Source organism: Homalodisca vitripennis, chromosome 2 (assembly GCF_021130785.1).
Source record: "Homalodisca vitripennis isolate AUS2020 chromosome 2, UT_GWSS_2.1, whole genome shotgun sequence".
NCBI classification, from domain to species: domain Eukaryota; kingdom Metazoa; phylum Arthropoda; class Insecta; order Hemiptera; family Cicadellidae; genus Homalodisca; species Homalodisca vitripennis.
In genome coordinates this window covers 100,343,854-100,465,749 of record NC_060208.1, presented here as the reverse complement: position 1 = coordinate 100,465,749, position 121,896 = coordinate 100,343,854, and the positions used below count along the sequence as shown (strand labels likewise).

Here is a 121,896-nt window from a genome sequence, read left to right as displayed (position 1 = left end):
GAAGTTAATTTTGCATTGATGCTCTGATAAAGAATATATACAAGTAATCGGTCTGAGAAGCCTATTTCAGTGAGAAAGGATACACCTATTGTCATTGCAGTTTATTCTGGTCTAAGTGTTTCTGGTTCCATAGTGGAGTTTGTCTAAAATGCCTACTTCTGTCAAAAAGACAACTAAGATGTGTTATAAATCTTTAGTAAAAGTTAGATAGTAACTTAAAACTGTAGTAAAAGTTAGATAGTAACTTAAAACTGTAGTAAAAGTTAGGTAGTAACTTTGTCTTTGATATCTGCATTACACTAATGACCATGCACTGCATACTTAATACTCGCTAAACTTTACAGTTAATAACATATGTTTGCTTAAAATTATTATGTTATTTGGATATAATTCTATTTGCTCATCAGATATTATAGAGAAGATTAACATAAGAAGTGTTGTTAATTTTAAGCTTACTCTTTGCTTATAATACTATAAATGTAAACATTTACAATGGTACTTAAACTAATTAAACCAAAAAGTTCCAGGAGTTTCCAAGACCAGTGGGGTGTAGCCCAGAGAGGTTTTTTATATAGGAATAAGCCTATATGTTAACCAGGGACCCTAAAAATGTCCATGTAAACTTTCAATACAATCGGTCCAGTAGTTTTACGTGATTGAGTAACAAACACAAAAACTCTGATGGTATGAAGAATGAACATTGGGAAATATATCAAACAAGAGGCAATTAGATTATGATACAAAATCGTATTATTTTATAGAGCAAAATATGTACACAACATTATAATACAAATATTGGACTAAACAACAATACAATACAATACAAAGGAAAACGTATTCCTGTATATAAATAACAAGTCTAATGGAAAACAAAATATGCTAACAGTGTGAAATAAATCTAATTACAAAGTAAATATAGATATTAGCTTTTTTATTTTTATCTGCTGTTAAGGTGCCGCATGATAATAAAAGAAAGGATTTCATTTGAAATAAAATAGAAGTGTTCTAGTAAATAGCTTTTGGCACATCCAATGGCTGACCTTGAAATGGCAGCATTTTATTCTCAAAAGTAAGAGAATACAGATTCAAGAACCACAAAAACAAACTTCCATGAACCTATCTCTAATACCTTGTGACTGTACAGGGTACTTTGGGGATAAATAGGCAATGTTTTATACTATTATGTTGCAAAGACCTCCGAAAATACCCTGTAAATTCACCAGAAATTAAGTTACTCATTTAAAATTCAGAGTATACTTAACATATTCACCTTCTTGTCTATCTACCTAATTGAGCTCTGTCATAATAAGTCTCGTTATACTAGAATTAGTCGTTAACTTGTACTTGGCTAGTCTAGCAGTTAAACTAATTATATCAGGTTTTATTTCACTACATACTCCAGAGAAAATCATGTCCCAAGATCACAACTACAGCTAAGAATATTGTGTAAATCCCGTAACACTTGGTAACACATTGATTCGTTTCAACCTCAGATTTATGTACAGAAAATCGGCTACAGAAATGGTTAAAATTCAATATTTCCAGCAAAGACATAAAAGCTGATCAATAAATAAGAACAAAATGTTACTGGAAAAATGAATGTTGTTCTGATAAAAACAACAAAATTATATCACAAAATGCAATTAGAAAACAACAAAAATAATCAAAATAATCTATAAAATAATTGGAATTACATACACCTAAAGTAATGATATTAAAGTTAATAAATAAATGCAAAATGTTGAAAAAAATGCTGGTTTTGTTTGACATCTATTTGCAATACTAGAAGTATTATTTGTACTATACTTGTATTTTTAGTAGAAATAAATTTAGTTTTTCATTTTTCTAGTTCTTCTAGATCAACGGTTCTGATTGCTCATTTTGATTTAACAACTTTAGAAAGTTTGGCACAGTAAATAACCTTTTGAATGTTTTTCAGTTCAATAATTTGAAATGGACATTTTTTCAAATTTGTGTCATGTTATAGTTATTGGCTGTAAAATTAGTTATAAAATCAGTATATTCAGTTACAAATGGATTGAATTGATTTCTGTTTGCAATCTGGATCTTATTACTAGAAATTCTGATAATTTTCTGTCAAACAAGAGGCAACATGAAAATAACTACAATTACTAATAAGCTTTCAGGAATGCAGATTGTGTTTTTAAACAGCCGCTATCAGTGATGTAACTATTATGGCGCCTTCCTTTACAACTCTTGTGGAAGTTGCACTATCGGCCAAGGAAAATGTCTGGGAGTTTAAAACTCCTGAGGTTAGGCCTCCGCCCAGGCAGTGGTGGAGGGATGAGGCGAGTCGCAAGGAAGTCTCGCGCACGACTAGTGATAGGTTTGCGTGTTGTGAGAGACACAATATCCTCCAGCGCCTCCAGTGTAGGACCAGGAGAAGAAAGCAGTAGAGAGGAGCACTGCGCAGCGCAGACCTCATCACGCAGTATGGCGTCACGACCTGCCTCACGCATCAGCTGGGAGCAGTCGTGGACTCGCAGTGAGGCGCACTGGGGCTGTAAACAAATTAATGTTGACATTGGCTTACGTCTTTACGGTTTTAAATAAAATAAATATTTATGATTTCATTTTTATTGCAAAACAGTGTTAAAAAGAGTCTAACTAAAGGTATGTATAAAGCCTTTTTTTACTATAGGACAAGTTAGTTAACAAACTATATTTCAAAAAGAAAATTTAAGTATGGAAAATTAAAAATTGTAAAAAAGGAAAAATAAAAAACCATTGTAAAATATTTAGCTGATTGAGAATAAAATTGTGAAAAGTATTAGTGTTTAGAAGTCAGCAATGTTACTATAATATTTTTATGAAAATTGTTAGATAAAGGATAGTGATGGTTTTTATTTTTAAATGCCACAAACATTTGGTTTAAGGGGGTTCGGTATGCCCTATCCTTCCCATGTTAATTTGGCCAATTTTATGTACCTTTTTCTCAGAAACCTTTAAAGCTATCATCATCAAACTTTAGGACACTACTATTTAGACCTTTGTTAACATTTAGAGCGGAAGACATTTTAAAAATCTATTTTAAAATTTTATAAAAAAAAAATTATAATTATAAATTATTTTACAAAAAATTAATAAATTTTTTATTTACAACAAATTAAATAAAAACTTCTTTTTTTAACTTTGTTCCGCTCTAAATGTTAACAAAGGTCTAAATAGTAGTGTCCTAAAGTTTGATGATGATAGCTTTAAAGGTTTCTGAGAAAAAGGTACATAAAATTGGCCAAATTAACATGGGAAGGATAGGGCATACCGAACCCCCTTAAGGAATTTAATGTATACATTAGTAACTGGTTTATAAGCATCTTAGTCCTGCTGTTAAGTTATTAAAATGAATAAAACAACAACATTTCAGTTTTTTAAATATTTATTAGTTTAAAAAGTATAAAAATAATGATTGTTAAATTTTGAGATATATTGATATTATACGAAATACAATGGTTGTGTTATGATTATTTTCATGGATTTTCAATTTAGTTTATTCAAGAGTTGCCTTTTTTTAAATATAGTCTATTTTGAGTGACATCAAACAGAGCATTAGCCTCTGCACCGTAAGATGTCTGCCGCAGCCAACGTGTTAACTGATTTTAAAAACTAAACAAGGATTGAGAAAAATAAAAAAAACATTAGGTTTGATTGTTTATATACTTATTGAATATTAATTTTTAAACAGTATACTAATTGGACAGGCATAGTTATATTTGACAGAAAACTAGCACAGACCTGTAAAACTTAGTTATATGCAATTAAAAAAGCCTATTTTAAAAAGATTGGAAAAACTTACCCCTTCTGCTGTGCAAACACAGCTGGTACAGGGAGTTGGCAAAGCTGTATCTCCAACAGGAACTGTTCGTCCGGCGATTTGGCAACCCTGAGCAGCATTCTCACGCCAGGCATTAACATCAATTGATGGTAACGATTGACATGATAATCTTGGGTTTCTGGTTAAACATTTCGATATCAATACTTCTGTTGACTAATTGAAGATTAATTCATTCTCTTATTAACATTTTGCATACTTTGTTTTGAACTGAATAATGAAACTACCATAGAAGCATAAAGCAGCGAATGTACTTGCATAATCAAAAAATAAGCTCCACCTCATTCCGATGTAATTTATTTTTAGTTCTTAGTTCAGACTTTATAACCGCTAAAAGAAATTTTTGTGTAGTATGATTTTGGTTGTAATACCAATATGTAATACCAATGTTATAGGCAATATTAGAGTTTCCGCAATTGAGAGAAATGAACTGATCATGTAATATGTAATATATATTGGAGGAAATATTTTTAAAATTTAAAATACTTTAATGTACTTTAAGGCAACAGTCTGCCACAATCCCTTTCAACTATCTCCTCTGTTACACATTCTTACAGTTTCTTTATCCAACTCACATATTACTAAATTTATTTATTTTCTTGCCTTTGTACATTAGGGATTTGTTTAATAATATCATATACCTTTTAATTTTATAATTAATTGACAGCATTACTTTTATTCATCCATCTACTTTGTCACATATAACATATTTATGTTCCAAAAAGGCTTTCCTCTATAAAGAGAAAATATTGCCTGATAAAATATTAGATCCAGTTAAATCCTTCACTTCATTTCTTTTATTGCATATAGTAAGATTATCCATGTGACTGTAAAAGATTAACGTATTTCAACATTGTTTGTACACCTTTCATTAATAATGACTAAGAACTTATTTACTTCATTGAGAATTAATTTGTTTTAACTACCATAAATTATTAAAAATGTTTAAAATAGTATTTGTTAACTTTTTGAAATGAAGCAATACTTTGTGTGCTTCGTTAAAGTAGAAAGATAATGTAATAATTAAGATGTTTCCTAGCCACAACCATTATGCAGTACGTCCCAGATTTTTTACAAGACTAGAGGTACGATTTATATTTTAAATATAAACTTGGATATACACAGAATTCAGCAATGCAAATTCATTATGAGAGGAGACTCGAAGTGAGAGCAGAGACCACTGATAATTCTCTCAGCTAGATGGCTTGACCTGAGCCTTCATACTTACAAGAATCACTCAACTGGTCAAGAGCAGAGCATTGAGCATTGTTCATTCTCTCAGCTAGATGGATTGACCTGAGCCTCTGTACTTACAAGAAGTCATTTGGCTGGTTAAGAGCAGAGGAATAATAATTCTCTCAGCTGCATAGTTTGACCTGAGTCTCCATACTTACAAGAAGTCACTCGGCTGATCAAGTGCTGATCATTGAGCTTTGATAATTCTCTCAGCAAGATGAATTGTCCTGAGCCTTCATACTTACAAGAATCACTCAACTGGTCAAGAGCAGAGCATTGAGCATTGATCATTCTCTCAGCCAGATGGATTGATGACCTGAGCCTCTGTACTTACAAGAAGCCACTTGGCTGGTTAAGAGCAGAGGAATAATAATTCTCTCAGCTGCATAGATTGACCTGAGTCTCCATACTTACAAGAAGTAACTCGACTGGTCAAGAGCAGAGCATTGAGCTTTGATCATTCTCTCAGCTAGATGGATTGGCTTGTGCCTCCATTCTTACAAGAAGTAACTCGGTTAGTCAAGAGTAGAGCATTATTATTCTCTAAGCTGGATGGATTGACTTACAAGAAGTCACTTGGCTGGTCAAGAACAGAACGTTGGATGTCTCCAGAGATATCCAGATTGTCACAGAGAACCTTGGATAGCTGCACTTTCCGGATCTCGGCAAGCTGGGGTTCTGTGAATCTAAGGATCGGATCACTGCTTTCATACCTGCAACACATATTTCACAATTTTAATACCTCATTCTGTCTCCAGGAACTAAATGGTTAAAAGAGAGTAAAATTGGTTGTTTCATAAAAAAAATCTGAAACCTTATTACTTGATGACCACAAGAATATATATTGAGCAATGTATTAATCAGCAGATTGTGAAGAGGATGTTACAAAAGAGTAAGTTTAGAACTTTTTTACCTGTAATGTAGTTAATTTAGTCGTCATGTATAGTCATGATTTTGATCTGAAAGATTGTAGATTTCTCTATGCTGGATAGACTATGTTAAAAATAAAATTATCTTACTCGTGGTTATATGGGGGTGTATAAATACTTACAAGGGTTTGTAAATTTGTCTCTCTCTACTATTTTAGTTTGTCATGTGGTGCATGGATCTCTTCTATTTGTCCCAATTTGGTTAATTTGCCCCATGCAGTATAGTCAAGACATCACTCAATCCAGTCTTCTCAAGAAACCCCTAAGTTATTTAGTACAACATGGTTGGAACATTAGATTAAGTCTCTATTTTAGCAATGTTCAATACCCCATAAAGTAGCTGAAATTGATTGGTAACCTCATTCATCAGAGAAAGTATGGACAGTATAGAGAAAAAAAATTCGGTGTAGGAATTTACACAGGAGCTAATATTCATTTGAATATTAACATCTAAACCACAACATCAAAATGGTATCTAATTAAAAATAAAATAATAACAGTCTCAGCAACTATGTTATAAGAGATCGACTGCACAATTACTGAATTTTAACAGTGTGTTTTTACAGACACTGGCCTAGATCCACTTATTACAAAGTTTTAAACTTGTTTCATGGCCAAGTGTGAAAATTATAACTACTAATGAAAAAATATTTTGAAGATACTTACATAAGGTAATCCACTGTTAATATTTGAACAATTCTAGATATTATAAACAAACTTTAGAATATTGTTGTCAATAGAATATACTTCTTGGTTATTTAAAATTTTAAGACGAGTTTTGTTAAAAATTTAAAAATAGCAAAATCTCTTATTGATAGATTGTTGGACTAGGAACAAAACAAAAGTATTGGCACAAACAATTTTCCATTATTTATAATTAATTTTTTGTGATAATTAAAGTTTAATGTTTGATAGGATACATTGAAAAATTGTTCCCAAAGTGTTTACCCCTGTTTAGTTTGTATCTGTTCAGTAGGGCTTACACTGAGTCCAAGAACATCTAATATCACGTATATCTGAATAATCCAATGGATCTCTGAGAACGACACATCACTAATCATAAAAATCAAAATATCAGGATATAGAAGTGACTTGATTGACAGATCTATTTCACAATGGTTGGAGTCGTTAGGTATCCATAGTCATACACCTTTCAGTAAGCAAAGACCTGGGGTAGGGTTGATGGATCTATTTCAACATCAAGAATAGTTGGCGTGGTTGAGTATTCCAGTCATAGACCTTCAGTAAGCAAAGACCTGGGGTAGGGGTTGATGGATCTATTTCACCATGAAGAATTGTAAGAATGGGTAAATATTCCACAGTCACAGACCTTTCAGTAAGCAAAGACATGGGGCAGGGTTGATGGATATATTTCACCATGAAGGATGGTTGGGAGTGGGTGAGTATTCCAGTCATAGAACTTTCAGTACGAAAAGACTTGGGGGAGTCATTTATTTTCTGTCTGATTAACTGGTATAGCATAGAACAGTGATATTCTTCCATTTTTGTGAGGAGATAAAATATTTTGGCTAAGATTACATCCTCATTTCTCTATGGTTCCATAACATTTCAGCAAGAGGTGGCCATTGTGTCGTCTCCTGCCAACTCTCACTCCAGATACAGGGCAAGAGTCATTTTGCATTGAAGTGCATAGAAGTATCCACCTCTTCATCTCAAAAAGCTATGAATGAACAACAATTCTTGATGAGGGTTTGATTAACAATAAAATATTGCACTCTACTCACCAGAATCGATCACACTTCTTCAATTGGCGGAACTGCAAGCCTATGATACAGGCAAAGGTTGGTCCTACCAAACCACCTTGGACAGCTCGCTCATTGAGACCTCCAGGAAACAAGTCTATATCGTCCACGCTCGCATAGATGCGTCGAAACCGTGCAATGGACTCTGCTGGGATCTCTCGACTCAGGTCCTCCCATGTGGTGGCCCGCTTGAGGTTGCAGAGTGCTCGATATTCATTGTAGGACGGAATACCATGATCTCTTGCTGAAAGCAGATTCTAATTTAAAATATTTGTTTCCCTGTTCAGCAGCACTGACATGCGGTATTAAACCACACTGACCTACAAATTTTATTGAACAACTACAGAAGCAGCTTTTTGAAATCTAATACAAATATATTTAACTAATTCTTTACCTATTTAACACTTTAATTGTTTTAAAATTAATAAAACTTAAACTGGTATGTAAAAGGTTTGTTGAACATTATTGTGTCGCTGGAGTTAACTTATGATTTTTGAGTTTTTATTTATGAAATTTATTTTGTTTGTAAAGCAAGATATTATTATTTGTTATTACTAACGTATTAAAACAGTTATCACTACGAACTGTATGAAATGGAAAGTGCTGCTGTTTTAGACACACTGGTTTATCAATGGCGTTATCACTGGCAAAGTAAAGTCCCATAATAAATGATAATTACTGTAAAGAAGAAACGCCCCAGAGGTCAATTGATAGTTTTTAATTAATTCGGGTAAATATTCACCGTGATTGAATTTCAACTGATAAAATTTTAACGAGTAAAAATCACAGGAATTTCAGTCTTGGCTATATTGGTAGGTTACTGAAATTCAGTTTCAAATTCCATCATTCTACTATACCAAATGTGATCAGCACATCTTTTGAAGACTGAATATCGTTTTAAAGTTGACATCATAACACATTGACCGATCCTCTTAATGTCTAAGCGTCTCCAAATCACAACACCCAAGTGGCTGTATATGAGAACAAGCCACCTGTCCCAGTCATAGTAATAAGTATATACAGTATACTCGTATGTGGTCACACCACATGTTTCCTAACAGGCTTTGCTGAGGTCGGATGCAAGATTTAAAGTCTATAGCTCACTTTATTCTCAAAATAAATAGATAGACAGACAGACAAGAAATAATACAGAAAATAAATATTTCCATTCCTCGGCAGACACAAGAGATATATTTTGACATGACATATTCACATTTTTGTTCATTGAGTTAGATTTTATAGCAATGTGTATATAGTAAAAGTTCCAAATGAGGTAGGGAGGTTACTTCATCGCAAGAGTGTGCTGAAATAAAATATAGTCAATGACATTTAACATTGCCTTTCCACTCTATTTAGTTGTTTGTTTACTGTATGAATAAGCTACTTGTGTTAAAATCTCATGTGATTGTACTCAGCTTGTTTAGAAATTTAATTATTTGCGTTGCCATCATGGTTACCCATACGATAAATGTTAAAGTATTTTCTAACGCTCTGTCAAATCCCATGGAGTGACATGCACCATCATCAAACTCAGAGTTTCCAATAAGGAATAAAGTTTCATGCAAAATTTGAAATCCATAGGTCAGTTTGTTTTCAAGATATTATGCAGACAGAAAAACAGATAGATAGATAGACAGAAATTAAATTTTTTTTCAGCTCCTCAAGTGATACATTTAATAACGCTCAGCCACTTCTGAAAATATAAACTCTGAAAAAATCTTAATTTAAGAAACTTTTCCTTCTGTCATTGTCAGATAATAGTGGATTTAATATATCATAAAACATTTTGAGCTTATCAGAAACCTTGTATGAAATAAACATATTGTTCAGAAAAAAGCATTTGATTAAGTAAGAAAGATTTTAAACCTATTTTTTAACACACCACATTGTAATTTTGTAAAGTTTGCTATCTTTAAAACCTGAAGACTGTACTACAATATTTTTACCAATCCGCTCTCTCAAGAATATTTGAAAAAAATCTATTACGTTTGTCTAGAAATTGGCTAAAGCTTAGATGCATTATCACTTGAACAAAAACAGTTTCATCTTTCCATGATTCAAAAAGTTTCATGAATTTGGTCAAGAATTACACTAGTTATCATGTTTATAAATATGATAGGCACATGGCTTTCAAAATGATAATGGGTTTCTGATCAGGAAATCATAATTAGTAAAGTTAAATATGGCTTTCAAAATGATAATGGGTTTCTGATCTGGAAATCGTAACTAGCAAAGTTAAATATTTTTAGGGGTTTTGTTGTCACTCATAGTAATTTAAATTAGTAAAATGTTTCCCACAAAGAAATCAATCCAACAACTTACTGTACATTTGCCTAACACTCACCCCTCTGTATGTTGAGCGCAGGCAGGTCCATGCCTGAGTGAGGGATACGCCTGTCCTCAAACAGATGGTTGGAGATCTCCCCAGTGATGAACTGGTCAAGATTCTCCATAGGGGTGGACACAAGACCTCGAATAAGTTCGTCCACCATATGTCTCTGCAAGATGAAGTTTGTTTTCAACAAAGGAACAAAAATATTGTGAAAAAATTGAGAAGAATTACTTAAGTAACAATATGTACAAAATGTACAATAATAACTTAATGTAAAAAAAATGGAAACAAAGATGGAAAAGGAGAGGAAAGTAAAACTTCTAGGAAAGGTGCTGCTGGTACCCACAATACTAACCCTGTTTAATTTATCTGTCTCTCATGCAGGATAGGTGAACAAACAACCAGTAATCCTTTCAGTTGTAGAAGATATCCTGTTACATAATTAAGTTTATACGGATGTTTTAGACAGAAACTTCCCTTGCTCATCAAAATAGCCAAGTTGTAGATGTCAATTTACATAGAAATCTGTGTTCTGAGGAGAAAAAAGATTATCTATCGCCAGATTATAAATCAGTAGATTATCCAAAACCAGGTTATTTATCATCAAATTGTACATTATTAGGTAACTATATGGTCAAAGAAATCATGCATGTGGTTGAAAAAATCACCATTAATCATGGTACCAAAACATGGCAAACATTCTCGAAATTGTAGTTCTGAGACAAAGCTAATCTCAATGAATTTTTTTACTTTTATTCAGCAACTTGCATGGAATTCAAATTAGTTAATACAACCATTCCACTCCTATCTATTTTTTTATAACACCTATGACAATTTTCACAGACTATGACAAGTTTTATCACCTCTCATCAAGGGCAAGTATTCCACCTGTGATGTAGTCCCAACAAAGTATCAGATTAACCTGCACCCAAATTGTTATCCTTAGAAAGGTTAACACTTTATAAAGGTTATCCTTGTCTCTGAGAATGTAGCCAAGAAGGAGGCCTGGATTCCGCTACACAGCTTCTACATGTACTTTAGACCAACCTGATGGATGACGTCAGGGTTGAAGAAGACGTCACGCAGCAGTATAGCAGGCTCGACGGCCTGGTACTGGGGATCTGCGCGAGGCAGATGTGGTCTCAGTAGACTGTGTCCGATACGATAAGCGGCCGCAGCAAACTCTGTCACAATGTTGGGGTTGCATGAAGTGCTGTAGGTGGCTGCAACAGAGGCAAGCATTTCATTACTAGATAGATATTGGGTCAGATGGTTAACACGTCAATTTAAAGTAGCATGCAAATGGCAAGATAGTGAAGATAGCATAAATTTCCACTCCCTTTAAGATTTTATAGTTTTATTAATAAATTTATAACACTAAACAAATGGAATGGAATGGTTAACATTAAGATATTGTAGGTTCCATTCATTTCTAGTTTGTCTCATATGAAAACAAACACATTGATCTAAGAGAGTTGGAATTTACGGTACATTGATTACTTCTAAGCAATCCTAATATGAGGGTGAAAACTAATGAGATAGTTCAGATTGATTTATAGATGAGCCTACGCATTGAATTGTGATGTCTGGAAGTTACATCACAGTAGCCATAATTTTCATTTGTACAATTAATTTAATTATTTACCCAAAAACCAACTTCTTTTAATTACAAATATTTGTTAATTAAAAGTTACAAATATTTGTAAGAATAAAAATTACTTGGTAATTCAAATCTGTTATTCAAATGTCTGCATGGTTAACACATTTTGTATGTGTTTAAGTTTAAAAATAACTTGTTACAACTGGAACTCAAATCGTAGGTATTTCGAGAGTCAACTTCCTTTTAAGGAACATATATAATTGTGCTATTTAGTTTATTTTATACATTGCAAACACAGCAGATATGAACTTACTCTCTCTGTTTTAGTACATATATGATTAAAAAAATGTGTAATGCAGGAAAACCTTTTTATTTTTAAAATTTGTTAAGTATTTATCAAATTTGTTCAACATTTTCTAAACACTCTGTGCTGTTTGACTTAACATATTACATTCATAATATTAAAAAAAGGTAAAATCTCACCAACTTAAGTTCCATAAAATATTGAATCTTGTAGTTCATTGTTATTTTTGAGTACCAAATAATGGTGTGGATGGTAACTGCCAACTTAACTCATACATACGTTACCAACTAAAAACTGAGGGGAAACAAAAATTGTGAGCTAAAAGTTGTGCCCAAGTTTTTGATGCCAAAATCTGATTACTGATTTGATTTTTGTGAGTCACCATAAAAATTAAATTTAAAAATATACTAAGCTCCTTAACAGCTCTCAATACATCTGTAATTCAATGGAAATTTGTTTAATGTCTCACAAAAATTTATGTTAATTTTTGTTCAGTAATCCCTCGAATTTTCATGTAAATGACCACAAAAGTGAAACTGCACCAAAAGGAAAACTAGAATATTTGAAGATAACATGTTAAAAAAGGACATTATATCTCAACCAACATACTCAACGCTGTTATGCCTCCCATCTCTAGTGTTAAAGTTTTACCCAGCTTTTATTACTGTTCTAACGTGTTTTTATCAATTTGATATGGAAGATACAATCAGATAGGCTTTCTCATTACCTCATCCCCACTAACTTTCCTGTCTCTATATTGGATGAACAGTAGACCTCAGAAACTGTATAGCATGATATTCTACCAAATATAATCCCTAATCCAACAACATTTTCATCGGCTTAAAGTAAAAAAAACATATATAACTGATAGGAAACTAACCATAATGAGAGAATTGTTTAACACATATAAGTACATCACTTCTGGAATTGATAGCTTGTGAGAGTGAATAAAGAAAAGGCAAGTAGTCCAGGACTTATAACATAGTGTGGTTGAAACTCTCTCTACAATGATTAGCTTCCGAAGCCTATATCTTTGAAGACACAGTTATATACACTTCAGAATATAATGGATTATATTTCTCCTCAATCTATTATTCAATAAAAGTACGAACACAGCTGACAGACCTCTAAGTCTTCCCTTCAGTAAAGTTATGACAAAAGCTAAAACCCTTTGACAGATATTTTTTATATGCACATCAATTATCTTTATCTAAAATATCTTTTATAAAAATCTTTATCTATATTTACATAAATTTAAGTGACACGTGTTTTGTTTGCCCCAAGAGCTAATGGCTTAGCCCAAGTCTAAAACTTACCCTTGGAGTAGCCCTGAGGTGTCAGTTTGAGCCCATACAGATTAATAGCGTTCCAGCCAAGAAGACGAGGTAGGAACTCGTTGTATACCACATGCTGGTAGCCTGCTACTGCGATTCGCCTGGCAGTCTGGTACAGCTTCTCATCGCCCCAGTGGGGGTTGACAGCATGCAGGCTGTGGACCAGGCGGTTGTGTTCCCTCATGTAGATAGTATGGAGAGCTGTCAATCCAGCCTGTTCGCTCGCCCTTCCGTCACCTGATAGCAAAATTTGAGTACAACACTTCATTCATTCCATTATCATTCAATTTGGCTTAAAGCTATTATTAGAACTAATTAAGAGGTGGAAGTGCTGAACTTCAGAGTGACAATCCCCAAGGGCGTTGTCACTAGATGCTCCTGATATTCAAAACTGGCTTTAAAAATCTTTTAAGGGTACTACATATACATAAAATGATAGGCTTTTGTGTATTTATGACACAGCTAGTTCAAAAACAGTTTTAAAGTAATTAATAAAATGTGTACATAAAAGGTCACATAACTGAGATGTGCAAGACAGTTATACACAATGAGGTAGCCACAGGCCACAATTACACTATCTTGGTGGCTACCAATTGTCACATCGTGAGAATGTGTGCAACTACTCCCCACACTTCTACCTTGTGTCGAAATCTATCATACGTTCAAAATCATGTTTCAGTATGTCAAGTAGTTTTGAAAAAATCAAGGACCCCACAATGGTCTATATAGGTCCTATTCTTTTAAATTATTTATGTAAACAATATTTTTCATCAGTCTCGAATGAAGAAAAATCATTTCATATGCAGATTACATGACTTTATTTCCAATGAAAATCTCCATTCATTTGAATTGTACCAACTATTCATCATTTTTTGGTGAAGAAATTAAACCAAATTATAACAAATGCCCTGAAGTGGATGGTATTCTTATGAAATCCATACAGTATGACATTATGCTGAATTATTCTGCTAAAATCCTTTACAGGAAATCAAACTAGCTTTACTTGTAGTATTGTAATATTGTTTTACTTATGTAAGTGATTCAAGTGGTTAATTTGGAAAATCAACACTAAAAGTGTACGAGCAACCTATACTTGTCCTTTCAATTTTTCATAAATTGTATACTTCTGATGTTTTAAAGATGGTGTACAGTAGAACCCCTCATATCCGGCCACCACGGGACCGAGCCCCTGGCCAGATAACGATTCGGCCGTATAAACCAACCTACAGTACACAGCACTTGACGAAAACAAAACAATTGTACTGTACTGTACTAACCGCACTGGATATAATCAACGAACTGTTTACAGGTTAAACCTATTAGCTCAACTGAGGACAACACAGGAAAATGTAAACAAAATAGATACACCAAAAATAACGCACGAGTCGTGGGAGACTAGTGCGTGCAACTGCGCGTCTGCAAGCCGTGGTAAATAAATTTCGATATTGGCTTCCGGGAAGTGGCCGGATAAACCGAGGTGCGGTAAAACCGAGGCCGGATATGAGGGGCTCTACTGTATTTATTGTGACTAACGATTACCTGTGGCTACACACACAATTTTCAAAATCAAAGGCCATAGCTTTCTTAATGAAAGCATTTATGATGTAATATGATGGAGCCCTTCATTTTTTAGACATACCAGGTACTATTATTATTTAAGTATTCATGGTTGAGAAATTCAAGACGTAAATACAATTTTTACTGGTTCTATTTTAGATTTTTTTGTATGAATAAATCTCATATAAGTCTCAAAAATTGTCTTCGGACAAAAAGTGTCAACTTTCGTCTCTTTAGATTAATTTTCGATATAAGCTATTTCAAGTCCCATAGTTGAGTTTGATTTGTGCCCCGATCAAGAAAATATATACCAACATAAACCAAATTTAATTAGTCAAGCGTCTATTTACGTCTCTATTAATTTACTTTCTGTCTATGTTTTTCAATTGCCATAGTGATAGTTTGCTTTTCAGTTTGACGACTAACTAATTACTGTGGTCCAAAAGAGTCAGATACAAGCAATTAAATTCACTTCAGGTCAAATTTATTTACAGTCCCACAGTTGAGTTTATGTTTGTTGGACTGACCAAGAAATAAACACATATGTGGGTTTTGGAATCCAATTTAGATTTAAAAGTGTTTATTTGCGGTCTGTGATGTATCTGGTGCTATAAGTAACATAAATTTTTTACCCTGATTAAGAAAATATGTTCATACATAAGCTTAAAAAATACTACTGTAGTTAAAATGCATCTATCTCTGTCGCTTGTATTTTACTACTGATATAAGGGGAAGAAAGTGGCATTTTCTTTTTCTTTAACTACGTACAATAAAATTGTTAAAGGAGACAACCAGTTTCGATAACCATATGTGCGAAACATTCTCACCTTTCTTCATCAAGGTGTTCAGCGGTGTTTGGGTCTTAGAAGACTGTTTACATATAATTTTCAATGCATTATAGATGTTTTATTCATCGCTGGTGCAATCTAAAATAAATATTAGATAGTAACTCTGTCTTTGCATTAACTTGTATAAGCATTCAGATTGCACTAAAAAGCCATTGAACTTATTAATAAACTACAGGGGGCCATTTGACTTTTACGGAGCCGAACTGGAAATTTCACTTTACTGTCAATTTAAGTATATGAAGGTACAAAGCAATAATTAACAGAGATTTGAGACAAGAGCTAGAAATCACTTATTACAAGTCAACCAGGATAGAATGAAATCGTTTAATTGTCTGCCTTCGCAGGCTGGGATAAAGCTAATAAACAGTATTGTTACACAAAAATAAGAAAATAGTCTTTCAATCTGAAAACACAACCTTGTGTTGTCGTATGTGTTGAAGGAAAGTCATACAAAGCACTCACCAGCGATAAAGCAATAACCAGAGGGAGATTTGCACTCCGGATGCACAGGAGTCAGGGGGAGCAGGTCCTTGTCCCCGTTGTGTCGAATGGTAGCATTCAGCCGGCCGCCATAACTGCGCAGGCTGCGTGCCATACATGAGTCCTGTCCATAGATGTGTGAGCCGTCCAGATAGGCTGTGTTCTGATTAATCTGCTCTCTTGAACCTGATATCATATTAATGTACTTTGGTAATTTGTTCTTTAAAATTGAAATGGTTTATTTTGACAAAAATTAATTTGTTTTTTATCTTAGCAATGAGAAAGTGAATTACAAAAATAAAATAGTAAAGATTAAATTTACTGTTGAAAAGATCTTTAACTTGTAAAACAGTAAAGAAGGTCATACAGTTTCAAAAGTAGTGGCCATATCATTCACGTAATTCACTGAGATTGTACAAAAAATTATTCAGTCACTGATGAAACTGCAGTATTCCTTGTATCTAACTGGATTGTAAAAATGCAAACTTGGAGGCACTAGATTTTTCCCTCATTCTTTTCTTTGTTTCTCTGTTTTCTTTATTTTTCAGGTATTTTTATAGTGATCCACTCATTGTTTTTTTGTGGTTAATACATAGTTGGTTCAAATAATTGATATTTTTGTTGGTATGTACATGATTTTTTTAACCAATTAATTTGCTGAAATTTGTACTATATATATATATATATATATATATATATATATATATATATATATGCTGTGTGATATTTAATTTCATAATACTTTTGCTATACCCAGTATATTGTCACAGCATTCTTATTCATATCTGTTGTGTACCTCAGTATTTAATAAATGCACCAATATCTGAAAAAAATATAGAACAAATTGACAGGGGAGTTAATCCACTCCGTACATATCAGTAACTCTGTAATATGGTTTTGTTTCATTGGACAACAGCAAAATCTGATTAAAAAACACTTTAATATAAGGAAATAATATTTATGCTATACATACTGTAGGTAAAAGAAAATGTAATAAGCACAGCAATGTGATATACCTTCCTCTACACTCACTGGATGTTTTGAACAATGAGGGTATAAAAGACTATTTGATAAAACATTACTAATATTATAGTTTTAAGTGGTGGGGGCAGTTTTTCTGCTATTCCCAATGGGGGAAGAGGTGAGGAACAACTAAATATTTTAAAAAGTATATTCAATATATGATATTTAATTTTAAATGTTTTAAGATGAAAAAGAATTAAATGAAAAATGCCTTTATTAAAGGGACGGAGATAGGGCTATTAAGCCTTTTCTACCACTCAAACTCAAAACAAGTCTTGTAAAAGAAGACCTAGAGTGATGGTGAAGATTAGAAACAGTAAATACTAAACATTGATCCTGTGAAAAATAGTTGTTCTAATCTAACTTATTAAACCTAAATAATGTTATTTTAACTATCGATTAAAATTACTTAAAAAATTGACAAGCATCTCCTTTAGATGATTTTAACAGTTATTATAACAATTAAATTGAATCAGATATGTTTATAAACAACCTTCAAAACAAGAGTTAAATCGAGGAAATTATAAAATGAATGTATTGAAATAAATACAAATTTCTACTAGTTTAATTTTTATATTGATAAAGCAGAATTAAAAATCCTTGAGGATGTATGCTTATTAATCTATAATATGTAATTAAGAGAAAAACTAAAATTACATTATTTTGATTTAAATTGACTATCATAGGTCACTATTTTGCACAGAATAATCATAGATATATCCAGTTTTTCCATTCTTCCTCTTTTATCAACAGCTTTGAAAAGAAATATCACAAGTAGTGAAGGCAGTTTACTTTTAAAATTTCAGAGTCAGTTTCAAAAAGTGTTCAAATTGGCTTTGAAATGGTGGTTATCATATAAGTAAAGTAGTGCTTTTATATCGGGTAGTGCTTGTGATGTGGTAGATTGTTGCTGAGCAGCAAGACTACAAATGAAATATGCATATTTCAATATGCATATTTCGTTTGTAGTCTTGAAATAGTCTTGCTGCTCAGCAACAATCACATGAATTGAGAGAATACAGAATCAATCCATTTTATATTCAAATTAAAATTGTAATGGAACATTTTCAATTTCTGCCACCACCAATATAAAATAAAGCAGCGAGTATAACATGACATACCTAGTCGTTGTTGGCCGGGCATGGATCTCATAAAAGGGAGGCACACCCTAGCGCCAGATGTAATGTTGATCTGAGGGTAGAACGGATCCCCACTGGGGACTGGGATGGGCATACATTCTGGGTGTACTGTGAGGGGGGAATCACATGAACGGCAGTCCGGGATGGAGGCGAAGAATCCTGTAAACACCCATAGCGTTAGTAGTCCTTGAGTTTATGGTTCCCACAAGACATATCGGAACGTCACTTAATTTGTCTAAACATACAAGTAACTTAGGTATTAGATCCCTGAGCATTTATAGTTTTCATTTTTAGAGCAAATCACAAGCTTGCATTTGTAAAACCAAATAAATAAAGTTTTTGAAACAACTTTTTCTGCTTTCTTTCTCTCAAACGCAAAAAGCGGATTCTAACCAAAAATTAAATTTACTAGATTATGCCTACTCTGATACTGATCTGTGTTAGATTTTAACACAGACCAATAAACCAATCATTTCAACAATTACAGAGAATTTTCATTGATGTCTTACTGCCAGGTTGATACAGATTAATATTATATAATATTTAAATATTTTATGTTTAAATATTTTTTGTCTTTATTTGACTTCTATAAATAAGAATCATGATATATACAGCTGGATTTTATGATAAATTATTGGGGAAAGTATACCCTTGTAAATGTTATATATTTTTTTAGATGATTTAGGGGCTCTTCCAAACATAATATTGTTCATCGTCTTCTGAAACAATTTAGAACATGGAGCCAAGAAATCTGCTATTCCATGATCCTGAAGATCAACTTAAAGCTATATTTTTGAATAGCACACATAATTACATAAAGATAGTTTTTCCACATGGAAAAATTTTACATAAATTACATTAATTCTAGCTTTCTACCAATGACAATTTTCTGATTGATAGTTTTCTCTTTCATCTACAAATATTTCATTTAATATGCTCATTTCCATTTTTCGTCACCAATATAGTGTTATGATCTAAAAATGAATAATTAACTTTACCTTTTCATATGTGGCTTACAACAAAAACAAACGCTTTTGAAATCATGGTTTTAACGCATTTACATCATTTTTGACTTGTGAGAGATGACTCATGGATGCTTGCTAAGTTTTACCTCTCTGAACGGGCGTGAAGGTGAGGTCATGATCAACGAACTGAGCAAACTGCATGACCATTAGTGTGTAGCGGTTGTGGAGGTGGCTGATGTCTGGGTGCATGGATGAAGAGATTAGACGAGCAGACGGCAGCGGAACTCCACTCACTGATGTCATACGTGGGCTGGAGATACCTGGGAGTACATTGATCTATCATACTTATTCTGCTATAAAGACAACTGCATTTTACTTTTGAATATTAATAGGATTAATGGATATTTTGCTAGATAATACTTAATAAATACACTATGCATCTGGTTTTGGGTGTTAATCCATTACCATCTAAATGTCACTCTATTTTCATTCTAAAACAAAGACAGGCAGTACACTAAACTTTTCTATTACTTAAGTACATGGAAATGACCTTACGTTTGACCTTTTCTGATAAGAAGTATTTTTATATGTAACCTATAGATGACCTTTGTCACATCCATATTTCAAGCTCTGTAAGACTAAAAACTTCTATAAAATATTTGAAGTGATATAAATAAAATCCAAATAAAGCCTCTCCAATAATTGTACTTGGACTCTCATTCAAGAAACATTTATTTTGGGGCATTAAAAATAAAACTTTAAGTAAATAGATTATTTCTAATTTTACTTTTAATTCACACGAATTTAAATGAATGAAGATATTACTTTGTGAATCAATTCAAACTATTAAGTAAGTCTGATCACATTTGAGAATGTTCAACCATCTTGAACAAATTCTATCAGACCTTTTAATCATGCTCAACTACTCAAACAACATCAGGTCTGGCCTGAATTTTTCAGGGATTCATACAATATGATCATATTTTGATGAGGCTTGAGTGAATTTAGCTAAAGTGGATTACAGGAGTAAAAATATATCAGAACTTAAGCTTAAGGTGTCCATCAAGAAAGTCAAAGTACAACTTATATGCTGCAATTCAACTATCATCACATAAAGCCACAGCCGCCATGATTCACACAGCAACATGATGCTCAATATTACCAGCATGCGTTCTGTGGCAACTTTGAGGTGTAGTCTCCAATGGTTGGCAAATGGACCTGACACAACTTTCACTTGTAATATTTATATTGGGAGACAGATTATTCGAACATGAACAAAATAAACATATTTGTTTAGTTAACGTAGAGTTCTGTGGGCATCATGGTCTCAAATTTCCCATATACCAATACTTTTACGTATAATATTCACGGTTACGTAAGTTTGAGAAGCTGGATTATAGCTCCAAACATAGGCTGCTCTAAAGATCTAATCCTAAAAGAAACATAATTAATGACTTACCATTTTCATATACGGAAGGCAGAAGCCTAGCAAAGGTAGTGAAACTGCGACCAAGGTTGACACGCTCCAAGTTATTACAATGGCCACTGAAGCTTCTATATGGTGAACGTGGATCACAGGGTCCATTCTCCTCATGGCACACCTTTCATATAACATTGGATAATTGTATATATTTAGAACAAACTTGGTTAAGTAATAAATGTAGGAAAGACCAAAAGTAATCAGACAAGATAGTCTAAGGTACTTATTTAAGCACAAGATCACATTTCACAAACCACCAAGAGAGGCAAATAATAAAAACACAATACGAAAATGCATAGCAACGTGTATTCCATTGGGTGCAAGACGCGCTTTACAAAAGCATGGTGTGTACCCGATTGGGTACACGATGGCGTTTGTGAAAGATCACGTGTACCCAATGAGGTACACATCATTGTGAACGTGTTAACTGATTTGGTACTCCTGTAGGGAACTAGCATACCAATGGGTAATAAATTCAAGAAATCCTCCATAAAGTGATATGTGTCTAGGAAAAGTGAAGTGGCAACCCTCTTTGCCACATTGACTCTGCAACCCGAAGTGTACAGGCAACTGGAATACTCTCTACTGGTTGAGAAAGATTGCAGTGCAATCGAACATTTCTAAATACGAGTATACCGATTATGTGTACCTTTATGTGTTTCTTTCAAATCAGTGTACCCTAGAGGGAAATTCCCAAGGTAAGCCTGATGATTTTCCTATCCATTAATAATAATCTTAGCTTTCAGCACTATTAATTCAAATTTGAAACAAAAGTTATTTCATAATATAGTACGGTACTAAGATTCTTTCATTTCAAACAAGTAAAGGTAAAATTAGGAGTGCTAACTATCTAGTACCTCATCATTGGGGTGTGTAAGGGAGGGCAAGAAGCTGGTTATGTCCAGGTCTGACAGAAAATCTTTCAGAGGAAGGTCTGGTCCAAATCCGATAATGTTGTCACCAGCATCTAGCTGCCTGCGGCGGCGGCTCCTAAGACAACGGAAATGCCATATGAAAATCTTACATTAAAGATAATTTTCTTTTTAAGGCAACAAATTTCATTTAATTTAATTTTTAATTTATTGATAGTTTTACAAAAGCTATATTGTCAGTGAGATCCATTTATAACACTTTGAGGTAAAATACATAAGATAATTGTCTTATACATTAAATAAAGAGTGGTTCAATATGCACGAACTTGCTCTAAGCATTATTGTCAAAAGACACAAATTTGTTATCTACACTATCCAGATAACAATATATTATCACATTTTATAAATATACTTTATGTACTTGTAGTTGTTAATGTTATTCATTATTTGTAACCAGTGCGGCACTCCAAATTCCTCTTTGTTTCATTGGAATTTTAAAAACATGTCAACTATTTGAGTTACGTATGTCAGGAAAATAGTTCAGATTCTAGAAATTTATGTGGTAATTTATAAATTCTATAATATTAAATATTGTTTAAAATAATTTTAAACACATATAAGGGTTCAAACACTCAAAATGTCTGGCAAAACACCAAAAAATTAGTTTAGTTTAGTGTTCTAAGATTTAGTCCTCTTACCTTTAATTTTTTATTTTGCTTCTCTAAATCCAAATTGGACGTTGTGAGAAAGTATTGTATTTTTAATGCATCAAAAAAATTCTAAAAATGTTTAAACTCGTATGTGCCCATAGTTCCATTATTAGGACAGTAGGGAACTCTAGAAAGTTGCTGTAACTTGTAAAGTCCTCTAGGTCTTGGGTTTATATGGGTTAATGTTCTTAATAATGTGCGTTGTCATATTATTTCAATGTAGGAGTAATTTACATCTGCAATATTCATTTATCTTATTCGTATCCAATTGTTTTACTGTAAGGGTAATGTTGTTTTTGAGATTTTATACCAACTTTGATATAAAATAAATTTTTGACTCGGCCACTAATGCTATGAATGTCTAAAAAGTACAGTAAAAACATACTTGACAATGTTTAAAAAAATGGGAGATCGTCTCATCATAAAATACATACTTTGAGTTAATGCTGTTCATGATTTCTCTTGAAGCATACTCCAACAGCAGTGAGTTGTTGGCCAATAGAAAAGCTTCCTTGTTAGGTTTGCTGAAAGCTGCTGCTGTTCCGATTGGTGACTTAGGATCCACTCCTCCCTCTTAAAAAAACCGGTAAATTACAGTTTAATAAAATCTACTTAATAAATCATTAGTTTGTTCAAAGGAATTTATTAAAAATAATCTGTGTTGAGGCTTTGAGAAACAATTATGAAAAATTATTTTATTAATGATAAATTTATAACATTTTAATAAAGACATCAAGTTTTCAACTAAGTTGTATAATATTTTAAAAATCAACACTCTTTTTAACAAAACAGATTTCTGAAAACAATATAAACATTCTTCCATTGTTATACACCTTTTAACAAAAACAATAACACAGGTTTAAACTTGTATACCTGTAGAAAAAACATCAATATTGGTTTTAAAATCAAGCTCAAGTATACTTCCTAACTCTAAACGTTTTAGAAATGTTTTCAGTTCTGTTGAGAACTGAGTAACAGTTTCAAGTTGAATATTTCATAAATCATTCAGATTGTAGATCATTACATTGACTAGTGCGGACTGAACTAAGAGCTTAACAAATAAAAGCTGAATCAGATGCAAAACTAGTGCCTTGACTGTGCATGTGTTAGCCACTTCATACTTTTGTGTATCTCTATATCAGTTTCTTTACTTTTCTCACAGTCTATAATTCACCTTAATTCTGTCAGTCGATACTTTTGACTTTAAATTATTGTACCAATTAAACATCCAAGATACTTTATGGACAATTTACAGATACATAATGAGAACTGAGATAGATTTATTATGTATGCCCTGAGAACTTGAGATCAAAACCGGTAATACATGAGTGTTTTTAAATGAGAGAAAGTCTGTCTCTTTTTTCGTTTTCACAGGCTCTATGATGAATTGAGAAGTATGTGCCTTAAGCCACTATATGAAATGTAATTACAAGTTATCAGCAGTAGTAAGTTAATACTAGAATTTCTACTGATGTACTCGTATAAGAGAGAGAAGCACATGTAAGTCCACACTATCTTCACCAAAGCTTATAAAATCATTGTAGTAAATAAATGGAACTTTCTAAAAAACCTATTTAAGAATTGGGATTCTTTCAACACTCAAAGTATTGAAGAATCACAACATATACAGAATAGTTGAACATATTTGACATCTGTTTGCCTAACATTCTATTTTATTGTATATGGTAAAAGTGAAAATATTGATTTTCTTCAACTGATTGTAATAGCCAAAAGTTACAACATAATTTTTCTATATTGTACTTAGACTATGCTATATCATATATTTTTATCTATATTAAACACTTCTATAAATGTGCACAAATATAAATATTTGTACACAGTACAGTAGGAGTTGGAACATGCTCAACGTTATCATACAGGGTAGAATACTGCACTAAAAAGACATTTTGATGGAATCAAGGTCATTGTTCTCACCCCACACCTTATCTATGCCATTTCAGATACTGTAATTGTGTATTGAAACAGTACTACCACATTTTATTGTTTGTGCACATTGTTTGTACCTAAGAGTGAGATAAATTTCATGATTTTTTAAAGTACTTTACACTTTATAATGTAAATATTATAATTTAGTATCACATATTTTTAAAAGTTTACAATTACGTATATTCTGTAAATATTTTCAAACTAATACGTTATAGGATGATATGATTTATTGCATATCTATTATTCAACACATTCACAGATCCAATATTACAGTAGCCTGTTTATATTGGATGTACAAGTCACTCTATACACAAATCACAGTTTATCTTAAAAAATGTTTTAGTGGGATATTCACCCTAAGTTACAATGGAAGATTTACCAACTACACTATGGTACACTAGAACAATACTGACTTTGACTCCAGAGTAAGTACTCGGTCTGGAAGCGCCTCTGGACATCGTCCTCTGCTCTGCGGATAGCTTGCTTCAGCAACTCCATGGAGACTGTCTGCTGGGCGGAGTCCAGTTCCCCGCTGTCTTCGCGCCAAGTCTCCACACTCAGGTGAGAGAAGTGATCACATCCTATCTGGGCGTTCCTGGATTAACAAAACAATCAGAGTTGAGTTAGCTACATTTCAGCACATATCGTCATCTATCATAGATAAATCAGTACCTTAAAAATTCGTATCAAAGACTGGCTCATAACCAATGATATTAATCAATTAGAACAATTGTTTATTGTGTTAAATAAGATAATAATTTTTTCTTAAAAAAGTAATAATAACCTTGTTTGGGTCCTAGACAAGATAATTTGTTCCTATAAAAGAATAACTATAACATTATATTATATTATCAAAAATAAATTTTAAAATATAGTCTATAAGCAAATTTACTTTGGCGTAAACTTTTTGTCTCAAAAGTAGTTTAGAGAGAGACAGGACTGAACAGTCTCGTTACAGTGTTGTAACATGGCTATGTACGTAGGTGTGTGCAGGTGTGTGTATAAGTATTTCCTTGACTAGAACAGGAGTCAACATTAAAATCAAAATTGAAAAATTAAGATATTGATAGCACCCACGGAGAAACAGAAAACATTTTCTTGCATGTGTAAATTCATTCTCTCAGCAACTCTGCAACAGCTTGATATTTCTGTTTAATTTTATTACAATATTAGTTTTCAAGAACAGAAAAATATAATATCCTAATTTGCTTAATGTATTATTTTATTGGAAACTAAGTATGTATATATGAATGATTTTTTATGACCATTATTGATATTTGGGGCAGATCTTCTTTATTATTGCTTTATTTTAGATACACTTCTAAAAACAATATTGAGATTGCATATTGATATGTTTGAAGTCTGCTTGTTCTTTAATTTTCTTTCTTAGTTATTTCTTCAGTAATGGTAACTAAAGCAGCCAAATTTCAACTGTTGGCTGACTAATACTTCTAGAGGTAATGTTTCCCAGAGGGGAGAGTAGGCTTACTCACAAATAAGGATCCTCCTGCAGGAAGGGCCTGGGTTGGATGCTGAGAAGATGAGGCACATTGGTACACAGCAACCCTGCCAACGTTACTTTCCTTATCTCACTCAGCTGATCTGAGAACAGACAGGTACCCTTCAGTACAGCTAATATAATCCAACATAATTTGTCATTTAGCTTGTACAGGAAATTCAGAATATTAAGTTTGTCAAAACTATAAAATTCTGTTTCTACAAGTTTAAGTGAAGGTAACACGTTTTTAAGTTGTTTAGTTTATGAGTGACTGCCACTTCATACTTAAGGTTCAATTTATTATACTTTTTAAAATACTGCTAATTCCAATATGAATAGAGATATAACATTGCAGAGTAGTTGTTGATAACTGAAAGAACTATCAAAATGTATAAATATAATTTTAAGTTTTCACTTAAAAAAACTTTATATTTTAGTGAAATATAATGATTTGATGAAATGTACATGAATGCTTCTAATCCCACCTTTAAAGGTATTTTTGGTGCCTTCTTAACAAGATTGTATAGCTCCTCTGGCTTTAAATATACTAAAAGTGAAGAATTTCATTATTTTTATCAATAAGACATTAACTCAAAATGAACAAAGCTTGAATTAGCAAGAATAGAAAAAGGAACAAAAAAATAGCTTTTGGAAATACAACGAAGTAGTATAAAATCTTATGTCACAACACCATTTTATATTTATTTTTACATGTTGTCACATAACACCATGTACAATAATTAATTACTATTAATAACATTAATAGTAATTAATTTTAATTTAATTTTTTTTTTAATTGAAACATATTAATAGCTTATATTAATTTTATTCTCTAAAACTGGCCTTGCAAATTGCATCATACTTAATACGGTTTATTTTACGGATTATCTTTTTTTAAATTATGAAAAGTTTGTTTACTTCAAATGAATCACTCCAGAATGCGATGCCATATGTTAGGTAGGAATATACACATGCATAGTAAACTGTTAGCAGTGTTTTTGTATCTACTTTTGAAGACAGAAAATAAATCAGATAATATGCCTTACTAAGCTTATTCAATAACAAAAGAACATGCTGTCTCCAAGTAAGACTTCTATCAATGTGAATGTTGCATCAAGAAGGAGATGTCAGATCTAGAACTATTGCTATAATTAGGGTAAAAATTACTGTCTGAGTTTTTCCAGTGTTTTGAGTAAATACCATTCATTTGCTTTGAGCCAATTATTCATTTGTAAGAAATCCTGAGAAATAAGCCTGTTCAGTGTGATTTTTCATGATTAGAAATAAGAGCAGTAGATAAGAAAAAGGTGTCGTCTGCTTGTGTTGATACAGGGCTAAATTGTGTGATGTGATAATTGGCTTTGTGAATTTGTGTAATTAAGTGTTGTGAGTATATAAAAACCTATGGATATACGTTTTGAAAACTAAACATTAATATAAAACAATAACTTTACTTTTTAATATATGTGATCCAGTTTATTTTAAACTAAGTGAACATTTCTTGACTAATTTTTCTAACCTAATTCTACATCAATTTGTTTTCAAATGTTGAAGTTTACAATAACATTTTTATAACTGTGTCAGTCCTTGTCTTTATTTCCATCAAGATTAGATCATAAACTATTTAATTGATATCGATAGACAGTTTTTTGCATTTCTATAGTGTTTTTGCACTACTTTTCATGACATCTTAGGGGACTGGTTAGATTAACAGTACCAGTAGTTAATCCATCAAACTGCTCTTGATCACATTGTTGGTTATATTTTTTAATTCAGTATCTGAAATTTATATAGAAGTAACATTATTATAATATAACATTTTAGAAAAGTAATAATTAAGATTGTCTGAAATATACAGTATCTGCCAGGAAGTTCTTGTTTTTTCTTGTTTTTATGAAGTTTATGTTACAATAGACAGATAACTACTGATATCATGTTGTTATCAGACTAGAATAGCTCAGTTGCTAAGGTATTGGATTATCAAGACAGAGGTTCCTGGATCAAATTCATGTAACTGGACTTTACTTTTTGCTAGTACAAAAAAAAAAACAAAAAATTGTCATACAGCTATTTTATAGAAAAAATATTCATATTATCTATTTATTATTTTATATAACTTTAATACTAAATTCTGAAGATATTTTTCTTCTACTTAAACAAATAAAAATGAAAAATAAAACACCAAAATATCCTTGTGGACAGTGTAATTAAAAAATGTTGGTAAAACCAGCCATGGTATTTTATGTAAGGGAATATGCTCGCTGTGGTATCATTGTAAGTGCACTTCTCTCTCTTTGGAAGAATTTAAAAAATTTAGAAAAATCTAACAAAAAGTGGATTTGCCATAAGTGCATGTCTATTGATGTTACTTTGGGCCTGGAAGATGAAATAATTGAAATAAATAATGATGTAACTCAGGAGCTCGACTCACAACAAGCAATAATTAAAGCACTAAATGAAGACTTAAACGAAGCAAATACAGTAATAAAAAAGCAACTAAGGAACCATAACATTCAACTTGAAAAATATAATATTAAAGAAGGAAGAAACAATTATTTTACTGGAAAGGCAACTCAACTTGAATAATCAAACTAAAAATCCTAAAAGAGTCAGTGATGCATTGAGACCTAATGCAGTTAATTTGCAAACATAGTTTTCCCAACTTACAATCCACACCAGTCAGCACTAGCAGAACCGATAACATGGTGTTGAACTCTAATACAAATAAGGATGCATCTTTTACTTTGGCTGTTAAAGGTAGAAAAACTTGCTGTATTCAATCATCTGCTGTTAAGATAAATAAAAACTTGAATTCAATTTTTTCAAACAACCGTTATGAGTTTTAAATGTTGACGAGGAAGAAAAATCTGAAGATTTTAAGAATAGTGACTTCTGCAGAAGACTGCACAAAACCTATAACTAGAAAAAATGCTTATCTGTGCAGACAGCCATGGGAGAGATTTAGCTTGGCATTTAAATAAATCTCAAAAAACATATGACGCAGTCGGTTTTGTCAGGCCAGGTGGGCGAACAAAACAAATTCTAGTCAACAGAAATATTGAAGAAGCAAACCTCAGTGAGCAAAGACAGCCTGGTGATACTCTGTGGAACGATATGATGTGGCTAGAAATGAGGCCGATGAAGTTATTGATGGTATTTTCTGCAAACACTGGACAATGTCAAGCAAACAAATATTTTTCTAGTTGATGTGCCAAACAGATACGACCTAGCGAACTGGTCATGTGTCAACCATGAAGTTAAAAAAAACAAACCAGCGCCTACTAGAACTTAGTGAAAAGTATAACAATGTCACATTGTTGGAGGCAAGCAAAGCCGAGAGACATTTGCACACACACCAAGGCCTACATTTCAACTACAGAGGAAAGAAGTGGCTAGCAGAAATGATCGTTTCAGCAGTCGCTTCTAAGAAAAAAACCAGACCATCAGGATAGACCAAATGTTGAGCAACCTCCCCCACCAGGTACCCGAGTCTCTGACGGGAAACGACTCTCCAGTGGTGCAAAACATACATCCTTAGAACTCTCAACAACATCATTTAGTACTTATCATTGTAATGTACAGTCTATTAGGAATAAATTAGATCTAACTGACATTTTTTTAACTAGTCTTAATATTAGAACAGATAATTGCCTTAACACGAAGAATAAAAATATGACTGTTTTTTATAGTAATATACAATGCTTGACTAATAAAGTTGATGAACTTGACACATATCTTCGTGGTCCTAAACGACCTTCAATAGTGTGTATCACAGAACATTGGCTGAATGAAGGTAATTGTTCATTATATATACCGGAGGGTTACATTATAGGCAGTATTTACTGTCGTAGTTTCCATAAGCATGGTGGTGCTGCAATCTACTTAAATAAGAACCTTGATTTTGAACCAATAAATGTTTCAAATTATTGTGTTGAACTGCAATTTGAAGTCTGTGCTATTAAGATTTTAAGCTCAAAAAACAATTTTATTGTGCTGCTATAGGCCTCCATCTGGAGATGTTAAAATATTTTTCAATGGACCTTTGAAAGTGTTCTTAACCTTTTATTAAATTTTAACTCAAGATTGTTATCCTTGGTGACCTGAATATTAATCTGAGGGTCAATAACAATGTTGCTCAACAATTAAGCTTTTTAGTGACGTCATTTGGTTGCCACTGTGCTAACTTTAAGGCAACTCGGGGTGAAGCATGTCTAGACACTATGGTGACTAACATCCCTCATGAAAAATACAAATTAAGTTGTTATAGACCTCCCCTATCCGATCACCATGTGATTTTAGTTGAGTTAGTTTCCTGCGAACAGTCTGATGGTGTTGTACCTGCTTTGATGACATTTAGAGTTTTTTCACCCAATAGAATCAGCCTACTTAAAGATCATATGAGTACTATTGACTGGTCGCTCCTTCTGAGCGGTCAGGAACGCAACATCCTCGTGGAACTTGTTCTTTGGAGCAATCTTAAACTTAATGGAGATCTATTTTTCCATGCAAACTACAGAGGTGCGGGAAGAAGTGGCCTAAAAAAGGTAATACTGGTAGTTGGTACTCGCCAGAACTTCATGTACTCAAGAATCATGTAATGACGCTGCACACTATAGCTAACTGCACTAAATCACCCCGTGGACAAGCAGGCCTACATCACTGCAAGAAATCAATATAAATCTGCTATTCGTGATGCCAAGAAATCCACCAATGAACATTTTATTGATTACTTCGGGCAACAAAACTAAAGCTGCATGGCAGGTGGTGAAATCTTTGACTAGATCTTCTTCTTCTCAATCTGGCATCTCACCTTCTCCTCGAGGAGTTCACCACTTTCTACGGGGGCATGGTGGAGGAGCTGCGACAGAAGATTCCCTCTGCACCAACATCAGCGGATGTGCTCTTGAAGAAAATACCCAAACCTAATGTTTGTTTCAGGTGTGGAAGAGTGTTACTACCGATGAGGTCCTTAGAATTTTGAGTAGACTTAAAACCATCTAAAAGTAAAGATATCTATTTCATGTCCCAATGACTTCATAAAATCCGTTGCTGATGTAATTGTCTTTCCCTTGACCGAGTGTTATATATAGTGTTTGCTTGAAGGCACTTTTCCTGAACAGTTGAAAATTTCTAAAGTTATACCTATTTTTAAGAAAGGAAACAGGGAGGATACAGCTAGTTATAGGCCCATATCTTTAGTTTCCGGTCATAGCTAAGGTTGTAGAAGCAGTCATCAAGAACCAAATCAGCAGTTACTTTGAGTTTCACCAGTTACTTGCTCCTACCCAGTTTGGTTTTAGGCCTGGTATGTCTACGGTTTGACGCTGTCGGTGACCTTGTGGATTCATTATTGAAGGTTATGAGAAAGGCGAGTTGTCACAAGCTCTAATGTGCGACTTAAGCAAGGCCTTCGACTGTGTCGACCGTGGCGTCCTTTTGCAAAAGTTAGAGCATTATGGGGTTACTGGTACTGAATTGAAACTTTTTGAATCTTATTTAAATAACCGCTATCAACAAATTTCTGTCAATGGTTCTCTATCCGATGCTGCCCAAGTTCTGTATGGTGTTCCACAGGGTTCAGTTTTTGGGCCCTTTTCTTTTTTTGATAATGGTTAATGACCTTCCTGATAATGTATCGGCTAGTACACTTATGTTTGCTGATGATGTTACTTTTTTAAGTCCAATAGCTGTTATCTCAATTTGTGTGATTACATGACAAATACAGTTCTAAGTGAAGCAGTTGAGTGGTATGCAGCAAATAAATTTTTTACTGAATGTGGAAAAAACTCAAATAATAAACTTTTCTGGTAAACAATAGTTTTCTCAATAGTAATAATGTAGACTTTGTACAACCTGTTAAATTGTTAGGTTTTTTTATTTTGACCCAAAATTATCTTGGCATTCCCATATAGAACATGTTTGTAGTAAACTTTGTAAAGTAGTGTACCTGATTAGAAGATTAAGAGAAAATTGTACCCACCAACTTTTTAAAACAATGTGTTTTATGCTTTTTTTCACTCTGTGTTATTGTACGGTATTATGTATTGGGGTAATGGTATAGGTGTATTAAATGTTTTATTGTTACAAAAGAAGATATTAAGGATATTAACTTTCTCAGGTTTCAACTGACCATTGTAGACCACTCTTTGTTAGAGAGAGAATTTTGACTTGTGATCAACTTGTATATCTTTGTATGTTTATGTCATGTGAAAAATAATTTATTTCAACACTCCCTTGCTACTGATGTACATAACCATTTACCAGGTCTAGTCGCACTATTCGTTTTCCTCACTATAGGCTAAGCAAAACTATGTCTTCCTACAATGTTATGAGCATAAAGCTTTTTAACAGGCTCCCACCAATTGTTCATCACATCAGCAGTACTAGATTTAAGAATGTTATGTATAACTGGTTAATAGATAATCCATTTTATGATGTAAAAGAGTTTTTAAAATTTCACTTTTAACGAGACAACTTTTAAATTTTAAGCTAGGCTAAGTTACCATTTTAATTTAGTTTTAAGGATCTTTTAACTGTTGACGCTTTGTAATGTGCCTTAAACTCATATTTTTATATTTTTTGCAATGTAAAACTTACTTTGTCTAACTTGTAACCAGCAATTGAAGATTCTATTGTAATTTGGTTATAAATCATGTTGTAATTTGACTATGCCTATTGCCATATCATGTTTAATGGCAATAAAGAATGTCTATGTCTATGTCTATGTCTATCAACGGCATATATATTTGCTGGCAAATCGTTGAGGTAAATAAAACACAACAGTGGTCCCAATATAGAGCTCTGGGTTACCCTTAAACTAATTGTTTTGTATTTCTTAGAAGAAATCTCGTTCTCAAGAGTCAAATTGTGTCTGCGGTCAGTGAGATATGATTCTAACCATCCTAATGCACTATCTTGGATACCGTAAAAATGCAATTTTTGTAATATTTTATGTTGGATACACTCGTATGCCTTTAGAAGATTACAGACCACAGCAGCAGTAACAGTGAACAATCAAAAGCCCTCGCCACTCTAGAGACCATTTCATTAATTAGCTTTAAGGGTTCCTCTTCCCTTTCAAAACCCAAATTGCAAAGGATGAAAACATTAATTCTCCTGAAGATGACTAGAGAGTTTGTTGAGAACCACAAGTACCAACAATTTAGATATTGTAGGAAGACCAGCACTTGAAAATAAGTAAATTTCAAAATAGCTGATCATTATATCACATTATATTTGTCAAAATAAAACCTACTGCCCAACAACCGCTCAGTATTAGTTCAGTATCAATTTGAACAATTTCGGAAAATGAAGGAGATAACATTTAACATTTACTCTGTACACAGGATAAAAGTTGGCACTCCTTATACTTTTAATATTAGCAAATAAATAAAGAAAGGTTGAAGGATATTTATAAGCAGTAGTTACTTTTTTCCAATTCTACATTACGGAGGGATGCATTCTAAAACTGAATTAACACCAAATAAACATTTTCAAAACTTCCCCCTTTGTTGTAAGCTAAGAAGATAATTCAGAATTTTGGCACAATAAGGGATTCATTAAAAATTTATAAATAACATATTTGGAAAGTGGTCAATGAATTGAAATGAGGAGTGAATAATAGTTTTTCAACTACTACACAACTTCTGTCCATTCTCTAGGTGCACTTCAACAAAAAATAGATCCCAAGAGAAATACCTTTAGTGAATGACGCTGGTGGGATATCGTTCTCATACCAGAAGCGATCACTATTCCTCAATGTGCTGAACTGATGGGCCAGAAGACAGGTCAGGATGGGGCCCAAGACAGACCCAGGCTGAGGTTGTTCCAAGATACCAGCTGCCAGGAGGTCCACCTGCCTCGGGTTCCTGGCACAAAGTCAGTCAAGATTGTTTACAGATTCCATGCTAGTAAAAACCCGGTTGCATCATATTTCAGGTAAAGGACCTTAAATAAGTTTTTGTGTAGTTTGATATTTTTAATGCATGTTTCAATATAATGCAAGCATATTTTACGATCTTGAAAATACCATTTGTTCTACTTTACAAACTCACCCATGCAAATATATTCTATGAAATGAAAACAGATATTTTGGCTTTTGATGGCTTTGGACATTGACCTTTCACATTTTAAAACAAGCATAAATTAACTGGTATTTTAGTTTACCAATTAACTTTTCCTCCATTAATTTTCAATATAGTAAGTATCAATCTTCAGTTTAAACAATACTGTTAAATATTTTATGGATATCCAAACCTGTACAACGAAGTCAGAGTCTGCTGTCGCTCAGGTGATATTGATGTCCAGGAGGTGAAGTTAGTGGCTTCATGCCCTTGGGCACACAACTTGAGCCAGTCCACATAACCAGCCAGCTTCTGTATCCTCATATCTTCCAGCCGTGCAGTCCACTCCTCTGGAATAGTTTCTACATTACTTAAAGCTCAATAATTTAAAATCTATCTCAGAATTGGATGAAATTGTGGTTTTACGAAATTAACAACAATAAAGAATTAGTTATTTAGATAATTATTTAAACCTGATACTTTATTCTTAAAGGTACAAAATATCTAGTAATAAGTAACATTGGTAGAGTAAATGTCTACTCATGTTTCTTGTACTTTAAAGGTAAGGTGTTTATAGTATTTAACCCTCATCAATTAATTGTCTCCAAAAATGTAACCCAAATTGAGAACAAGGGCTGACCACTCTTGAGGTCCTTCCTCACAAATTGTTTTAGAAAGTAAAAATATAATGAATTATTACATAATATATATAATTATTTTGGATGATTATTTTCAATTATAATTTTAGTCATCAATAAAAATTGTATTGGTAAATAATTAAGGATTCATTTTTGTTCTATTCATACATTTTGTTTTTCCATTATTCACCATGTTCACTTTTACCCTAACAAAAGCCAATGTGATTTATCATAAATATGAGGTTTATCTGGAAATTATCTAAGTATGTGCTGCAGTTTAAAGATAAATAGGTTATTTTGCGGTATTAGTGTTTTATTATTATTTAGTCTCATTCTGTTTGATCCCATGACCCTGTGTGAGGTCTTTCAAACAGAGTAAGGGAGATAATACAAGTGGGACAGTGCTGATAATAAGTGGTTTGAAGAAAAGAAAATATTAAAAAATACACTATATACGGTACCCTAATCTTTTTATTTTTTGAGACACTAGATCTTTAAAACGTAGGTTGTTACCAAACCACTCTGACTAACATACAATATACTTCTACTTTTGGCATCATTTACAAGAGTCTGTATTTACAGTTTAGAACTTCAAAAGTTGCTTAAATAACACAAAACTTAATACCTTCTCAAAATCTTTATTACAAAAAGAATATTTTCTTTAGCTGGAAATTCTCTGCATTTCTTCACTGACCTTGATCATGAAGGGCAGGCAGAAGAGCAGGAGTATTCAGAACCATGGAGTACATCCCGGAGAGGCTCGCTTCAATAGTGGCGTTGTCCGACATATGAGACGATGTTTTTATAACCTGGTGACAATAGTAACATGGCTTAATATTTCAAATTGTAATTTAACTGAGGATTGAAGAAAGAATAAGAGTCTGGTGAAAGAATAACATTGTTGCAATGATTATTCATGTTAACGTGAGTCAGTATTCCTACTTGCAGAGAAGAACTATTTATTAAGTACCACAAGAGAGTTGGTCATGCTGAGATCTGCACAGTCCCACGAATGGTTTTGAACTTAAGGACAATCCAAATATTACCACTTTGACAGAAGCCAGAATCATGTCCAGATATTCCAAACAAACGCCTTCCAACATGAATGCATACTACACAGAGAAAATGGCATTGTTTCCAGTGGTGTGGTAGTCGCTACAAATCAGAGACTGCTGCATATGTACAAGCTGTGTTCAAAAAATATTTTGACCTTATCTTCTATTATGCAAGCAAATGACTGGAGTGATGTGCCTGCTGATATATAGAAGCTGCCAACTATAGTGCACATGCATAGGCTAGTATGTGAACTAGACATTGTGTCAGTTGGGTGTAGTTGGTTAAACGTCAAACTCTGTACTAAGTGCTCATTGTCTTTTTGTTTCGTACAATATCACAGAATGTATAGAATCAGAGGTATTGCAACAACATATTTTCAATTCCCAAGTTGAAACCATTCTTAATATTCAACAGGCCTTTAGAAAAGATACTTTCAGGAACAACTGGTATGGCTGGTATAGCACTGGCAGTGGACAATGAACCTCGTTCTGGAAAACCAACAAGTTGAAATGATAAATTTATCAATCAAGTTTGTGTTTGAGTGATGTTGAGATCAACTTATATTATCTGTGAACTAACTACAGAGCTAATTGTAGTGGTTCAGTTTATTTTATTTTTTCAAAAGATTTGGCCATGGGCGTCATTTCAGCTTTTTAACTGGGGTGGCAAGATCTACTGGGGGGTATGGAATACCCCCCAGGTGGAGGGGGGGTCCGGGGCCCTCCCCCGGAAAATTGTAAGAAACTGGCTTTAAATTTGTTAGTATTTTAAGCTTTTTCAAGCTATTTTTACAAAAATTTTACTGCTAACAACTTAGCCTAAAACAATAATTTTTAATGAATTGAGTTATTAACTAAACCACAAGGTCCACAAGTGAGGTAATTATTGTTCACACACAACTCAAAAGTGTGCCCAATTTTAATTTATGTGTGCCCAGCCCGTTTGTTTTTTATAAAAGGAAAAATCAAGTAAACATGATCAAACAAATTTCACTTTATTCTATGTAACCAGACTGCATCCACAAGTTAGTTTTAAACAAAATGAAGCCTTCTCTTCTGGCTTGAATTGAAGTCATCAATTACTTTTGAAATGTCTATTTCTACACTCCTTTCAATAGCCAAAAGGGCTAACGAAGACAACCTCTCCTGGCCAATAGAGTTTCTAGTATATGTCTTTAACCGCCGTAAGCATGAAAAGGATCTCTCACACGATGCCGAGTTCATTGGAATTGTATAGTACAAACGAAAAAGTTCAAAAAGCATAGGGAACACACTTTTCAAAGATGTTTGTACAAAAACGTCAGCTCTTTCTTGGATACTTTTGCTTCTTGATTCCTCCGTTCTGTTAAAACAGTTTAGTTCAGACAGAAGAATGTCATAGTCTAAACTATAGTATTTATGTGAGGTTATATGACATCGGTAAAAGCATTTAGGTGGCCAAACAAACAAAAATAAACCTAGTATTCCATACCGTACTATAAAACAAGCTACTTCCCTTATATATGCAAAAACTTCTCCTATACCAACCAATTACACCTATAAAATGTTTAAACAACTAAAACCATAACCGTAACAATGCAGAACTAACTGGCAGAACTAATAAAGTTAGAAGTTGAGGTTATGTTTTTTGGGGGCCATTTATTGAAATCTAGTCAGTAAAAAGATTTTCTATTTTTCAGCATTAGGCCTAGTTGGATGTAAACAAAGATGGGGAAACTCCAGAAACTGACCAACACCTAAGTTTAACCTACGAAATAAGAAATAACTGAACTAAACTTACCATCTCTTAGTCCATGCAATCATACGACGGTTCACTTGAAATGTAATTCACATCGTACTGCAACTGCACTAATCGAATACATCTACTGAGGAGTAAGGTTAAAGTAGGCAGGCGACACGACAGACGTTGTCTGCTTCTAGCTGTAAAGACAATATACTACAACAGGTGCCCTGTTGCCAAATCTCCCTCGCCAACTGTGTATTACAGAGTTGCCGTTTCCAGACGGCAGACGAGAAGCAGCCTACATTGCTCATTCTCGCTCTTCACGCATTTAATGTTCCTTATTTCATTTCGTAAATTCTACTACACCAATATTTCATTTTAAGTTTATGATTTACAAGTTTTTAAAAGACGTGCTATCTTTCTGTGCTAAACTAAGCAAAATTAATGGAGAATTGATAAAGTTAAAAGGTTCCCTATTGGTAGACTTGTATTTTCCAGTTTTAAGTAAGTTATATGTAAATTATTTAGACATTTACTTCAAAATTCTGGGGGTGGCAAAATACCGGGCTCCACAATTCTGGGGTGGCAACTGCCACCCCTTGCCACCCCCAAATTACGCCTATGGATTTGGCTATACGCAGAGTTGCTACAAAATTTATTCCAGAAGAACTTGTAAACAGAAAAAGAGAAGTTGCAGCTTGAAATTGCTCAGGACATATTACAATGCATGTATAATTACTCTAATTTTCTCAAAATAGTTAAACGTAATGAACCTTGGATGTATGGGTATGTCCCAGAAACCATAGTCTCTCTAGTAGAAACACGCAACATTGTCTCTCCTGAAAAAAAGCACATCAAGTTTAAAGCAAACTAAAGGTCTAGGTGACTGTGTTTTTTCTCTGCAATTGAACAATTCTTCATTAGTATGTATGCAAAAATCGGACAATAACTAGAGTGCCATGTAGAAGTTCTATGTCGCTTATGTGATGCAGTGTGGTGTAAACATCATTAGGGACTAAAAATTTGGGAGCTTCATAAAGATTGCTGTAAAACATCCATTCCACATTGTTTAAAACCTCTTGACAGCATCCCTATTTTAAGCTAGATCCCTAACCTCTGATATGGCTCCAAGTGATATTTGTTGTTCCCTTCTGAAGGTCCTAATTTGAAACCAGGAATAACATAATTCAAAACGCATTCCAAAAGAAGTCCTGAGGACTTGCTTCTGAAAGTGGCAGAAGTGCTAGAATAAGTTTTTGGAATCTCTATGGGGTTATTTTGATTACTGTTCAGCGGTTTGCACACCCTATTATCAGGACAACATATCATACACTTTGTTTTGAATGTACAATATTGATGCTAATAATACAGTCTCTCCATTGTATAAAATCACTTGGCATGAAATTTAGTCACCTAAGGATGGTATGGTTTAACCCCGCAGGGATCACTACTGGCTGGTTTATATCTTCCAGTTGAACCCACCACTGGGTACAGAAAAAACCGATGTGTCACTTAAATCTGGGCAACCTTATGGATATCCGGGATCACTAACCACAAATGTCGAGATTCTGGGGTTCATGGGCAATTCGATAGGTCTAGTCTATTGTTGGAGTTGGTGGGATTGGTTCCCTAACCTCAGAGGTTCTTGCTGGCCTCAACAAGGGTGTGCCACCCCCTACCTAATTTGACTGGAGAGGGTGTTTCAGAGCTGGCCTCCTCTTCTTCCGGGGAGACATGACTTTGAGATGTAGTGCCCTAATTCTTCCTCATGGATCTCGATAGGAGGCGGCATCTACTCCCTAATCTTACCCATCCCGAATATCCTGTCACTCCAGAAGCAGCACAAAGGTTCTTACAGGACTAAGTGCAACTTATAAGCTTTTTGTCCTAAAAAAAAAAAATGGTATAACTAATTAGTGCCATATTAAGATCACCAATAGACCAGAAACGTACCAGTGTGGAAGGCACCATGGAAGGAACAAGTCGCAGTGCTGTGTTGGCGACACTGTAGAAAGTACCAGCCCTGTTGGAGCTGGAGTAGCCATGGTAACGACCTCGGCGTGCCGGCCTCAGCCCCCACTCTGTAGTCACAGCCTAAACAATATACCATCCAACATCAAATAACTCCATACATACTTTGAATAATTCTCCTAATTTTATTTTTGTGTTTTTCCATTCAAGTATCTAAAATTGGACGGGTTAGAGATGAATTTTGAAAACAGTAATGACTTTTTATCTAAAACTTGCCACCATGTATGTTTATATGCCAAACCCTTCAAAATAGACTAAAAGGAAAACCTCAAAATATCCTATCAACTCAAGAATGATGTTGGGGACTACCGACCTCTCCGAGAAGCGTTGGAAGAAACTCAGCGTAGGTGATGTGCTGTAGCTGAGCTGCCAGCAGTCTGCGAGCCTCCAGGTATAGGGTATCAGCTGACCAGTGGGGGTTGAGGCTGACAAACTGTGTCACCAGTCGATTGTGCTCCAGCAACAAGGTGGTGTAGAGCACTCCCAGACCTGATCCCACATTACGGCACCTGAGTAACCAATAAAGTCAAATACAACAAAACATAGATATAAACTAATGAACAAAGCCTCTTTTTAGTATGGCATACAAATAATAGTACCTAATAACAAATTTCATTATTTTAGCAGCTTGTTTTATTAGTACCTATTTTTGTATTCTATATGTTATTATTTTTACTTGTATGAGTATGTTCACTTTTTAAAGCACAGTATTTCTCTGAATCACCAAAATTCTAAATCAATCGATTTACTGAAATTAAATTTGCATAATTTGCCTATTTTGCAGTGGATTTTTTTAGACACTTAATATATAGCAACAATGTGAATACTGTTCACTTCAAAATATAGAAATTATGCAATTTTAATATCAGTAAATCAATTGATTTAGATTTTGGGTAGTTCTAAAAATATTGTGCTTTTATTAGTGAACACATATAATGAAGCTGTTATGATTTTTTCCTTCTGAGGGATGGGTCTAAGACGATTCACATAATTCTAAAAGGTTTTCTGCAGCTCCCTTACTTCTATTTTGCCCATCGAATTTGAGGTTTCTACAAAAATCTTTAAGATCTGTGGACTCCTGTTCTCTTATTTCCTTTAGATTTAGTAATTAACCCCTACTTTACATATACCTTTTGATATTAGTTCTATAGTAACTGCCCTGGGTATATTTTGGAAAAGGTTACTTACGATATTTGAGAACGCTTTTAAAATTCAATTTGGATGGATGTTCGGCTTTAACAAATTTTAGACTTACTCTGAACATGCGGAGAGATTGAGTCGTCCTCCCTCTCCTCGTAGCTTCTGTTGCTCCTCGAGGGTTGTCCCATAGAAACCGGATCCATCCAGGAACCCAGACTGAGCATTCAGAATAACACCTTTATCTGAAATCATGGTCAAAATCACTATACTCCTTGCTAAAATAAAATGATTGCATTGCTTATTTTTCATGTGACTTAAATCTTTAATTGACAACGTAGTTTCCTTTACTTTCTGAAGGCTTTTAAAACAGTTTATTGACCAGAAAATGTAAAGGGTTTTTGAAATAGTTTGAATTCTAATCTAATCCAGGAATAAAATACTACTTCAACCCAAATTATCCTACTGGTATCTTTATAAAACACCTCTTTATTTTTAGATATCATGATAGTAATACCTTACAGGCAAATGTGAGTTAATCTACACAAATCCGTGTTAAAATAGTATTGTGGCAAAATTTGTTTGTACCACAAACTCTTGTAAATTGTGGTACCTTCCCTTACTTACTGGAATTTGGAGGATGTAGTTTCCAGCATGAACCAGATAGTAACAGTTTCAAATACATCAATTTATAATAATGATTTTGTAAAAACTCATGCTTACCATGCATGTGTTAACTAACCTCTATCTATAGATTTTTTACTTTTTGCATCAGTCATATTTAAATTTATCTAATTTATATATTTACATAAGGTAAGGGATTGAGTCAAAACCGTTGTACTAGACATGCAATTTTAAATATTTAAAAAATCAGTTAGTTAGGGTTGGATGTAAAATTTCAACTCTATATAGCACATGCGTTATTAACTTACGTCACATGTTAAGCCTTGAACTGGCAATCGACATTATAATGTCAATCTAAATTGTTTTACAAGTGGCTATCAACATTATAATGTCGATCTGACATGAAAGTGTTTTGACAGTTCATACGAGAGTAAATAAATCAACACTACCACAACTATTTATATATCGTTTCAAACAAAAACCATTTTTGATTTCAATTGTGAAATTTTTTTAGCTGTTTTGGCAATAGTGATGTCACGGTGAAGTCAAGTATATCTTGCCAGAAAGATTGTCTTCATCTAGCCATTTTGATAATTAGTGATATATGGGTATGGTTTATAATGTTAGTTTATAGCTTGTTATAACTTTGTTTAGGCTATACTATGCTAAATTTTGGTATATTTTGGAAATATTTAGTGTAAAAATTATATATTTTACTAACGTATCCATTGTAACAAATTTAGGTCAGTCGCACCTTGTTGCAAATTAGAAATTTGTTTTTAATTTATTAATTGAGTTGTAATGCATCTAATTCTCTAAAGTTTGGTACCTATATTTTGGAAATATTTAGTATAAGAATTATATTGTTTGTAAATTTTGGAAAATAATCGTACCTATAGTTATAAATTTAGCCTTTCACGTACTATTTGTGGTATTTATTGCCATTTATACAAAATTTAATTAATGTAAATAAAAGTCGTTTGACAGATATATGGTCTTCCATCATACGTTAGTTTGGTAATTTATACACATATATGACAGAAACGGCCAAATACAAGAATAATAGAATCGTAAAAATTAAGTGCTCTGTGGTGTAGTGCTAGCACTCTCACCTGGCAAGTGAGAGATTCAGGTTCGAGTCCCGGCGAAGCAAGTACTTTTTGTGATTCAATATTTATTGAAATTAAATTTGGCTATTGCCATTTATACAACTTGTCGGTTGTATAAACCATAACCCAACTATCGGTCCAGTTCTGCTAGAAGTATATCGTTTAACAACGTGCTATTACTAACCGTAGTATTGAAAGGATTGGATGTACCAAAATAAAAAAAATCCATGGTCAGGTTTACTTTCTCCTTGCAGAAGTACAAAGAGGCAAGTGCACTATAGTAAAAACCTTGTGTTTTAGTGTTGATACTATAATGATGTACCTATTTAGGTTGTGAATGGAAGTAGACCTACAGACTTTGCTAAGCTGTTTTTGCCCAAAATTTGCTCCCATAATACGAGATAAAGTGAAATTGTGTACACATGTAAAGTATAAAATGCAGTATTTATTTTAACTATACTATTTTATTTACTAAAAAAATAAAAGGAAATATACTCGCTGATAAATATTATCTGAAAATTAATTATAGAAACCAACTACAGTTCTGCATAGTTTGTACTGTGAAACTCCTGCAACACTAAAACCGCACTTGCATAAGATATAAGTAGCAAACCTGCGTTCCAGCAAACTCAGGCGCTTTCTAAGATTATAACATTTCCTTTTATTTTTTAAATAGCATTTTAAAGTATTTTGTCATTCCTTTATATTAGAGTTTTACGCCAATGGAATATTAATTCATTACAAAAGTTTTGAAAGGTAAATCGCCCCAACTTGTAAATTTGTATTGACCTCCTCGGAAATCGAATCTGTTAGATTCTCAGCCTTATTCCTACGCTACTGTGATTTAAATATATTTTATATAAATGAATAATATATTAATATAAAATGTAAATTCAAATACTGTATATTTGACATTTTCATTTTCTGTCCTCTAATAAATACACTTTATATAGAAAACTCGTCAAATTACATAGTTTTCTGATTATGAAATTCTATATTAAACTTAACATTCTTTCAACAAAAGCCCCCAAAATGCATAGATTATCGTCGATTTGAACTTGATATAAAAAAGAAATAATCCCAAAGGTCTATGATCTAACACTGATATTTTAAATGAGTATTAATCTGGATTATAAAACCTTCAGATGGTTATATACCACAGGGTAATTAATGGTAATTGATCTTATTGGTAAATTGAAATTAAAAGGCAATCATTAATTATATGTAAATTTAAAGTTACAGAGGTTGGTACAGAAATAAAAACTAATTTGTAATCGTTTAAATACATGTTCAAGAAATCACCCCTTCTCCCATTATTTATCTACGTTCCATGCTGCTGATGTGTAGTGGCTGAATATTCGTGTGATTACTGTCACTAGGATAACCACCTGATACCAAAACTAAAGTACGTGCCAAACTCAAGTTCTTTGAATAGTAATGTCTTTCGTTATGGGAAAGGGATAAAACAAAGAGCTTTAGCACCGACCCTTATCATTATTTAGTTCCTACATACATATTTATGATCGAAATCTAAATTTAACAAGTTAAAAGAATCCATAAGTCCTATCCTGAACATCTTGGCTAATCCTGAAGAACAAAGGAAACTAAATGAAAAGTGCTTAGTGTTGCAAGCATGATGTTTATTTGCCGTTAGTTCACAAAGCAGACGACTAAGTTTGATTCTAATGTTTTTGGAAATTGATGAATTCATTCATACAGAAGAAGGTTGCAGTATATTTTTCCAAAAATTATTTGGATCACTAAACATTTTAATTTATGATCTTAGGTTGCCCTTTTCGAAGCGTGATTATGGTTCGTGTAATCTGCCTAATTCAATTTTTTTTTTTTCTTTAACTTCCATAAAACAAATAATAATCAAGGCTAGGATGGATGTATGCCAAAATGATTGAAATTTGTTCCCTTCTAAATGGTGACTCAAAAGGGAGGTTGCAAAAATGTGAGTACATGTGCTACTTCCCTTTCGAGGAAAATTCCCTCAAACCTTTGTATAGGCTACTCCAATTGACATAGAAACTCCTGTTTATTCGATAGATATAATCTGTTTAGTAGATTGCGTCAGAACGCTAACAGAGTTGGAAACCCTACGTGATAATTAAAATGTTCGGAAGCATTAGGTTGTATTATTGGGAAGAAAACTATGATTAATGTGAGTCTTTGTTACTGTTGTCATGTATGAGAAACACTATCTATACTATTATGATTTGATGTTAGTTTCTAATTTTTACGGTACAAAACTAAAAATTAACCCAGACCCAGACGGGGATTAAAAACTGCTATCAGAATACCGGGAAATGCATATTTTTTTTTGAATTTGTATGAATTACTCGATTGTCACTCTCCATTATAGAGAAATCAAAAAAGTGTTTTGTTTCTGAAACGGACATGCTTCCAACGAGAGGTTAATATTAGAGATGAGAAGAAATCTGATTGTCAGGGCCTCCAAGTATTTAGATACAGCCCTGGATACTTGTAAACACGCACATCTCATTACTCACCAGACTTGTATGGCAGGGAGAGATCTCTACTGAGAAGATCGCCCCAGAGAGGCAGGAGACTGGTGACATGGGGGTGGTGTCCCCCTCCTGCCTCCACTACCGCCTCTACCACTGCCTCCGCTTGCGGGGGCGGCCCGTTCTCCCAGTCTGCAACAAATGCATTTATAATTAAATACATTTCTTTCTTTCAGCATCGTCTTAAAACACAAAATATGCTTTGTGTACATATTCAATAAGTTTGAAATTATTAATACATTTATGAAGGAACTAACAATATTCAACGCCAATCAATTTTAATAATATCTCGGCTTTACCTCGTGCAGCCTATCTTTTCATGTGTTGTGAGAAAATCACACTTTACATATCTGATACACAAATACTGGCCCTACCGGAAGTTATTACATAGGTATACTCTTAGAATGTATTGTAAAATTAGAATACCTATTTCTTTATTAGAGTATTAGAGGGTGTATGCCACATCTCATATCGCATGAGGCTTCACCGAGGTGTAACGCAAAATTTCAAGTCTATAGCATATTTCAGTATTGACAGATACAACGACAGATAATTACGAGAAGCACAAATTTTTACTTTCCCCGCAAACAAACGAGAAATTTCGTCAGCCTACTGAGCAATAGGCTACAGCCGATGCTTAGTCAGATTCCATGATTTGATATAAACCATGATAGAATTCATTATTGTCGAAGTAGAAATAAATTTTAATGAACATTAAAAAGTGTACAGATGACATATTTTTCGAAATATAATGCCACATGAAACATTCACATTTGTGTCCTTTACATTGGGTTTCATATTTGTAAATGTTTAAATAATAAAATTCCACACAGCAAGTCACGTCAAAATGATTTTAGATGAGTCAGTTTGTTAGGCTACATATATTATGTTACATATATTATGTTAATATGTTACAAGTTAAATACTCATTAGTTTACTAAATTTTGTATTCTGACATTTTCTCGTTGCCATTATAATTACCATTAGACCAATGTAAATATATTCGCAAATATTCAGCCAAATCCCATTAAGTGACATACACCATTATCGAACTGAATGTTCTTCATGTAGACATTAAGCTTCATGCATAATTTCAAGTCTATGAAGTCAGTTAGTTTTTGAGATATCGCACGCAGAAACAGACAGACTAGTCCCACGAGTGGTGATCGCTAATGATCAGCCAGTAATGTTGTTTGTGTTTGGATAGTTCAGTTACATGTATTTATTTGTTTCATGTTAAAATCTCTTATACGTGTACTGGGTTTGTTTACCAATTTATTTATTCTGCGATTCTCTTGTTAAAAATCATGGTTACCCATAAGACCAATGAAAAATATTCGCTTATGCTTAACCAAACCCCATGGAGTAACATGCTCAGTTATCAAACTCAGTGTTGTCTGTTTAGAAATGAAGCTTAATGCAAAATTTCAAGTCTACAGAACAGTTCGAGATATCGTGTGGACAGACAAAGAAAAATTAAATTTTCCATTCCCTCGAGTGGACCTACTCGAGTTACTTTAAGAACCATTCTATTAATTAATATCCTTTCCCTTTAAAGATCTGCATTCAAGTTCTTATAATAATATAGTAGTTACATTAGGTCAGCTTATATTTGTACCGGATATTGAGATCGTAAACCACTAAAGATGTGACGAATGCAAAGCCATTAAGATGACCACTTTAGTCTAGCGTTTAGAAATATTAGAGTTCAGACAAAGACGTCAAAACAATAAATAAGAGAAAAACATGTTGACGTTAATATATACCACGTTGTTTGTGTCTCGAGAGCTACCGGTAACGACCAGTGAGGAACGCGACTCACTGAGAATGCAATTCGCGGAAGAATGGGGGACAGAAGGATGGTTTTGTATCATGCACAGGAAGTGTATTGTGTTGCTCCAGTTTTTTAATCGACTGTGTTTTTATTCTGACTGTCCAAAGGTAGTATTATAATAAACAGTGTTTACATGGAGGCTGGTATGAATGAATATAAACACCAATATTAGGTGTAATTTGATGGATTCATTTTATTATATTTAGTATGAAAAATTGATTTTTAAGTAAGCAAGCGTAGTTTTTGGGATGATAAGACCCTAGAACTGTCGCTCCGTGTGCGTTCCGGAATTGAGAATGGAGAACATGGTACCGGATTTTGAACGGACGATAAATGTAGCATAACTTATGCAATTTGTCGTCCTATGTCAATGTTATACTTTTATTTTTTGTGCAAGCTTTTAGAAAAACTAGTCATTCATGCCACTGGCTTGGTAATATTTTGCAACAATTACACATTAGTTTTATTGGTAAATACAATTGATCCTCATTGCAGCTTAGTGGTAACCTCTAGAGGAGAGGTCATGGGCTCGATTTCCAGGAAAATCAATTGAAAATTATTTTTCCATTAAATATGTTTAAGATTATCAAGAACAATATCAGTTACCTAGAAGGAATCTCCTAGAATAAAATAAAAGTGCCTAGATTTGAATTAGGCCTATTCAATTGTATTCTTTTAAGTTTAGAAACGGTTTATTGCTTAAATGGTCATTTGATACCACGATCTGGTAGGACGGTTGTGCCACGCCTTTGTATGTTAGTTTAAATTTGAGTATTAGCATAACTCTATCACGAGTAAATACATCAACATTTTACGGGTAGAAAAGCTATTAGCAATAGTAGAATGTTTCAACTGGAGTTCCTTAAGTTAAAGATTTTTGGATTGTGAAAGTAAGAGGGAGTAATGGTTAAACTCTGGCTGTAAACACCACATTTTAACCCTGTTCATGATAAACTAATTTGTATAAATTTTCTGTGTCAAGTATATGAACAAACATTCTGAATATTTTAATAACAAGCATCAAATAATGACTGAAATATTTTTGAAGTTTTTGAAATTATAATTTGTTATACAGTTAACTGTTGAGAAGTCAATGGCAAAAAAATTACAATATTAAATTTAGTCTGCTTTTATTTCAGAGCTTCATTTCCTCTAACTTGTCCCATGAGGAGAGTTATTGATGGCACCAAATAGCAATTATTTCCTATGTCAAAGTGTAAGGTGTCATTTTCATAAGACGTGTTAAACATATTCAGATGTATTATGCACCTCAACAAGTCTTGATTCTCCCGTGTTATAATTATAGGTGAAACCCCATCAGTGTTTATAGTATAAATAGCGCAAACAGGAAATATTTATTGCAATTTGAGAGCAAATCTCTAATCGGTCTCGAAGATTAAAACCCGCGGCTACTTCAAGTTCTGCAGATAACCTCAATTATTTCTGCAGCATTTTAAAAAACTGGTAGGTTATCACGGAGTGTGTATTTTATCTCTGAATACCAGCTTAGAAAAGTTTAAATCATGTAGAATTATCGGATACCACAGTTATAACAAATTTTTTACCGGAACCTCAGGATCGCGTATAAGGAAAATTATATAAAACAGAAGGTTTCACTCCTGTAACTTATAATTTAAAGTTTACGCTCCTCCCGGATTGGATTATATCAATATTTGAATATTACACATTTTATTGCCATGCAAATCTGGTAATGTGCATGCTGTGAGTTGAGTAAAGAAACTAACGTGTAGGTGTGCAAGGAGTGTGTATTTTATCTCTGAATACCAGCTTAGAAAAGTTTAAATCATGTAGAATTATCGGATACCACAGTTATAACAACAAATTTGTACCGGTACCTCAGGATCGCGTATAAGGAAATTATATGAAACAGAAGGTTTCACTCCTGTAACTTATAATTTAAAGTTTACGCTCCTCCCGGATTGGATTATATCAATATTTGAATATTACACATTTTATTGCCATGCAAATCTGGTAATGTGCATGCTGTGAGTTGAGTAAAGAAACTAACGTGTAGGTTTGCAAAAGAATGAGCCAATGCGCTTGCGACTGCTACATGTATCACTCACTATTCGACGATGGGGTCCGCCCACTCCACCCGCAGATGAAATTAACATAACTCTCGAAAGGTTTTCGTCCTGGTTTTAGAATTAGCTTGTAATAACCAATATAAATACGTTAATCATAAGTCAATATGTTTTGTCCCTGAATTGTTTAGACTGAAATGATAAAACATCCACCCTTACTCAATACTTAGTTCATTAGTCAAAGTAAATCCTAATAAAAGGGTTTAATTACTTTGCCCGGGACTTCCCCTTGAACACGCCACAAGCAAACCCTTGTAGCAGTATTATGATAATGTGTGATATAAGGATAACAGCGCACAATGGCTTGCTACCGGGAATCGAACTCGAGACCCCCGGACAGCCCAAGGGTCTTTGTTACTCAACATGGGGCCACTAGCAGGCTGGTCGGTGCAGTTTCTCCAGTGAAAGTTGAATGTGTGTGCGAGTAGATTATGTTAGGTGGCATTCTACCGGTCATCAGTGCAGCAGGTATTATTATCGACCGATTTCCATTACGACGTTGCTTTGAAAAAAGTTTAAACCTACTTCCGTGTATAAATTTGAATTGCTTCATTTTCACATACTTTACATTATAATATAAAGCAGAGCTATCGTAACAGGCGAATTATTATTAGTTACTTAGCCTAGGTTAACTTAAAGTAATACTCGTATATATTATTTAAAATCTTATAATATAATAAAGACTTTAAAAATCTTACTAGCTATAATATTGAATTATTTAATTGCTTTTATTATTAATAATTTAACATTATTGTAATTATATTATGTATTATATTATATTGTAAAAATATACAACAATAATTACATTGTGTCAAGTAAAAGACGGAATATCCGATCGTAGGCTATATTATCATATGATAATAGTTACAACTATAATGCAGTATTGTGCGTTGAAATACAATTACAAACAAATGTTAAATAAAACTGTACTAATTAAAATGTTAACATTTTAAATTGAACTATAAATAAATATGAGCCCAAATATATACTATGTACAAAGAGAAGTACATGGAGTAATAATATGTACATTAACCTATGAGATGTTCAGAACGCCTTCTTAATCGTTGTTGGATTCTCATATTATTTGTGAAGATTAAACGGCAACTTTACATCTCAAAAAATAGGGTCTAAAATTACTTGGCAACATATTTTTTACCCCTTTTCCTTGCAACTAGGAGAGGAGCGGCGATTATTTCCTAACTAATTACGAGTATAAATATAGACAAGAGACGAGAACAATGATATGAAAAAAAACATTAATGGAGCTTCAGCAAATGAGGATGCTGCAAAGATTTAAAATACTGAACATTAAGTGAGGTAAGTAATTTAACGTACAATCAGACCCACACAAAGTTCTCCCGGGATTATTCGAGGTAAAATAGTTTGTCACGAGTGGGGTTTCGTAAAAAATTAAAACGTGTTTTTAGGAAGGGGGTTAAATTCTTAACCAAGATCACTGTGATGATAGTTTTTGTTTTAAAGTGGGTTACGTAGCCTATCTAGAGCGTCGTGTTCAACCCATCGGTCAAGGTCAGTTACCTCGGTTAACAACAAACCATGGACGACACGCTATAACAGTCTATTGTCCTAGTGCTGCCGTAACCGCCGTGACTACCGCAAGGTTTGTTACCCACCAGGCGTAAGCATCGTCGTTAGACTTAGCATCGTGTACGCATCATATACGCTAAATATGTATAAATTTTTACTTATGAATTGTCCAAATTGTCTTCAATAATATTATGTTCAATCCATGTTCAAACCTCATCGATCGACATGTCGTACTAGTAAATTTTGATGAATGAATAGAAAAATAATGTTTGCTATTTCACCTTGTGCACAATATTGTAATTAATTGTGTTAAAGCAACAAATTTTTAGCATTCTTATTTTAATGTCCTTGAACTTTAAATATACAGTAGAACTCCGATTATCCGAATTAATTGGGGATCAGGCCGATTCGGATATGCAAAAATTCGGATAGTTGGATTTAGCATGGAAATTATGCAAAAAAGGAGTATTTTAGATTAAATAAACAAAAGTGCATTGAAAACGTTGTTATTTTAATACTATAGAGTACAGAAATAAACATGAGCAATAAAAATGCAGTACAGCAATACAAATTAACGAAAAGTACTAGTACATAAACTAAATGACAAATGAAAAATTAAGTGATGAAATGTGCAATAGGCTACATACAGTACATATTTGTCCTTCCTGGCGCGCCGGGCTCCTGCCCCTTTCTACGTCATGGCACGTTTCGTCGGGCGGGCGCCGTCACTGTTATTTGACGACTTTCAAATTTTTCATAATTTCACCGAATCGTGATTCGGATAATTGGGGATTCGGATAATAGGGGTTCGGATAATCGGAGTTCTACTGTATGTACAAAACTTTACGTTGGCAGATAGTGTGGGCCTTGGGCACGAAAATGGATTGTAGACCTACAACTATAGCCAAGAAATAGATCTCCAACTACTTCAAGCAACAATTTATCTTTCATAAAATTACCATTCGTTACCGGTCTAATATTAGCCTTTACTTTTATCGCCATTTTCATTCATGTTCTGTACAGGAACGTAGTTAGTAAATGGCGTTTACAAGGTTGTTAATGCCAATTCTGTAATACAGATTACTGACAATATTGGGTTAAGAAGAAAATAGTTTAAACTATACATAAAGTGTACAGGATATGGTATTTATGTTTCACGATAGAAAACTATTTACAAAGTACGAGTACCTTGTATGTGAGAAGCTTTAACCTATAAAGATTTCAATTGCAACTGTCTCATCACTATAGGGCAGGAAAGACATTGGAATATAAGATCAAGATTGAGTTTTATGCTCAAACTATCTGCCCCCACTAACAAAAACATACATGAAGAAAAGCTTCAATTTGTCAGTGAATTACAGTGACGGGCCAGTTGCCGATTATCGGATATTGTGCTATGTTTCTACCACAGTTATCAGCCATGGTGGTCATATTGTGTCACGGCACTGATGCAAAACGATGCTGGCGGCTTTATCCAATGCTGCAGGGCTGTGACACAACGCACTTCAACACTGATGAGGAACATTGTAAACTGCCAGCGATGCGAGAAGGGGTTGCAACGACATTTGTCAAATAGAGGGATGACTCTGCCTATAAAATACAACAGGTAGTATCTTGTCATGCACAATCATTTACCGATCTTGTCGTGTGGCATTCTTAATGAGTATTTGTGATTTGAGTGTGTGTGTTTTTTTTTATTATGTGGGTTTCTTAGTGAGTGCTTAAGAGTTTTTAAGAATGTAAGTGTATAGGGAGCGTGTAAGGACCTTAGTGAGCACGAGAAGTGTATTATAAGTATGTGGGTTGTTAGTGACTGTGTGTGTGTGTGTGTGTGTGTGTGTGTGTGTGTGTGTGTGTGTGTGTGTGTGTGTGTGTGTGTGTGTGTGTGTGTGTGTGTGTGTGTGTGTGTGTGTGTGTGTGTGTGTGTGTGTGTGTGTGTGTGTGTGTGTGTGTGTGTGTGTGTGTGTGTGTGTTCTTAGAGAGTATATGGGGTTCTTGGTAAGTTTGTGAGTTCCTTAGTGAGAGCATGATGATTCTTAAAAATGTATGTGGTTTTAGTGAGCATGAGTGGGTTCAGAGTGAGTGTCTGAGATTATTAGTAAGTTTGTGAGTTTCTTAGTAGATAACGTGGGTTTCTTTATACGTATGCGAGATTTTAGTGGGTGTGTGATAATTATTGGTGAGTATCTGTTTTTTTTTGTAAGTTTGTGAGTTTCTTAGTAAACACGCAAGGTACTTGGTAAGTATGCGAGTTTTGAATTTGTGTGGGAAGATTCATAGAGAGAGTGTGGGGATTCTTAGAGTAATGAAGAGTTATTAGGAAATATATGGAATTATTAGTAAGTATGTGAAGTTATTAGTGAGTTTGTAGAATCATTGCTTAGTATGTGGAATGATTAGAGAGTATGTGAATTTATTGGTGAGTTTGTAGAATCATTACTTAGTATGTGGAATTATTAGAGAGTATGTGAAGTTATTGGTGATTTTGTAGAATCATTCCTTAGTATGTGGAATTATTAGAGAGTATGTGAAGTTATTGGTGATTTTGTAGAATCATTGCTTAGTATGTGGAATTATTAGAGAGTATGTGAAGTTATTGGTGAGTTTGTAGAATCATTGCTTAGTATGTGGAATTATTATAGAGTATGTGAAGTTATTGGTGAGTTTGTAGAATCATTGCTTAGTATGTGAAGTTATTGGTGATTTTTTAAATCATTCCTTAGTATGTGGAATTATTAGAGAGTATGTGAAGTTATTGGTGAATTTGTAGAATCATTGCTTAGTATGTGAAGTTATTGGTGAGTTTTTTAGAATCATTGCTTAGTATGTGGAATTATTAGAGAGTATGTGAAGTTATTGGTGAATTTGTAGAATCATTACTTAGTATGTGAAGTTATTGGTGATTTTTTAGAATCATTCCTTAGTATGTGGAATTATTAGAGAGTATGTGAAGTTATTAGTGAGTTTGTAGAATCATTACTTAGTAAGTGGAATTATTAGTGATTATGTGAAGTTATTAGTGATTTTGTAGAATCATTGCTTAGTATCAATGTAGTATGCGAATTGTCGGATGTGATTAGTAGTGTGGTGCCAGTTTTTGTATTATTCCTCTTTACACTTATTTGTTTCCTTTCCATATGTTTTCCCACATAATATTACATGTAAAAATAATAATACAGCTATAATATACATATAACATATTATAGCTTCTAATTATACATAGTAAAAGAAATAGAACGTGAATGCTTTCAGAATTTATTCATAACTGTTACTGAATCAGCCTTTTTAAGTGTTGTTTGCGGTATTAATCCTATGTTTACGTTTAATATTTTTGTTGAAAATCCTTTTGATCCGTCCTCCATTGGAGTGTAGAGTGAACTACTCCAAATATTATTTCTTAGGTCCAGTATCCATTTACAAAGTTTAACTTTCCAACTTGAACCAATAGAAGAAATTAAGCTGTCTAGGACAGGCCCTTCATTGTAGTTTTTTGAAACTGTATACAGACGTTATTTTTAAAGGTGCAACCTGTTGAGGTAGGAATTGCGGCATTGCGTTCCTCTACTAAAGTCCTTTAATTTGGTGTATTACTGTGTGTGTGTGTGTGTGTGTGTGTGTGTGTGTGTGTGTGTGTGTGTGTGTGTGTGTGTGTGTGTGTGTGTGTGCGCGCGCGCGCGCTCCTATTTAAGATGTTCTTATGACTCCTTGCTGTCTATCCCCGTGATGTGACAGATAACTACTGATAGTTACTTAAAAAGTATATTTTTAAGTGTAGTAATGATGTACCTATTATTGCTTCATGTGTAATTGTTAAGAAAATATTAAATGTGTGCGAGAGACTTTATGGACATCTTGCGTACAAGGTTATTTAAAAGATACTGGAGATACTCAGATAACTGTTTAGTGCGTTGGAATTTGAAAATAAAACACATAATGTATTTATAAATCATACATATTTCATAAATAATGGTGATTCAAACTTAAGTTGTTCTTTTTATGATGGGAAATCATTCAAAATTTCAAGTAATTTATTAGGTGTCATTTAGGGCTAAACATTCCATTAGTTTGTGCTTTTAAGTTTATTTTACCAAGACCTTCAAAAAGAAGATCGCACGAAAATGGTAAGGGTTTAAATATAAACATTTTTAATTGCCCTCAAAATTTACAATTTTGGGCTTGTGGGCACATTATAAAAAGCACATTTTTTACTTATTTATACTTACATATTGCTTGTCATAAATATATTATGAGTTTCGATTTTCCACACAAAAACACTAAAAGGTTGTCTGGATGTCTCCAGGAATAAACCCTGTACAGGGCATTAGCTCTGCATATGCAGCGAGGAATGTTTTAAAGTTATATGCAAAAATTTAACAAAAACGTTGTAATGAAAGTGATTGCAAGAGACAGATTTTCCAATAAATATTCCTGTAAAAGGCCTTATTAGATTCCAATAGATTAGTTAAAACAATATTTTCTAAATCTCTGTTTCTAGAATTATTGTCCACGAACTGTGTTGCAGCCTCTATCCAAACGTTTTTTACACACTTTCGACTGACTCAGGTGGTGTTTTATTACTCTAAAAATCCACAACGGTCCCTGATGTGATTTAAACCAAAAATAAGATCTTGACAGGTCTATACATGTCTGGGCGAATAAATACAGAATAACGGTTGTCCGTTACATTAGGGCAAACCAGTGGATGTTTAGGCACGCTATTACCAGAAAATGTTAAGATACTGTGATGGAGATGAGTGAGGGTGGCTAATCGACGGGTCTACTTCACTGCTGAGTATGATTTAAGTGAGCTTATTCAGTGTAAAGAGCAGTTTAGTAAGCTTACAGTAAATCGGAGGACGTCGAAATCCAATTGTCCGCTTTAATGGTATTTTATAAAAGGGCTAGTCTTCCTTCGTCGAAGGTGGCAATGACACCATCCACCCCATTCCTCCATTTTAGTTTCGCCCGACCCCACGGTAACTCAAGAAGAGACGTTACTAATCCCCTTTACCCATCCTGAATATCTTTTCACTCCAGAGAAATAAAAACGCAAAAAACCTTTTAGACATGACGAGTGAAGTTTTCAGTTTGTTATCCTAATAAACAATAACAAGCATGATGCGGTCTTAAAAATTCTGTTCTGTGTTTGAGTAAACTAAAAACTGGAAATGATGCCCCAAGTTTTAATCGATAGCCAAAAACACCTATTAGACATGTATATTACTTTATAGTTTAATACGAATTTGGACAAAATGCTCGTGACTAACTTAGTATAAGTATATCCACTACCGGTATCTAAAAAAGTAGAAAAAGAAAAGTTATTGAAATTGAGGAAAGAGATCGTAGCGAACAAGAGTGCATTTTATGACATCTTGTAAGAAGGAAAAGTCATGTCATCACAAGGTTTGATAGTGATATAATGCTCGTTTGGTTTCCAGACGTATTTTATATTAGAAATAAAACTAACTGTTGTCAGCCTTTCTTAGAAAAGAAGTAATTTCATGATAACAAACCATGACGAATTCTCCTTTCTTTCAAAAACTATTACGCTTAATATAAAAGCAATTGTTAGAGAATAACAATAATTGCTTTTAAAGCTGTGCACTTGTGCAGGAACCCCTTTTCATTATGTAACAAACAGTGTAGGCTATAGTATTGTATATAGCTGAAGTACAATGGCAGGCTGACTGGCAGCAGCACAGAAGCTAGTATTGTCTCTTGTATTAGTAACAGAAGTGCCTGTCACTGCTCATGAGCTTGTAACAGGTATTTCCTCTTCAGGAACATAACAAGTAACGGGTCGGACAATACTCACAACTCTCCCGATAGAAAGTCAAATTATCATTGTAACACCTGCAACTGTCAATGCTGCTACTTTCCGGATTGCCTTCTGTTCTGTAAATGGAATATTTCAATGTTTTTAACCCCATTTCGAGGGAAAATTCACATGTTACGAAGGAACAGGACGCATAAAACTATGTGTATAAAAATTTGTTATGAACCAAAGTCGAATGAAATTTAAAATATTGCACACAGAATTAAAAGAAAAATAAATCATACGTTTTGTGATGTGATTTTGTAAGAGGTGAACATGGATATAAAACTTAATAAATGTGTTCAACTATATTATTAATAGCAGTGCAGCTATTTTATGAATTGCTTTGATTATTTTTAACGTACAACTGATCAGTCCTTTCAATTGAAGCAATTGAAGTTTATTAAATCCTCGAATTAATTCGAGAAACAAAATCGTTGAAATTAGATTGACAGTGTTTTTACTTTAGCATATAGTGAAGATAGTATAATATATTTCATTGGTTAAGAAATAGTTATTTTAATTTTTCGAAATAATTATAAGAATTATCCGTAACTGTAAGTTACCACAATACGTCAGCAGATCCTAGATACGGAATTAAATTTTATTAGAAACTTCGTCATTCACGAAGATGTTCTGAAAACAACGCTACACATAGAACTTTAATACTCTATTCCCTACGGTTTGGTTCATGCCTTTACTTTATTTTGACATAATGCTCATTATTGGGGTAATGTTTGATATGCCATATTCCAGCACACTGAATACACCAGGACACAGGAATATACTGAAGGAAAGAGAATGATTATCACCAAAGGACACTTAAGCAAATTGATGGCTCCGAATTCCACAGAAAGACACTTGAAGGCACCTGAGGAAACAGCAGGTACGGACTTGACAGCCAATCAACTTCATAATCAGATGGAATGGTCCCTCTGCTTTCACCAGTTGAGTAATAATCCACAACCGACGGACGATGTTCAAGGTTCGCCGGTGTCCTTGTCTGATGACTTTCCCTCTCCGCTGGCCGTGACACTCCCGTCTCGGACATCCACCCCACACCCTCTGCCCTTCCACATAGAGGTGGGATTCCTTCAGGAATCATCTTCTTTTGGATTCTAGCTGAGTTTAAACTTCTTTTATATTTTCAACTAACACTAAGCAGATCTCTGTTCTTCTTGGGATAGACTGATGGTACATCATTTGGGAATGTCCAACTACTTATCTCAGAAGAGGGTTGATAATACTGATGCTTTGAACAATTTCCGAAACATTCTGCATACGGGAATATAATATTAATGACATTTTACTGAAGACATCCTAAAAATAAATAAAGATCAGTTGAATTTACAGCAAACAATATCCTAATAGACCAGTAAAATGTGATCATACTTGGTTGCTAGTTATCACGCTTCTCATTCTTTAGGTTGTAATGAATCTACTATTCAACTAACTATTCAAAAACCGTTCAAAAATGAGCTCTACACAGTATGAGTGTACTATATTAGTAGTATATCAGGTAGAGATACTATATTATAGTATCTATAAACAATCAGTACCACTTCAACAATCATAAATGCTAACTCAACGGTTGCCTACCTGATATATTTAAAATAGTTGTTAGTGTTGGAAATAAACGATGAAAGCCTGTGTGATGAAACCAAACAGACATTCCTTCCCTCGATAAGAGATAAGTTAATACAGTATAGCATGTAGTATAAAAAACCATTATGCTTTTTGAAATGTGGTAGCTTTGGGATGGTTTAAAAAATAAACAACAAGTGTTTTATTTTATAATTCTCTTGGTGAGGGTACAGAGATATTCGTGAGAAAAAGTTGAAACTGAACACTTAGAAACCACGTAAAAGGTTTAATCCCTCATACTATGCATTCTACCTTCTTTACAGTTGGCCATTTCCTTATAGACTGCACTTATAATTCGTTGCTTTCTCTCTAAGGTTTTGTATTATTTTCGTTATGAGAAATCGTACTCACCGTATTGTGCAGGCAGCAACCTCAGGTAGGGTGTGTGGGCGGAGCCCCAGTCGGCATGTCTCGCGTTGTTGCATCCTCCGTCGGCAGCGCGGTACTTGGAAACTGAGCAGGGCTCGTGGCACAAGCAACCGCTCAAGATTCTGAAATAGAAGATGATAAATGTGAGAGAAATCGAGTTTTATGTACATTGAATCTCAATCTCAATGCTAACATCCCGGTGCATGGCTGACTACTCTGGTAAGTATACGCTGACACTTCACCTGTCGCCACTGCCGTAACATTTGGAATTTAATTCGAAACTATTTTGCTAACTTTTAAAGCTATTTAAAAGTCGATTATCAAGATTTAATTTATAAAAATCTGTGGTATTAAAGTAATTATTTCCTAAAATTATTTTGTTTTATTTTAGTTTGTCTGATATAAAAATATACATGTATTAATTTTAATTGGTCCCGATTTTAGATTGATTTTATTTGTAAAGGTGCCGTACAGAAAAAATTAATTTCGAAGATACACGAATTTTAATTTTTAAAGTTTAATTTATTTAAAAAATCATTTTTGGAAAATTTGACCTTGGAATCCTTGAATTTTAAATCGTAAATATCTTTTTAGTGACTGTTTTACTTTGAAACTACACTATGTAGTTACAACAATTTCTATTTTTGCTTTCCTAATTACCCTATAAAATAACTTATGATAAATAGTTGAAAATTTCAAAAACAGTGTACCCAGTGGAACACAAAACAACAAGAATTTATGGACGCTTAACCTGTACATCATGCTCTGCCTGCAGTTTAAATACCGATATGTAAAGTTTCTCGCAGTATCAAACACCTCAACGACATCGCACGATGCGACGTCAAGTGACGCAATTCCGATCGCTCTTCCGCCAAGATAACACAGACTGTGATGTCTCTACATAGCCATCATTAAAGCAAGGCTTGCACAAGTCGATTGCTTCCGCTTTCAGAAAGTGTTGAGCCAAGACCAAATGGCGACCAACCTGACGACATTACGCATCTAGTCCAAGTCGACTGCGTAAACAGAGACTGAAGAAAATCGCCCTACTCACCGAAAGATTGTCCAGTAATTTTCCAAAGACAAGTTCAATTTTTCAATAACAGGTACAATAGATTCTGTAACCGCTGTAGGGAATATCATTAGGTTCAGATTGGCAAAGATTATTCCTAACGTATCACTGCCATAGTTATAGGAAACATTTCCATATTCTCTTTGATCATAACAGCTTGTAATTCTCTAGCAGCTAATATATTTCCTGTAACGTTCAGGCTCGTGCCATTATCCATCGCTACCGAGAAGAGCGTGTCTTCGCCAGTTGGAAAACGCGCTACGCGCAAGTATTCCAAGCCCCTCTACCAAATGATTATACAAGAAACCTGTGTGCCAACCACGCGTAACTGCTGACTACACACAACAGATAGTACATCAAGGATCCCTGTACACCGCACATCTTTAGTAATGGACTCTTCCGGTTTTCACTCTTGGGATGGATCTTGTATACTAACCGTAATTGGCTAAACCACTAAACCGAGAAACGTTTCCCTTTTCATTTTCAGTCTTAGTATTAAAGCTTTGAGTGTTCTTCTTTTAAAACTCTTGGACTAATTGAGGCTAAATTTGGTATTGATATTTCTTGTACCAATTTACTGGAGAGTATTTTCTGGTCGGTATACCTTAAATACAGTCAATCGGCTAAGTTAAAAATCAATTCAGTACTGATGTATATTGAATCGTCTCGAAATTCATATAGCTAGCAAATTGAGTTTATTTAAAGGCTTTAGTAAATATCTAAAAAATAATTTGTTGTCCGCTAAATTCAAAATATTGTCACCAGGTGGAGGAATACGGCATTTACATTTATAATGTGAATGAAATAAGTGAAATTACTTTTATCAATCCATATTCTAAATGGTATCATAAACTGATGTTTTTATTTTGTTGCATAAAATCTATTGTTTCATTTCAAAACAGCAGTATTAGTGATATCGGTCGACACTTGTCAGTATCTGTGTCACCTGTCACATTGGAGACTTCCGAAATACAACCCTCAATTTCATCACCGTCAGACCAATGGTTCGGACCCCTGTTACAGAAACGTTCACGTAACCTGCGATCGCTCAGCTTTCTACCGTGTTTTGATTGCCAATAGATTACATACTTTCAACCGGTTCTCTTCCCGTCCCTCGTCCTTGCCCCTAGCATATATCCCTAGTTTCCTCCTGGTGACGTTTTACCGGGAGCTAAACCCAGTGTTTCTGTCTCAGTTTCTGTTCACTGATAATGAGAGCCATGTTGAGTTCCAGAGGTAAGTGTTTACTTTGTATACATTCGAGATAACAAATCATTGAGGCTAATCCTCTCCCAAAAATAGTAGAGAACAGAGACATCGTCTTTTTGTCGAGGACTAATACCTCAAACCACGAGATCTTTATAAATAATTGTCTCACTGCTCGACTGTTTAGGGCGATCACACAAGGATTCTCGGGAGTAACAATTTCAAATTTAATAGATCGATGAAGACGATCCCCAGATCCGCTGTATATGAAGGTAAAGAGGTGAGTTTATATTATTTCCATAGGGATTCTTTCTTTACCAATGGCGCTTTAATTAAAGATGCCAAACATTTTAAGAGATTGCGGTCTAATCCTATGTGCAAATTTTTATTGACCTCACACACGCTCAAAGAACGGGTGTGATAAACTACTGAGAGGAGACACAATTTTAAAGGGTTTAGATGCTTATTGAGTTGTCTAAAAATTAATATCAGAGGGTATGAATCTATATGAAAAGCTAGGTATTTACACTCAATTTACGTTTTAAAACTGAAAATAAAGTTTTCGACCTCTAAATCTTCTGGGTCACAAGAGTGTTAAAAACGGGCAGATGTAAAAGGGGATACGGGTCTTTTTAGTTATTGGAAACTATTCCTTTTTCTATTAATGCTGGATTAAATTTTACAATGATCAATTGCTAATTTATGTGGAAACCAACCCGAATAACTATTGCCCAATTATTTTTTTATTCACAATGAGGATTTAATAAAAATCGTGATTATATATTTTATATAGGATAAAAACAAATCAGAGTTCATATGTAAAATATACGAATTTGAAATGCAGTTGGAGTAGAACGACAACGATTAACTCAAAATGACAGGTTAGTGTTCAAAAAAATGTAAAGCCTCATTTCTGAGAACACATAACAGAAAGCTCGTGCCGTCTGGTGTAAAGTTTTGCTAGAAAACCATGACTAGGTTGATGAGCTTCCGAAATTCCCTGGCTGACCATTTGTTATAGTATGTGCATAACCTTGATCTGTAGACGCCCTGGACAGGTCACGGCTGTCTGGATCTCGTGCTCTTGTTACAGAACAGCGCCAGTCAAGGCCTTCTAGATCAGTTCCTGTTCGCGACATTAACCTTCGCTGAGCTGCAGTGCAGTAGCTGTTGCTCTGGGGATACAGCAGTTTCCTACACGTGATGCCTTATTTGTTCGTCCTGTAATTTCGATAAATCAAACTAAATAATGCAAATCGAAACACATAAATGAAAGGATAAATTTTTTTAGGCCTGAAGAAATCTCTAATTGAACCTAATTTTACCAACTTAACCCAACCAAATTTTTCTTTGTTGTTTTTAATTTGATAATTATTTAATCATACCAACTGCTCGAAACAGAAATTAAATCCCAAAATTTAAGAACCTAGAAATTGATAACAAAGAGTTGACTGAGTTCTTGTTTCTATCCAAAAACGTTTCAACGTAGCGTGGCATATATTTTAGAATCCCTCCCTGTTAATAAAGTATTTTTTAATTTTGTTATGTCTATATATGTAAGTAGTAGACTAAACCTTGAAGGGTTCATATTCTTGCACAAATTGTATATGTCCACTATTATCTCAATAAAAGTTCACTTTACTTTTGAAGTTTATAACACAAAAGCCGGTAACATAAATTAACACCAAATCATGACCTAGACAAAGTCAATTTTCTGACTGTGATCTCGAGTCTAAATTCTATCTTCACATTAGATGTTTAAACAAACTGATGCAGTCTTCTGAGAAATTATACTTTTAAAGCGATACAATAAATAATTATAATGTTGATAATGGACATTTTAATTCCAACTGAATGTCATAACCTTCTTACTTATAAGATTGGATGTTTGTTAATAAAAGTCATATTTTTGTAATTCACTAGCAGATAGGCTAAATACTTTTAAGTTCATATTTCAGGTCTTAGTAAAGTTTATAATGAATGATCAGATTTTATAGAAGTGAAAAATTTCGAACTTAGTACCAGACAAAAGAGATAATGAATGACATCAAAACGCCGCTACGCTTGAAGTTAGAGACCAACAATGTAGGCCTTACAAGTCGAAGATGAGGCGGGTCTCGGCTCATATATAGAGAGAAAGTAAATAAGCGTTGGGTGATTACGCCACAATTGTAAATGATGGGTTTGTGCATTACATTGACGTCAATGTAGTGATTTATGAACATACAGTGATTCACAATGTTCGGGTGTTTACTTTATTTGGTTAGAGTTGAGGAATTCACGAGTAGAAATCAATGTATTTCTTTGTCACTGTATAAAACAACATTATTTACTATCTGGCCGGAGCATCAGTTTCGCTTCACGGTAATCGCATTATTATGCGTTGTATGTTAATTAACTTAATGTTAATCATACATATTATATATTATGACTCTGTACCATATGGATGGAAATGCTTGAATATACAAAAAATCTGAAATGAATGCATAGATTAACTTTTATGAAGTGAGAATAGTGAAGGAAGATAATTGATAAGCAGAGAGTAAAATAGAGCTAAACTCAACATTTGCATTGAATGAACCATTCACACCATAGTTGTGTTGCGGGTTTACTACACACAACAATGAGTAGGAAACTCGGTTTCTCTGCCGTGCTTTGGGATCGTGTCAAAAAATCATAGTGCTCTCAATTCTGCACCTAACGAGGCAACGAGAAGCCTTATTCTGTCTATCTTCATGGGTCACTGGCATGTGCGAGGATCTTATCAAACAGATACATATATATATTATATATATATATATATATATATATATATATATATATATATGTATGTATGTATAGGAATAGGACAAGGTCGATGGTACTGATAAAAAATATCACAGACAGTATTTAATCTTGCGCTAAATCTAAACTCAGTTCCAAGTCCGACATCTTAGACAGCTTGACCACGTGTACGTGCGCGTGCTTTAGCACGTGTTGCCGAGAATACGTTTTGAATACTGCAATCATGGCAAGTAGAAGTAGACAAGTAGTAGTATTGTCGGGGTACTCTACTGTTTCGGTCTTGCTGGACACTTTCAGACGAACGTGGAGTCCACATTCTGGGAGTCAAGTTTGTGACAGTCAGATTTCAGACGCTGCACTAAGCGAAAATGAAATGAAACTAAACTAAGTATTCACAGAAAATTGAAATTGTTACGACCGAAATTCAAAGACCACATTTATGTCTTACGCAGTTTAGACATTAACAAAGGGTGGAACTTATAACTATCCTGATTAGTTTTGTTATCTAAGCATGTAATATATACAATACATTTATAATCTTCATATTGATATTGAGATAGATATAGTTCTAGATATCCATAGAATAGTAATTATAGTTTAGAGCTACTTTGCTTCTTTAATAACGCAACGTAGTTTTGTTAGGAATCGAAATGTAAATGTAGCAAAAGGATTAAACGTACCAAATGATTAACTTATTTTACAGATAGTATTTTGAACTTTAAAACATTTTTTTATGTTATTTTAAAGTGTTATCAGCGAAGAGAATTAATTCACAAGAATTCAGTAGGTATATAAACAGTCAGTTTCTTAACATTAATTTATTTTAAAATATTAATTTCGTTCACTTCTCCTTCTATTATGTCAATTGAAAAGAGATTAAGGAGTTTAAGGACTGATTATATAAACAGGTTCTTGATGAAAATTACTCGAAAGAAAATCTTTTTTTGTATGTAAAGTTTATGTTTTTCGTAACTATACGCTGGCTTTAAAATATTCCTTTGAATAATTTATCTAATTAATAGACAAACATTCTTAAAACTACATGTGTTTTCTCGTATTTTTTCTACCTCTCTTTCCTACATTGCATTATATGTTTAGATATATTTTATATGCCTATATCTCGCTATGTAATTGCCGAATTTACTCAACCAGGCAGACCTGCCGTGAATGAACATTAGCTTGTCTCAGCCTATCATATCTATTGTAACACAAAGATCAGTAAAGAACCTTGCAAGAACGATTTGCAATCTCGTATTAGGTAGTCTACAATGTACGAGTACGTCACACAGTGTCTCGTAACAGACTTCGCCCAGGTTGCATGAAAACTTTCAAGTCTATTCTTTGTTTGAAGGTTATTTTTGACGATGGAAGGATTGTGAAGGTAATAGGATTTTTCCGGACATTTGCCATCGTTCAGTGAAACAAGAAATCAGTAACACTACGTTTCGAGATCTGCAATCTGATCTCTTCTTCAGGTAATAACTAACCTAATACATAATTACAAACTAGGTTAAAATAAAAAAAATCATGTCAAATATTTGTTTAAATATTGTTGAAATACCATTTCAAGTCTATATAGCTCATTTCATTCTGATTAGTTAAGTTAAATTCGTTAATATATGAGATGTTAAAACATCATATGATCGTAATCAATTTGTTTGCACATTTATTAATTCTGCGATTCTCTCATTTCCATCATAGTTACATATAAGACCAATGTAAAAATTGAAGACTCTTGAACTTTCGATGCACAACGTTAAAGTGTTTGTTATCGCTCAGCCAAGTCCCATTAATTGACATTAATTATCTTCTAGCCTGATGTTCCTTATTTATATAAACGAAGCTTTATGCAAATCGTAAGTCTACATGTCAATTTCTTCTCGAGATATCGTGCGGACAAATCTCATACTCCCCACTAAGCGAAAAATGAAATGGACCTAAACTCAACATTCGCAGAAAATTGAAATTTTGATGACAGAAATCCAAAACACTAAGTGTACAACAGTTTAGACGTTAAGTTTGTTTGCCAGACAGACAGACAAACAGAAATGAAATTTTTTCCCTCCCCCAAGTTATAGGCTTTGCTAACGCTCAGCTAACAAGTGAAAGAAAGTGTAAATGATTATTACTAATTATTAATTACAGACATAATAACTGAGAAATGGTCGGTGAAGACGCATATCTAGTGGGCAATTAATTACTCACAGCAATGGAATTATAAAACGTCATATTAATCAGCTGACTGTTGAGAAAATTAATACCTATCGTTATGTTGGCAACAGTGATGAGCTGGTCAGATTGATGTCTTCACCACACACAACGTTGGTGCTAACGAGTGTACTATACAAAGACATCATTACGCGGTTATGTCGTACTTTGTTATAGTCTGTGATTTATTTGAGTAACTGGTCTTTCAATTGTGTACCGCCTCTTTCATTGTATTTACAACTGCAATCTATAACAAGGGAATTTTGTTTTTTAATCCAAAATTTTCTTAAATATGTAAGATATATGCTTATATTAAAGAAAATTAAATATACGTGTAAAACAATAATAATTATTAAAGTAGTTTTTGGTCATTTCTGTCATACTATAACTGGCAAAACATTGGTTTTCTAAAGTTTAATAATATAATTCAAAACACTATTTATTCTAAATTCTGACTGTCTCCGTGTGGTAGTTTTAATGCTAGGATTGAAGTCTAGTCATCCTGAAAGGATAATATTATACCCAAAGAAAAATGAGAAATAATATAGGTTAACATTAAGCAGGACACTAATATTATAGCAAATATTTCAAAATGCTTGTCGGAAATTAAACCTCAAAAATATAATGTATGTACTCCTTAGAAACTGGTATCAAAAACATTATTAATATTATCTAAAATATTATTTAAATTACGGTAATTACGTTTCTTTCTTTATATGAAAAATATAGCACAATATTAATATATAGGGTGTCAATTAAGTCTGGAACCTCTTTTTTAATTTTTGAACCATAATAGAAAGAAATACCAAAGTTCACACGTGCTTACTGGTGATAGTAACGCACACATCTGCCCAATTACCGACCGGATAATCCCTTTGGGAGACGGTCCACAAGGAGTCAGACAAAATTCTTAAATAGCAGCATATGTCAAGTTTGGTATCAAATTAAAGGTCTTACTTAGCAGAGTACAATGCCGCAAACCGGACTTCAAAAGGTGGATTCATTCAGTAGTTATAGCTATTTGAATTTTAAAACAATTGAACAATGTAAATTATTAAGTATTACAAGTAAACACCAATTTTTAAGTACCTGTGATCAAAGTAAGTGTTCAAAATGTTCCCCTCCCATCATCTGACAATGTAGTAATCGAAGCCAGGAATCAATAATTATTACCAATAACACAACTACTGTTAGAATATGAAAGTGGCATTGAGTCATATACAGCATCTACAGAAACTTAACGTTTGGGCAGGTATTATAGGAAATCAAATTATGGGCCCATTATTTATCAATGGTAATTTAAATGGTGACTCGTATCTAGCAATGCTCCAAAATGAGATAATTCGTGCACTACAAGCTGCTCTTGGTCGACAATTTCAAAGAATTTATTTCCAACAAGATGGCGCACCACCACACTTTGCTCTCCTTGTTAGAGAATACTTGGATACAATATTCCTTCACAGATGGATTGGAAGACGTGGTGCAGTAGAGTGGCCTGCTCGTTCCCCTGATTTATCTCCGCTGGATTTTTTTCTTTGGGGATACCTCAAAGATAAAGCTTATCGTACTAAGCCTCGAGATTTGGCGCACCTAAGAAATCTCATAGTCCAAGAAGCTCAAGATATTCCTCGTGACTACCTTCAAAATGCAGTGGATGGCTTTTACAACCGCCTAGGACATTGCCAGACGATGGTAGGGGAACATTTTGAACACTTACTTTGATCACAGGTACTTAAAACTTGGTGTTTACTTGTAATACTTAATAATTTACATTGTTCAATTGTTTTAAAATTAAAATAGCTATAACTACTGAATGAATCCACCTTTTTAAGTCCGGTTTGCGGCATTGTACTCTGCTAAGTAAGACCTTTAATTTGATACCAAACTTAACATATGCTGCTATTTAAGAATTTTGTCTGACTCCTTGTGGACCGTCCCCCAAAGGGATTATCTGGTCGGTAATTGGGCAGATATGTGCGTTACTATCACCAGTAAGCACGTGTGAACTTTGGTATTTTTTTATATTGTGGTTTAAAAATTAAAAAAGAGGTTCCAGACTTAATTGACACCCTGTATAAGTTTACTATTGTTATAAGTAATATTTAATACTTTTTTTTATTTTTGCAAAATATTCGTTCTAAAATGAGCCAATAATCTATGGGTATAATAATAATAATTAGTTATAAATAAGTAAATATCGTCACCAGTCCAGTTAACTTACACGTATATGTACTAAGTATTTATATAAAAATGTTTTACCAAATCGAATGTATCATATTCAAGATTTGGCTCTAATTGTATGATCAACTTCAGCTACTGTTAAACCAACTCAATACAATGGCTTGATTCTGCTAGCACACATTCATCTGGTATAAACAAAACTTCTTTTCGATTTTATTGAGGCTCTTAATTTGTTGTGTACCACATGACATTTACTGTTTTATAAGAAATATCCCTTATATATTATCAAGAAAACAATGTTTAGATGATAGTTTTACGATAGTTTTAGCACAGTAGTTATTATTGGATTGCATCTGGTCGAAAATAAATGTTCAAGTTGGCTGTAATTTCAATTCATTGTCTCTGACCTCATCTCCATACAAATGCGATCGAATATCATAGGAGCTATTGCTATAAAAGTACACTTCCATGCATATGGTTTGATGCACGCACGTGGCTAGCAGTGCTGTTGTGTAGGAAGCTGTAATTACCATTATGGTCAAATCCCGCCCTTACGCCTGTCGCTACGAGCAAGCGAACATGTAACACAACCGGTTTATGTAGGAAACAACACGGTTGCTAGAAATAGGTCAGGAAAAGGGATAACGTGTTTTCAATGCTGTAAGATATTTTGTCCTCACTATTATTTAACCTGTTTACAAATAGGTGCTGAGACGTAATTGTATTTTAAAAGAGGAGGTATTAGTTACAATTGTTCACATCGCCAGTTTCTGAACACGGTAAGCCAACTCATATACGAACATGCCTTTTTGGAAGCAAAATTAGAACTTTGAAATCACCTCTGCCACTTAACTGCGCCGGTTTTAGTAGTAAGGTGATTGTGCCTCTTTAATATCACAATGGTATTAATTCACCAATATCAATAGACACAATATTAGTTAGTAATAATATAATTATTATGTGTTGTGTTATAATACTTAAATTTCTTCTTTTTAAGCTATGAGCAAGGACGTAGCGAGGAAAACATTGGAGGGGTCAAGATGAAAGTGAGGGACCTCCCCCGGAAACGTTCAAATTTTTACAACTTTCAAATTTAAAACGCAAAATAGTGAATTCTACTCCAAGGTTTTAAGTCTTTGAATAGTTTACATTTACGATTGATATTCATAATTAATTGTGAATGCACTGCTTTAGTAGGTTGTACAGGATTAATAATTGAAATTGATTAGACTTATATAGTCATCTAATTACGAACAAAATGCTTTTATTGTCTGTAAAACACAGTACATAGTATACAAATGTACAGTGATAAATTATAATATATAAAAGTGTTTTTACAAAAGTAAAAATTTTCTAGACTTCTGAGCCACGGTATATAGTACTTGCTCTGGGGAAACTGATATTTCCCCGTGGTGGACAGAGAGTAAAGCAAGTGCAGTCAACTGCTCACTCCCCATTTTGTTCCTTAAAAAGCTCTTGACCCGTTGCAATGTTGAGAACGATCTTTCACCAGTACATGTCGACACATGAAGTGTCTCTAACACTTTAAACAAACGAAATTTATGTGGAAAAGCTGATTGTCACACCTGGAGATACTCGGTAAATAGAGTTCGGAAAGTCATTATAAATAGAAGTTCGGCTTTAAGAGACTGCGTAGTAAAATGAGTTTAAACTGATTTGGTAATGAAGATCAAGTAAGAACCATTATAGTAATAATGAATTACTTAAATAATAACAATCGTTTGCTAAAATAGTAATTTAAGACATTGCAAATTTGGGAGAGGTCCGGATCCCTTGGACCCTCCGCTGGTTACGTCCTTGGCTATGAGAAACATTTACAAATATATTTTAAAGTAATGACTACACCGAAAGAAGTTAGGTCAGCGTCAGTCAAGTTTCATTTTCTTATAGACAAAAAACTAAACTATTAATTTTAAACTATTAAATTTTGTTTGGATAAATTAGTATAATTAATTATTCATAATTACGCTTTTTATAACTTCAGGCGAGCGGAACAAGGGTAAGCACCACAATGCGGGAGTACGTGGTAGTCAACTTTCAAAACTTGAATTACTAACGTGTTTATTATTGTAAAATATTTTGTGCACTCTAAGCACGTGTTTGAATGTTAATATCACATATTTGTGACTCGTTCAAGATTCTAAGTAGCATATATAAATGCTGTAATTCGGTTGCTTCCTGGTTATAGCTCCGAAATTGTATATGAAAAGTTTATATGATAAATATAACAACAAGTATATAAATAAGACAGACATTTTTGACTGAACAATAAAATATACGTATCAATTATGAAATTAACTCCAAGTATCTCGATTCGAGACCAGTGTAAAATATGTAATTTATAAATAGTTGTATTATTTTTGGTTTCTTCGTCATTTATTACAACTTTATAAGCAAAATTGTTCTACAGCTCGTTGTTGGTGTCTGCTTGAGGTTGTGTGTTGAATTTAGAACGATTGCGTGTTATAGTTAGTTATAATATAGTTATAATTAACTATAACACGGTTATATATTATAATATATAATTATTGTTATATAATGTGATATTTGTAATTTCGTTGTGTTTGTTGGCAACTAAAATTTCTAGATGCTAAACTAAATACAATAACAAGAGCTATTGCAATTAATTAACAAAAGTAAGAATAAGAAAGTGTTGAAAGTGTGACTGCCATGAAGCTTAATAATTATACGATATTTGTATTGTCTCTCGCGCCGTTTTGGGTGCTTGGGTATATCAAAATTGTAGGCCCACAAGTGACACAAACGCGCGCGTGCGCGTACTTAAACACACACTATAGGACAGTTGTTTAACACAAGATATTTGTATTGTCTCATGCGAGACGTGCTGGACCCTCCCCTTGAATACACCGGTGTTACACCGTGACGGAACAAGAATACAGTCAAGGTTATCACAGGCACGGTCAATGATTACCTCACACTGTAGGAGAGAAACCTGATCCCTCCGATGTTTGAAGCACCCGTTATACTATACGTACAGGATGCCGACATGCCGAGGACAGCCTGCACCCAAGGGTAATGAGCCAGCTTGTGGACGGAGGCGGCCATTGCGTAATGCGGTAGCCTCCTCCGATACCAGAATACCGCCCACCAATACCTTTCTCTGGGCCACTTTCTACCTCTCACAGACAGACACAGAGAGGCGTGCGTGCGTGTGTGCGTGCGTGCACCCAGTGAAAGTCACCGATCCCATCCCATCCTCAGTCGGCCGCTAACAACTGGTAACTTGTAATTTTGCAGGCAGACAATGAGAAGTGAGCCGAGAATGCGAGTATTGTCGTCTGATGACGGTATCGGATTCCTATCCGAAACGTCGCGTTTCTACTCTTTACATCCGTTATATTTAGGAATTATAAATATACTATAAAAAGTCGACAACTTTGTGATAGGTCTGTCGTTGAGTAAAATGATTCTATTACTGTAATACATTATGTTTGGTATTAACCAACAAATATGAACACAAAATCCAGAAATTGTTGATCATCTAAATTCGGGTGCCATAAATAATTTATTATTTATAACCAGGAAAAAGACGTCAGGACTATAGTACTTCTACATTTAAAATGACATGTCATGATCAGTTAGCCAATGCGATACAGCAGTCTTGGAACAAGTCATAGGAGCAATATCACTTCCTTCTGTTGACAAGTTTGACTGCTCTCTGAGTCATCGAATACGATCCATTTCAATTCAATTAATTTATAACATATTATGTTTTCTATAATGAAGGAAATGAGTTCAAATACTACTATATAACTTATTATAAAAGATTGCAAGTTATAAGGCCGCATTATTCCTTTATAGGATCCAAAAAAATCCCTATAAAGATCCTTGGTATATGTTCGCACTACATCAACATATTACCTAATACAATAACATTTATAATCAATTTCCTAATATCTTCACGTGAATTATAAAAATACGATTCCGTTACTTAGCAATAAAAAACTAGATTATGTACATCGTGAGACAAGGTAATAACTCGCAATGGCCAGATAGTCTATAATCCTTCAGGGCTTTCCAAATGGTGCATAAAATTTCACTTAGACATTCCTCATATTAAATACACTCTTTTTAGTGGTTAGCCTGCCATAATTCGTTGCTAAACTAGACTATTAGAGTATCCATAAAGTTTCCATACTCACCGGTTAACATAGATTCTGAGAAACCTAAATGATATATGTGGTTATGTAACCCGCTTAGTCATATTACCAGGGGCACTTCTTTGACGTCTCTGGAAATACCGATGATGGGATACCCTAGAGGAGGTTCTACGTGTCCGTTCCCTGTCTTTCATTTCTCAGCTGCTCGTCATGAGTGTAGCGCTTGGCAGAGTGAGTATTGCCTCAGAACGCCCAAGGGCCGGTAATTCCTTGGTGACATTTTGGTCAAGGATGTTTGCTTTCCAATGATTTGTAAAGCAAACAGTTTCATAGTTTAAAACCGAGGGTTTGGACTGTATTTATGTTAATTAAGAAACTACAAAGTTCCTGTTCCTGATATCCGGCAATTTTATATTTACGTCAAAAAGAGCAAGCAGTAAGGAATTGAAAATTTGGACTTTGGCTTAGGTGAAAGACTAAGAGACCAATGTTTACTTGTTTTAAATAATCCCACGATGTCAGAAGAACTTCCAAATTTAATGACATGGGAAAACAAACGCTTCTAATTGAAAATGTCCAACAATAGCGACAATCATTTAAATAATCAATATTCAATCATCATTAACAATGTTCAAACGGAAAAACACAGCAATAAAAATTAGTTAACTGAATTCAAAAGCTTATAAACAATATGGATTCTCAACAAAGAAACAAAGCTGATTTTACTAGTGTTTGTATACGATGTGGAAAAATTGACGTTTTATGTCCCGCTGGTAAAAGCAGATGAAATGTAACACAATGGGCCATTGGGTATCTGTATGCATAAGAGTAAATGTAACACATTAACAAGTAAACGAGTTAATATGGACAAGGACGATTCCGGCTCAGAGGAGGACTATAGTGAGAAAGAAAGGAAGAAGAACATAGACACGAGGTAAAACAAAATTAGATGAAAAATATGGAAACACACTATTATGGTTATTATGCAGACATAAAATATAAAACGCATTGTCTGATCTCTGAAGAAACTGTTTGCTATTATCTGGAAGATTGCTGGGTCGCCCTAACTTCATTTATTTACCACCCATCAACGAAGTGGTTTTATAACGGACTTATCTTGTAATTGTTCCTCTATGGAAGGCAAGAATGCAATTACAAAGATTGTTCGCGAGGACTATTGTAGGCCTCTTATCCCCACCACAGATTGAAGGAACAAAGATTAAAAGGGATTTTTTTCATTTATTTTTTGTCATTTTAAGATCTGTTAAAAACTGTCTCTACTGTATGGGTATTTTATTTTTTAAATGTCCATTTAACCGGGCATAATCTATTATGATGATGATAACTGACTATCATCCGTCAGTACTAAAAGTCTGAAAGTTTTAATTATACTAAAAAATACTTGGAATTAAAAGTTAAAACGATGATATTCCAGATAGATTATTTTAAGCAGTATTTAACAATTACCACATGGGCGTATCACCTGAATGTAATTCAACACTATACTATAACACTTTTCGACAACGGGTTTTTACTTTTATGGTTTTTTATTTGTTTTAAAATAACACCAGCAGTTTTATAATGACATGTCTATGAGAGTAAAGCATTTGCGTTTCTCTTAATCGCCAGTATTTTGTGTCGGAACAAATAGCCTCAAAATTAGAGTTATATCTTGAAATTATTTTCTAAACTAGAAATTAGTCTTAAGTGTGTGTCATTACTTCAGACTGATAGCTGTACCTAGTAGCTAAGTGTTCAGGGTCATTCCAGGAGCTTCGAATCGTGATTTGAGCGCGGGACTTTTGGACGCGAATTATTATTTGAGTTTAGTCTAGAGGGATGGACCTCCAAATAATACAAAATGTCTTACAACGAGACTGTGTTTCCTTTGCTGAATATCAGTTTCATCACTACTTGTTGTGTATATTGGTTCGTGTTAAAATCTCAAACCCGGCGAAACATGGGGATTGTAATGTTAACAGAAGAATTGTACCAATTATGGGTACCATAATAAATAACGAACGCTATTTGTGTGTAAACGATAATTTTAATAAATTTTACCAGTAATTTTCCTGTATTTCAAGTTATAACTCAAAGTCTTAGGAATTGTCATTCTGACGAATATCTGATTGGAAGAAGATCTCAGTAACATATTCTCAGAGTCTTGGAGATATTATGAATTAATTGATTTTAACTATGACCGGATTTATTTTGAATTGGGATAATTATCTAACACACAAAGATACGTTACATTCACAGTATAATAAATCAGTTGTTTGAAAAGTGTTTAGAGCTATTAAACGTACGATCAATTATTCATCATATGTTTCAAACAGTAATATTGTTCAACGAAACAGTTACATGCCTTATAGTTATAGCAGTATTTAAGTAATGCCTTTAATTAAAGTGGCTTATTAAAGGAATATGTTTGTAGTACTAAAAGATTGTTATACATCGGCGAATACACTTGGACAAAAGTTAAACTAAGTTGATGAACTTTTGGTCATTACAGTTGCTTAACTTTGTGAGATGAGTGTCTTTAACTTACCTGCAAGTACCTGTGAAGTAATACCTGTACGTCGTATAAAGTTTTATTTGCAGATATAAACTACTGTTAGCAGTCAGTGAAGTGTTCAAATGTTTCTGAGCGCAAGAATTTGAAGTCATGACTGTTATATTTATAATTTTGGGTGGATGTATTATTTTGTGAAACGTTTTAGTAGGGATAATCATACATAATAATACAATATTATAGTATAGTATGAAACAATGGTCAAAAGTTTGTTCAACTTTCATCGGAATATTAAGGAAGGAGTAAACTTTAAGCCTTAGTTAGATTGCTATCCTCCGTCGGCTATATAAGTTTTATTTGTTCAAATATGCAGTAACTATATGATGATATATTTTTATAGCTAAAATATCCATAATGTGTTGAGTAAATTGCATAAATAAATCAAGTCCGAAACTAACTCGTACAGACAGGACGAGCAACATAATTACTCTGAAATTATATGGTTCAAAAATTAATTCCAGCAGTTTAGAGAAGGACTTAAAATCAACTTATTTATCCAAAAGGTTAAAATATGACTATTTAACTTGGCATTTATTGGCATTATTGCCAATATTGTTTGCTATATATTAAAGGCAACTCCAATTTGCTTTGACGTGGCTATTAAATACTATGTTGCAGATAAAGTAAAACATAAAAATTAAAATTCTTTAAACATCTGAACTCAAAGAGATGGAAGAAAGGCCTGATTGAAAGACGACTTAAGATTAGTGAGAGCGCCAGCGAGAATAGGTATAAACCTAATCCCAGAATTATGCTCAGGAATAAATTATCTTATTCGCACTCACGTTAATCGCACATCTGTTCAACCACAGCCTCCCAGAAATCGAGTGACTTCTATTACCAACAAGATATGTCACATATTGTAAAACGACAGAAAACGTAGTCTGCTTATATCAAATTGATACGTTTTTCAGTTATTCAGTCTACAACTCTTTATTGTTAAAACTTTTTTTACAAAAAGAGCAATGCCATAATAGTAGAGCTGAGAAAATGTATGTAGAATCGTACGATCTGTCCATGGCACTGAATGATCCACCAAGCGAGAATAATTAGTTTCGACGGCTACGGTTACTGATTATTAACACAAAAATCCACAATATAAATATTCACAAATGTGTAAACGAGGATACAAAGATTTAACCACGGAGAACGTCACAGAATGCCTCGTCATCTTTGTGTTTGACCACACAACAAATGCATTTCTCTAAAGGGCCGGATTTCCTGGATGTCTTCGCCGCCGTGACCACTAATGTCTTGACCGCCGTCTGATGTTTTCCTTGTGCGGAAATTAAATCCGGATCATGCCGGTTAGCGGTAACCTGTCCCTTACACATTACACAAAACAGTCACTGCGGGCAGATTAGTTTATTGTGGTGAACCACATCCACAAAACCGCGACAAATGAATTGGGCATTATGTTGCGTTATTAGTTGGATTTCAAATGCACACACGTAATAAGCAAACAATGGAAGCAATGTATCCTGTCTGTACACTTTTTTTTAATTACAGTTTGGTTCGGGTGCCAATCTCGTTTTTGAGTTTTTTTATGGGTGGAGAAGAAGGGTAATTATAGGGTGACCGGACTTTATTCAATATTTTTTTAACCATAGTAATAAGTAGGATGTATGGAAATTGTTAACCAAAACTTTGAATATTTATCTAAGCTTAGATTAAATTAAATTAATAACTATTTTCTCTTGCTTTATAAGACATATCCAACTACTAGTTTACTTGTACATCTGGAACATTTGTAATTAAAACCTGCCTAATAAAAGAAGTAGAGTCCAAAAAATGCGAGGATTTCTTACTATATTCTAATGAAATTTGAAAATTGTATTTAGCCAAAGAGGATAGAAAATGATTGTCTCTGTCCCTAGTTTACTTCACTTGTCTTTAAGTACTTACATGAGTGACGGTTCTGTCAAGGAAAAAACCCTACATTATGGTGACAGTAAAACTAATAACACTTTCTAAACTAAAGCATCAAGAAAAATTACCTTGATCCCTTATTCGTAAAAAGTTTAGAAAACCTAAACGTAAGAGATGGCCCAATCTTGCCCACTTTGGTACAGATCGTGTCATGGAAATTCTCCCTTCCTTTCAAAGCAGCATGACCGAGACAGTGCCCTCCTCGTCGATCTCGGCAAGAGAAGGCGCTAATATCCAACCCTTACCTAAACCTGATATCCTGTTATTCCTAAAGCCGAAACAAGTTTAAAGTGTAGTACAGGATTTCTCAGCCTCTTGAACTAACGGAATATTGTAGAATCAATAGAAAAGGCGTTATAACAGAACACTTATACTTTACGGAACTAAATATATTGCTTACGGAATCCTTGATATTGCTTTTAATTATCACTTCTCGGGTTCGTATACAGCTGAATCGAACGTAACCATCTTTTGAAGTTTCATCCATGTATGTTGAAGGGGTTTAGGAGTTCAACCTAGGATTTAGGTTGAGGTAAATATTCTGTTTTAAACATTCCTGTTACTTCTTAATTCCTCTCTAAGAAACGAATGTTCTCTAGAGCCACGATGCTCTACGACATCCTTGAACACTAGCTCAGGAACTACCTAATGTAATACCAAAACATTTTAGTCAAACATTGATGATTTTGTACAATGGCTGAATACCAGTAGTACAAGGAAGGTGAGTATGGATAGATTAGATAGATTACGCGGCCAAGAGATTATGTGTTGTTCACTTTTAACAGTTCCAGTGCATAATCTTAGATTTTAAACAAGAAACAGGGGTATAGTGTCTGTCTCTTCTTATACTGTTTTTACGATAGAATATTTGGGCTCTATGTTCTTTCAAACTATTATTTTGAAGTGAATAATAAATTATTAATGAAGTTTTTAAGAGACAAAGTTTCGGAAATATTTTATTCTTTTCTCTCTATTCATTATTAAATTTACATCTTTAAAGGGCATCGTTTTAATTTAACATTAAAGACAAGTATAAAATAAGCTGTAATTGCTCGCTGTAAGCAATGCCTTGCCTATGAACAATAAACAGTTAATCACGGGTTTGAATAACCTTCAACACAACAAACTGTTTCTACTCTAAGTAACCTCAAGCTTTATTGCTTTGCGTTTAAAGTACTTGTTGTTATACGATATTATTTGAAGATTATTTTTAATGTTTCCTTGTCCATGAACGCATTTCATTAGAGACTGTATCTTAACGTTGTGAAAAGAGAACTGGCTGAGTGATCTCTGGTCCTACCCATTACGAGAAAACATCATATATTTACATTTTTGTAAGCGAGTTGTATTCGCTTCCACTGTTAAGTAAACAAGTGTAAATCCTTCCTTAATACCATTGTGGCACGCGTAGCATGCACGGGTATCTGTTAATCGCATTATAATTTGAATTAAGCGCGGTTTTCCCGCTTTCCAAACCGGATATTATCAGTGAGCCATGAGCGAAGAAGGCGCGGGTGGCCTTGGAGGAAGGAGAAGGAGAAGAGAAGGTGCGGCGTCTGAGTGGACCGACCAGGGCAGGGTGAAGGACGAAGAAAGTGGTCTGTCGTTGTCGTGACTTACTGATCTGCCAGCTCTCCTCACGACAGCGACAACGGAACAGCTCGTAAATGTTCGGTACACTTCGGGATTATGTGTGCCTGGTAGTAAGATCAATGTCTATTGAGGTTGTAGTGGTCTATTCTGAAGTAATATTCATGTTGGATACCTCCAAACAACCTGAGACAAGACGGCTTAAAACCCCGTTCACATTTTGACCATCAAGTGGTTAGGCCTGTTTGTGAAAGAGTGAAAAATGTTTTAGTTGTTAGAACATATTCTAACGTGCGTGGAATATCTTTCGCGGATCAACTATTTCACTATATAATTCATTTACTTTCTCAATTGTGTTTCAGCAGATTATATAATGTATCTGCGTTGTATTTATTTGTAGAATATATGTTGTGTTGGTAAACACAAAAATATATATAAATGAAATCCTGTCCCTTTAAGAATTATTTATGTCTTACCGTTGTCTAGGGTATAATTAATGCAATAATATGTCAAATTGTAGCTTGGAATTTCAAGCAGCCACAAACATTTTATTCTTGTAATCTGTATTTAGGAAAATTCGGTAAGGGAGAAAAATGTGTAGTACACGCTGTGTGTGATTCCATGAAAAAGGTCATGCACAACTTGGAAGTCACAAAGCTACATATTCGGAAACGGTATTCTGGCTATGATGTAACTAAAGAAACTGAATACGAACATAAAGACAATATGGAGAGGGGTTCCTTACTCGCGGCAAATCACCATAACACTAATGGTAAACACAACACAAAATTGAAAAAGAACACTTAAAATCCATTGTTTTTCACAACTATAGATACAATTTTCAGTTCATATTTTTTGGACTTGTTTGTTACCTAAGATTGCAACAAATCCTACATGGCTTTTCTGCAACCATTGCTTGATACATTGAACGAATGTGCAACATGGTTATTAACAGACCTGGCCTGAGTAACTCACACATGACGACCGTGCGTATGTAATGGATGAATGTATGACCAATGTGTATATATATATATATATATATATATATGGAAAATGTATATAAAAATGGATGAATGTATATAACAATGTATGACCATTCATATATCATTGTTTGGTCTTCGTATTCGTCGTTGGTTAGTTAGGCTTCAGGCCGTCACAAAACAGCTCCGACACTCAATAAACCTGTATAAGTAGATAAGTATTATGGTAGGTTTCGGTTTAATCGTCGACTAAAGATGTTTATCCTCAGCGGAAGCTAAATTTTCAAAATTTAAATATTTGTGTTAACTCATCATTCTGTCCACCTAAACCAGATTTTTGATTCATCCGGCACGCATAAACCAGAATGTGCATTCATCCGGTCTACCTAAGCAGAATGCACATTCATACGGCCCACATAGACCTGAACAGAAATTCATACATTTCAGTTAAAGCAGAATGTGCATTCATCCTGTCCACCTAAACCAGAATGTGCATTCGTCCGGCCCAACTAAACAAGAATGTGCATTCATCCGGCCCAACTAAACCAGAAAGTGCATTCATCCGGCCCAAATAAACCAGAAAGTGCATTCATCCGGCACACCTAGACTACAAGGTGCAGTAGAGCGGCGCTTGCCTGCGCTATTACAGAGCAATTAACGAACGTCGCGCCGCGTCGTCGCTCGAACTCCAGCCAAGGCTGCTTATTACCGCACTTCCCCACATTCCCGCGGTTTCGTAATCGAAAACCGCACCGACGAATTACATAAGGCCGAATTTTAACTGGGCCGAATCCGATACTGTCCTAGTTTGGCCAGATTACGCAAAGTAGGTAATTCCGTGTTTCGAAGAATCAAATCATTTATTCGTTTAAAACACAATATACAAGTTATGAACACGTCATTAATACAATAGTTGTATTAAAACAATGCTTGTTAAAATAAGTAACAGAAAAAAAAACATACTGCCGTTATTAAAATTACTAATTTGCTACGAAAAGAAGTTCTTAATTATTGTATATAGCATTTTTTCCAGGAAAGATGTTTTTACTTTACTTTGAACTTGGACTCTGAATTTGCATCCTTAATATCAATGGGCAAGGCGTTATAAATTCTAACGCATAGGTGATACTATTCGTTTTCATACCCTATGTGGAATGCTTGTGAACTGCCAGCATGTTCCTGCCTCTCGTATTGTACGAGTGATAAGACCCACTGGCAGCCTTTTTGATAAGGCTAGGGTTCCTTATAACAAAAATGCAGCACTCACAACCCACCAAGCCCGCAAGGGTCAGAATTATAAGTGATTTAAATGGGACCTACATGACTATTTGCTTTTAAGCTTTAAAACAGTTCTAATGCACCATTCTAAATATGTTAATAAACTTCTTGCAATTGAGATTCCCCAAAATATTACCCCATATCGTATGATAGATTCTACGTTGGAGAAGTATACAGTAACGAGCTTCCGAAGACTACACACCCGGGAGAGGCGGCCCAGAGCAAAGCACATGGAACGAAGACGCCGACAAACGTGTTCTACGTGGAAGTCCCAAAAGCTTGGCAAAAAAGTGATTATTTTAAGGGACTATCGTTAGGGAGAATAATGGAGTCTAAGTTTATACCGGTGATCCACTCTTAAAACCAAAGTGTTTAGATAAGATGTTTTACTACAATTCAGGGATAGTCCATTACAAGTAAACGATTTGTAGCACTCCTCTGCACTCAATTTTGAGGACAAGGATGACTGAAGAGCATGATGACTGAGATACCTCAAGCGTGCAGTCATCAGCGTACATGACTATTTGGCCCTGCTTAATATGTAGAGGCAGATCGTTCATGTATATTACAAAAAGTAGTGGCCCAAGAATGGAGCCCTGGGGGATTTCATGACTGAGAACTCTAGTGTCTGACTGATACATATTTTTATTACTTGCAAGTTGCACAGCTTGCCTCTTTCCAGAAATGTACGGTTTGAACAAAATCAGGGCGGGGTTTCATGATAAAGTGTAATGAAAGTTTGTGATTTTTTAACCATATGAAAGTAATAATATGGAATAAACTTAAAAGCGTTTGATTGTGTATTGGTAACATCTTTAAAATGATATATATCTATTATTGTTATACGATATAAAATAAGGGCAATCAAGTTTTTCAGGTTTTTTTTTGTTTAATAGGCGTAAAATAAATATAACCAGTATTATAACCAGTATATATAACCAGTAACCAGTAATGTAATGCTATGACATACCTAGAGCTATGCAGACTTTATTATTATTGTATAGAAATATAAAAGAACCGAGAGAAAGGTTCGAACTATTTAAAATTTATTACCAAATCTGTAGACTCCGACATTGTATCCACCCATACCAACGGAAAGGAAGGTTAGTTATCCTGGAAGGATGTGATATTATTTCAAATATACTTAAGTTTTTGTAAGCATTTCTTCGTAATATATCACGAGTGTCATTAGTAAACTCTTTTAAATGCAAGCATCCCTAAAATAAGTTCGTGCACATAAAATTATTACAATCCCCGGAAATCTGTTCAAATCATTGAATATAATTACCCCTAAAGACCAGCGGGGCAGAGCCCTGAAAACGGGTAGTAAGAGGGTTTATTAAGACTACATGGGGTAACATGAATATCTGAGATAAACCACCACTGCAATTGGTTGATTAGTTCCGATAATTTCAGAAGACGGTATTAAAATATTTGGGGCCAACGATATAGAGCTCTCCTCTCTGCCAGCATCCTTTTGGTTGGGGCTATACAATAATAATTGTGTAATTATACTTCATGTATAATTTCCAATATAATACTTACAAAAATGTCTAACTTCTTTGATGAATTTTATTAGTGGCATTTGCATAGGAAAAATATATCATGAAAAAGGTGTAATTTTCAACGACTCAGAAAGGGCGTAAGATGGGAAATTTTACAGCAGAATGTTGACAACATTTTAAGTTTTAGAGAGAGTATTTTCATTATTAACTGAGGAAGCCAGTTCGAGTCTAGACGCAGCTCCTTCACGTGTCACTCAGTGAAATAAACTGAAAAGAGAAGTGATGTCATGAAAGTGCCATCTCCATGCGGTACATCACATTGACATCCTGACTCGTGAAATCACATGATGGCAGCATTTGTCACGGCGGCGCGGCGGTGAGAGAAATCTTCTGGAGTGCGAGAGAAGGCCCGGAGATTGACAGGAAATCAAACAAATGTTCCAAATACACCAGGAAACAAATGTTTAGAGGACCATCGACATTTGGAAAGTAAGATGTCCTGTAGCCAAGAACTATGCGCAGCAGACAAACGTTACACACAATGCAGATACGCTAAACTAGATTATATAACTATTTTAGTCTCGTATTGTTTTGTATTCAGTTTCATTCATTTGATGGACGGTATAGAAGCTGTTTTGGACTTGAAAATATTGTAAAATAAAACATATAATGAATAAGTAATTATTATTGTAATGAAAACAATGCAGTTTCAAAGTATCACGTTTGTTAAAAGAAAATACTTAAGTGTGCTACTCTACTAGCTTCGAAAATAATATCGAATTAAAAAAAACAAACAAGACTGTGGTTTTATAATGTCTAATGAATTTGAAAATATCATTTATAATTAAATTTCTTTAACTTATTCTCCGTTGTGTATAACGAAATGTCTTTTCTATTATAACGAAATGAATTGAACCGCTTTTTATATATGCTATATGCTACGAACGTGAACTGTACAGTTACACGTTGTATTCAGATTGATTGAGAATTTCGGCAAAGTCTAGGAGAATTTATTTTTTGGGTTTTCCTTTTTATTTGTTGATTTTATGATCAAAAGTTTGTTTGCCTTATACATACTGGGTACGTCTTACCACGCCCACGTATGCTACCAGCAGCGGAGTATCAAGAGATGGTAGTGGAGGGCTGACGTTTCCTAGTCCTCGTCAAGTTGGCCGAGAAACGGCAAGCATTCATTCGTTATTGAGAGTTCAGAAGGCCACGAACCGGAAAGTGTGGAAGGCGTGAAATCGCTAAACATTATCTCGCAATGGGTCAAAGAATAAGTTTGGGAACTTTCAGTTCATTCCTAATAGCCGACAGATAACATTAAATCTTAATATTACACAATTTCTAACAACTGTAATGTAATACTATGGTCGCTTCGTACATCATAATAAATCATACGCGATATATACACAATGTAATTTGTGTAAATGGTCTGGATTTTAAAGAGAATATGGAACCTTGCATTATTGTAGAAACACACATGTATAACATACTCGTATATGTGTAACTAATACATGATGATGTAAAATGGAAATAGAAATTAATTATCAGTTGTATCCGATAATAATGTAGACAAATTCAAAATCTACAATTAATACTAGCTACTTTTGTTGAACCCCGCGGTATTCGTTTTTTGAAAGAATTAATCTTTAAACCTGATAATATATGTTGTTGCTGCCTAATCCGTGTACGCTATAAGGTTCTTATTCCTTGATTCGGTCTAGGAATAAAAATCAAAATTTATATGCCTAATCTGTACAGTAGCCCTCATCAGTGACAAATGGACGCGATGTCTCTCGACGATTTTATCATACCCGGAATAATTGTAATAATATTATAAATGCAAAAGTGCCTCTGTTTGTTTGTTTTGTTTTCACGCGTAAACTACTCAATCGATAGAACTGAAATTTTATATGGACTCTCTTACGGTTCCTGGGATGAGTAAAGGCCTATTCCTTTTTTCGAAAACACCTCTGGGCTGATTTAAATTGTAAAAAATATTGTATGCCTCTTAGACGAATTTAACTGATAGTGTCAACAACTGTTTAGTTTGGACGTTGATCTAAAATAGTTAAAGTGTTACTGAAATCGTGGGAGCTATTCACACAATTACACAGAAGGTTACATAGCAATTGTGAGTGAAGCCGCGTGCATGTGCTAGTAAATATTGTAAATGCGAAAGTTTGTGTAGATATTTAGATATATTATGATACTCAATAGCACAATATCTAGTGGATATATATATATAATAGTGATATAGATTATATAGTGATATAGTATAGTGAGCGATTCACTAAATCCGAGGGTTACCATCAGCTTTAATTGAATGTTCCAGGTCAAAATAAATAAGAAATGTCATATAAAGCATAGTATATCTGGCACAGTTTACCACCGGTTGTCAGTTTGTGTTTTTAGAAAACATTATATCTTATAATTTAATAAAGAGATAAAGGTTCAAACTTATTCTAATTAATTAAGACCTGTTTTGAAGAAATATTTCAGAAGAACGTCATATCGGGTTTCAAAATAACGGCCGTATAAAATTTTCAAACTGTTATCACTCAAAAACGGGAGATTTTAGAAAACTTTATAAGTATATTGATTACTTTTAGATGAACGTGTTGATGCCGTTTAAATATATTTATATATATTTTAATTTCTTTAACTACAACACATTAAAATATAGTAGTTAAGGTTTTACTGAGTACCATTCCTTGCTTAATTGCTGATTAAAAATCACTACGAATAGTGTGTATGAATTATTTTTTATTCTAAAAATGGCATTAATATCTTATTGTTGTCATTTTGAACACTTGCTATGAAGTGTTTTTGGATGTATTGCATGTTGTTTTACAGAGTTGATATATTAAAGCTTGTTTTATTTGTTTATGCGTTGTAACAAAATATCACTTTTTAAACATACAATTAGTTAATGTGTACAGTTATTGTTATTTTTTAAATTATTTAAATGAACTAATTTTAATTTACTAAATATACTAAAGAAAATCAACACAGTTAAACTTTCATGACTTAAATATTAGCTGACTATTACAGTGAAATTACTATATCTTTATACAAGTAAATTTTAACTATATGTGGTTTATGTATTATAATTTATGGACCGTTTCTTAAAATTTATTTTCAGCAATGACACAAAATAAAAGCTAAGATCTGGAATTTATTAGTCTGATATGTATGACTAACTCTATAGCCATTTTTATAGTCATATTATTGTTTCATTGTTAATTATTCGTAAACGCTATTCCCTTTCCTTTAACGGTTTGTGCTCTACTAGAACAAATACTGAACACAACAATAATAATAAACAAATTCTTTCTGAACAGTATTTAAATATCTAATTTAAAACAACTTTGTCGGCTCTTTTCAGATGCGGGGTACTTTTCTATCGACTAATTTCCTTCCACAACTTCCTGTAAACCTCAGGTACAAATAAAAGATAAGACAACTCAGTTCTGCATATTTTTATTACATCCAAACAATATAAAACAAATGAAAGGCATGTGGAGTAAATATAAAACTATTGGACATTTTTGTGTAATATGTTTTGTGCTACAGGTGAAACGACGGTTGCCAACATTTGACTTAGTTTAAAGCCGTCTAATTACTAGCTAGACGATTTTGTACACTTTCATGCATTTGTATCTTATGTGGAATACACAACATATTTTGTTATCTACCAAACCCACATCCTGTACAAGCAGATTGTACAGGACGGGATCAATCGCTGTAGCTATTTTATCACTCAAATTTATTTGAACATTTTAAAATGTACCTATAATTAGACATTGGAATAGAAGAATAAAAACTAAGGCCAACAGAGGAACTTGGCAACGTAGAAAATAAATCACAATGAAGTTTAAGGTGTTGTTTGTTTAGGCTTGTAGTTAAGCAGGGACTCCCCTTCAGGTCTACAGGTACACTCGTGGTGAAGAACGAAATGGATCCTCCGCATGTCCGTCCGGCCGCTCTTCTTGGTCAGAACCATGACAGAGTCCTCCGTGGTGTTGATGGAGACACAGTGGTAGCCTTGGCTGCAGCAACCGGCGTTATCGCAACGCGGCAGCATCAGCATGTAGGGTTGAAACTGCGTCTCTGGGTCTCTTTGGGTGACTGAGAACAGCTCTTGTATAGGAACGGCCTTGGGTCTCGGAGAGCCGCAGGGACTGTAGTAGTCCTGGAGGTCCAGGCTGGACCACTGAGTCTTCAAATCCACTTCCTCTTCCTCACCCCAGGCCTCCTGAATGCACAGCAGGCAGGAAAGCAGAAGGATTTTGGAAATTCCACCCATGGTTCAGAGTTATGGTGGACTGTCTGCTGTTTATGTGCAGAGTTTAATTTATACAACATATGAAATCAAATAGGTTATCAAAATGACAAATGTAATTAATATTAGCTGTTGTTGATATTGACCCGTCTGATGAACCGCGTTATGTTATCAAAACTGTGAGGTACAGATGTGCAGCATTGACTAGGAAGTCCAATCAGGGCGATATGTTATCGCGTTTGCACTTGTTTACAGCAAATACGAACATTTTTTGGGTGCCGTACCTTTGTCAAATATATTCAACACTTACTGCAAAACTGTATGTAAAAATTAAACATTTAAGCCTACCTGACAGAGGTTCCGTAAGGATACTTTACAGAAACTTGTTACGTACCTCTAAAACGTGATCAAGTTAAACGAATTGAAGCGTTAATATAGCTTAATGTAAACTGTTTAATCGATAAAATATCTCACCAATCACTGATTTTATTAGCAAGATCCAACATTTTGAATCTTTTGGCAATTGGCTTTTAGATATCTAGGGACATTAACTTTCTCTCGTGGTTGGGTTACTTTTAAGTTTTCGTTTGTGGTAATTCTAAGAGATTCTGTTATATCATAGTTTTAGTAATACATTAATTAATGATACTGCTGTGTATGGTGCGTTTCTTCGTCATTCAGTTTTCATTGATCACGAGGTCGCTGCGCTCGCTTGTTTCCTCAAATTGTAGTCGCGATGGGATAGTTGAGTCATATTAGTAGTGCCCGCCTTTCTGATTTTATTCCTTCAGCTACTGTCAATTTTCTATACTACAACATCAAAAGAACTCAAAATTGGGCACCTTTAGTTCATTAAATAGGATTTTATAACAATAAAATAGTAACCAGAATACGCTAATAGTTTTAAATTCGTCACTGGTTTCTTCCATTGAATAAGTCTGGTAGTACTATTACTTTTTTAATTACTGTATATTACCACTTCAGACTATTTGAATTTCCTTGTTCGTGGGATATCTGGAATATAAATTTATTTATTTCATTTTTTTATGGATAAGTTTTTATTTATTGTTTGTGAACGAAAAAATAAACTAAAACTGTTTATAGCATTTATAGCATAACACAAGGGAATTATGACTCGAAAGAAGATTAATATGTAAAAACAATGTTTCGTTAAAGATGGTAGATCCAAGATGGCGTGTCGGATATGTATATATAAATTATAAGATATGAATTTTAGTCGAATTTTATAAGCTATGGATTTATTCTTTTGCTTGTTGTGCAAATGTGTATTGCGAGGAATAACTTAAAGACTATGTAGTTATATTGTAAATAGGTGTACGTGTCGCGTAACAGTCATCGCTGAAGTTGCTTGCAAAGTTTAAAGCATATAGATCAATCCAACTATAAGATATTCTGTGGACAGACAGACAAATGTATAGAAAAGAAATGTTTACATCTCCCCGGCAGATAAAAGAGAAATTATTCTGTAGAGCAATAGGCTACGATTACGAACAGCCAAAATCCATGATTTGACATGTACCATCACAGAACTCATTCTTATTTATGTGGAATTGAAGTTTCATATGACATTTAAAGTCTCTGATTAAGAATGTTTGTGGTATCTTGCCACATGATACATTTCACGTTGTTCCTTAAGTTGGGGTTCAAAGAAATGGATTTGTTGGGATAGGTACACTGTGTTACTATTCACATGCAAAATCCCATATGACTGTAATTTGTTTGTTTGCCAAGTTATTTGTTTTACAATTTCATCGTTGGTTCATGGTTATTTCTAAGAGTGATTCGAGAAAGGAGATGAAAGCGTAGTAGGGGAGGGATAATGAATACGTTCATACAAATAACAGTTTTTAATTTTAATATTTTTAAGTGAAAAACTACACGCTAAACGTACCCATGTTCTAACTTCACGTTAGCTGGACTGAGCTCGGCGGTGGGAACACACTCCCCCCTCGCCACCAACAAGATGGGAACATAGAACTTGTAGTAGTCCTGGAGATCCTAGTCAAACCATTTTGTCTGCGCTTCCTTCTTCCTTCGGATGCCGACCTCAGGTGGCCGCTGAGACTGCGAGAACACACATGTGCGAGCCGCGAGAAGACGACAGTGAAACACAGTGGTCAACGGTGTAGTTAGAATATCGGCGCCTTTGTAAATTATTTCTAAAAGTGATCGCAATCTAAACCTTTAGACCCGAAGTGTGATATAGAGTTATCTGAAAACTCAAGATAAGGGTTTGCCAAAATTGTTGTCCCGGATATTGATAAACAGAAAGCATCATTGCATGTTTTCTGTATGATAAGAGCACAATATCGTCGAAGTTGAACTAAATCTATAGTGACAGTGGAGGCGCCTAACGAATCTAACCACCTTAACTGGCTATTCATAAATACGTGTGGTTTTTAATTTAAATCCATATGTATTATGTTTTGAGCAAAGTTTAATTATTAACAAAGAAGTTGTAAGTATTAAAATTTTAAACATACCGTAATGCTTAAGTCAGTAACACTATTTTTAAATGCATATAAAAGCTTTACAAACAAATGTGAGCTGTGCCAAAAATACTGAAAAATAATATGTAAAATTGTTTGCATTTAAGTTTTATGTTCACATCTTGAGTTTAATCCTACTTTTTATTTTAACTTTATTTTAACAATTTTTCATTTCAATCAAATATTTAGGTTCAATTTACACGGATGTAAATGATTTTGGTAATGGATTTACCAAAAGTACTACCTGCAAAGTAAGCACACATTTCCTGTTAGGGGTTTTGACTAATAGTAAATATTAGGAGCACGGTTAGGCTTTTGCGAAGTGGAATAAAAGCGCCGAAGTTCGACGCATTTTAGCTGTAGTATGCTTCTCAGTATGTATGTACTGTGTCCCCAAGATTATATTAGCAAAACAATTACGCCTTTAAGAGTATGAATAAAATCAATCATTGGTTTTATAGTGCTCAGCAAAATTCTAAGAAACCATTATCTGCATATGCGATTCTACATAACCAAGACAATTTAAAATTATTGCTTTAAACTTAAAGGAATTTATTATTTAGAACCAAATCTTCAACCAAATTTAAATCTAATTTGTACAAGGAATGTTAGAAGAGCATATTAACAAAGAGATCGTAATGACCGGATCTTGTGGTTAAATACAAAATATTATCCTGCAAACATTTTATGATCTTGGCAATCAATCTGTCTAAATTTTAAATTAATCTCTATTTCTCCTTTTCAAATTATATTTCTTTGCTGAGACAACCATATTCTGCATGATAGATGGGAATTTGTCATTTACTACATTCATTCGTGAATACGTGATATATTTTGTTTCATTGTACTATATCACACGTTCTTTCATAAAGAACGTTGTCTTCGACTTCTGATTGTAGGTTCCGAAGTGTCACTGAAATCGTTGGAGCTATTCAGTAAAATACACGAAATGTTGGAGAGAAATTGCGGGTAAAGACGCGGATAATAATTGGTAATATTATTATAATTTTACTTTTATATTTTATAAATCCATTTTCAAAAGTCATATAGCCTACATGCGTATAATTTGAATCAACATATTTGAATGTAATGAAAAATTGTTAAAATACTGAACTTAAAACAAAAAGTAGGAATTAAACTCTAAATGCGAATCTAAAACTTAAAAGCAGATTATTTTACATGTTATTTTTTAGGACATTTTGGCATAGCTTATATACACAAAAATTAATTACATTTAAAAAAGGTGACACTGTCTGAAACAATACTATTAAACATTTTTAAAACTGTATTAATTAATACTTTGTTTAAAACATAAATACATGTAACTTAGATTTAAATTAAGACCACATGTTTTTATCACTAGCCAGCGAAAACGGTTGGATATGTCTTGACATTCGCTAAATAGTCATATTATAGATTTTGTCCAACTTCGATGATTTAGTTCCAATAATAAATTTAGTTTATTTAGTCTGAAAAAAACTTTTCCCAAATATTCAATAAACACCAATACTGTAGCTAACAATTACAGCCAACATTTCGCAACCCTAACCGCGAGTTTTCAGATAACGCTGTATCACAGTTCGGGTTGAAAGGTCCTAAGATCGCGATAACTTCTAGGTATGCTTTATAAAGTCGCCCGTGTTCTGACCGCATACTTGGTCATCATGTTTCGCTGTCAGCTTCTCGCGGCTCTCCTGTGTGTCGTTCTAAGCGTCCACCTGGGGTCGGCGTCTCAAGGAAGCGCAGACAAGAAGTTATGGTCCGACTTGGATCTCCAGGACTACTACAAGAGTTGCGAAGCTCCCATCTTGAGGGGTGTACACACCGCCGAGCTCAGCCCAGCTAAGGTGACTAGACAGTGGGCACGTTTAGGGCATTCCGACTAGGTGGGGGGGGGGGGGGAGGGTGAATGGGGGAAGATGTGTATCTCTCGGTTCTTGAATACTCCCAGAAAATTTTAAAAGTTAAAACAACCGGTATTAGAGTATTAAAGATTGATATTTTTTATTTCGTACGCCTGTACTTATTTACGAAATATTGCACATTCAGGGCGTTCAAGTATTTATTAGCTAGTTTAAACACGTCCAAAAACTATTTTTACACTATTCACACATTAAAACTAATTAAAAAAACCAAAATTTAAATCCCTGTTGCTTTCAAAAACCTTCTGCCTTATTTTTGTACTTAGTTTCAACCCCTATATATATATTTTTAGAATATTTTAAAATCTAACACAGCTAATAAAGGGAGATAGAAGTGTACTAATGCATACCTCGGGTTAACAACAATTAATAAATTAGTTAATCGTTTTTCACCTAACACGCTTGCCTATTTTCGGCTTTGGGAGTGACATTAATCTCTTCTTCCAGTTAAATAATTCTGCCTTAAAAACACTAAAATTTTGTTAAAATATCTGAGATAAAAAAAGACAAAATAAGCTTGTAAGTGTTTGGCCTCTCAACCATGCAGTATCAACTCCCAGGGAATACCCGTAGCAGCTTCGTGAATGAACCTAAGGTGTCGCAACACCAAAATGTGTATTTTTCACTCTTTGACCGCGAAAACTGAGTAATCTCTATTCCTTTACCTAGAGTGGTGTCGACATCATCGAGAATCGGTTTTTTTATAGGAAAACTTGTTATGTCAGACTTATGACTTATATTGGCAGAAATATTTAAATTATGCAACAAAAGGACTCTATTTAGATTAAGGAAACTAAAAAATTATTAATTATGTTTGATATCCCATTTAAGTATGTGCTGAATTTTTTGGAAAGAAATATCCTTTAGGATTCCTGGTTGTTAGGGAAAATACATGTTTATGCGTAAAAACGTTTATGGTGGATTTTTTTTCTGTCCATAAATTTCTCTCAGAGCTCCTCTGAGATGTTCTTGTTCTTCCAACAGGGCATAAACAACAAACAAGCGCTCTTAAGAGTCTCATGGACGGTGAAGGAATTCTCATTTCTGTAGCCTTTCTTATACGTTATGCCAGGACGGCCTTCAGGAGGAATCTTGATATGAACTGTGATATTTACTCTGGCTCATTGAAATAGTTTATAGTCATTGAGAGAAAACCTTATCCATGTAACTTACCCTGTCTCACTACTCCAGGACAGGTTCGATGTGGCCTCCAACAGGGCGTCACCCGGAACCCCGACATGAACGACCAAATTGCCCTCAGACACAACCAGTCTGTTGTGTAGTATATTCTGTACCACTGCATTCTATCATCATAAAATATTCTACGTTTTTACGTATATGCATGTCCAAAATTATGAATTGTGTTGAATGTTCCATAGATACTTTCCACAGGCGCAAACGATTTTAGTTATCACAAGTGAAAATAGTTTAGTTTACCGAATGAGTCTATAGAGTTCAGGAATGAAAGCTGAGGTATCTTGAGAGGAAGACGTCTTAGACGAAGTGTATAAATCAATAGTGAGGCGAGACCACTTCAAATTGTATTTTGCTTGTATTAGGTTCCATGATTATTCTGGTATACACCTTTTGTTCTATATTTAGTGTCATACATATGAGATAAGGAGATTGTAGTTTTAGCGTGACTAAACCACACACACAAACCGATGCAATTCCTATAGTTTATTCATAGTGAGTATTATTATTTTAAGTAGAACTGTTGTTTAAAAATATAATTTCAAACACATTATCCAAATTTAAAACTGTAAATTAGACAATCATAAGAATTAATTTATTCTATAGAATTGTGTTTTATTAAAAAGGGGTATACAATTGTAATAAACGTACTACACTAAATAATTGCTCCAATTTTTAAATGCTTATTTATTTTTTCAATAATAATTTTATCTAAAATATACAATATTGTATATTTTTAATTTCAAGGAATAATGAATAGTTAATGTTCAATTTCAATTCAAAATGTCCGTTCTTATGTTTTTGTACATTATAATAATGGTGTATTGTATGACTAGGCAGAGGGAAGGAAGTACACACCCAACATGTTCATGCTGCCCCGCTGTGACCATGCAGGCTGCTGTGCTGACGGCTACCACTGCGTAGCCACTAACAAGACCACAGAACACCGAAGTGTCCTCACCGATACCCACGGGAAGGTAGATACCGAGACCGTCTTCTTCGACGTCCACTTGGCCTGTGGCTGCAGTCCTGTCGCCTAACTCGACTGAACCTTCATCTGCTATTCCGGGAAACGTGCTTTTAGGACCTACTTACTGGAAATTGTGGTTTAAATACAAAATATTCTCCAAACATTATTATACGTAATTACGTACATGTATCTCAAAATTTGTTATCTATGTCCAAACCAATACTGAAACAGGCTATTCCGTCAATTCACAACCACTTCCGTTGTTGATATACAGCTTATTCACCACCACTAACAATATTAGGTAACATAACCTAACCTGACCTTTTCTATCCTAACCACTTAGGAACGGAATAGCATTTCCGTTCATTCACCACCAAGGCTGTTGTAGAAAATACTTAAAAAAACTCAGATTGGCTGGACTGGCCGCCGGGCGCAAGGGTTGTTATCTTTATCACTATGCGTAATGTAAGGCTTGCGTGCATCCTTCAGGAACTACAACAACTGGAACGAACATTTCATAGTGTATTGGACATTTACCCAACTGTATTTAGTATTATTGTTAGTGGTGGTGAAAAAGCAGTGTATCAACAACGGAAGTGGTAGTGAATTAACGGATAAGGACCCTGAAACATTTAGTAAAAATACCGTGTGAGCTTTTCAAATAAAAATTTAAAAAAAAATTGTTATCTGTATCTACGTCTTTATTAAACTTCCACCACCACCCTTACTTCCTATCCCTTTCACATTTTTTTCTAATTTACTACGTCATAACCCTTTCCTTGTATCATTCACAGTTCCTCACATACCCTCTCCGCAAGAGGGGCTGCAACTAATTAAAAGCTCATAAGACCTAGCTGACTAGAATAGTGGCGATGTGTATAATAAGCTATGTATTTGTAACACTACAAATCCTGCTTGCACGATATATTTTTAATTACCACACAAAGTGTTCATACATTGCTTGTAAAAGTTGTGATATAAGGTACTTAAAAATTAAAGTATCTTGAAATTTGAAAGATCCTCTCTCCCCACTACTATATATCAAAATTCTTTAATGACAACCAAACCCAGCGCTCATAATTTTTAACCAAGCACGCACACAAACAAGAATTTTGTTAAAAAAATAACATTTTACCATTCACACTTGTAACGTTAAAAAATATTTTAACATTCGAGTTTCAACAAACAAAAAAGGTACATCCCATAGCCTTAATAATAATTACAAAAATACGTGTCGTATAAAGACAATTTAATTTTAAACATAGATGAGAAAGAGTTCCATGATGGTGCATGTCCAATCATGCGATTTGGTCGTACGTAATTGTAGCCACAATTACTCAATACGTGGGTATAATTTTTCTTTACCTGCCGGACAGATGTAAAAATTACTTTTCTATGTAATTATCTGTCTGTCTGTCTGCAATACATCTAAAGATTGAAATGACGTATATAAACTTGAAATTTTGCAAGCAACTTCAGCGATGACCTATTACGCAACACGTGGTAAGGTGTAATTCTACCCTCTTACAATATAAATAAATATTTCTTAAGTTATTCCTCGCAGTGTACATTTTCACAACAAGCAAAAGAATAAATCCAGATATTGTAAATTCAACCAAAAATCATAACTTTAATACGAACTTTGAAATAAGATGTCATAAGACGTACTTTGCTATTAAGAACGTTGAAACAGGTTTATGGTAGGAAATATAAGGATTAAAATTTAAAAATTCCAATTAAGGATCAAATTCCCAATATAATTAAACATTTACTACATGTTCAAACTTTTCAAATAAACATCCTGCTGGAAATAAAGTTTTCATTTCGTTTCCCTTTTTTTCTTAATTTCTTCAGACATATACCGTTCAAACCAGTGTATTAAATAATTTATTTATGCTAGTTATTCTATATTTTTGGCCCACTAACTTGAATCTATCACATTTTAATGAAATTTTTTAAATTAATCTTGTCTCGAGTCTGAATTTCCTTTTTCTATGCTTTGCATAGTGTTATAAATGCTATAAACAGTTTTAGTTTTGCGTTCTCAAAGAATGAGGATCTCTATAAATAAAAATTGAATAAAGAAATATATATTTCGGGATTCCTACGGAAACGGAAATTCAAATAGTTTCAACTGGTAATATACATCAAACAAAAACGGCAACAGTATTACCTGACATTCAATGGAAGGTACCAGTGACAAATTTAAACCATTTACCGTGTCCTGGTTTCTATTTTAACATTGTTATAAAACCCAATTTAATGGACAAAGGTGCCCAATTTTGAGTTCTTTTGATGTTGTGGCATGGAAAATTGACAGTAAGTAGCTGAAGGAATAGAATCAGTAAGGTCGGCACTAACATGATTCAACGATCCCACCGTGACTACAATTAGAAGAAACAAGCGAGCGCAGCGAGCTCGAGCCCATTGCAAATTGAATCACGAAGCAATGCACCATGGTTCAGCAGTATCATTAGTTTATGTATTACTAAAACTATGATATGACAGAATCTCTGAGGAAACTTTGAAGTAACCCCACCACGAGAGGAAGTCGATGTCCTTAAATTTCCCAAAGATGATCGCAAAATATTAAACACCCTGGATCCTAATAATAACATTTCTGGTTGGTCTAATTTCTTCCAAAAAATTAGATAACGTAAACATCGTGTTTTCAAACAGACCCCAACAATGTTTTATAAAAAAAATTGTAGTATTTCAATTTGTTGTGTGTGATTTTTTAAATTACTTGGCGTGACTATTTGTTAGTACTAATGGTTTGTGGTTTACATTTAATACGGATTATCTCAACCTCACAATCCGTAATAAACTGCCCATCTATAAAAAATTAAAATTAAAAACTCCTATAGCTAAAATATTATTTATTAGCATTCGACTCTTGGTTAAAATTACATTTAAAAAAATAGATTTAGATTTCATAGATTTTTCAAAATGTCATTTTAACTAAGAGTCATTTTAATTACCTGGGCTGTATTCCCTAATCTGAGAAACTTCTTAGTGACAAACATTTTTCAGTGATTGGTGAGATATTTAATTGATTAGACCATTCATATCAAAATATATTAACCCTTCGTTCCGTTTAATTCAATAACGTCAAAACATTATTGATTTCACAGGCTTTTCAATTTTAAAGTTACAGTTACAAGTACTTCTAAAGTGACCTGTTAATATTTTATTTTTACATATTGTTTTTAATTATGTGATAAATGTTTAATAATAGTTTAGGTTAAAAAATAAATGTAATTTGGTAACGGTACAGCACCCAGATATGTTTTCTATTTGCTGTAAACAAATACAAACACTTTAATACCGTCCTGATTGAACTTTCTAGTCAGTTCTGCTCTTCTGCACGTCACAGTTTTGACAACATTGTGGTTGATCATGCGGGTTAATACTGATAATTCTTATAGCATATTTGATATCTTATCGTGGTATTAATCAATGCCACCACATTAAGTACTACTTATTAGTCAAGTTTTTAATTTATATTTTAATTTTTAATGATAGATAACATTTTGAAATGTTCAGATACATATAGGTGATAAAACAGCCAGAGCGAGTTTTGTTTGTAGGGGAAAACTGTTGTGCGTTTCATATAATATACAAAAACGTGAAAAGATGTATAAAGTCATCTAGCTAGTAAAATAGGTGGATTTTAATCAAGTAAAAAATTGGCAAATTCATTTCACTTGTAGTAGTAAAAAGATTACACAATTGTCTAATAAATTTAAATTTACTCGACTTTTCATTTGTTTTATACAGTTATGCTTGTGAAAATAAACATGCCAATAATCGCAATACAGTTAACAGATTGGGACTCAGCAAAAACGATATCCACAATATATTCAACAAGGGAAATGTTATGAATTATAAAATACCCTAGACAGGTGGACGTTCTGTGCGATTTTACTGTCCAAAATATAAGTGGAATAAAATAATAATTTCGACTACAAGCAGCTCTTAAGAAGCAGGAAGATCAGTTCAACATGCAATTTTCAAAGTTCATAGAAACGACTCCCGAATAATATAATTAAAATTATATACAGAGTAAATTGTAATAGATGTAAAAATATTTAAACATACGTATATTTAAGTACAATAAATGAAAAATGAATAACCAGAAAGTATGAAGGATTGTTAATTACCTGTGGGTAAGAAAATTGTATTTAATTCATTCAGTTAGCAATGGTTTCAGTTATGCACACTGTTCTTTGAAATTAGTCTAAAATTCTAGCGGTAATTGGTGTGTCCCCCTTCTATACTACATTAACGGCCATGAGTTCCAAATAAAATCTACAGACGGTAGAGTTAATATTATAAGGAGTTTTAATAATTACAAGTGACATTTTTTAATTATTAAAAAATGGTTATCTGAAAATTTAAATTCGAAAGTTTTGTATAAAATTACTGAACATGAAAAAATCTAAATAAGGATAGCGAGGTTATATGAACTTCTGCTTGTCCACATACCTAAACCACAAGAAAAGTTCAAAATTACTCGCGTAGCCTGGACGTTGGCGGATCGGCGACTTTAACACGAGAGCAAGACATTTAACATTTATTAGTATGTAAGGATCATTGATAATGTATGTAAAGTGGATGCGGTATTTCCACCTAACCTATAAGGTATAGCTCAGTTTCAACAATATTAATGAAAGAAGATCTTGGAGCATTGGAAAGATATTAAACGAATTTGCATAGAATTCTAGTTAAACATTAATATATCAATAAGAAAATAATTGTGATAATTTGAATAATATCGGTGTTAAATCTTTTGTAATAATAGATACGTTAAACTTAGAGTCGCTTATACACGTTTCCACTAGTGTGACTACGTCTGTACCGCAATAAAACGTCAGACAGGCTACTCATCAGCTGGAATTGACCATTACAGCGTTTATATCTTTACATTGTACGAGCCTATTATTGTCAAACGTCTCTATTGTTTACTTTCCCTATTTCTTTTCCAAAAATAAACTGATGTCACTCAAAATTCTTTACCGACTTACTATAATTTATTGTCTTTAATACGTTATTTTATGTTGGCACCTAAATTATTCGTTACAAATCAGCTGTTTGGTTCATTGGGGAAAATATGAGAAACTAAATTGTACCAGATATTATGAATAGAATTTACTAGTTTTATTCAATATTCAATTATTATATTTTATACAATTTTATTTTTATGTTTATTCCTACTGTTAATGAGATCTTTTGCTAAATACAATCAACAACAAAGACATAGTAATTTCATTCTTAATGTAATTATCAGATAGAATTTAATTTTATTGTCTTTCTTTAATAAATTTAATGAAATCAATTCATTTGTAAATAACAAAAAAATGTTTTAATTTTTAACGTTAGTTCAACTTGTATTTACAACACGGACTAGGCTCAGAAGAGCGACATAGTGAAAAATGCTGTCAAAGTGCTGCTAAGTATGAACAAACAACTCCTAATAAATGTTTATATGCAAATATAGGATGAAACTGGAACTTAACTTCCGTCACAGCACCAGACTGCTGGCGGACAGACAGACGGAAGTTACCAGCTGGGCGTGTCCATGCAATCACATTCTCGACCTTTCTCTCCGGTTGCTGTTTCAGTTTTCAATGCCATTTCCCGGTCCTGACCGCTAACCCTTCATCTCTAGCTTTCAATACCGTTACACGTGTTTTCTTTACGCTCAAAATTCTGATAAGGTAAAAACTTAATGTCGATGGGTTAAAAAATAGTGTTGAATTTCTCGTATTTGATGTGCGTATTGCAAATTGCTCTCAGCAATTTATTATCCAAAGATTGAATTCGGTTAAAGTTACACGTTGAACAATCGATAATATTTCGATCTTTAGCCATACCATTGGGCGAAGTTAACAATCTAGAGCAAAATTATTACAAAATTATCGTTATATTTTTAGTAAGTAGGCTATGGTGTGTGAGCACGGTAGTATTTTTAAATGTTACAATTTTTTATTTTGTAAAACCAATATTTGAATAAAAATTACAGGTTAAAAAGTAAGTGTTTTAGATATTTTACTACAATAATCTTAACATATTAAAACACTTAACAGGTTACCAATTTTAAAATAAGTTATTTTAAATAGTTACACTATTTTAAAATTAAATTATAAAACGTCTCAAATTTTCAAATATTAAATATTGTATTGCATTGCAATCTGAATAAAACAATTTAAGAGGCAAAATGTATGGCCAATGGTAACTGTAAAGGATTATTTCTGTATTGATAGTTTATTGATGACTTAGTTTTTACGTAACTCAATTATGTAAAATTAAATCGATGTCTACTTTTAAAACGAATTTAGAGAGTTACATATTTATAAGTAACACCTAGTCCGTCAATTTAAAGAACTATACATAATACAGATGGCGATAAGTAATTCCTTGTAGAATGGATGCATCCAATAAATACAAACGTAAACTAATCATAGAGGCGGAGAATGCAGACTTACCCCAAAAATGCAAAAGACAGCAGTAAGTTCATGGCGCACCACAGGTTATACTGACCAGTCACTATGTATAACACTCACAACGTGTTCGCACACGATATCGTAGAATGTTCACACTTTTCAAAACCTAGTCACCATCGTGTTCGTCTTGTAATTCCTCGATGTCCTGATATTTATTACTTTGAAATAACAGAATCTGAAAAATATAGCCTACGTTATAGTTTTACAGAAACATTAGGGACCATAACAGAATTTTTAGAAGTGTGTTATTTAAATTTTATAATAAACAAAGTTGTCAATTAAGAAACTGTTAAATAAATTTACTACTACAAAAATATGTACGAGAAAATATTATTTTAAGTTTCAGAACATTTGTCGAAAGTAAAAGGTTAACCGGTAGTAAAATGCGGAAGGAATTAAGTTATTAAAGAGGTTCTGAAGTGTCATTCAAAAATTATTTAAATAATAAAGAGAATGTAGTTAAAAAGATTTGTCAGTGTTGATCATATAAAACTATAAGTAAAAATGTAAAAAAAAAAAAAAACAATAGTAAGATGGACAACAATGACTGACCGATGGTACCACCGCAGACTTCGCGCAAGCTGCCCGACTCTTACTTCCCGACTGAGGAGGCGGTGGCGAGCCCTGGGCCTTGGGCGGGGAAAACACTTTCTCTGGTGGTCCTTGACTTGGGTCCGCGCCGGCGCCCTCCGCTCGCCCTGGCCTCTGAAAAATCTTAATTTGTCATCCATACTCCAGTGATTACTGTATTACATTTCGAACTTTTATTTCCAGATTAGCTTTCCTATGGTCGGAAAACCCTTCTTTTTAAAGTAGGTCAAAATTCTTAGCCCGGATTTCAAGATCCGTTTTCAAGATGACACGGTAGGAATGTAACTTACCACCTATGATTGTAAAATAAGATTTTATCTGACGTGAAAATGACTATGTCACTTAAGAATTTTGAAGCACAACAATTTTTATCGTAAAGCTTAGAAATTATATCATCTGCAGAATACTCAAATATCTGTCCACGCGGGGTTTCGTTCCTAGGAACTAGACATTGTTGGTTGAAGTAGCATCTACTACTAATTAGGCCTAAACCATTCAAGAATTGTCATAAACCAACTCATTCCACAAAATAACTCCACAAAGGAGGTGGAGAACATTGTGAATTGTATTGTAACAATTGTAACAATGTGAATTATCACATACGCATTTAAGCATACTTTTAAAGTGTGGGTACCCCATCGTGTTTCGTCGTTTTCTACATTGATACCTATTACTTACTTCAAATCAGAGTTTTATGTGGAAAAGTATTAAAGGGATCGATTTATGAGGTCCATAAAAGCTGTAATAAAACGCCCTTGAGTTTATCTCCATAAGAAGAAAGCTTAACCATAACCACTTTCGTTCTTAACTTTTATCGTAGAGCTTGGGGTGTGTCTCATTTCAAAAATGTGATTAATACGTATCCAAAATATTTTTAGCCTCTTATAAGGTGTATACTCGTATACCTTTTGAATGTGTAAATGATGAAGTACAACAATATTTAGGCCTTCTTTCCTGAATAACTAACAAAAAGAAACTAAACTGTTTATAAACGTTATAATTATATCTTAAAATTAGACATTTCCCAATCCTACGACCAAAGAGAATGACGTAATAGTAACTGAAGTTTAACATTGTTCTTATCAAAAAGGTTCATTCTAAAAGTTTAAAACCCGTGATTTCAAAATCCAGTTTGCAAAATTAACTCTTATTAAAATTTAAATAGTTAACCCAATAATGTCATTCAGTACTCAATAGATATACCGAGCTTATTTTAACTAAGACTCTTAATTTCGAAACACTGTAAAACTGCTCTGAAATGGGACATACAAGCTAACGAATCATTCCTTTTAGATATATAGCGGCATGCTCTATCATTAACTCAAATGAATTTGGCTTGAAAAGGTAATGGTTTAACGTTTAATATTGTTCATAAACTGGAGGCTCAAGGTCGTTTCAGTACAACGGGCACTGTGGGGGGGGGGGGGGGGTTCTACTTCACCGCTGATGTAGAAAACGGGTATATTTGTGAAATATTAGTAATCACTCACAATTGCGTTCTAAATGTTCCAGTGTTCTCATTGCCTTTAACGTTCCTACTTTAAAACAATAACACGGAAGAAGTAAATACATCCGAGGAATTAGCACAGTATTGAGACTGAAAAATAAGATGATTCAGTTCACAATAATGATAGAATTATGTCCATATATTTACACAATATATTCATGGACAAGTATTAAAAGTTGTTCTAGAACTAGATAGTATCTCCTAGATAATTATACAAATTGTATTACTTAAAACTATTTTTGACTTTTGTATTCTAAAAAGTATTTAAAGTCCAAGCCTAAAGAGAAGTATTTAATTTCTTAAATCTTAAATTAAATTGTAAGAATGTAAGATGGTATATGACATGACTTAAAATTTAGATAAGGTATTTGCATATACAAGTAGGAATAACATTTCAATTTGAGCAAAATGAGACAACAGAGTTATAAAAGCACAACATTAAATTACCAAACAAATATTGTAATTTCCAAAAGTCACGCCTGATAAACTTTGTTAGAATTTGAAATTCTTGTGGCTAAGCATAATACAATAGTAGATAATAGAAATATTACTTAAAATACTTAAAATGTTAGAATATTATAAATATAAATAGTCGCGTGAACATGACCCGTATATTTTAATACGGGTTAGCACAGCCGTGTTAAATCATCCAAAAAATCCCTTAAAAATTAAAAATGCGTACAGATTTATATGTGACGAAAGATTTACACACGTGATGTTGGAGGTTCATACGATACGTACATATTTCTGAACAATTTGTTTTAAATTGCGTTAGCATAATCCAAAACAATAACATTGTAAAACACTCACAGACTTATCCTAGGGACAAAATGTTTCAAATTTTGTTGTATCAAAACATTTGAGAGTCAATGGTCAAACAAATTTTACTTTATTATCTGTGTGGTTAGTAAAGTTTTCTTAACACTTAAAAACGTCTACTGACCCTTTTAGAGTGAAAATTAAACATGTATATATTACGGCTCTCTCTTAACATTATAGTAATTATAAGATTCTTCGCATATTGATGTTGATATCTGCAAAATCAAGTAACACAGATTATTAAAGAAAATTGTTATAAATTCAAACTAATGGCACTTCGACAAATGATTTAGGGAATCCAACACCACAGAAATTACTCACATCCCGATACTAACGACGTGATGCCTCTAGGAAACAACAGCTCTTGTAAAACTACTGATGAATCACCAAGTAGTTTATATGATGTCAATTAATCTTCTTTAGTTTACATTGAAGGCTTGTCAAGCTACACAAATGCAGGAAAGATGCAACATATGAGAAACTGTAAGAAATTATCATCTGAAGTATTATGAAGGAATAGAATTACAAGCAAAAATTGAATGCGTTGTATATTGTAATACATTTTTCTGGCTCTCAATTTTATAATTTGCTAAGTACATGAAGTAACTCCATACATTGGGAGTTCTGGGATCGCGTCAATCCAAATGTAACCGAAAATTTGTTATATTTCGTTTCAGACCATTCTAATACGAGATTCATAAAAACCTCAATGAAATCTTAGCAGTTACTTGCGTTTAAAATTGTTCTTTCTTTCTTCTTTAACTGTTCTTTTATTAAATGGGTTAAGCACTTTCAGACCATTTTCAAATTTTGTTGTCATGTAAGACTCATGTTGAGATATTTTGAACATGTTACACAATTTTTCAATCTATTTAATCCCTTTTATTTTAAGGGACATACCCTGTCATTAAAAGCGATATGCCAAAAAAATAAACATTTCTGAATTATACTGACCGCAAGCGAATAAAAAATCAATTTTGTTTACTTAAACCAGAATCGTTTACCTAATGTACTACGTTTAGTTCTCTTTACATAGGTCCTTAAAAAATTTTAGTACTTTCTGCAGTTGTCATTCTTTGACTATACATTCCATTGTACGCTTAGACAAAGAAAAATGGCAATGTCTAATATTTGTTTAACTTGACCTGCAGGATATTTCCGGTTTCGATTTAATCTTATATTTGTTACGATTTATAAATTTCTACATTCAGTCACTTGCATTCTCAAAATTATTTCTTTTTTGGTTCCGAGAGATAGCTTATTAACGCGTTATATCGGAATATAAGTAAAAATTTACTTTTATCAATACATTTACTTTATACACATCTGAGTCATTGTAATTGTGATAGTTTTTATGTAATCAATAACTTCTTGAAATGTCAATAAAAGTAAATATTACCATTGCATGACTTGTACAATACCTTTAAACGTTTGAATAACTTTTTTTTAGCTAGCGTTTTTTAACTAGTATTAGTTAGGAATAGTTTTATCGGTATCAATAAAACTAGTACATAAAACTGAAGAGAGTTGCATTCGTATAATTAATAAGCTATTTAAAAAGCTATTTTTTAAGAATACGAAATACTCACAAACCTTTAGTTATACAATATATTACTAAAGGGGATATACCTGTTACTAGGAAAAATAAAACTAACTTATACGTGACTTTTCCTTTAATTACGGTTTAGTTTATGTATGTTTTTAAAACACTGAGTATGCATTTCCTTCCAATGCTGATAGAGATGGTGTCACACGGTTAAAAATTGTCCCAGCCCTAACAAGTCAACTTCTCTCTCTCTACGTGTCTGGTGTGAGACAAAGGGGCAGATCGAGAAGTTTTTTTTTGTTCAGAAACATTCCTCACTCTGAGGCTCCTCTTTTGGAAATGATTTGGAATTAAATTTTTATGAATGCTGATTATGTTAGTTTAAGGTTGTACACTCAATTATGGTTAAGGTAATTTTTAGAAATTTTAGAGCTGTTGTAAGAAAATACACACAGCTTTTTATTATAACTTTTCGGGGGCCACAAAGAATACAAACATTTTTACAGAATTAAATGAATTATGACCAGAAAATGACATTTATATAGTCATAAATCAATAATTAGTGAATCAGTACATCCCGATTTGGGGCAATGGGCAAAGTTGTAACGGTGACTAAAAAGTTCACTTTTCTTTCCTAGAAAGTTGTACCGAGTTCCATCCCTCCATCTTTATTCATCAAAAACTAAACAGAGTGTATCATACTTTTAACTCACACTATATACGAGTTTTAGTGTTTTATTATCCCATACAACATTATTACTTGTGGTGTACTAGTAGTTCAAAAATAACAGTATAATGAAGAACAGGTATGGAGAGGTTTATTATGCACAATTGGCAACTAATTTTTAATGGCACTCGTTAAAATACAACTAAAGTACAGTCAGTGGTGTGCAAAATTACTGGGCAATAATGGAGTGTGGCCCGTACTCTACAGATATGTTATTCAACTATAACAGAGGTGTAGAATAGAACAGTTACTTTATTTGAATTGACAGCTACTCTTGCATACAAAGGGTCATACATAACCTTATTAAATACAGAATGACTAAGGTGGAGAGATTAATTCACTCCTTTTCTGACATATATGATAGCTTACTTACATTCGGCTTTGAGCATTACTGAAAACCACCTCCGCTTGAGTGAAACTTTCGTTCTCCTAATTACGGTATTAGTACCGTATGAGATTGCGGTATGAGATTTTAATTAAATGTGTGGTCCTATTTAAGGAAGCTCGCTCAAGTGGAACTTTTTGTCTGAACACACGTTTGTCATGATACGTTGAAAATCCCATAAGAGAGTTGTAGTCCAATTAATGTTTAGTTTGCAAAGTCTGTCCTAGAAATTTTTACAATTAAATGAGCAATTGGGTCTGACTGTTGTGGGATTGATCATTTTTTATATTATTTTTTTCAAAATAATAACCTACTTATCTTCAAAAATGTCATACATTAATATAGTGCAATACATTATAGCATTTAAAAAACACAGTACTAATTATACAGTAAAGCCGTCAAGGCTATCATTAAAGTATTTTTTATTGGTGTGGAAAAAAACCATCTAAGCTTGCATTAAAGTTTTTAATGGTGTTCCACATGCATAATGGTGAGGAGTATTACTTAAAATCATACCTTAACATTCTAAATGATGCAATTAGTTTGGCCATACCATATTAGAAACCTCTGCATGAAAGAAATGAGAAATGTGTGTTAAAATCAATCATGAAGTGATAGAAGTTGTGTATTGCCTTCACTTAATGCCATAAAGATAATAATAAAGTAGCTAAAACTAGCGCATATGAGTAAATTAGGTATAGGGTACATGATACTTTGTGAAATCCTCAGCAAGACTTTAAAACCAAAGTCATAAAAAGGTAATGTTTTATATGTTTCTCCCCCGGTAGAAACATATAAAACATGTTTCTACTGTTGGCTGTGTTTTACACGATTGATAACAGTTTTGTTGTTTAAGTTTAAATCATGTTCCCAATTTCAATAAAATCAACTGTTTCTCTTATCAACATAATGGAAGAGTTGTTCTCAAAGAAAGAATGCCATAAGCAATTATATAATACAATATATAATTAAAAATAGAACTCCTGGCTAACGAATAATTTAATGAATTAATGTTTATAATGCTATATACTCGTATATATCTGAAGGCAAGTGTTACCATCTGAATGTAAAATCCTCGGTGAACGTCCAGTAGCTGAGGTTGTACTGCACCAAACGTAACCCAGAGATGTACAGACTAATTTCACTTATTTAAGTCTTAACGTAGACAATTAAACTCATTATACAACAGTATGTGCTTTGGTGAGCACTACAAGATTGTGTTTTCAACACAACTTGGTTTCAGGGGAGGCTGTTATTTCATAACGTTTCACTACTTTCTCTGTAGCAATACAAATAACCTAGACGAGAAATGAAGACGTGTAGTGTTACACTTATGCTATTTTAACATTTCTACTGTACTTCGTTTGCTATAAATTTTTCCAGAAGTTTTAATAAAGTATACATTCTGTTTCATTACTGAGCAAATTTGAAACAGCGATCAAAACATAAATAGAATTATTTCTTGGTATACCACAATGGGATGTAATTAGTCCTCTCTTGTTCCCTATTTATAATACGATATTAAGACACTTGCCTAATAGCACATTTCTATACATTATTTATATGGCATGCTTACAGCATCAACAAGAAATATGAGTCTCGTACATTTACAGCGAAGTCTGATTTAAGTCTAATTTTAAACCTAAAGTTTTTTAGGAAGACATTTTTCAGTATTTTTTTACTTAACGATACAAAAACCAGTATTTATATTATTTCTTGTCGAATGGCTTCTGTGGATGGACAACAATCAAAATATTTGTATCTACGAAGCTGTCGTTGCATATCCCAAGGCTATTGTCTAAAGTTTTCAAAGTTTTTGGGGACTTTTATTCATCTTAATCAGGTGAATTATTACAGAATTGTCCTCAACAATTTCAAAAAGTCACATTGACAAAATACTACACTCAATTCAGAATAATATTTGAAAATTCGGCTGTTGGTTCTAGTGATATTTTTTATTCTTTATTTTTTTACGAAACTACGATGATATGTAACATACTAATGTTTATTGTCACACTGAGTGTATTAGCTCTTTGTAAAAAAACAAATGAAGACATGCTTTACACTCAACAAAAAATCTAAAATTAAAGATTACCCAAACACTACTTTTTAAATAGCAACACTTGAAATCTAGTATAAATATGAAATTACAATATTTAATACTAACTTTTGCCTACGGTTTTGCACGTGCACATAATTTTCAAAATCGAACTCCGTATCATACTGAGTAAAAGCACTTATGATGGAGTCCATAAATCAGGTAAATATTCTTTCAGTGTTCATCGCTAGGAGGATCAGAAGTTAAGGGAAAATGCGACTGACTTATATCAAGTTGTGCGTGTTTAAAAGCATTTCTTATTCGAATGTGTTATATGTCAACGCCACATATGTTTTCCTTTTGGCTCCATTCACTAAAACATATGCATAGGTCTCGAAAATCTACTTCGGTCAAAAAGAGTTTACTTCCATTTCTTAAAATCTACTTACGGTCTAACTTATTTCCACTACACAAGATATAGTTCGCCTTGTCCCGATGAAGAAGATACTGAGACAGGACTGATCAGCATAGTTCGGTCAACAAAGGGTTACTACCGGCCGTTTAAATTCACTTCCGGTCTAAAGTATTGACGGTGTCATTGGAGGCAACTTTGTTGATCCGATTAAAACAATATGTACATATGTAGGTCTCGGAAACAATGTGTAGCGTCACACAGCGCTTATGAATTACTTTCGGTGTAAGAGATTTCCAGTGCCATAGTTGTTTGCCTTGTCCCGATGAAGAAAATATCCTACATACGTATGCAGGACTGAGAAGCCTACTCCGATCAATGGCATCTACTCCCGGTATAAGGAGAATCCTTATTAAGTTCATGCAAAATTCCAAAATAATCGTTTATAATAGGTTTTGCGTTACCTATAGAAGCTTTGTTGTTTTTCGGAAAGTAGCATGAGGAAGAATAGCTCTTTGAGGCATGTTAGTGTTTCTTCCTCTGTTATTTCACTTAAAAAATGTCGTATCACATTTTCAAGGAAGCCAAACAATGTTTGAGTACCCATATGCAAAAAAAAAAAACATTCACAGCTTTATTCATTGCTGATGTTTTTACGTGTTTTTGTTCGTATAACAGTATGTAAATAGTATTTCCTATTCATGAGATGTTTAAATTCTTCACCGGCGCAATCTGCAGTAAAAGATAGATGTAACTAGGTATTTGCCCTCTGCATTACACAACTGATAAAGCATTGTGCACTTAAAACTTTCGGCCAACCTCTTTGATGAACTTCAGCTGAAAGTTTTAATTACTGATTAGTGTGAGTTGTATTTGGATTCGTGTGAATCCAAACACACAACCACACACATGTATATATATATATATATATATATATATATATATATGTGTATGTTTCGTTAATGAACAACGAAAGACAACTTACAGTACTGTGGGACGAAAGGTGGTTTACAGGTTATACATCTATGAAATATTTAGTGTTCAGTTTTTTTTACTACCCATTAAAATTTTAGATGAATAAGGATAAAATTAAACAATTCAATTTTGTTTTATTTTTATTCCGTGTAATGAAAAATATTAGAATTAATTACAATTATTAAAGAATTCAAAACTTTCAAGGTACAGATGAAGTCATAAAACCAAACTGTGGCCATTTCCACTAACATACTCGTCTGCTTGGTTATGAACTCGTCCACAATCAATTAACCAATTAGTCACAGTCTGTAGATCAGTGTCACCCAACGGTTAATCAACAACTGATTAGTTACATCACGTAAACATAACCTCTGTGTACAAAGCGACCGCACAATCACAGACGAATTCGCTTCGAGGGCCCCGATTGGAATTGGACCTAACCTAAAAACATTCACAGACAAACAATAACAGCTGATTTGCGCGCGGCACGTAACATATGGAGGGAAACTCGCTTTCCACTGCCTCCGTGACGCAATCGTCGCGTCGAACTTGTGTCCGGTGTCCGAGAAAACAATGAATACCCATCAGCTCGGCTACCTTTATCGGTTAATTGGGCACGCCAACTAATTAACCTTCACTTTTTAGGACTTTTTATTACTAAATAAGCATTATAAAACGTGTAACAAGCTGGGATTCCTCGTTGTTGTTGTGTTGTGCATGAATCATTATTACCAAGTACTGTAGTTACTGGGAAGGTATGATTAATTTTTGCCCAACACGGAAAGTTCTTGAGACATGTTTGCAGAATTTTAATTACACTTATTTCTGCGCTACTAAATGTTTAAGTTTGAGAAAAGGAAATTAATTTGAAAAGAATTTTTGAAAATATCTGTTACAATTAATAACTTCACTATCACGTTGGCTGTGACAGCATAAACACTAAATCGAACCAACGCCTGTGACAGACATCAAATGATTTGATTTGCGTTGTGTACTTGAACTTAGAGTCGGATGTATTAGCGACTGTCTTTATTTTAAGCCCAAAAAGAACAATATTAAACTTCAAACACTTTGACGGCAGAGTCATGGCAGATTTCTTCTGGTCGCAGAATTATGGCAGATTTCTTCTGGTAGCAAAATTGTGGCAGATGTCTTATTTTAAACATATAAATACCATGCAACCAAACGCTCATCTAACTATTGGAAATGAATAGGCTACACTTAGCAAAAACAAAAAGCTTGAACTCTATTAATAACACATTTACTAAATTAATTATTTACCTTAATCATACGAACAAAATTAAAGCGTAAAATGGTTTTTATTGTTCTATCAGAGGAAGTTCATGTTGATACAGCCTGTTTCCAACTATTAGGGCATCGCTATCGGTTTTTGTTTAGGTTATGTTTTAATTAAATGTTAATTAAATTTTTTTGTCAGAGCCTCATCCACACCACAAGGAACTGTAAGTATCAAGTAGTAATTTATGACTGCTTAAAATCAACCACAGAAAAATACAAGGATATGAATATTTTACTATGTGTATGAAATACACTGAAAGGAATACTGTTCTTATATAAATTTAGAAAACAAATCATTCCATGTAACCAAAGAAACCTTATACAATAATAAAATAATATATAATATAATATTCAAGGGGGTATGTCTAGACAAAAAAAACTGCAACAGAGGTGAGTTTAATGGCTAAAACAAAATAAGGAGCTATATAGAGGGAATTTTTCAAAATACCTGCGATGTAGAATGGGCTTGTTCTTGCATACGTCGGGGTGAGGTCAGGTTTTACACAAAGCATCCATACTATTTCATCCATCCATTCATTACCAATTCGCTGAAGTATTATACAAAAATCAAAACAAAGAAATTCTTCTTTTTATTGCGACCACTAATACAGTACTGGATATTATTCCTGTAATCATCATAATGAAGTGCGATAACAATACATAAGTACATCCAATTAAGTTATGAATTCAGAATCGATTACAATCTGAATAAATTATGTTGACAATCCGGACAAACAGCCTTGGGTGACCTTCCAGACCACTTTCTCGCCGAGATGGACTCTAAACAGACTTTCCAAGTTTCGTAACCTCTGCCGGCAACTGATAAACGGTGGGGAAAAACTACTATTTAGGAGATCTAAATACAATAGTGGCTAGCAGCATCTGTAAAATTAAAAATATTGAATTATTAAAAAGACCTATATACAACATAATATGTATGAGTTATTACAAAACGTTATACCACAGTTTAAAATATCTTACACTAAATATCACAATAGTGAGAGTACCTTGCAGTAGTTATAACATATCAATAAGTATATACTCGTATGTATACTTTACAAAACAAGTACAGTTTCTAACCTTGTGGTGAATTGAGTTCAGATTTCATTATATAAGGTTATATTATAGGCTTATAATAATATATAAGGCATTTCTTGTAGTTATAGCTGACCATTTTCTTCTATGCCGATTCGTTGCTTTAAATTATAAACATTTGTGACTAAATATTTATTACACGAATATGAAAAATATTATATGTAATTACTATAGATGGGATGAAAATAATTTGTCTCTTTCTTTGTAATTCAATTTGTAACCGAGTAGATAACAAACCAAATATTGTGATTGTACGTTAGGTTATTATAATGTTGGAATATCCTTATTATCTATGAAAGATATTTTATGTATACGTTAAGTGTTATTAGATGTTAGTTATTATAAAAATGGTTTCTTATTATGTCAATTATATTGCATTGTAGACCAATAATTGCTGCAATACGTGCTAACCAATCAGTTGTTATAGATAGATTGTACATTTTCGAACAAAATGCATACATTGAACTGCAACTTTGATGACCTTGAACTCATAATGTTTATGAATTCCAAAATAAAGACTATATACCAAGCAACAGACTCGTGAATGTCAAAAGTGATGTACGGCGGCAGTGTAGTTAGCCTGTAAGGCAGTACAGTAATACTGTTATAACTGTGTTCATCAAAGTAACTAATTAAATTACAAATTAACTACCGTACTTTCATGAAAGTAATCTTGTTAGTATAGTACAATTGTTACAATAAATTATTATCAATTACTACCAACACCGATTATGAATTTATTGTAAGTTGGTACTTGAATTTAATTCTCCTTAACTCCCCACAAATTAACCTCAATTTTGACTTTTGAGCTCCTAAATAGCGTATTTTCTCCCACTGTGATGACGCTGGGTGGTTATAGCAGTGGTCTGCTGACTGGCGCTGCCACCGCCTTCTGTATCTCAGGAAAGCCGTGACAGCAAAGGTTGTGGTTACTGTAACAAATCATGTGACCGTTGGTTCCCTGATCTGGCAGGCAGTGGTTAGCAATCGTTTGCGTCATTAAGTGCGGTTATATGGAAACCTAGAATTTCCAACGTCCTCTTTCTGATAATTTGCCGATGCATAATCTTTTTCTGGAGAAGTGCTTATATCCGAAGAATTGATTTTATTATATATTGGTAAATAAATCACAACAGATCTGAAGAAAATAGGACAGTAAATAAATTTAAAAAATACTAATTTGGTTAGAAAACAACAAACCTATTTGGTAGATTATGGATGTGATTACGTCTAAATAGTGTACTGTTTATTAGTGTACAATGTTGTATCTTCTTGTTATTGCGAAAAAGAATAGTAGTGTAACGCCCTTGTTTTGATAGACTGACACCCCCTTCCTAAATCTTCCTATAGACTTGGTACATATAAATTTGGTACATAGTTCAATAAACGCTATCGATTTCAGAGTAAAAAAGACAAAGGGCAGTGTGTTTGTCTTTCTGTCAGTCTATGCGGCAACTGTTTTGTTACGTTGTCAGATTTTTTTATACTCTGTTATATCGGTTTATTTAAAAGGGTTTAAAATATATGAATCGATTCAAGAGAGGCGCGGGGCCGCAGATTTTTTGGCAATAGCTTCCATGCCGCCCAAATCTATCAGGACAAATGATTTATATGAGTTCTTAAACATAAAATTCATTAAATGTAAATAAATATTAAATTTTCTAGTGTATACATCTAATATCTAATGTAATGTTTTGTCTAATGTAATGTCTAATATATAATTTAATGTAATAATCTAATGGTTTATCAAACTTAAAAAAACGTGTTATTTTCAAACTATTCATAAATATCTAAATGCATACTGAACAAAATTTCACGTCTTTTAACTGTTTACTTTTGCTGGTATTAAATTCATATAATTTGTTAGTTATATACAGTATACATCTAATAAATATGTCCATGACAAAAGGTTTTATTGTTCCCTCGAAGTGGTTGGAAGAGGTCAATCTCGCCCTGTATACGACGCTGTTAGTTAGAAAAAGCCTTACCTACTTAATGAAGGTTGTGTATTGTGCAATCAGTATTCGGGTTGAATTTGCCTACACATAACGTAAGTCATAGCTTCAATATGTTTGTCATGAATACATACGACATTTTTAAAATGATCATTCCACTAGGAACTGTAGAAGTTCAAGGTAGTAATGGAGGTATTTTGAAATAAGGTAAAAAAAACTCTGAAGATTAAGTTATTTTTTGCAGAATGTAGCCTAAATAAAAGATTATTGTAGAAAATTAACACATACGTTTTTATACAAACAAATATATAACTCCTAAGTAATATTTTAACATTTTTCATGTCTATATTATTGCATTCAAACATTTCTTTTCTTCTCATCAAACTTAAAAACGTGTAATTTTCAAAGTATTCATAAATACACTATATACACACTGTACAAAAATTCACGTCCTTTACTTTAACGGTTTACCTTCGGGGCTATATTAAATTCCTATAATTCTTTGTTGAGCAATAAGAATGCTATCCATGATTCAAACGCACCACCTTAATGTAACGAAGGGACACTTTGCAATAACATGTAACTGCAATAGACACACGTACGATTGCTGGTCAGTTATCCGACCACATGGTTGCCAATGTCGAGCTTGCTTGCTCTACTGTAAGAAATCGACCACACTCTCCCACAGGGACCGGACTGGTAAATATAAACATGACTGGAGTAAGGAAGGTGAGAGGTCGAAGAAAGTGCGGGTGACATCATTGCTTTCATCGCCGTCCTTCGACATCCGGTATAACTGATCCGTCCTCGCCCTCACCTACTTCCGGAGCCTGGACACAGTTGCAGCCTGATGGCGAGCTCTTTCCTGTTTGGCGAGGAACGGCTACGTCCAGTGCTCGTCCAATTATCCAATCATCTGATGGTTTGTTTACTTTAGATACAACATTCCCAGATGGTGACTTTTACAAGTGCAAACTTACTCTGGGCAGAATACGTCAGGGAAACATCAATTGCATCCGCTGTACTACATTTATGAATATAGGCGATATACGCTGGCGCACGGCTCATAATAATGACTATGGTGAGGTCTTAACCTTGGTAAATCCAGTTGTACAAGGAAAAAGTCTTCTACAATTCTATACTAATTGGTCCTACCCAGGGCCGTGCCCAGAATTTTATTTAGGGGGGGGGGTTCTATACTTATTTTATGAAATAAAAAAGAAGAAACTTAAATAAGTAATAGATTAAAAATTAATACGTATGGAAAACGCACGCTCCGTCGCTCTATCCCTCTGGTCCGCGCATGCGCGCTCCGTTTTTGGTCCCGCGCGACCAATTGTGTAGCGCGTTGGAGCTCCAATTTTTAAACGGTATATAACACAAATCAGGCGGAAAGCGCGCGCAATCAAACGATTGGAAATATTTGCGCGCGCATGCGCGTAAACTGACGGCGCAATAGAGCACAATTAAACTGATATATGGAAACAATATGATATATCCTAATCTTCAAGGGGGGGGGGTGTGTGAACCCCCAAACCCCCCCCCCCATGCGCACGGGCCTGGTCCTACCGTATAGTAAGGAAACTTCTCCGGTGTATTCATCCGTAGATCGAACCGAACATAAAATGTTTATAACTCTATAATATTCATATATCAGTGTATATTTACTGTTATGTCGAAATCCGGTTCCCTCAATTTTTGGTTTATACCAAACTTAAATGCATTTTTAGACTTCGAAAAAAATTTATTAAATTTTATAGACTATACAAGTATTAATTTAAGATTTCGGTTAACTTTTAGTATTAGGATTTTTTACTTTGTGGTTTGGTAGCCAATAGTTATGACTTTTTCAAAGACTAAACCCATTTTCTGATCAAGGTAAAATAATCTTCAATTTAACATATACCATTGAGTTTTAAAATTTAAAGGCTTTTAATTTATTTATTTAAATGTCATTGAGATATGAGTATGTATGTTTTGTAATCCCAATCAACAATTTCGGTAACCTACGTTAATTTTTTAATGTAAGACTAGATAATGTGTTAATTAGATAATCTATTTCATTATTATTCAATGGCCCATTGGGAGCTGCTCTCTGGGGGAGGCAGGATGTTGTCTGCTGTGGGGCGAATACGAAGCCTGCCACTCTGACGTGCGTTAAATATTTTTTGTTCAGTGATTTCCTCAAAAATAATTTTTTTAAATTACAAAGCTCTAGTTATTTTAACTATATTATTGGTATGTTACTAGTTAACAATTAGGTTTACTTATTTAAATGCTTCTGATTGTAGTTAGCTAGAAAAGTCTAAAAAAATTTCAAAACGTTTTTTTTATTTTGTAAGAAAAATGAGATTTATGATTGAGTGTTATGAGTATTTACAGACTTCTTTTCATATTTTTAACTGTATTAATTTTTTAAGAATTCTGAATAAGTATATAAGTGGTGTGCACTTGTATACCCATTGAATGGTTAAAACACACTTTTTGAAATACTCCTAAAACGTTTAATATTTATTCCATGTAATAATTTCATCAAACCCATAGTGGGCAAATCATGTGCCAATCTTTCAGAACTTCTTCTAGCCAGGAATATTCTTTCTCGTTGCAAAAACGAAGAATTGCATATTTAGGAACCGTTTATTTAATGAAACCACAAATACGCGCCCAATGAATCTTCCTCATAACATTTTTGAATTAAGTTGTTTCTTTAATAGCTACTGCCACTAAATACTGCTAATTATTAGTTATGCACTCTTTTGAGATCCACACATTGCACCATGAACAAACGTGAATATGTAATTACAAAAATTGCTGTAGACCACAAGAACCCTCTGTATGACTCATTGCACACCTACTCTCTTGCTCCCCGAGTTCTGACTACTTGAAATGTCGAACGTAGGTTGCTTCAGATAGTGTATTGTTTGGTACCTACCCTAGATGATTACAAAAAATCTCATATCATCTATCTTGATAAGATATATAACCTTTTCAGCAATATTAATTCTCCGGATTTTAGAACATTCTCGATCTTTAAATGTAATATTATTATGGCCTTTTCAAAAATGCCATTGTTGTATATAGGATGTAAACAAAAACGTTTCAGATATAGCTCGCTTTATCTCCTCTTAGTCTTTGACACTATCGAACACTTTTGGAACGTTTCTACTGACGGGACCATGGTTTCGTGTCCACGGCTTCGGTAGTAGAAGTAAAGATTTAATAAAAAAATGGATTCTTATAAAGGTGCGTAGTTGTAGTTTCTTGGTTCAAATATAAATGGAAATTGTAATGTCCTAAGTGTGAAAGTTTCCTTCTTTTACTAAATATACATTTCTTTCAATAAGGTGCGGTTTATAAGGTTTTCAGAAATCTGAAGAAATCAAAAGATTAAAACATTAAACACTTGTTGGAGGAATTATATAAAAACTGTTAGTGTAATTTTGTTAAGAAAAATATATATACGCTTATGACTGGAAACAATTTAATAAACATCTTCAAAGCCATTTTAGATGATCTTTGACCAAAGGTTTTAGATTTAAAACCGCTAAAAATTAAAATTCAAAATACTGTATTAACATATTCCACTTGTATGGCAAATTAAACGTTTAATGAACACTGATAAATAATAATGGTTATATGCAAACATGTCCTAATCAACAAAAACCACACCTAACCAAGAAATTTATGAATTTCTTGATGGATACCCTGACACAAACACGCGATGTATTGAGAGCTGTTATGCGTTCTTTTCTATATTTGAAAAGAATGTTGAAAAGATTTATTTTGATAAGGGGAGATATTTATTTGCTAAATACAGAATTTTTAATCAGGTTTATGAGCATTATTCTGTGTTCAACGTTATACAACACTAAAAGCTCTTTCCTTACAAAATATAACTCCTTCCGGAAGAGTTGTAAGAAATCCCCGTTTTAAAAGTTCACCGATTTAAATTAAATTTATTTTAAGACATCTGATTCTAAGTATTACTTTAAACCACATAAGTTCCTTAGGCACAAAAGTATGGTTTCAATGACTCTTAAAGAATGTTTCATCCCAATTTTAAATTAAGGACAGAAATATTTCTAAGTAGCCTCGTATATGGAGTGGAAATACAACAACTCGAGATAATTTTACTTCCCATATTGTAAAAGTGTGTTCTTATGCCTAGTGACATAAACACACTATAATAAGTTCCCGTTATTTCTATTTGGAAGAAGTCTATTGAAAACTGGTAAGTTAAGAGATATACATTTGTTCTTGAATATTTTTTAACAAATGAGTTGGCAAATTTATTTGGTTAATCGGATCATTTAACGCACTGAAAATATTGTATTTAATTTAAATACAGAGAGGATCCTGAACCTGTCTAGATGAGGATTTCTCAAGTTTTAATTGCCGTTGAAAACGGAGTTTTTATGTTACGTTGCAAAAAGTGTTGCATAATATGATTAGAACTTATATTTTACAATTAGTTTACCTCTTACGTACTACTAGAAAGAAAGATTGGCATTCTTATGTTTAGAAAGAAAGATTGGAATTATTCCTATTACTCTTATCGTGTGAAGTTGGAAGATCAATGGTGCTGGTTGATATTGATTTCAATGATCCTACAAAAAATTGGATAAATCACACGACTTTAAAAATGGGACACTTATGGATCTCCTTTCCCTCTACTGCAATTTACATAGGTGGTTTGGGGGGTTACTTAAATTGGTGCTTTACGTCCTGTGTCATAGGAAACGAGTAAAACCAAAGTGGGTCATCCTTATATTTGAGTTTCTCATCTGAGTAAGACCTCTAGTACTTTACGTTTCCAAAACTTCGCATTTAAGTTGTTCGTATAACACTATCATGGTAAAATATGCCCTTAGTAACAATGTTATTCTCGCAAAACATCGATTAACAATCGCAATTTACATAGTCTATAATAAGCTTACTTTATAATCTGAACTGTACAAAATTGGAAGCGTCGATTTCCGCACGGTATAGGAACCGGACTTTGGAAGTGAGTTAGTGAACTGATCTGTGAACATTGTGCTTTTTATTACTATTATCGATCTTGTAATGTACCGACTCCCCCCCCCTCCCGTATTATGTGATCCTCGCATTGGCCAGTGGACTTGGGGACGAGTAAAATAATGCTAAAAGAGAATTAGCCTCCCTTATTTAAAAAAAAAGACAATCAGACCACATTACTTTACTCACTTTAACCTACAGTCAGACGAACAAGGAAGGCAAATGAGGGAAACAAAGCTATAATACAAGACAGGAAAGAAGAAGAAGAAAGAAACGAGTTGTGATTGATGAGAGAAAGAAGCGCTATTTGTCAAGGTCGGTTAACAAAGAGGGCGGAGATCACTAGCTTACAAGTGAGTTGTCAACTAGACAGCTGATTACAATCAGCTGACCTACAAAATGGCGGGACTGTTTGTTGACATAGAGGTTGTTGGCACGAGACAGATAGTAGTATGCAGTATGTATCGTAGTATTGTACATGGTCTATACGAGTAATGTAGTTGGAATAACACATAAGACTACAACAGCCAACTCACACAATTTTATACTATAGAAATGCAATATTTTACATTATCAAAATCAACGTTTATTTCTAATTTTGATAGAATTTACAGATAGTGTCCGTTTTTATGACTATCTCATAATTAGTTACCAAACATTACACATCAAAACGCTCTTATTACTCAACCTTGCGGATATTTTGGAAGCTTTTCATCTGAAACTGTTTAACCAAACCGGAGAGAGTGTTTTAACATATTATTAGCTTTAGTTCTTTACCACTTACGTAAAACGAGAGTCGTATTACAGATCAGTAATGATTTTTTAATTTAAAATTGGAGTCCTAAACAAACGACATGATGTTCTTTTTAAGAATGTTATTATTCACAGTACACTTAGTGATTTTCCATTTCATATTTGACCTTGAGAACTAAAAACACGCAAACGCCTGAGTAAACGGTTTCGAAAGATTCCAGGAAGACATCTATTAACATGTCTACAATTTGCATGCAGAGCATCAGTTGGGAAACTGTGGCCCAAATCTGGGACTTGACCTGGAACGTGTCTTCTGTGTGTTTCATTAGTAGCATTGTTCTCCGAGCAGAGGCTCCACAATTGAGGACATACAAATGTTCTTAAAGATACAGTTTATTCAATTTCAAACCCTTCACTCGTTTTTAACTTTTTTAGCAATTAGTCTTTTTAAACTAATAATATTTAATAATAATTAACACTTAGGCATTGGTGTATCCAAAATTTATTTTCAGGCAGGGGGTAATAATGCCTGAGTCAAGAGAGTATGTATTAACGTAAGAGTAAAAGACAGTATAAAATAATTTGAATATATACACAATATGTGTACTCTTATTTGTGTGCTCAATAACAGTAATTGTATATTGTGTAATTAAACGTATATAAAGATAAACAAGAAAACAAGTTTCAGTAGACTTGAAAGATTAGACAAAATTGTTTATGGAATAATTCACAATTTTATTGAAAAAAACTCGATCATTCACTGTTTTCTCTTAACAAATCATTCACTAAATTATCCATTTTGGGATCTAAGTATTCAATAAATAACCAATCATTCTCTTCATGTGGGTTCACTAAAAAATTGTCGAGTATTATAAACAAACAAAATATATATTTGTATAAAAACCATTGAAACGAGGATTTTTATGCCTGGCAAATGTGTCCCAGTCATAACAATTTACTAATTTTACAACTTTTGCTCTTTAAGACAATTTAGAATCATTCTGCTTGTCTTAAACTCCCACGTAGAGGGGGGGTTATGTTCAGTTATGAACCACGCCCCTAAAATTTGATGTCTTGTTAAGAAATATACCTTATTTATTATTTTAAAACTGGTGAATATTTTTCATTTTTGGGCCTAATAAACCAAAATTTTAGCTCCTTAAAAATTCAGGCGTATTTTGCTATAGAATTTTGAATTCTTGTTCAGTTATGCTTATTACTTCCTTTATCAGTTTCCACATGTTCCACGTTGTCTATCCTCTGTCCGGAGAACCGTGGCCTCTAAAGGATTGTGTAAGTTCTACCATTACACACACACAGCGACGTAACTAGGGGGGGGGCACGCGGGGCATGTGCCCCGGGCGCAAGTTGTTGGGGGGGCGCCAACACGGCCACAGATTTTTCTAATAAAAATTGTTGAAAATATTTTTTAATGCGAGGTGTGTTGCAAAAGAAAATCATTATATTTATTATTTTTATTTGATTTAAGTCTAAGAAAATGCAAAGTGAAATGATGGAATGCTATCTGACTATTTACGAATCATGTTTACGGTCTGCATGAACTTGTACAGAACGAGTATGGGCACACTGTGTTATCTGTGGAATGACTCACTAGGACGGCGCGGCGTCAGACACTTCCTTCCCCTCCCGGCTCCCACCCGCAGCTCCCCCATCCCTCTCACCGCACCACACATGCCACATTGCCACAAACACAAACACATCGATGCTCGCTGGCCTGACCTTGACTAACAGACTAACTGCGTATGTTGTGCAGTTGTGCACTACTATTGTTGACAATAGTTCATACTTCTACTTCATTATATACATCATCAGTGGTTCGGTTCACGTAAAGTGGTTGCGGAGCTGTTTCTTTGAGTGTTACTAGCAATATTATTTTCGTGTTTGTGAATATTAGTCATGTCGAAAAAACTGTCTGGTGCGGAAAAATCGCAAAAGAGCTAAAGAGAGAAAAAAAGAAGCACATCAATCCTCGTCTCTTCTATCATCATGGCTAAATGAAACAAACAGTAAAGGTAGGTAAGATAGATATACAGTACTTTGTTACTTTGTATTTATTAACTAATACAGATTAATGATTAACTTATTGAAACCTTAAAAATATATCATAATTAACTTTTCTGTAACTGTAGCAGCGTACTATTGATATGAATCTGTGTTTAAAAAATATATAATTGAACACAGGGTTTAAGCTTTCTTCTTCTTAAGCTATTTTCTTAGAAACGCTAACAAGCAGCAAATCTAGTCATCGTCACACTTGAAGACGACATTTCGCTTTAACCAAGAACTAAGAACGTCATAATTTATTTAAAAAAAATAGTATAGTAGGAGATGCTTTGTCGGCAGTATTGTTTAATTTAGCGTTAAACTATGCTTTTAGATAAATACGGCACAATTTAAACAGCTAAGTTCTACCATCAAATTGACAAATATACCAATAATATTATTTTATCGAATGAAGGTAACTCGAATTTTTTATTTTTTCAGATGAAATCAGCTGTAGTACAAGTACGACTTTTTTGAAGATGGAGGGTCATCAGCTGATGCAGTCCAAGAACGTGTTTTCAACTAATGCTAATCTTGGTACGGAAAATCTTCAGCTGGTAAGAACCTTCCAGTTGTACCAACGGTCACCCAGGATGACGTCGAGGGTGAAGAGATCGAGATGTTTCAACCGGAGCAAAAAGTATAATTAATGGTACGTCTACGAGTTTGACAACTGATCCAACCCATGGTGAGTCTACTAATCTATTGATCTAAAAGATCCGGGGAAGTTGGCCTAATACCATTTCGGATGCAGACAGATGTTTTCTCGTATCGAGATTATTGAATGAAGGGAAAATAGAACCTGATCTTAACAATACTTTAAGAGATGGGAGACAGTTGACTAAAAGAGTGGTTTACAAAAATTATGCCTAATGGCTTAAAAGTACATCGAACATGGCTAGGTCTATAGCAAAATCAAAACAATTCCTTGTATTGTATTCCCATGCAAACTTTTTTCGCACACTGAACATCAACATCCACATAAGATTTCTGCTTTAGCCAAAGATGAAGGGTTCACTCAGTGGAAGAAATTGAGTGAACGGATTCCTGAGCATGAGAACTCCTTAAATCACAAACAGTGCTTTTGTGCTTGGAAAAATTTAGAATCTAGTTTAAGTAAACGTTCTGGGCATTGACAAAGAACTACAAGACATGATTGCACTTGAAGAGGCACACTGGGAAGGGTGTTTTGTATGCTATCATTGATGTAATCTTACACCTAGCAAAAGATGGCAGCCCATTACGAGGCTCCAATGAAAACCTGGATTTCAGTGACCCTAGATGCGGTAGGTTTTTGAACACTATTGAACTAGTATCTCATTACCATGCACCTCTGAAAGAGCACATTTCTTCGCCATAAAAAAGGCCAAGTCAGTTACTTTTCGCCGCTCATCCAGAATGATATTTTTAGACATTATTGCAGGAAAAGTCAGAGAAAACATATTTTGTGACATCAAGGCTTCAAAATACTTTTCAATTATGTTTGACTGTACTCCCGACGTAAGTCATTTGGAGCAAATGTCTCAAGTCCTTCGTTATGTGAAAATCACCGAACAGGGTCCGGAGGTAGTGGAGAGTTTTATTGATTTTGTAAAAGTTGGTGAAAAAACTGGATTGGGTCTTTCGCAAGAAATTTCAGAGAAAATCAAAAAAGATGGCTTAGATTTGAAGAACTGCCGGGGCCAGTGCTATGGACAATGGTTCGAATATGGCTGGCAAATACAAAGGCGTCCAATCTAGGATTCTTGCCGAAAAACAACCTGGCTTATTTTGTGCCTTGC

General features: G+C 33.7%; 1 protein-coding gene across 2 annotated transcripts; it reads right to left on the bottom strand.

Moving 5' to 3' along the window:
• Nucleotides 1-727: 727 nt before the first annotated feature.
• Nucleotides 728-99,529, bottom strand: LOC124354444 (chorion peroxidase). Of its 2 annotated transcripts, XM_046804892.1 has the most exons (25): nt 99,486-99,529; nt 98,916-99,108; nt 58,076-58,215; nt 44,764-44,910; nt 40,633-40,759; nt 39,691-39,886; nt 39,300-39,440; nt 35,263-35,377; nt 34,124-34,280; nt 33,566-33,735; nt 25,863-25,971; nt 24,783-24,964; nt 22,857-22,995; nt 21,698-21,830; nt 20,820-20,961; nt 19,507-19,680; nt 18,378-18,554; nt 16,216-16,419; nt 13,331-13,585; nt 11,158-11,333; nt 10,123-10,276; nt 7,761-8,022; nt 5,653-5,799; nt 3,815-3,971; nt 728-2,522 (listed from the first exon to the last, which is right to left on the bottom strand). In XM_046804892.1, the coding sequence occupies exons 2-25, from the start codon at nt 98,945-98,947 to the stop codon at nt 2,232-2,234; spliced, it is 3,927 nt and encodes a 1,308-aa protein (XP_046660848.1). In that variant the 5' UTR covers nt 98,948-99,108; nt 99,486-99,529; the 3' UTR covers nt 728-2,231. The 2 variants fall into 2 exon arrangements, with proteins under 2 accessions (XP_046660848.1, XP_046660849.1); XM_046804893.1 differs by lacking the exons at nt 39,300-39,440; nt 39,691-39,886; nt 40,633-40,759; ... (2 more) ...; nt 98,916-99,108; nt 99,486-99,529 and adding an exon at nt 37,404-37,449.
• Nucleotides 99,530-121,896: the final 22,367 nt, after the last annotated feature.

Excerpts from the sequence above, each read along its gene's own strand:
- LOC124354444 (XM_046804892.1), bottom strand. The coding sequence starts at position 98,947 with ATGAACTTACTGCTGTCTTTTGCATTTTTGGG. Across the intron at positions 39,441-39,690 it reads TTCCAACGCTTCTCGGAGAG|GCTGTGACTACAGAGTGGGG; the intron begins GTCGGTAGTCCC and ends TATATTGTTTAG. Across the intron at positions 5,800-7,760 it reads AAGAAGTGTGATCGATTCTG|GTATGAAAGCAGTGATCCGA; the intron begins GTGAGTAGAGTG and ends TATGTGTTGCAG.